The 121893-nt window shown below is 41.3% G+C and overlaps 3 protein-coding genes across 4 annotated transcripts; 2 read left to right on the top strand and 1 right to left on the bottom strand.

Moving 5' to 3' along the window:
• Positions 1-23543: 23543 nt before the first annotated feature.
• Positions 23544-30748, top strand: ddx23 (DEAD (Asp-Glu-Ala-Asp) box polypeptide 23). Its single transcript, XM_054779749.1, has 17 exons — positions 23544-23657; positions 24316-24473; positions 24581-24700; positions 25939-26032; positions 26102-26167; positions 26263-26401; positions 26490-26623; positions 26780-26892; positions 26976-27119; positions 27203-27428; positions 27716-27861; positions 27952-28129; positions 28325-28567; positions 28649-28800; positions 28893-29001; positions 29108-29282; positions 29644-30748. The coding sequence occupies exons 2-17, from the start codon at positions 24316-24318 to the stop codon at positions 29865-29867; spliced, it is 2421 nt and encodes an 806-aa protein (XP_054635724.1). The 5' UTR covers positions 23544-23657; the 3' UTR covers positions 29868-30748.
• Positions 30749-31697: 949 nt separating this feature from the next.
• Positions 31698-61811, bottom strand: LOC129183007 (voltage-dependent L-type calcium channel subunit beta-3-like). The gene is made up of 14 exons (XM_054779763.1): positions 61475-61811; positions 58239-58331; positions 45667-45786; positions 43199-43321; positions 42990-43105; positions 42658-42737; positions 41419-41438; positions 41215-41292; positions 41078-41136; positions 40889-40989; positions 40648-40799; positions 40474-40569; positions 37526-37696; positions 31698-33838 (listed from the first exon to the last, which is right to left on the bottom strand). Exons 1-14 carry the CDS (start codon positions 61538-61540, stop codon positions 33452-33454), a joined length of 1662 nt encoding a protein of 553 aa, XP_054635738.1. The 5' UTR covers positions 61541-61811; the 3' UTR covers positions 31698-33451.
• Positions 61812-73984: 12173 nt separating this feature from the next.
• On the top strand, positions 73985-120745 carry LOC129179791 (adenylate cyclase type 6-like). 2 transcript variants are annotated; one of them, XM_054773494.1, is made up of 23 exons: positions 73985-74207; positions 78349-78606; positions 78683-79625; positions 104787-104936; positions 107533-107654; positions 108058-108169; positions 108456-108583; positions 108675-108833; positions 108933-109074; positions 111280-111408; positions 111511-111539; positions 111622-111769; positions 111854-111951; positions 113250-113454; positions 113546-113704; positions 113831-114006; positions 114835-114861; positions 114950-114979; positions 115052-115184; positions 117050-117313; positions 117395-117599; positions 117674-117798; positions 118718-120745. In XM_054773494.1, exons 2-23 carry the CDS (start codon positions 78587-78589, stop codon positions 118844-118846), a joined length of 3633 nt encoding a protein of 1210 aa, XP_054629469.1. In that variant the 5' UTR covers positions 73985-74207; positions 78349-78586; the 3' UTR covers positions 118847-120745. The 2 variants fall into 2 exon arrangements, with proteins under 2 accessions (XP_054629469.1, XP_054629478.1); XM_054773503.1 differs by lacking the exons at positions 78349-78606; positions 78683-79625.
• The last annotated feature ends 1148 nt before the right edge of the window (positions 120746-121893 follow it).

The following is a 121893-nucleotide window of genomic DNA, read 5'->3' as shown; positions in this document are numbered from 1 at the left end:
CCTTGCGGCAGGAATATATGGGTGTTATTTTGGCATAGGAATTGTGCGTAGGTATTTATTTGTATGCCCACATGGAGCTTTAGGTAGGTTGCTTTGTGCGTCATGTATGTTGACGTGTTGTGTTGTTTGGATTGCTTTTTTGTTCAAGCTATAGATTGCCTCTGACTATTCTGGCGACTCAAGCGTGCCGCAATGGCACTGCAAGTCATGTTGCCAGCTACAGTTTCGATGTTAACGGTTTTTAAAAAAAAAAATTTGGCAATGCCCGGTGGGCCAGATTAAGACGCCTGGCAGGCCTGATGGGGCCCGCGGGCCGCAGTTTGCCTACCCCTGGTATAATATGATGTCTGTTAGCTCAGTGCATTAGTAGAAACTGTAAAGCTGAACGCCCCTGACTTTGTGCCATTCAGAATTTGATCAAAGTTATCAGGAGAATACAAAAGGCTGGACTGGTTGCCAGTCAATCGTAGAGAACATACACTGTCTGACCAAAGAAAGGTCAATACTTTGTTGGACCGTCTTCAGTTTTGATTACATCAGTGGCATTTTTTCCACAAGCTTCTGCAATGTCACAACGCTAAGCCTTCTGGGTAATCTAGTATACGAACATTTACTAACACAGTACTGCAGGTGACAGTGGTGATGGTATCCACGCTTGAGTGACAGCAACCCGCAAGGGGATTCATTCATTCCAGTTAGTTCAGCAGAACATAAAAATATCTTTAATGCATTTGACTGGGTACTCTCCAGCTGGTGCGCTGCTGCTGTAAAAAAAAACAACAACACTGGCTTTTCCTCTTTATGAAAGGACGGCAGTGACAAGCATCTTCCAGCTCATTCCCCATCCCAGCCCCTCAGGATGAGTAGAGTATTGCAGCGCCTCCACATATAACATTTTTATGCATTTTATTGTCCAATTAGCAAAAATAATAATGTCACACTTCCATTGAAGACATTACACAGGCTGTAGAAAGTCATAGTGTATAATAAATTGCAAAAACTGCAACATTATATTATTTGCGACATGAGAAACTGGCAGGCGCCATGATCTAACTCAGTACGTTCACTGAGTGCCAGGGACGAGCCGGATACTCATTTTAGATGGGTATTCGTTGCGGATAATGCATTTTTGAAGCCATGCCTCTCACTCTTTCACACACAAACACAATACAGACAGTGACTCTCTGCTTGCTTGGCTCGACTCCAGCTCACATTCTCTATTTAAAGTTAGTTAGTAGACTTGATTCGTTATGCACGCGGTGCATTTGACAAGACAGAGTTGAAAACGACTCGTGTCGCGTTGGTCACTGCCGCCACTCCGGACAGGGTTTTGTTTTAGGTTTTCCTCAGCTCAGCTCGTATCTAAAGTTACTAGGTAAACTTGTTTTGTCACGTACGTGGTACAATTCACAAGACAGAGCTGTAAACACCTCGTGTTGAGTTGATCACTGATGGGGTTTTTTCTTCCATCTGCTTGTTTCTAATTTGGCTGGTGATATAAAGTCAGTTGTAAAACTTTAATGGTGAGACAATCCTTATTGTGGGCTCGCTATTAATTTTACAACATAGGATTTGGCCCTGGACTGTCTCATTGGTATTTTTTTTTAACACTATGCTCAATACATTTTCATGACATTTTTCAGGCATTATTTCCATGTCTATCATTCCACATACGCATGTGTCATCATATTTTATGATTGCGTTATTTGATAGACATGCATATAAATAAAGATTTTGCAATCCAAATTGGGATTTGCGCAAGTAGTTTGGATTTGCACTAGCTTGAATGGACACTTTTAAAATAATGTGTACAGTAGTCATGTTTTACCATATTTAGGTATAACGACAGTCACCACAAGGGGTCATCCAAACACAGGCTTCTCTTTGCAGATGTGCTGTTTTTGCAATGCAAAAGGAGACTGACAACAATCATTGTTGAATTTCAGTGTCAGTTATTGACACATTTTATTATTTTTTTGGGGTTACCCACAATCACCTCATAAACCAAGAACCATCAGTGAAATGCAGTCTGATGTGTGTCACTGCTATGATGGATATGTAGTCACAATAACGCACCTGCATCATCATATAATTATCTCCTACACCACACCACAAATAAGTAAAAAAAAAAAGTAAAATAGTGAGGTAACAATTCCACTGTCATAAATGTGTACAGTGCATACAGTAACTGCTGGTTTTATAACATGGCCCCTATTATTACTATTTCCGTAGCCAAAGAGCAAGTCACAAATTCATGTTCCCCTCAACCACCAAACTGTTGTATTTCTTCTTTATAACAATGAAGTAAGGCCCTATTTTTCAAATCTTTGTAGTAAGCAAGTGAACAAAATGAATCATCATCCAAATTCAAGGATTCATAGCCAACACGAAACGCAGATTTTGGATGGCAGCATGTACACCTGGATTGCAGTCAGTCCCACTGAATTGATCGAGGCTGATCGGCATGACAAAGGCTCCTCCAAACTTTTCATGCCATATATACGCAACCTGTATGGCCCATAGAGAAAAAGGTTAACTACAAATTTCAAGGACAAAAGAATCTAAACTTATTAGGCCCTGAAGTTGTTTGGGAATTAGGTGACCAGATGAAAGGCACAGCTGAGTACGAGGTGTACAGTGTTCCTTCGTTTATCGCAGTGCAAAGGTTTCCAAAATAGCCCACAATAAGTGGAATACGAGAAGTAGCCAACTTTGTTTTTTACAATGATTATATATGTTTTAAGGCTGTAAAACCCCTCACCATACACTTTATACACTTTTTTCAGACAGGCATGAACATTTTCTCACATTTCTCTCTTGTTTAAACACTCTCAAAAAAGTTCAAACCTTCCTTTGAATTTTAATGATCAACCTAAACGTCGGACACAAGAAATTATTAAGTCACTCACGCATATTTCACTCATGTGACCGTGCATTTTCGTCCTGGCGCCGTTACGCTGTGCTGTCGCGTTTTTGTTAAGAAGATTAATTTACAAGCTAACAAGCAAGCAAGCTAGCAGTGACACAGGAGACACGGTAGGGTGGCACAAAGTGGATTGATTGACAATAGTCTACAGCCAATCAGGACGCGGAAAACAATGGGCGGTGCAGACAGACGAGAGAGGGAAGAGAGAAACACTCAACTTCCCACAATGCAATTCTTCTTAAAGGGCCAGGCTCGGCCTGTAACTGCGTTCATAATTAAAAAAAAGAAGCACTAAAATTATTCCGCGAAACAGTGAATCCGCGAAAGGTGAACTGCGATAGAGCAAGGGAACGCTGTAATAGATAGGTAGATATTTTCCATTAAGTCTTTTGCCAATGCAAATTTTCAACCACGTGTCCCCAATAATCGGTTCATTGCAATAATACAATGCTTTCACTTTGTTTCAGGTTTTTGGGTTTGGCCCAGGTGACCTGTACCTTTTCAATTAGGGTTTCCATGCTGTCATAGCCAACCCAAGCACTGGGCAACTGGCCTGAACACACCTGTAAGGAAGAGACACATTTTGACGTAATGCACACTCAGTCCTTATAATGGAAGCTGGTGCTGATCTCTTCTCCTACCTTGTAATCGGTCCTGATATCCTGTTTAAGAGTTTGGTCTGGTTGAAAACCATGGGAGAAAGGTGTAAAGACTTGTCCAAATGCCGCAATTCCCAAGTTAAGCTTCTGCTCTGGTACTCCCTTGCCGACCCAGGACTCCATTGCGAATCGCTAAAATATGGGAAAAACGTTTAGGAAAAAGAAAGCAAAGACCTAAACGGTAATAATGCCATCAGATAGAGACAGAGATATAGTTGCAGGAGCTGGTTGTAACTGACCACGTTGGGAAAAATTGGGTTGCTGGGGTTAAGGTCAAGGCCTGATGTCATCACATTCAAGAAGTCTACATTGCTGATAAAACAGAAAAGTTCTTGCTGATGAAAGCATGCAAGCAGCAAATTGTACAAATCACGTGGAAGTGACATTTGTGTTTACTTGGCAATCTCGATGACCTGAGAACTGTCAGAAATGACTGATTGGTCAGCGGAGACAGTAGCAGTGAGCAGTAGATTGTCATGTATCAGGGCCAGCCTGAGATTCTATACGATAAAAAAGCATTGTGAAGTCTTGGATAAACATGTACAGTAATACGTACTTTATCTGAAAGAACATACCTGGATGAAGTTTGAGAAGTGTGAGTCCGTCGCCGTTGTCCGGAAGATGTTTAGCCCGTCAAACCCGTATTGTTGTAGGGTGTTGATTATAGAAGTAATAACATTTATGCTGCTTGCTTGTGTGCTTATCATGTAAGGAAAAACAAGTGCTCTTTACAAACTGTGGTACGACAAAATGAGTTGCACAAAGGATGTTTTTGTAATATTATTGGCTCATGTAGAGTGATATAAATAAATCATATGCTCACATATTATATGGATGATGTGTCATGTGTCATGCAATACAGTAGTGATGGGTAGTGTTGTACAGTATTTTCTTCAACAAAGCCTATGCATTAAAACTATATGATAGCATATTGTATTACATCGTAAACTTACACATCGCTGCTAAGTGTCAGCTTCACCTCCAGAAGGGTTTTAAGCTGTGGATTGCTGTTGGCACATACATGTTTAGTTGTTACTATTGAACATATGTCCAGGAAACAACATGACAAAATCCTCAGCAAAAAATGTGTATGCACAAGCTCTGACCTGATCTTTAGTCCATTGAAATCCTTGAATTTTTGGTCATGATAATGAATGTTATGTATTCCTCCTTTGTCAGTGATGACAGAGCTATAGATCACATGAGTACACAGATCGGGATCGATGAGCTGTAATATACCGAACGGTATGTCCGCTGGTTGCTGGCCTGTGCCGCTGTTAAAGTGACACACCAGTCTTTCACTCGAGCCTGTAAGTCAGGGAACAAGCTGTTTAAGTACAGTTGATAACTAAATAAATAGATATATGTTATGAAATGAGGGCGTCACAGCAGTGATATTCACACAATGTATAGACCCATGTAAATAGATTTAAATACAAAGTATACAAACAAAATGAGCAAAAACAAAAAAAAGCATGAACTCAAGCATAAAAACGCATGAAAAAAGGCTATGCAAAAGTTACCCAGAACAGTAGATGAAAGAAGCTACATATTTGTATCTGTACGGATGGTATTAAACAAAGAGTATGGATATGGTATGGTACATTCCAGTTTGTGCAATTTAAAAATGATAACTACAGTGCATTTAGTGTTTAAAGACTTGTTCATTGTTCTACTAATTACTGCAAGACTTACCCAACCGAGCGGCGATCACACAGAGACCTTCAAATGACATAATTCATCAGAAATGTTTTCATTTGATTCCTTTACAAGCAAAACTATTTCGGATTAACCTTAACCAAAACCATTTCTGCACCTTACCTGCAAGAAGAATAAGCTTCTGCATGTTGTTGCTGTAAAGATGAAAGAAAATATTAAAATAGTTTTGTCATGTTAGCAAACAAAATATTTTATAGGTAAAATAGGTAACATTTGGGCAAAAAGGCAAAGGATGCTTTTCTTACTTTAATAGGGATAGTGGGTGAAGATTTATTCAGTGGCCAAAGAGCATCTGGAACGATAAAAAAAATATATCAAAAAGTGCAGATTTATTACAGTATAGCATTATAAAAGAAAGTGACACATCAGCTACACATTTTCTGCAAAAAAGGGCATATTATGATATAATGGCAAATGGTGATTAATCATGATTAATTAATTCCAAAACTGCGATTAATTTGATTAAACATTTTAATCATTTGACAGCCCACTTGTCAAATGGTTAAAATCTTGGGTTCAGAGAATCTCAGGGAGTGGTCTCCTGCGGGTCCCCGGAGTCAGGACTAAACCCGTTGAGGCTGCGTTTCAGTTTTATGGAAGCGTCTTCCAGAATCCTCATTTCTCAACTTTGGCAATGTTCAAATCCAGGCTGAAAACGCTTCTGTTCAACTGTGCATATGACAACTGAAAGTATTGTATCTGCACGCGTCACTTTTAATTCATTTTTAATTGTTTTATGTAATGATTTTCTGTTTTATGTCATGATTTTATGAAGCGCTTTTACACTCCTTTTATATAAAGCACTTTGAATTATCTTTTGTACGAATTGTGCTCTTGTGCTTGCTTTGCCTATATAACATATAATTACATACAGTAGCTGTTTCAGCTCAAGTTCAGTGTGGAGTATAGAGAAGAAAATATGACATATCTTAATGCATGATAATGAACAAATAATGCATGTTGTCATTTTACTTACCAACAAAGAGAAATCTTTGTCTCTGAGCTGACTGAATGGTGGATAACAGTCCTTCATATATTTATACCGGTTGACTGGGTGTGGAAGTTGGCTGTTTATATTATTTTTAAGGAGGCTCAGCATTCTTGTCAAAATGAGTTAATTACCTGTTTAAACACAGGTAATTAACTTTACTGCATTCTGAAAAAATTGCCATCATATGCCGCTTCTCCTTATTAGGGTTGCGGGGGCATGCTGGAGCTGATCCCAGCTGACTTTAGGCGACAGGTGGGGAACACCCTGGACTGGTCGCCAGCCAATCGCAGGGCACATATAAGACAAACAACCACTCACACTCACATTCATACCTATGGACAATTTAGAGTCTCCAGTTAACCTAACATGCATGTTTTTGGAATGTGGGAGGTACCCGGAGAACATGCTAACCTGGGAAAATACAACCCAGGTCAGCCCGATCTCCAGACTGTGACTGTGTGGCCAACATACTAACCACTAGACCACCGTGCGGCCTGCTATCTCATTGTGATCTTGGAAATTGAAGCTTGCTTTTATTTATTTATTTATTTTAGTTATTTATTTGGGGGGGGGGGGCATACAGGGGTTTGCTCCGTGGGGTCAGGTGCTGGGCGATACATCTCTGCCGCCCGTGCCTCCGCCGGGTGGGTGGAGGGTGTGCCTCCTGCATCCCTTGGCGGGGCGGCCCTGTGTCGGGGGTCGGGCGGGGGTTGGCCCGGGGCGGGCCGGGCTCCGCTCCCTGGGGGTGGGGGTGGCGGTGGGGGGGAATTGGCGCTTCCGGCGCGGGCGGGCTTCTTTCCGGCTGTGGAGGCGTCTCTGGGCCTGCCGGTTTGTGGCCCCCGGTACCCGTCTGCCTTTGTGGGGTGTGATCTCTCGCTGGTCTCGGGGGTTGGCAGTCCTCCGGCCCGCTGGCGCCCTGTCCTTGGCTGGGATTACCTCTCTTCGGCCCCTTACTGGTCTTCCCGGGGGGGGGGGCTCTCTGGGCTGGCTCTTGGGGCACTGATCTTTATGCTGCCTGCCCCTATGGGCCTGGTGGCCTTCTGGCGGCCGGGGCCCGGCCTTGCTATTTGGGGCGGGGCTCTCTGGGAGGTGGAAGGCGGCCCCTTTCCTTTCATGCACTCTCAGTGACAATCACACGCCCACACATTCCTGCACCTTTATATATATATATATGAAGTCTTCCTTACATACAGAGATACCTGTACATATGCACACTCACAGTACATACGTACTTCCCCACATTACTCACTGAGTTATCCAGGGTGTTATTATGTTGTTGGTTTTATTACAGCGACGGTGATTTCAGCAGTATGACTATATATATATATGTGTGTATGTGCGGTATATATGTGTATATATATATATATATATATATATATATATATATATATGTATATATGTATTTATGTATGTGTATGTATGTATATATGTGTGTATATGTATTTTTTTTTTTTACAATGATGTGCATTACAGTAACTTTGATTCTATTCACTATCATGGATAATCATTTCATTACTACAGTTATGTGTGACTGTTTCAATGCGGTATTATCATGGTGATCACTATCATAATTCATCATTTCATGACTGCTATTGTGTGCGACTGTTTCAATGCAGTATTGTCATTGTGATCACTGTCATAGGTCATCATTTCATGACTGCTATTATGTCTGATTGTCATTGACAGCTTTGTCATTGTGGTTGTTGATATTGATTTGTCCTTTATCCTTGTTCGTCTTTATAGTTGTCACGGACATTTATTTGCTGATGTCGTTCGGTATGTTTCTGTTGTTCTGTCACAATTGTTGTTGTTGCTGCTGTTGTCCTTGTCTCTTGTCTCTCTTTTTTTTGTTTTTGTCCCCTCTCGCCCCCCCCCCCCCGTTTCCTTTTCTCTTCTTCTCTGTCCCCTCCTGCTCCGGTCCGGGCGCTCCAAATTTGCTTTATAACAAGCATCAAGGTCGAATAAATTTTGTATGACAGGGGAAGTGTATATCACACTTCTCTCTGGCAGAGTAAATCTGTTGAGCACTTGACGGCATTTAGGTATACAATTCTATCTGCTTTAAAGGCTGGACAGGACAGGGGGAAAAAAAAAAAAAAAAAAAAAAAAAAAAAAAAAAAGGAAATTGAAGCTTGCAAGCCTGTATGGATTAATTCTTGGTGACTTTGCTTTTTTGCAATACTTTTTTATTGCAGTATGCAAAAATGCAGGATAGTAAAGACTCACTTTACTGTCTACATTGGACAGTAAACAAACAAAACCAAGTAGATGAACAGTAATGTGCAAAAGTCTTAGAACACCGTTTAATATGTTTTTTTTCACCAATACTTCAATGACCACCTATAAGGCTATGTTCACACTGCAGCCTGTGATGCCCAATTCGGATTTTTTGTGGAAATTAGATTTTTTATGTGGTCGTTCATTTGGTCGTGGTCGTTCATTAAAATCATCGTTCACCAAAAAATGCAACTTGTCAATGTGAACGCAAAGCGGCCGGGAAGTGATGTGCATGTGCAAAAGCACGACATCACACCCATTTCCGTGTGGAAGTAAAGAATGTGCAACGAAATGAGTCTATAATTTCTTAACCAAATGATCCTGCCGTAGCAGATTACGAAGAAAGAGGGCGAGAATTTTGGCTATGGCAGTTTGTGGACAACTTGCTGTGCCGTCTGCTCCGAGGAGCGTGTGGTTGGCGGGAATATTTGTCTATTGAACTGTACAGTATGTGTTACTATAATGTGTTTTCTGTATCCAATTTTTTTTTTAACATTCTCCTGAGTAAAAATCCCTTAATTTGCACATTTCCTTCTGATCAAATGAGGCTGCTGCAAGTGTGCCTACCTACCTACCTACCTACTAACCACTGCACACTGAGTTGGGTCATGGCGCCTGCCAGTTTGTGTTTGTCAGCTTGTCGCCAATAATGTAACGTTACAGAAACATTTATTGTACACCATGACTTTCTACAGCCTGTTTCATGTATTTCATGAAAGTGTGACATCATTATTCTTGATAATTGGATAATAAAATACATAGAAATGTCATACGGGAGGCACTTGCAGTACCGCTGCAACCTGAAAGGGTCAGCATGAGCTGGAAGGTGCTTGTCACTGCTGTTCTTCACAAAGAAGCAAAGCCAGAGTTTTTTTCTTTTTTTGACAGCAAAAGTCACAACGCATTCTAGACACTTTTATGCTCGGCTGAATGAATTCATGTATTTGACCGCCAAGATGGAGGATTTTATATCCATGCTCACCAGGAGGTGATCAGGCTTGTGCAACAAATTATCGGAACTTTTCCTGGAGAAGGAAAGGCTGCATGTACTTCATATACAGATACAAGGTAACAACACAAATGTTTTTCAGCTAATTAAAAAAAATGGGATGAAGAAGTATTTCAAAACAATTTGAAGATGTTTTTTCAACAAAAGTTAATTATTCTCTTGTTTTTCTTGTTATCCTCTTAATGAGCAACCTGGATTGACATAAAAAAAAACCTCCAAAAGAGTCAGTGCCTCACCAAACATGAACCTCACCTTATGTCACTGTACAAACAAATTCATTAGTTGTTAATTATACAGTTTAAAAGATATGGTCTGAACACACACCCAGTACACACCTTACAGTATATTGTTTTTGTAATAGCAGAAGATTGTTCTATAATGTCACATAATTACCACCCTGAGTCACCACTTTCAGTTCCTGAAAAAACGCAGTGTCATCTGTTGTATCTTTTATGTAAACAGTATGCTTAGGTTTGTGTTTTTATTGCCACTGGCTGGCTACTTAAAAAGTATACTTGTGTGTTTCATCTTGCATGTTGCATTTTTGGTGGAAAATTGGAGTTGTTTTCTTATCTTTGAATTTTGCACCTTGAGGGTACCGGTAGTGTTTTTTTGCTGTGTCACAATAGTATAATTGTGACACAGATGTATCTTAATTTTGTTTTTCTTCAGCCATTCAGAGGTGGACTTGCTGGTGTGTTTTGAATCATTGTTCTGCTGCAGAACCCAAGTTGGTTTAAGATTGAGGTCACCAACAGATGGCCGTACGTTCTCCTTCAGGATTTTTTGGTAGACAGCAGAATTCATGGTTCCATTTATCACAGCAAGTCTTCCAGGTCCTTCCAGCCTCTTCTGCACTTCTCGAGCTGGTGTCTCCACTTCTGGGTTACTCCAATTGTCCCGGTCCTCGTTACGAGTTGGTCTTTTTGTGTTTGTGACCTTTTTTACCTTTTTTTGCTGGGGCGCCGCTACTTTGGGTCCGCAGCGCCATTAGTTCCCTTTTTGTGGCTGCCTCTGTTTATTTTTGCCATCAAAGACTGCCAATCGCTCCTCCTGCCTCTGCATTCTGTGGTCCACCACGCGCACACCATAACACCTGCTGTACCTTTCCGCCATAAGCGCCTCGCTAACGGGTAAACAAAGCAGTTGGCTGATGAGACAGAAGGCTTAATTTGGGCATTTTGGGCAACATTCCACACACTAGTCTTACTCACAATGGGCCTCATTCACGAATATCTTCTTAAAAGTCTTCTTAAGAAGTGTACTTAAGAAGGCGCGGGTTGGAAACTGCACCGCATTCACGACACGTTCTTAAGTAGGGATAATCGTTCGCACCGGTGTTCTTAGGTTGATGAATGCCAACTGCGATGCCCGTGCATGTAAGGCCTAATTTGCATAGGTCACCGCCTATTATTTCCTATATAAGGTCAAAAATGTGCCGTGCGCAACAAGCAGCTGGAGGCGGAGATGGCAACGCGCAAGGGCAAGACTGAGAAGCAGCTGGACAACAAAGAAAGAAAAGAAAGAAAAACTTCAATTCTACTGAAATAGAGGTGCTTTTACAAGGAGTGAGCGAACACAAGACCACCTTATTTTCACGTGTATCCACCGGTCATCAGGCCATCCAAAAAGAGTCGGCATGGAGCACCATTGCAGGAAACATAAATGCCGTTTCCACGGAGAAACGCACCACCGCAGAAGTTAAAAAGAAGTGTTTTGACTTAAAATAGACTCAAAAAAATTATTGGACTGGGATCTGGAGGAAACGGGAGGTGGGCCATCAATCAGAAACCAAACCATTTCGGAAACTCTAGAAAATATTTACACAATCATGATGGAAAAATAAAGTCAAAATACATAGTTTGTGTGTGACAATGTATTTTTTCTGTGGTTACATTTGATTAGACGCTGCCTAATTTTTTGGGATCAGGTTGCAAAATCCATCATGAGGGCGATTGCGCATTGAAAGTGCAAGCTTTGCTTGTGCGTAAGAGTCCTCCTGAGCGTTCGTAGAATTTGTTCTTAGATCTAAGAACTGTGAGTTAAGAACACGTTTCATGAATGCCAAAAATCTTCGTAAGAAGGCTTTAAGAACACATTTGTGCGTAAGAACGTTTTGTGAATGAGGCCCAATGTTTTTTTAAAAGAAAGAGTTAAAAAAACATCACACAGCAACGTAATAGGTAGATAACAACAGACAAGACACTACCAGCGAGTAATGCAGAATAACTGTATTCATTTAAGAGTATTGTTACTTTACAACAATTTTACTCGAGAAAAAGATATGTGATGTGACACATGTCGGTATCGGTTGAATCGGAAATTGAGAGTTGGGCAATATCGGCATACACTGCGTCCCCAACTTACGAACAACCGACTAGCGAACACTCGTGGATACGAACACAAGCCGACTGGTCTATATTTTATTTTATTTGGCCTTGTAGTCGCTCAATCAGTATTTATACTGCTACTGTACATGCTAGACCAGTAGAGGGCACTGTGACACTGCTAATGGGACCAACAGAGGAAGGCATTGAGCTAATGAGACCCACAGAGGAAGAGTTAGATGCTGGGGAGATAAATGAAAAGCTAAATTATACAACCCGGACAGAGCGTGTGATTAAAGTTTATGAAGAGTTAATAGGCCTGCTTAATTCCACACCACCCACAGAACACTACCTCTTTTAGAAGAGTCTAAGGACGACGACCATTTGTCCTTTTTTTCAATAACTCCTCCTCCTCCTCCACCACGACATATGCTCGACCACTCCTCTTCAAAGGTAAATAACATTTATCATTACATATTATTATATCACTTTTATTATTGTTTTTTTCATTAATTATCCTCGTTTAATATTACTACTGCATCCAAACTCATATTTACATACATACACATATACTGTATACAGTATGTACACACGTACATGTAGTACCTATATCATTGGTAATATTACCTTTTCCCCTACTTAAGAACGATTCGACATAAGAACGGTCATCTGGAACCAAATGTGTTCATTAGTTGGGGACTTAGTGTATTGGTTTTCAGCAAAAAAGCCAATATTGGCCATCCCTAGTTATGATTCTTCTTGATGCTTTCAGACTAGGTCATGTATAGCACTTACCTCTATCACACCTCTCAAGTGCGCTCTCACTACAAGGGCGAGCAACCCTTATGCCAATAATCAGCTTGCTAGAAAACCTAAACTAAGGAGAATGGTACGTGTGGCTGGATGACTTGTTGTGTTCTAGGTAAGTCACTAAGCTTACTAGAGCAATTGTGATTTATGAGCTGGCTTGACTCGATCCTTAAACTGCCAGACAGTAAGCGCAGTAAGACCTGATTCTGGTAGGGCGTAGTTCTTCACATGGGTTTCCGGCCATGCATGCTCTCGCCGCTTTTGTTTTTCTTTTAAATACATTAAGCATATTTTTTCCCATCTTTTTGTCGCCCATGATACTCTCTTTTTGAGCAGCAGTGAACCATTTGATTAGCCTAATTTGGAATTCTGGTAAGCAGGGACACCTGAATTAGCTATTGTTGCACAAAAAATAAATTGTTTTTCAAGATTTATAACGTAATCCTGCTCATTGTGTCTCTCCTTCATTTTGCTAGTTTTACTGTGTTAAAATAATGACTGTAGAAAAGTAAAAAACATTTGTTTTGGCCTTTAGCAGACTTTTACACAGTGCAGTATGCACATTTACTGTAAATGAACAATGTGATTGTGACTGGGCTTCAGAATGCAGTCATCCCTCGCCACATCACTGTTCAAACATATATTAATTAACAAATCATGCTGTTTTTTGGTTGAATACAGCCTGTTACTAGTCAGTAAATGAGCATATTTTGCCTAAGTTAAGTGTGGTGAACTGTCGGGGGGGCGTGAGACGCAGGGAGTACTTTCAATGTTAGTGCAGACCTGCCAACATGTGCAATTGTATCGTACTCAACATGCAATTTGCCTCTTGAATACGCTTCTACGCTTCACAGCTCTTTTCCTGGAGTTCAGTCTGTACAGTACAGATAAATAAATAGACTTTCAGCCAACTTTCTGCAGTCAGAGGGCGTGGATGAGGATGTCGTCAACATCGATCCTTGCATTCCAGTGTCTGGCAGGAATACTACACCACACCTGTCATCATTCTAAAGTTTGGATGTGGATTTCATCAACATCAATACTTGCATTCCAGTGTCTGGCAGGAATACAACACCACACCTGTCATCATCATGAAGTTGATTAACAAAAGAAAAAAGGTGGCATTGCTGAAGCAGAAAAGCAGCTGAAAGGTTACGAATGTCTACATAAATGAGCATCTGACAAAACACAACGCCAACATCGCCAAGAAAGCACGCAACTTAAAGTGCTCATGACACCACAAAATTTTGCAAAAAACAATAACAAAATGAAAGTACCCGCCTAATAAAATATATTTTGTCATACTGCTATGCTATAGTTGCAAACAACTATGAATGGGACTGAAATTTAGTGGTTATTTTGACATGCCCAACAACAAGTTTCTGACCAGTGCCATCTTGGCTGTGACGTCACACCCGCAACCCTTTCGCCAGTCATTCCAGCCATGGAGGCACAGCAGAGCAAGGAAAGAGATCTATTTTCTGACATTTAAGACCGTTCTTCAGTCAATGAAGACTTTTTTGAAGTAGAAGAAAATGAAGGCGTGTTTGAGGGAGCGTTGGCATCAGACCATACAAATTTGAGCCACTTGACAATCAACAGAGCAACATGGGCACAGATGCTGAGGAATCTGATGACCAGGCAGCCAATAACGATCGTCAAGGGGATGTGAATGTGTCGACACCAGCTGACAGTGGGAGACTGTCAATACACAAAAACACATTAATAATAATAATAATACATAGGAATGTTGTTTTGCTGGCAGTGATTGCCACAGAGATTTTTTTGCATGTTTGTCAGACAACCATTTTTCCGATCATCAAACAAATTAAAATATTTGTCAATGACAACACAACTGAACACAAAATGCAGTTTTTAAACGAAACTTTTTATTATTAAGGGAGAAAAACAAAAAAAACAACCTACATGGCCCTGTGTGAAAAAGTGATTGTCTCCCTGTTAAAACATGACTTAACTGAGATTAAGTGAGATCTATCAGTCTGAAAAAGCTTATAAAGCTGTTTTTAAAGCTTTGGGAGTCCAGCGCACCACAGTGAGAGCCATTATCCATAAATGGCGAAAACATGGAACAGTGGTGAACCTTTGGCTGGCCAACCAAAATTACTCCAAGAGCGCATCACCGACTCACCCAAGAGGTCACAAAAGACCCCACAACAACATCTAAAGAACTGCAGGCTTCACTTGCCTCAGTTAAGGTCAGTGTTCAGGACTCCATAGGAAAGACATTGGGCAAAAACGACCTGCATGGCAGAGTTCCAAGATGAAAAGCAGTACTGAACAAAAAGAACATGAAGGCCCGTCTCAAATTTGCCAGAAAACATCTTGATGAACCCGAAGAACTTTGGGAAAATACTTTGAAGGTGTGTGTCCCATTACATCTGGCGTAAAAGTAACACCGCATTTCAGAAAAAGAACATCATCCCAACAGTAAAATCTCATGGTGGTGGTCGTGTGATGGTCTGGGCCTGTTTTGCTGCTTCAGGACATGGAAGATGTCCTGTGATAAATGGAACCATGAATTCCGGCTGTCTACCAAAAAATCCTGAAGGAGAACATCCGGCCATCTGTTGGTGACCTCAGGCTGAAACCAACTTGGGTTCTGCAGCAGGACAATGATCCAAAACACACTAAAAGTCCACCTCTGAATGGCTGAAGAAAAACAAAATGAAGACTTTGGAGTGGCCTAGTCAAAGCCCTGACCTGAATCCTATTGTGATGCTGTGGCATGACCTTAAAAAGGCGGTTCATGCTCGAAAACCCTCCCATGGTGCTGAATTACAACAATTCTGCAAAGATGAGTGGGCCAAAATTCCTCCACAGCGCTGTAAAAGACTCATTGCAAGTTATCGCAAACACTGGATTGCAGTTGTTGCTGCTAAGGGTGGCCCAATCAGTTATTAGGTTTATTAATTTGGTTAATTCATCTCATTAGATTCAAGATTCAAGATTCAAGAGAGTTTTATTGTCATGTGCATGGTAAAACAGCAGTAATACCATGCAATGAAAATCTTATTCTGTTCATTCTCCCAAGAAAACAAAGAAAACACAAGAAAGAATAAGAACATAAGAAACATAAACATATATACCAATAAATTAAGCAGCAACAAAAAGAAGAGACATTCATACAAATAAATATACAAATAAATAAGTAATAAATAAATAAAGTGCTATGAGTGTGTGTTGCGTGCGGCGTGTGTGAGTGCTTCGTTGAGAAGCCTGATGGCCTGTGGGTAAAAGCTCTTTGCCAGCCTTGTGGTCCTGGACTTCAAACTCCTGTAGCGTCTGCCTGACGGTAGGAGTGTGAATAATGAGTGTTGTGGATGTGTGCTGTCCTTGATGAGGTTGTGTGTTCTGCGTAGGACTCTGGTTTTATAAATGTCTTGCAGTGAGGGGAGGGCTGCCCCAACAATGTTCTGTGAGGTCTTGATCACCCGCTGGAGTGCCTTCCTATCACGTGTTGTACAGTTACCGTACCAAACAGTGATGGAGGCGGTAAGGACACTTTCGATAGTGCATCTGTAGAAGCAACTCAGGATTGTGGTGGACATGCCAAATTTCCTCAGTCTTCTCAGGAAGTACAGTCTCCTTTGGGACTTCTTCAGAATTTGTTGGGTGTTGTGAGACCAGGTGAGGTCCTCGCTGATGTGTGTGCCAATCCTCGCTGATGTGTGTGCCAAAGCGGGAGAGTGTCACAGAGACGTCTGCCACGGAGGGCGCCATCTTTGATATGTTAAGTATTTAAGTATTTATTTTGCGTAATTAACGCATGTGCATCATGGCAAGCCACGGCTCTATGTTATGACGACAAATGGTGGCAGAGTGTAGCTTCCCACGGAGTCAGACAGAGTCTGATGCTCTTTTATAACTTTATTCTGACCGGAACAAATGAACAGCAGTGCAATTCCAACAAAATATATGTATCTCCAACTCCAAGCAAACACGTCTCTGGTCCATTCATCATGTGTGGTCTACATAAACAGAAATGCAAAGAAAAACAATAAGTTAATATTCTTATCACTCAGTTTGTAACTCTTAATGCGGAAGTACAATTTGCTGCATTTAAGTATGCTCGGAAATCCCAAACAATTCACTCAAAATGTGAATCCAGCTTAAAAAATGACATGGTGTCCTTGAACGCAACTCCTCATTGCTCATAACAACACAGTTGTAGTCTGATGCAAATATTCTGCTATTAAAGAAACCAGTGTTAGCCAAATTTACATACAAATATATACTGTATAATCCTGCCGTGTCATTTATCCTTCTTTCAGTAAAATACAGTAAAAATATTTCAGACATAGTGTGACATGGTGATTAATCGTGATTAATTTTTATGTTAAATGTTAAAAAATAAAAAAATACAATCATACAGAAAATATATTTATGACAGTTCATTGGACAAATACAAATATTCTTTTATGTTAATATTCTTTTTTTTTTTCATCTGTCATCCCTGACTGCACGTTACTGGACCTGAACTAAATTGACCAACCCTATTTGCTTTGTTAAATCCAAGTGGTGACGTTTTTGCCAGGCAAGCAACTATTCAGTCACATTGACACCTATGGACAATTTAGAGTCTCTGATTAGCCTAACATACAGGTACATGTTTTTAAGCGGTGGAAAGAATACCTGGCGAAAACCCGTCCAAGCATGGGGAGAAGATGCAAACTCTACAGAGATGTTCCAACACAGATTTGAACCCACATCTCCTGACTGTGATACAGATGTGCTTACTACTATTTCGTCATGCTGCTGGCTTAAAATCCAATTACGTATTGCTTTTTGCTTTACTGTTTTGTCTTTTTACTGGCATTTACATAACTCCAATGAAAAAGTAATAACTGCACTGCTGATTTATTGGTGAAATTCCCTCTGGTCTGGGACAATTTCGGAATATCAATCAATGCGTGAAATGAAAGTAGGCCAGCAATGCCAGACGGGCGACTTTTGGCAGAGAATGCTAAATGGTCTTTCACTTGTATAGTGCTTTTCCACCTCCAAGGCACTCAAAGCGCTTTGACATTGTTAGCACATTTACCTACTGATGACACAGCATCAGAGGGTTCTGTATCTTGCCCAGGGATGCTTCAACATGATCACGGGAGGACAGAGGACCGAACCTGCAACCTTCAGGTTGAGAGACGACCACTCGACCACCTGAGCCATGAGGCCCCCCGTGCTACTGTCTACAGTCCTCTGAGAGTTGGATAAAATGGACGTGGCACCACATCTCATTCCCACACAAGCACATCATCTATCAGACATGACAGTGCAGATAAAAAAAAACACTCAGACACACACACTGAATGTAATTTATAAGAGCGATCCAGCCACAGCTTCAAACATGCAAGGAAAGAGTCTGACAGGGGTTTGCAACACTCCGCTCCCTGCTTACTGATTAGCTATCTGCACTGCCAAATAGATCACATTCGCTCATATCGCACACACACATACAATAGTGCACAGTGCCACAGCTGCACCGACATCATCATAACTCCTGTGGGGGGATGGGGCTGTACATCAGGCTCAGCTGGATGGAAAGAGACAATCTCCAGAGTGTCATCATCTGGTTCCGTCTCAGAGCCACTCTGATGCACAGACTGTGTTCAACCATTTGCATGCCTGCATTCATTGAAGATTATGTTTGCCTCCTAGAAAGACTCCAGAATTCTGCTCTGAAACAATTAAATCCATAGATTCATGCAACATTGCGACAAAAGAGACAGCACAAACCTCACCCCACCTGTAGTAACTGTCTTATTATTTTTTGTCCCATTATTAATTCACATTGTCAAATCCACTTCTCTAGACGCATATGAATTGATTGTATGAATGTGGGTTAGAGTGTGTTGTCTGTTCTAAGCAGTTTATATCGTTTTCCCTGCGTATTTCCTCACTCCAGTGCAGCGAGCATCATAAGTGACGCATGTTTGTGAATACACCTTCAGAGAAACTGCACGTGGGCCTATTAGACCTGACTGGCACCACTTCACTCATTCAACCTCACTGTCCTCTTTGACCTAATCAACACCTCTTACCAATATTCACCTGGTTGGGATCAGAACTAGGCAATAAATCAACATTACACAATACCAACAAATGCTTCCGGACCTGACTAATCATTAACAGACCGTGAACTAATCATAAAGAAAACAGAAGCAATTATAATAATGTACTATTTTATTTTATTTGAATAAGCATCGCAATATAAATGGACCTATGCCACATTTTGGGTCCCAAACCTAAGGTTGGGCAATTTGGGGACGTAATATATAAAACATATACTGTACTGTATACATATACTGTACAAATACGTGCAGAATAATCTGTTTTCAACTGACTTCGTGTCACTGTCACATACTCTATTATACAATGTATTTTCACTGTCCAACCCATAAACACTGATGGCTGTTTTAGATTTAAAACTTCCGTTTGGCTCTGCAGATTTAACTGGTAGATCTGGATCTAATTATTATTATTATTATTATCTAAATAATCTGGTGCCTAAGAGAGGTCTGACAAATTTGGTTGTATAAGAAAAAGATGAACGTGGGTTCTTCATATATATATATATATATATATATATATATATATATATATATATATATATATATATATATATATATATATATATATAGCGTTATCTGAGGGTTTTACCATTGTTCATTGTTTCTTGATAATAAGTCTTTGAATGATCTAAAGCCTAATGCATTTCCCTGAAAACCAATGTTTTTCAATGTATGCATGTATTCCCACGCATCCGTGCCCTTGCAATCCTTTGTGTAGCTTTGCTCCAAAGAAAGCAAGCTTGTTTTTGTATGTATGTATTGTATAGTACTTTATTAATCCCACAGCAGGGAAAATCACTTGTTACAGCAGCAAGCAAGATACACAAGTAAAGAATACATAGTGACTACAACATGGTTCAAGTGGTGCAGGCGTTGTAGAGCCTGACAGCGGTCGGTATGAAGGACCTGCGGAACCTCTCCTTCTTACACCGTGGGTGTAACAGTCTGCTGCTGAAGGAGCTGCTAAGGGAACCCACAGTGTCATGTAGCGGGTGAGAGGTGTTGTCCATGATGGATGTCAGGTTAGCTAACATCCTTCTCTCCCCCACTTCCTCCACGGAGTCCAGAGGACCGTCCAGGACAGAGCTGGCTCTCCTGATCAGTCTATTGATCCTGCTCCTGTCCCTGTCCGTGGTGCCCCCTCTCCAGCAGCCCATCGGTCCGGTTTTCTTGTTCTTGGATCAAAATTGCAGTTACAATTAAAATTACAAACCTGTGTTGACACCTCTAGTCATCGCCAAATCTGTCATCTGCTAAATCTGAACTCTTTTCAACAATTTTTACCCATAACACTTTTTGTTTCTAACCTTTTCAGCACTATAGTCAGTGGGAAGAATTCCATCCATCCATCCATCTTCTTCCGCTTATCCGAGGTCTGGTTGCGGGGCAGCAGCCTAAGCAAGAAAGCCTAGACTTCTCTCTCCCCAGCTACTTCGTCCAGCTCCTCCAGACGGAGCCTGAGGCATTCCCAGGCCAGTTGAGAGACATAGTTGGACGTGCCCTGAACGCCTCCCCAGGGAGGCGTCTGGGAGACATCCTAACCAGATAACCAAGCCACCTCATCAAGCTCCTCTCAGTGCGGAGGAGCAGCGGTTCTACTCCGAGTTTCTCCCAGATGACAGTGCTTTTCACCTTATCTGTGAGAGAGAGCCCAGCCACCCTACTCATTTCGGTTGCTTGTACCCACGATCTTGTCTTTTAGGTCACTACCCAAAGGCTCATGACCATAGGTGAGGTTAGGAACGTAGATTGACTCTTCACCACAAAGGACCGATGCAGAGTTTGCATCACTGCAAACACCGCAACAATCCACCAGTCGATCTCGTGTTCCATCCTTCCCTCACTCGTGAACAAGACCTTGAGGTACTTAAACTCTGCCACTTAAGGCAGAATCTCATCCAAGACCCGGAGATGGCACTCCACCCTTTTCCGGGCGAAAACCATGGACTCACTTGGAGGTGTTGATCCTCATCCCAGGTGCGTCACACTTGGCTGCGACCCAATCCAGTGAGAGATGAAGATCACGACCCCATAAAGTCAGCAGGACCACTTCATCTGCAAAAAGAACAGACCTAATCCTGCAGCCACCAAACCAAATCCCCTCAATGCCCTGACTGCACCTCGAAAATCTGTCCATAAACGTACTGAACACAATCAGTGACAAAGGGTCCGACTTATTGCCAGCAATGCAGACCAAGCTCTGACAACGGTCATACGGGGCGTAAACTGAATTAGGTGGTGCGGTACCCCATACTCCTGGAGTACTCCCCACAGGAATCCCAGAGGAACACTCTCGAATGCCTTCTCCAAGTCCACAAAACACATGTAGACTGGTTGTAGACTCCCCTGCAGCTTCAAGGACCCTCTTGAGAGTGTAGAGTTGGTCTACAGTTCCACAAACACGACGAAAACCACACTGGTCCTCCTGAATCCGAGATTCAACTATCCGGTAGGTCTTCCTCTCCAGAACCCCCTGAACAGACATCCGATCGGTGCCGATTGTTTTTTTTGTTTGTTTGTTTTAATAATAATAATAATAATAAGCTTTTGTTACAAACATGAATTTGTGGAACTGAATCTGGTTCTGAAAAAAGCTCTTAAAAGCATTAAAAATAATGCAAACAAAGTACTTCCTGTGCGAGCTCCCTACACCATGAGGCAGCAGTCCGGGCACAGTGAGAGGAAACTTCCGCTGTAGCTATGGAGCCGAATATCCAACGTTCAATGTGAAACTAACTTCACCATGGTATACCACAGACATGTCTGCATGGTGGTGTTGCATTTTCTTCTTCTTGCGTGTGGCGCGAGTCGAGTGGCAACCAGCTTTGAGGCGCATTACTGCACCCACCATGTTGGAGTGTGGCTCAGAGTACAGTGAGCAAAACAATGGCAAAGTCACAAAGATAACATTCAGGGTGTTTATTGTGTTCTCTAGGTAGTGCAAGCAGTGAAACAAAAGTGTACAAAACTGCAAAAATAGTCAGGAAAAAAAGATTTATAGCCACTTAAATGCCGCAAACACGCTAGGGTAAGTTTGAATGGTTTTGTTTCTTTGTTGAAACCAGAAATGAATGCTATGTACCTGTATGTAATGCGAGACGCGCTGGAACACCCTCGGTGTGCTGCCGCGTCGCTAAACTGAACAAGGGAATCCAATGAGAGAGCACTCTAGTCCTCCCTCAAGGAACTCCAAAAAGTATAGGTATTATGAACTGCTGTTTGGCGCATAAGCGCAAACAACAGTCATAACTAGTCCCCCCATCCAAAGGCGGAGGGAGACTACCCTCTTGTTCACCGGCTTAAATTCCAAAGTACAGGCCCTGATCCGGAGGGCAACAAGAATTGCCACTCCTGCCTGTCACCTCTCACTGCTGGCAATGCTACAGTGGAATAAAGTCAGCCCCTCTCAAGAGGACTGGTTACAGAGCCCTTTCCATGTGTTGAGGTGAGTCCAACTATATCTATAGCCGGAACTTCTCCAACTCACGCACCGCCTCGGGCTCCTTCTCCACCAGAGAGGTGACATTCCACATCCCAAAAGCTAGCTTCTGCAGCCGAGCATTGGACCGCCAAGGTCCCCGCTTTTGGCTGCCACCGTACTCACTCTGCACCCGCCCCGTTTGGCCCCTCCCATGAGTGGTAAACCCATTGGAGGTGGGACCCTTGTTGCCTCTTCGGGCTGTGCCCGGCTGGGCCCCCTGGGCGCAAGGCCGGCCACCAAACGCTCGCCATTGTGCCCCACCTCCAGGCCTGGCTCCAGTGGGGGGCCCTGATGACCTACATCTGGGCATGGGAAAACTAGGTCTATGTATATTACTCATTATCGGGGTCTATTTGAGCTATGCTCTGTCTGGTCCCTCACCTCTGTGCTATTTGTCTTGGGAGCCTCTACCGGGGCATAAAATCCCCAGACAACATAGCTCCTAGGATCATCAGGACAGGGAAACTCCTCTGCCATGACAAGGGGGTAGATCAAAAAAGAAAATGGGAAGAATTCATATTTTAAATATATTTATTTTAAAATTTACAGTTCTGTTATATTGGCTCAGTGAACACTTAAAAGTCTTGAGTCTTGAAAAGCAGAACAAAAAACAACAGCTAAGAAAAAAAAGCTAAGAAAAAAAACCCTGCCATGTCTCTCGTTTTTATGCATTGATCTACCCCACTCATGTTTATTTTATTTTCGGAGCCATCAAATCAACTGAGAATGTTTCACCTTCAGAAGGGCGCCTTGTAGTTCTCTTGATCTTCAGGAGGAGGGAAAGGCAAGTCCAGAATATCAATGAATCAGTCAATCTGCAGTTGAAAGAAGGAAAGAAGTTTTGTCTCAGAAATGCTTTTTGAAAGTCTTTTTGAGCTCTACATTATCATCTTTTTTCAGTTCGAATAATAAGGCATATATTAATTTTCTTTTAAATGTACATTTCAGATAACTAACACATATGGCTAAGCAACACATTAAAGATCATTTGAAGGTTGTATCTTCAAATGTGCACTATAAAAGCAATCGTCTATATTTGGCAATCAATCTAACGCGATAACAAAATGAACATGTGTTGGTGAATAATATATATATTTTTACGTAAGACACCGTCGCCACCTTGTGCTCGAGATACGAAAGCAGGGAGTTATTTTTGAACAGGCATTGAGGTGTTTAAGAAATCACGGCCCTGAAAGTGCTTTGCTTGCCGGGAAATGTAGTTTACAACTGTTCTTCATGCCCCAATATGGTTGTTGCTCAGTACTACAATTCCCACAATTATATGTTGACTTTCCTTGCATGAAGCGTTATGGCGTCTTCTTGTAGCGTACATTAATCGCAAGTGTTTTGTTTACAAGGCATCACGGTAAGATAAAAACGCGGAGAAATATTTGATGTGCATTTGTTTTGAACACTCCACTTAAATGAAATTTCAGTGTTAACTATTCGTGCAATTAATCGATGCAGAATTAGCTCGTTGCTAAGTTGTTAGCTTACTCAAGACGCTAGTTGATTCACACCAGTCATTCCGTCGAAGTGCTCACCATGTACTAATGCAAAAGCGTTGTACAGGGAAACCTGTTTAGTTTTTTGTATTTTGTGGATATTTATTGTGGGTTAGCTCCCCGAAGCCTCGTTTAATCATTTAAAAAATGTGATACTCGAAAGTAACAAAATAAGTGAGGTTTGATTCGAGACATTTCATGACATTATGGTATGATCACTACCCTAAAGATGTACACATCTGTATTGATGTTTTTGTGTGTGTACGGTTTGTGGTAGCGTAAGCGAATTGCGTCTGTTGTTGTGCAGTGCTTTGTAAATACAATCAGTACACCGATATTAGGGGAATTTACTATTTTGGCTTCCTATTCAGATTGGTCACGCTTGATTGGCTCACTAGTAAATCAGCAAATTAAAAATCACATTCTCATATCCACTCGCATGAAGGCAACATTATTTGAGCGGCACAATAAGCGTAACTGACCATACCAACCATCTACATATTATCTTTATGCTTGCAGATGGCAGCCGATTCCTCAGATAAGAAAGATGCGGAATCCTCGGGGACCAAAGACAGAGAGCGGAAACGCAGCCGCTCTCGGGAGAGAGATCGGAAAGCATCACCTACACGCAAAAGGCGTCGATCTCGGGAACGTAATCGCTCTAAATCTATAGAAAGGTATCCTCAATGCAAAAATGCAACACTTACTCCATTTATTCATTCTGTTCGTGGTTGTGGTTCAGCTTGTCTTGTCATAAGTCATCTGGTTTGCATTTTGACTTTAGGGACCGCCGCATGAAAGACAAGGATAGAGACAAGGAACGTGACAGAGACAAGGAGCGAGACAGGAACCGTAAGGAAAGAGACAGCCATAGGCGTGATAAAGATCGCATCAGGCGCTCCAGGTGTGTGCCTGTCTGCACTGCTCTGTGAAACACAGTACAAAGATTTTCAAGTGAACAATTTTTGTGTTTGCCCCCCTTCCTGATTTTTAAATTAAAAAAAAAAATTTTTTTTTTGCATGTTTGTCACAAATTTAAATATTAGTCAATGACAACACAAGAGAACAAAAAATTCAGTTTTAAATGAAACTTTTTATTATTTAGGGAGAAAAAAAAATCCAAACCTACATGGCCTGTGTGAAAAAGTGATTGCACCCCTGTTAAAGCATAACTGAGATTAATTGAGATCTCTGGAAAAGGTTACAGAGCCATTTCTAAAGCTTTGGGACTCCAGCGAACCATAGTGAGGACACTTATCTACAAATGGTGAAAACATGTACTCCAAGAGCGCAGTGACCATTATGTCTGGCGTAAAAGTAGCGCCACATTTCAGAAAAAGAACATCACACCAAAAGTAAAATATGGTGGTGGTAGTGTGATGGTCTGGGGCTGTTTTGCTGCTACAGGACCTGGAAGACTTGCTGTGATAAATGGAACCATGAATTCTTCTGTCTACCAAAAAATCCTGAAGGAGAATGTCCAGCTGTCTGTTGGTGACCTCAAGCTGAAACCAGCTTGCGTTCTGCAGCAGGATAATGATCCAAAACACACCAGCAAGTCCACCTCTGAATGGCTGAAGGAAAAACAAAATGAAGACTTTGTAGTGGCCTCGTCAAAGTCCTGACCTGAATTCTATTGAGATGCTGTGGCATGACCTTAAAAAGGCGCTTCATGCTGGAAAACCCTCCAATGTGGCTGAATTACAACAATTCTGCAAAGATGAGTGGGCCAAAATTCCTCCCCAGTGCTGTAAGAGATTCATTGCAAGTTATCGCAAACGCTTGATTGCAGTTGTTGCTGCTAAGAGTGGCCCAACCCGTTATTAGGTTTAGGGGGAAATCACTTTTTCACACAGGGCCATGTAGGTTTGGACTTTTTTTCTCCCTTTATTAACAAAAAAATCCATTTAAAAACTGCATTTTGTTTTCAGTTGTGTTGTCATTGACTAATATTTAAATATGTTTGATGATCTGAAACATTGAAGTGTAACAAACAGGAGAAAAAAAATCAGGAAGGGGAAAACACTTTCACACCACTGTACACTCTAATTCTTACAAGGGACTGAGCAAATTATGAAAAAATATCATGAAAAATGAATAATTATGAAGTTCACCTCACTGTTTTTGTCACCTCTCCCAAAGGAGTCTTTCACCAAAGTCAAAGGATTCCAAGATAAAGAGAGAGAAGGACATAAAAACAGAGGAAGAAGAAGATGACAAACAGAAAAAAGAAAAGGTGCAGTCTGGCTGAATATTTTATACTGTGGTTGTTTTTGAGTATTAAACCTGTCTTCATTCATTTCAGGTGCAGCCGCTGTCTTTGGAAGAGCTTCTTGCCAAGAAAAAAGCAGAGGAGGAAGCAGAGGCAAAAGTGAGAACCTCTCCCAAGTCCACCTTTTCTTCTTGTTTTTCACCGTCCGCAGCGCATTTCTAACCTCACCGCTTTACGTCTTTGCCCTTTTTCAGCCCAAGTTCCTGTCTAAAGCAGAGCGAGAAGCGGAGGCTCTGAAGCGTCGTGAGCAAGAGACAGAGGAGAGGAGGCGGCTGATGGAGGAGGAGAGGAAAAAGCGAAGAATGTTTCAAGACATTGGACGAAAAATGATGGGTGTGTTTCATCTTCTGGTTCACTTGGTCACGGTTCATCCATGGTTTGTTGCGCAGGTGTTGGTGCTAACAGGTAATGTGTGTTGCAGAGGACCCGCAAGAGAGGGAGAGGCGGGAACGAAGAGAGAGAATGGAGCGAGAAAACAACGGAAATGAAGAAGACGATGGTCGGGTGAAGATGAGAGAGGAAAAGGACAAAGGCAAAGAACTGCAGGCCATTAAGGTGAGTGAGATGTTGGAGAGCTGCAGTGGTGACCGAAATGAATCGCGGCACTCTGGAAAGACAAGTGTTGACATTGTGCAGCACAGTTTTGCCGCTGTTAAATTAATTTATGTTTGTGCACGAACTCTGAAATAGTAGTTTTTTATTTATTTACAGGAGCGTTACCTGGGGGGGTTGAAGAAACGCCGCAGAACACGTCACCTGAATGACAGGAAGTTTGTTTTCGAGTGGGATGCCTCTGAAGACACGTCAGTCGACTACAACCCCATGTAAGCCAAAGTCATACAGGAACATCCAATTAGGAGTTGGATAATAGTGGTAGGTATTTGATCAATGTGATGTGATCCCACAGTTACAAAGAAAAGCATCAGGTGCAGCTGTATGGACGAGGCTTTATCGCTGGCATAGACCTGAAGCAACAAAAAAGAGAACAGTCGCGTTTCTACGGTGACCTCATGGAGAAAAGGCGCACAATGGAGGAGAAGGAGCAGGAAGAGTGAGTATTTCAGAAATTACCGAGGAACCCACACGCTCCTTCTGTCTGGACACCGTCTCATCTGTGCTCGTCACTGACGACAGGACGAGACTGAAGAAGATGCGCAAGAAGGAAGCCAAGCAGCGCTGGGATGACAGACACTGGTCTCAGAAGAAGCTGGACGAGATGACTGACAGAGACTGGAGAATCTTCCGAGAGGACTACAGCATCACCACAAAAGGAGGAAAGATCCCGAACCCCATCCGCAACTGGAAGGAGTACCAACTGCCGGCACACATCCTGGAGGTCATCGACAAATGTGGCTACAAGGTTAGCATACCAGCCAACATGTTGTAGAAGTGAAATACTCAAATAAAATGAACACAATAATAAATTCTTACCATGGCCAACAACCACATTTAGCTATTGGACATCCTCATACTCCTTCACTGTTGTTGTGCCATTTCCTGTGGTAATATTTTGAAGCGGCAAACTGGCCTCAGATTGAGTAAACAGAAAGCTTGTGAGCCATCACTGTGTAATGCAAAAATGGTATTCTTTGTATTAATGATGTGTGAATATACTCTCTAGTAATTAATTTCCTTTTAAACATCCAGGATCCAACACCTATTCAGAGGCAGGCCATTCCCATTGGCTTACAGAACCGTGACATCATTGGCGTGGCTGAGACTGGCAGTGGTAAAACAGCTGCCTTCCTGATCCCACTGCTCGTCTGGATCACTACCCTGCCAAAAATCGACAGGTAACCTCATGATGTGATGTTACAAGCAACAATCTCGGTTGTTTTTCTTTTGTGAGACTCATGTCCATCCATGGTACTTTTTCCTTGCAGGATCGAGGACTCAGACCAGGGTCCTTATGCCGTGATCCTGGCCCCGACTCGTGAGTTGGCGCAGCAGATCGAGGAGGAAACAATCAAGTTTGGTAAACCGCTTGGCATCCGTACTGTGGCTGTAATTGGAGGAATCTCTAGAGAGGATCAGGGTTTCCGTCTCAGGATGGGGTGTGAGGTGAGAAGCTCATTTGACAAATTTGCATGCAGTACGGAACCCAACAGTACACGGTCGATTAAATGTACACACGCACAACATTAATCACCATGCAGTCAGAACACTTTTAATTGGACCTCAATTTTCAAATGCGTCAATCTACAGGCATTTTGGGTAATGCGTGACATGCACACCATCACATACATGTTCCAACAGATTGTCATTGCCACCCCCGGTCGTCTGATCGATGTATTGGAGAACCGCTACCTGGTCCTGGGCCGCTGCACCTATGTGGTCCTGGATGAAGCTGATCGGATGATTGACATGGGCTTTGAGCCTGATGTCCAGAAAATTCTGGAGTACATCCCAGTGACCAATCAGAAACCAGACACAGAGGAAGCAGAGGATCCTGAGAAAATGACCATGAACTTTGAGTCCGGGAAACATAAATACAGACAAGTATGTCACTCTCAATCATCCGTGTTGTTTCGAGCCTTTATCTGGGTTTCGTTTATTTTTTTTTTTATTGCTGCCTTGCAGACCGTCATGTTCACGGCCACCATGCCTCCAGCTGTGGAGAGACTGGCCAGGAGCTACCTGAGACGTCCCGCCGTGGTGTACATCGGGTCCGCAGGCAAACCTCACGAGAGAGTCGAACAGAAGGTGCTGCTTATGTCCGAGGGAGAGAAGAGGTGAGGCTTGTGGCGACAACACCTGGCATCCCTTTAGCCGCTGGGAGAGTTCTCCAACACTTGACACAACAAATGTCATTTGTGTGGTGCAGGAAGAAGCTGTTGGAGGTGTTGGCGCATGGTTTCGAGCCACCCATCATCATCTTCGTCAACCAGAAGAAGGGCTGCGACGTACTGGCTAAGTCTCTGGAGAAGATGGGCGTAAGTCATTGTAGTTTGCCATTTATTAACTATTTATAATTTCACACACATGGAACGCTCATGTTGCAATCTGTAGACATTAACAGGTTCTAATCTGTCCTCACAGTACAACGCTTGCACGCTGCACGGTGGCAAAGGTCAGGAGCAGAGAGAGTTTGCGCTCTCGAACCTTAAGGCGGGAGCCAAAGACATTCTGGTTGCCACAGACGTGGCTGGTCGAGGTATCGATATCCAGGATGTGTCCATGGTCATCAACTACGACATGGCTAAGAACATCGAAGGTAAGCGGCTTTTTAAAATGTTCCGTTTTTCATCTTTTATGACCAAGTATATGTGGCTAACTGTTAGTTATTAGCAATTCTAATAACAGAGGAGTAAATATTGCTACTAATACAGAAAAATGCGTATATCGACACAACGGAAAAGTCTTTTTGGTAACCTTATAAATCATCTTCCGTTAACCAGGAAGTAACTCACACACAGAAGGACAAACACATAAAAATGCTGTGCACTTAAGTGGTAGATCTTTTTTTTTTTTTTTTTGTGAGATTCTGGTTTAGTTTACTCTGAGTTATTTTGCTTGTCTTGTTGCACCACTGGAGTAAAATTCCGCCAATCACCCCCCCCACTCCCCCCAACCAGATTACATCCATCGTATTGGCCGTACGGGTCGTGCTGGTAAGAGCGGTGTGGCCATGACATTCCTCACCAAGGAGGACTCGGCTGTGTTCTACGACTTGAAGCAGGCCATCCTGGAGAGCCCCGTGTCCACCTGCCCGCCTGAGTTGGCAAACCACCCAGACGCTCAGCACAAACCTGGGACCATCTTGACCAAGAAGAGACGAGAGGAAACCATCTTTGCCTAGCAACTCATCCCACCTACAAAGAACTTACTTGAAGGTGTTTTTTTAATGTTTCCAACATTTACTTTGAACATTTCCAGGGTTACTGATTTCCCATTCAGTCAAACTGGATTTGTATTTTAGTCTAGGCTTTGGTATCACATGCAGCACTCATCCAAGTGGTAAAGTGAAAATGTGTTAAATTGAATTTGGGGAAAAAAAGACACTTTTTGGAAGTAAGCCAGGATTTATGCATAAAGGTAGTTCTTTATACCCTCTCTCAATTACCACATTATGGATTTCTTTACAAGAATCACAGCTGTTTTTTTTCATTGTTTGACTAAGTTCTGATGCAAATATAAAGATTTGTATGAAAAGACTTAAATACTTGTATGTCTTGTCAGTGACTGACATTTGAATGGGTTAACCATCCATCCACTTTCTATGCCGCTTATACTCACTAGGGTCGCAGGTACGCTGGAGCCTATCACAGCTGGTTTCAGGCGCCAGCCAATCGCAGGGCACATATAGACAAACAACCATTCATGCTCACATTCATACCTACGGACAATTTAGAGTCCCCAATTAACCTAACATGCAGGAGGAGGAAACCCGGAGAAAACCCGCACACGCACGCACTCATGCACACAGAGATGCCCAACGGAGATTCTAACCCAGATCTTTCAGATCTCCTGACTGTGTGGCGAACATAACCACTCGACCTGTCTGGGTTATGTACTTCAAAATCATGCTGAACATTTTGTAATATAAAATCCTTGTTATTTAGAGCCGAATTGACCACAGTGATGAATGCAATTAAATTAATTAAGTAATCAGGAGATTTCAGTAAGTTGTGATAGGATATTAGCAGCAAGAGGCTGTTGTTTGTTCAATGCAGCGTTTTGGGAATTTAATGGAACATGACCTACTTAGCAACCAGTGCTCTACTTGATTAAAGAACTTTCATGCAGCTGGAAGAGTAAAATATACATTTTACATGTCTTGACTTAACAGTGTCACAAAATTTGCCAGATTTTCCTCTAGCTTGAACTGTTTTGTTTTTCTATAAATGTATATCCTAAATTCAGAGATGAAGCACTGCATGCCATACTATGAGGCATTGTAAATACTGTACATATTTAATTACTATAATACAATGCTAATTGTCTAATATAATGAAATACAATCTACCCATATAATTAAATGTTAAAAAGGCAATTCAAATGAAGTTATGACTAAAGGGATTATTGTAATTGTTTGATTTAAATATAAAATATTATGGAGTTATATACTAATCTATCCATCATCTATGCCACTTATCCTTACTAGTGTATGCTGGGGGCCTATCCCAGCTGACTTTGGGGTACACCCTGGACTGGTCACCAGCCAGTCGCAGAATACGGTATACCAATGTAATTCATTACAACGATTCAAAATACAATTCAAATTAAATACAAAAGGTAATCGATTACTACAGTTAAATTATAATTATTTAATATCATTAAATGCAGTGGTATCATATACCAATGCGATTAAATACAATGATAAAATATCACTCAAATTAAATCCAAAAAGTATTAAATTATAACCCGATTTAATGAATGTCATAATTATTTAATAAATACTGCAATTGCCTGCCGACTAGTCCAGGGTGTACCCCGCCTCTCGCCCAAAGTCAGCTGGGATAGGCACCAGCATGCCCTCACGAGGATTAAGGCATAGAAAATGAATGAATGTTTACCAAATATAATTCAATACTACGGTATGATATATCAAAGTAGTTAAATACATGGTTAAATATATTTTTTAAAATAACATTTAAATTCATCACGTAAGCACAAAAATGGAGCCAAACCATTAAAAGTACGTAAAATGTCATGTTTATTTTGTTGAAGTCATTTAGCCGTGTAAATCTATTTTTCCAAATAGAAAGCATCCTTTACAGCATCAGGCAGGAAATGTCTCACTTTGCACACCTTGTAGTAAAGAGCGGGCAGAGGCGTGTTGTGTCACGCTAGCACGCTCTCTGGTGGATACAGGGTTAGATTTAGTGCAGTTATTGCATTACAAAGCGACCATCTCCAAAAACAAAACAAAACATTAGTGCAATATTTTTTTTTCTACTCACACTAAGAAGGAAGTCCAGATGGTGTAAGGCGTTTTCATTTTTCAACGTTAGGCTTAGTATTGCATACAGAATAACACATAGGAACTAAATGATAACTTTGTAAAAATTGTGCTTCATAAATTGGAAATCAACTCCCAACTGCTTCATCAGTTGTTTAATAATTGGTCCACTTGGAAAAAACATACTCTGGCAAAATAGAATGAAAATAGTTAAATTGTAGAACGAAGACATGCAGGAGGACATCATTCATCCCGTCTGATCTGGGGAGCATTTTCAGTGAGTTTCAAAGTGCGTCAAAGAGTGTCCAGCTCCATTTTTAACTGCTGGTAGTGAGTAAGAGTGCTGTTAGTTGTAAAGTGGTGAAATAGAGCGCCCCGACGACGACTATCACTGCAAGACAACGGGCAGAACCAGAAACAACGCATTACAAAAATACTCAACGGTAAAAAGAACCAGAATGCATGCAGAACTTGCATAGTATATATTTTTTCGGTTTTTTTCTCGCTCAATCATGCTGATTTTTTGTTTGCTCTTCAAAATATACATTAGATACATGTGCGGCATGGAAGCAGTAACCCAGTAACTCCTAAAGCCAGCCGGTATCGACCCTGTGTGAGGCTGATGGCGTAGAAACACAATGAGGTCATGTCATTTGGTGGTTGCTACAGCTGCGAGTCCTTCGCCACACGTTTGCCACATGGGACACCTGAGGGTCGGCCGTGTACAAAAAACAAACAAACAATACTGCAGTACACAAATTGGGTGCAATGATCGGTCGAAACAGATGGAGGTGCTACAATCAAAGAATGTGCTACAAATGGGGTGACACCCAAAGGCATGCAAGCTTACATTCTCTGAGGCCGCCACCAAGCAGCGTGTGCTTCATGTGTGGGGACGGGTAAACGAGATACGACCACACCAGCGTTCCCTTTTTTTTTTTGCGTGTTTACATTCTCTGTGCCCGTCGTTAGCTTCTTAGAGGTGTTAGCGCGTGATTGTGCAACAGCAGAAAGAGGACGATGTGCCGCGTGATGCTCACACTTCTCTGCGAATGCCGTTGACCGTGAAGAAAACGTGTGGGTGGCGGCATCTCAACAAACAGCACAAATTGCAGTAGAAACAACCAAACAAATCAAGAACAATAACTCATAGACTAGGTGCCGATTCAATATTTACATTATCAGCAAATGCATTCGTATCTCCCATCAACAGTAAACATTCCTACATTAGTTTATCTGAAAAGATCATTCACTTCCTCTTGCGGCATCAATGTGCAAATAGTCTTAAAATAATGTCACACATGCAACAAGTAAAGTTACCTAAAGATGTTTTTTTTCTTAAGGCCGGTATATATGGAGACATCCTACAATAGAGAGGCAAAGCAGTGCAAGTTTGCCTGAAAGACGTTCCACCGCAGAGTAGCGTAGCCCTGTTGACGGTCACAATCCTCGTGATGCTCTAAAAATAGACCTGGACCTCCTCAGTAGGTGTCTCGAGGCCAAGGGCGGCTGCGCTGGCGGTTGTTCCTCAGGTTGTGACCTTGCTGGGCTTCACTCTGCAGCAGCCTGTCCTGTGACTCGTGGCTATTGGCGTTGTGGGCGCCCGCGTGCCCCTGGTGGGCGGGGTACGTGCCCCTGTACGTGCGGCCATGGCACGGAGAGCTGTACTCATCCTCCTCCTCTTCCTCCTCTTCTTCGCCCCCCCGGTGACACGGGCTCCCTCTCTGGCCGTGAGACAGGGAGTCGCTGGCCTCGTCTGATGGCATGAGACTGTCCTGCTCCAAGGGGGAGAGGGCCTCCTCACCTGCCTCCTCCTCCTCTTCAGCCTCCAAGCCCACTGCCTCACTAGGCTGCGCTTGGTTCTTGTTCTGCAGGATGAAAAGCAGCGTGACTCGCATGGCACGGGGAGAACAAGCCAAGGTGGCCTCTCACTCCTCTCACTCCCTGCTTGTGATGGCTATTCTGTCACGCCAATGCTTTCTTGGCAAACAGATGCAAAGAATGAAGTGTGACAAAAGAACGCAAACACCCATTTGAAGAAGGACGAGAAGCACAAATATGTAAAGCATGCCTTTTCAATCCAGCATTGTGCATTACGTGTCTGTGACGGTATCTCTAGTTTCTGTTTAGTACCCACAAAGCCATTCCAAATCATGACCTGCTTACCTTTCTGCATCTGACTACATTCCCTTCATCACATATGGGGGAAATTACCAGAATTTCCGGTGTATAAACCTCTACTTTTTTCTCAAAACTTCGAACCCTTCGGGTTATACAGAGTCAGTGCCAATCACGAGCTATAAGAGAAGTCACGACAACCCATCAGAAATCGCAGGAGACCATTACTCAATATAACCGGTTGACTTATGGTGTCATCTTAGAAAGAATGCTACAATCATCACACAGCAACTTAACACTCAAAAGGTAAGAAATGTACAAGTTTGAATAAAAAACAACAACTATTTTAAAGGTTTCCTATCATGCATTTCTTCCCGGCAAAGCATTTCATTGGACATGGCTGCCGGGGCGCTGCGATGATTCACTCAGATGCCTCTGCCCACCAGAGGGAGCCTCCCTCTGGTGAGGTGTTTGGGGCATGCCGAGCCGGGAGAAGGCCCTGGGGCAGACCTAGGACAAGATGGAGGGATTATGTCTCAAAGCTGACCTGGGAACGCCTTGGTGTCCTCCCGGTGGAGCTGGAGGAGGTGGTCGGAGACCGGCAAGTCTGGGCTTCCCTACTGAGACTGCTGCCCCCGCGACCCGGACCCGGATAAGCGGAGGAAAATGGAATGGAATGGCCACAATATTTTGGACCGTCACAAAAATGTATTTTCCAGGAAAAATGGACTGCTATGAATTCAATGCATCTATCATGTTTCAGGTCGAAAACGGAGCCCAGACAGCAAACAATGTGGCTAAATAAACACTCAAAGTGTTCAAATTTACAGTTTGTTGGTTTGACTAAGGTACGTCCCTTTCAATGAGGTGTTTGCATAGTTTTGTCTGTGTGTACACACGTTGTTACACCAGTCAGCGGAACACATGAAGGGAGGATGGGGGACTGTATGGCATCAAGTGTTAGTGTACACATTCTGTGTTGTGTGTTTTTTTCAATTACTACATCATGTAACGGGAGTACACACATTCCTGGAAGAGTCATGTGCCACTGTGTGGGCCGGCATGCTTGGAAATGAACAGACAGGAAGGAGCAATGAGGAGATTCTGCCAAATGACGCTTCACACCAAAATTTGGTCATTTTAGGCTCGACGTGTCAGTCTTTCCGGTGAAATCAAAGCTCTTGTGTTGATTCACCTGAGACTGTCAACTCAAGGACGGGCGGAAGGATGCGGTGCACGGATAAAACACTGTGTCGTCCCCGTGTTGGGCTCAGGTGTTAGCAGGTGTGTGTTGAATAAACCCTACTACTCACCCCGGTTGGTAAAGCCATCATTCAATTAATTCCTGTATTTCACAAAATGTTAAGCATGGATGAGCAGGAGGACACACAAGCGGAGACAATTAAATCAAAAACACAAGAGTGAGAACTGGGAGACAGACTATGTTTACATGCACACAATATTCCGGTTTAGGTTCATATTCTCTTGAAGACAAGCCGTGTTTGCATCCGCAAGCAATAAGAATATTCATGTTTATATGGCCATCAGTATGTTCCAAATATTGTTGGTAATACCCGTGTCCATCCATCCATCCGCTTATCCAGAGTCCGGGTCACGGGGGCTACTTCATCCAGCTCTTTCTGGCGGATTCTGAGGCTGACCCAGGCCAGTTGAGAGACATAGTCTCTCCAATGTGTCCTGCGTCTTCACCGAGGTCTCCTACCGGTTGGACGCACCCTGAACGACTATCAGTGTCCGACGCCAGGCCCAAACAAATCCCACAATTATTTGTGGTCTGAGCAGTGAGCGTGAAACACATTCCAGTCGGGTGCATTTTCCGATTTCTATGTTCACATGACTTAATGAGCTGGTAAGGTTGCCAACTTCTGTAAAGATAATTAAAGGACACCTTGTTGGCGGGGCTAACCAACCCGCTTGTGTTGGGGGGGTGGAGGGGTGTCTTTAATTGTGTGGAACAAATGTACAATTTGACACGGACATGAATTTAATATGACGCCTGTTTCAGAGTAATACTGATACATGCGAAATGAACATATAGTTTTGTTAAAAGTAACAAAATTAACAGAATAAAAAAACGATTTCAATATCTTTCTTGTAGAAATGTGTCCTGCTTAAACAGGACAATATAGAGTATAAACTGAGTGTGTAGGTGTATCCAACTTACATCCCTAGTAGAGCTATGTGACTGCCAACATTTACACTGTACTTTAAAAAAGCACATCTCCACCCAAACAGTGTGCTCTTTTGTCATTAATTGCAGGCATCATGTCTGAGCTAAAAAAGAGCTTTAGCAAATATTCTTTGGTGAGGTACTTACAGTAAAGCCAGAGCGGAGTGAGCAAGAGCAGAGAACAAGGTTGTTAAGTGACATTTTAAAAAAGCAAGTTAGCACGTACCTACGCCTGTCACGATAACTAAGAAATTTTGCTGGAAGGTAGTGCCCAACAAATTATTGTCGATAATCGATATTATTGACAGTGTTTTTTGAAGCCATTTTAAATGACTTATATAGCACAATAATGCAAGTACATCGTATCAAAAGCAATAAAATGGAACCCTCTTGTCATTCAGCCTGTGCGGTAAAGAGAGAGGAGAGAGAGAAAAACAAAAACGCATGCACAATTTATCGAGGTGAGCAAAATGACCGACTTTTTTTTTTCATCGCTCGATTAATTGATTTATCAATTATCGTGACAGGCCTACACGTATCATGAACACGACAGCCACTTGTAGCCTCCTTGTGGGAAAAAAAAGATCTCCGAACGAACCACATTGCTAGTTTTAAAGAAAAAATGTCACTATGGTAAAAAAAAAAAAAAGGTTTTAAATAGTCACATTTGGAGTCCGTGGACCAGAGGCTAGGCGGATAACTATAGCTAGCTAGCAAGCAGAGTGACAAAATGAGAAATGAGAGCCAGGCAAAATGTGTAAACAAAGATGGTCCAAAAGTCGATCAAATGCGATAGAAACGTGAGCAATCACACACGCTGGCATCGATAGGATTAGACTGTGACAAGCTGTTGTCAACTGACTCCATATTTTACAGACTATTTTTCATTCTCACGGTAATGAGGGACAAAGTGCGTCTCTTGTCAACGGGCGTACTTTTATCTGTTCGCGCATGCTCATGCGCACATCTCATATTTTAGTCGCAAAATGCGACCATTTAGTCGCAATCTGGAGCGCTGTCATATTGGGGTCCATACAGGTCATTGTTAGAGGTCTGAATCGGGATTTCTAATCACCAGAAAATGATCTTGATTTGAAATTGACAAACAGAAAGCTTTGTTTACATGGTCTCAAAAGTTTTCAGAATATTTACTCTACAGGAATATTCAGTGCATATAAACGGAATGAGTGACAACATATGGCATGTTCTCCAAAAAGGACTGTTCAGAAGAATGACTGCTGCTCACCTGGAGGCTGGAGATGGCAGAGGGCGGGGTCATCAGAGTCTGCTCTAAAAGGGGATTAAGAGGGGTGGTCCCTGGGAGGTGAGTGGCCCGCCAGTAGACTTCCATGTATTCAGCCAAATGCTCACAAGCATCCTCCAGCTGGTTTTCATCCAAAATGACATCAAACAAATCCTACGAGTAAAAGCACATATTTAAACAGAAAACACACAGTCTCAACATGAATGATGGCCTTTTATTTACACATTTCCAGCTGTAGACGAATATGTATTAGTGATTTGACTACATTTCCTCAAGTTACAATGGAGAAAAATTAAGGATTAATCAAAACAATTGTTAGCTTATATATACTGCATATTATATATCAGGGGTCACCAACGTTTTTTCTTGCGAGAGCTACTTTTAGAAAATGAAAATGGCCACGAGCTACTCATTTTTGTAGAAATGATTTTCATACCTTATTTCAACCCAAACAGATCAAATATGCTTGTTTTACCAAAACATTCATAAAATGCTGGTATCCACAACTCACATTTTATGTTTCAGAATACTTTTCTTTCTAGTGTTCTCACATTATTAACTGAAAACCTGAATGAAAAGCAGGCCTGCGGGCACCTCATGTGGTCGTGGGGGGCTACCTGGTGCCCCCTGGCACCACGTTGGTGACCCCTGTTATATATCATTGCATCAAATCGCGAATTGAATGAGGAGGCTGGGCTGTCATTGTTTACATCCATATGAATGCTAAAAATCACCCAGTATGATTATCTTATCTACATTAACCACTAGACATGATAGAAACTCAGAGAAATCTGCTAAAAAGTCCAAGTAGGGGTCAGGGTGGCGGTACACAATGACAAGTAGTGGGTGCTTTCGCTCCCTCCGGGCTGGGTGTGAACTAAGATAAAGACTCTCCTGTTTTCTCACTTGACCTACCATCTATTCCTCTACTGTGTTTTATCTATCTTAACCCAACCGGCCGAGACAGATGGTTGCCCCACAGAGTCTGGGTTCTGTTCAAGATTTATTTCCCCAGAGGAAGTTTTTCCTCGTCTTCGTCGCCAAGAGCTTGCTCATGTGGGGTTCAGTTGGTTTCTCTTGTCATTTACGAGGAGCGTGATAGACCTACCTCATGTGTAAAGTGCCTTGAGACAACTTTTCTTTGTGATTTGGAGCTGTATATATAAAATGTAATTGAATATTGAATCGTTTTAGGCAAAACAAGATATTCACAGACGTAAAACAGTGATCGACATTTTCCCTTCTTTTCTGATATGTTGCAGACCTGTTTGAGGTTGGTTCATATTAATTTGGGACCGATTACTCCATTATTGGAAACAACTAGATTTAGATTCATTCTTTTTCTTTTCCTTTCCCTTTCGGCTTTTCCCTTCAGGGGTCGCCACAGCGAATCAAGTGCCTCCATCTAATCCTGTCTTCTGCATCCTCTTCTCTCACACCAACTACCTTCATGTCCTCTTTCAATACATCCATAAACCTCCTCTTTGGTCTTCCTCTAGGCCTCCTGCCTGGAAGTTCAAAACTCAGCATCCTTCTACCTATATATTCCCTATCTCTCCTCTGGACATGTCCAAACCATCTCAGTCTGGCCTCTCTGACTTTATCTCCAAAACCTCTAACATGTGCTGTCCCTCTGATGTACTCATTCCTGATCCTATCCTTCCTGGTCACTCCCAGAGAGAACCTCAGCATCTTCATCTCTGCTACCTCCAGCTCTGTCTCCTGTCTTTTCCTCACTGACACTGTCTCTAGACCAAACAACATCGCTGGTCTCACCACAGTTTTGTACACCTTTCCTTTCATTTTAGCTGAAACTCTTCAGTTCACTAGATTCAGATTCATTGACTATGAAAATAATCGTCAGTTGCAGCCCTACACAACACAATAGCGATGCAATGTTGTAATGCCAATAAGGAACACAAAGCTGCCAGATGCTGATTTCTCATGATACTTCAAATGCAGCTACTGGCATCTTTAGGAGTCGATAAAAACACCAGGAGGTTGCCTACAGCCACAGCAGTTAATGCCAATGTTTTCTGACTCGGCACCAATTCCAGATAGGGGTAGAGATAGGTTATTTGGTTTTATTTGTTGGTCTTGCCAACCACACCCTTGTGAGCCAATCAGTTCCTTACCTGCCTTTGTGCTCTACCAAATGTGGAATAGCAGCTGTTAATTCACTTTCGAGACTGTTGATTGTCATTCAACTTGTTTTTATAGTTTCTATGTATTTATGTCTAACTAGTTGTAACAAGGCTGCACGGTGGTCTAGAGGGTAGCATGTCGGCCAACACAGTAACAGTCTGGAGATCGGGAACACCTGGGTTCGATTCTCCCTTGGGCATTTCTGTGTGGTGTTTGCATGTTTTCTCCGGGTAGTCCGGTTTCCTCCCACATCCAAAAATTGTCCATAGGTATGAATGTGAGTGTGAATGGTTGTTTGTCTATATGTGCCCTGCAATTGGCTGGCGACCAGTAACCTGCCTGTCGCCCGAAGTCAGCTGGGATAGGCTCCAGCATGCCCCCGCGAACCTAAAGAGGAGAAGCGGTATGGATGGATGGATAGTTGTAACAGCGCAACAGCTCCTTACCTGCCATTGTGCCCTACAAGCCGTGGCTTATTGTTACCGTGCGCTGTTGTGTTGTCGATTTTCTTGTCATTCCCTGTGCGTTATTCCTGCTGTTCTCTTAAGTCAATAAAATAATTACTTAATTCCTGCTTGCCTTGTTCTGCCTCGAATATTTATCTTCCCCCGCCAGAACTATACATCAATTCCAACCGGTCATTTTGACTAGTAATGGATGAATGATTTATTTTACATTTTGTGAAAATATGCTTAAAGATGTTTATTAAGGCAATAAGCTGTGATTTACCTGGCGCATGTAACTGGTATGACTGTGGTATTTTTAAAATTTGAGACAATACTCACAGGGGGGCACTGAGAGAGTTTGTCTGCAGCCATCATCTGAACATTCAGGTGCTTGCTCTGAGACTTCCCCCTGGACTTGATCAGCCTCTGGAGCACCTGAGAGAAGCCCAAAGATTAGAGGTTATTAGAGGACGACAATAAAGAGGCAGAAAGGTGAGTTATCATAGCTTGTACCTTAGGTGAGGAGACTTTAACATAGACAATGATGGGCGCGAGGGAGGTTTTGGCTAGCTGAGCGGGATGGTTGATGGTGTCCGCGTCCAGAATCACCAGCTGCAGGGTTTTGGCGAGCTCAAATATCCTTTCGATCTCGCTTTGAACCTCCGCTGCACAGACCAGACACATTTTCAGTATTTTGCATGTTCAGTCCCTTTATTTCTGTGAAGCACCTGCTGATTTTTTCTGAAACCTTTACCCAAACTGGAGCGAGTGTTGGACCTCTCCATTATTGGCCTTTTATTGAGGACTGATCTCTTGGCTAGGGACAGGTCGGCAGTGACGCGGGTGATTGAGATCCTGCAAAGTTAGCAAAAACACGCAATCAAATATCTGGCCCAGATTTTACTCAACAAGAGAGAAGTGCTACTATCCAATGTTCACTGACCTTCCCTCAAATCTGTGTTTCAGGAAGTCAAAAAGGGCTTTCTGCATCATATCTGTCACCTGCGTGGAAGGAAAGGAGGGACCTAACTTTTATCCAAACTGACACAATGTAATGAAGTAAAATTTGGCGAGGCCAACCTCATAGCCCTTTAGTGATGGTCCCACAAGGACCACTGGTCTCATGGAGGGCACCACGTCGTATGGTGGGACGTGTTCCTGTTAAACCATAGGGAAAAAAAGTGATGAAGACCACCAGAGAGGGGTGAGGAAAAATGATGAGACAAGGGAATGCAGAAAAAGACAATGACTGAAAATGAAAACAAGAATAATTTGTGAACCTACCTGTTTTTGCTTCTGTTTAGCTTTTAAAAATGAAAAGGGAATTAAGTGATGAATATAATATTAAAAAACACAGTCTCTCACACCAGGGGTCCCCAACCACTGGGCCGCAGCCCCTTACCAGTGCATAGGCTTTCAGGCGCAATGATAAAAATAGTACACTTAAAAAAAATAAAATTGTAAATAACTACACTGAATTTGATGTAAACGCATATCCATTTTTTAAAATTTGGGCCAATATTAGGCCGCTCCTCCGTGAATCACCACCTTATTGTGGAGGAGAGATTTGAGTGTCCGAGTGATCCTAGGAGCTTTGTTGGCCGGAGCTATTTTCCCCTCGTAGGGTCTCCCAAGGCAAACCGGTCCTAGGTGACGGGCCAGACAAAGAGTGATTCAGAAGACCCTATGGGAAATAAAATGACAGGCCACACCTGGCACACCAAGCCCTCACCCTGGAACCAGGTCCGGGGGAGGGGCTGGCAGACGGTGAACAAGAGCATCCCTACGCCTTCGGGCCGGGGAAAGGGTCCTGATCGTCATTTGTGCGTACGCGCCAAACGGCAGCTCAGAATACCCCCTGCCTTCTTGGAGTGTATCAGAGGGGTGCTGGAGAGCACCCCTGCTGATGACTCCGTAGTTCTGCTGGGACACTCTAACGCCCATGTGGGCAACGACAGTGGGACCTGGAAGGGTGTGATTGGGAGGAACAACCACAGCCTGAACATACAACCTGAACATACCTCAGTTTGTGCGTGTGCTAAGTTTTGCCCACGCTGCACTGATAGACTACTTTGTATTGTATTGTATTGTATTGTTACAGTTTTTTTCACCTCATATTTGGTCCCAAATGCTGATACCATGTGGGAATACATAATGGTAAGGTTTGACGACGTTATTGAGTGGTAATGTGCATATTTGTTCGGTGTCCAGCCTCAAGTTAATTCATGTTATCACATTGACTGTTGTTACCACACACATCAAACAGCGATGTTATGATCTTCACCCTGAAAAACTTCTACTGGTGGATGGCGTGTCTGTATTCATTTTGTGCTTTTAATTTGATGTTGTCCCTGTCTTAGTTTTTTTACACAATACATAATAATATTAGTAAGATCAATTAGACTTCAATAATGTACACTGACCCCTTCCCCATTCACCGAAGGTCTGTAGAAACACGAGTTGGTCTGTGGGTCCAAAAGGTTGCGGACCATTGCCTCACACATATGCATGAGTAGTACTTACATTCCCCTGCAGATGGCGGTGTGGTCCTCCAGCTCCCAGTCACCATGTCTCCTAAACTGGAGGAGTTGCCCCCTGATTTCCTGCAGAGTCAAAGCACAATATTATCATTATATAACGACAGAAATTACAAAACTACTTCTGCACATTCATTCCCAATGCACCTAGTAGCCTGGTTTATCATACAGCGTGTTACATTCCATCATGATTTTTTTAAACTGAGCAATATACCATTTATTATGCAATATGTTTATAGCTTTATTATTTAACTCCATTATATTTATTTGATTACTGCACTATTTCCCCTGTGCTCCAATACACAAACAATATTGTACCTCTGTTTCTGCTCCTGTTTGAGTCTCATTGCCTCTAGTCTTAGTGGGCTAGGGATGAAGGCGATGTCTGCTCCCTCTTTGACCAGCCGACCAATCCACCAGTCATTATTGTACTTCTGTTAAATGTACAACATTTCCAGCGTTCACAAATGCGTTCTGTTTAAAGGAGGCAAAGGAGGAGGTTGCTTAAAAGAGGAGCTTTCACTCACTTCTTTGATGTGCAGGAAGTCTTTGGCATCAAAGTTGACCGCAGCTCCTTGGACAGGACAGTCCTCATCCAGCGCTCCACAGTAACTCACATTCGTCTTTACTGCAAACGCTACAGGTTTGGACTGGCAAAAAATTAACATAAGCTGAGTATAGTACAGACAAATTTGACTTGTCTTTGACGGACCTGACCATGGCATTGAGGATTAAATATGCACTTTAATATTACAGCGGGCCTTTGGAACTTGAACACAATCACTTCGAGGACCATGACCTTCAATTAGTTCCTCTTTCAAATACACTTTCCCCTTCAGAAATAGTGAATAAATTATCATGTGTCAAACTTCATAAAGCTTGAAAAACTCTCAGCATGACTAATGTTAATAAATTAGTAATACTCTAAAACAAAACAATGTGGCGATATACACAAGAAAGACAAAAGAAAAGTAAAAAAATATATAAACTGTAATCATTTCTCCTAAAAATTTAGGTTAAATTATTGAGTGTTCACTCTGCCTGTCATGATAACAAATTTTGCTGGTTGATAATAACAAATGATTGTTGATAATCGATAATATCTGCAACATTTTTTCAGACCATTTTTTCATTAATAAATGTCATGAGAGGTGTAATTCACATTTGAACCACTAGATGGTCAAGTATAGTGTACCTTGTGTGAGACACATTAGCTTGACACAGAAGTTGCCTGTATCATACAGACAACTTCTGGGCCCATTTTTTCATTATTTATATGCCATAAAATGCCTGTCACAATAACACATTTTGCTGGTCGATAATTGCTGTTATTGACATTTTTTGAGACAAATTTTTCATTATTTACTTTAAATGGCATAATAATGCGAATACATCCTATCAAATGCAATAAACTTTAATTTCTCAAGAGTATTTAACATTATAATAGTAGTATTGAAGTGGCAGAGCACGAGGCAGGATTGGAACCGCTGCTGTACGTGAACCTTGCAATCCTGCCTGCACTCGGCATTCCCAGCGTCACTCATTCGGGACGTGTGAATGTTTTTTTTCATTGGAGTTCAACAGCTGCCGCCGAGTTTGTGTCCAAGCAGAAGCTGTAGTAATTCTACATTTGATCAAAGTTACTGAAGATTTGTCAGATCAAAACACGATGGCTGCATACGACTTCTATCAAAATGAGATAGTAAAGTCTAATTTGATCCTACTTCCTTGTATGGCAGTCTAAGTATCATGACAATTGTAGCTCTTTTAGCGAAAACGTAAAGCTAATCTACTGCAATCTGCCATCTATTTTACATGTGTCTTTAGAAAACTACACGTTAAGAGTAATGATTAGTAGTAGCAGTAACAACCACTGTCACTATTTTAGCTTTCAGAATTTTTAGTTTTCATTTCACTTTATGGAAAAACGTTCAAAAGTGAAAAGCATCATGCTTAGGTCATGCATGCAAATTTATAAAATATTACAAAATGAATCACTTGAAACAATGATCTTGGTAGCAGCAATGTGGAAACAGTGCATGATTGTAGAAGCCTGCGTGTGTGATTGGGAGAGAGAGGAAGAAATTCAATTCAGTCTTGTTTTGTTGCAGGGAAGTATGCTAGGATGAAGGCTGAAAAAATTCAGGGAGCGATTATATAAGTTTTTATTTAACTTTACAAGAGTTGCTTCTGAGCTTGTTAACTCCCTGTATGTTTGTTGTGTTTGAACTTAAAACAAAGATAAGTTACTAGCTATAAATGTTACTTTATTTACTGTGGAAACATTTCAGGGAGCTATTTATTTATGTTTTTATTCAACTTCTAAGAGATGCTTCTGAGTCTAGGAACTCCATGCTCTTCTGAAGCTATTTTTCCTAATTGTTTGGTTAGATAAACATGCTTTAGGCAGTTAAACGGAGTTAAGTGTTTGTATTATGTAACATTTTTACGCCAATTTTTACAGCAAATGAATATCAACTCAAAATATTGGTTATCGGCCATAATGGTTAATGACTAGTTTAAAAACAACGAGAGAAGCTTGCCAGCAAACTGCACATTTTGGTGGTCAGTTACTCTCAAATACAGTTTGTGTTTGTCAGGTGTCTTCCACTAGCAGCCTACCTGTATCACAGTCACTAATGTTATGTAGGCCTTTATCGCAACCATATTTGGTACTTAACTTAAACCACATGCATCACTATAAGGCAATAGAACCATGTGACTTTTCCTAATCAATCAGAAAGACAATGAATGATGAATGAATGAATGAGTCAATAATGAATAATGAATGTTACTATGAAATGTAATGAGGAAAATTATATCATACTGGTATTTCATTTTTATCATTTTTTATAAGAATTACTGTATTTTGGGCGTGAAAACGTCACACAGATCCATCCATCCATCTTCTATGCCTCTTATCCTCACTAGTGTCGCAGGTATGCTGGAGCCTATCCCATCTGACTTCGGGCGAGAGAATCACTGGATGACTTACCTTAGCCCTGTCGAGCTGAAGTTGTGCCTGGCGCTCGGCTTCACGCCGATACGCCTCGCGGTCCTCCTCTGCTGACAGGTCGGAATCCGACGGTCTACTGGTGTAGGAATCAGCCGACCCCTGGTGAGAGAATTGGTGGGAACGGAAGAATCTTTATGTAGCCATTTCCTTACTTGCAATGCAGCTTCTGCAATAACACCAGATCCAGCGTGTGCTGTGTTTTGCGCTGCTATGTTAGTTTGCAGGGGTCGGTGCACCGCAACACGTTCATGTGTGAATCTACAACACAATGTGCCGCTCTCCCACACCCGCCATCCTCTGGTATAGACCAAATATAGCACAAAGGAGGAAAATGCTTCCTCTTCTCTTCTGCTTGGCCCCATTCCATCCCATCATCCCCCACAGTGCAGCACATATACATCCTTCATTCCCCTGTTTATTCTCCTCATTAGCAAAATATATGCAGACCATCATTTTTCACTGGTAGCGGTTTAAGGACACATCCCAGTTTGGCTGCTGCACTGTACTGAAAACAAACCCATAGACTTACTACTCGGGCCACTGACGGCTTTCTCCATGGCTGTAATAAAATACATGTTTTTAAAAGAAAAAAAAGACAACAAGTGCTCTAGATGTACTTCACAGCTGTGTGTGTATTTGTGTAAGCTCTCTATGTTACAAATATATTATATATTTCTATATATATTACTTATATATGTAAGTCCTGAATCTGTCAAAGGAAAGGCCACTGCAGAAAAATAATGAATATAAAAAAAGAAAGACAGAAAAGCAACAAGAAACTACATTAACCTCTCATGAGCTCTGATGGAATATACTATTGGTAATCATTGTCTGTGATCATGTTAGTAATGGTAAATAAAGTGTACGCTAAAAGAAAAAAACCTTGACCCTATCTGAGACCTGCTCTTCTACCATACCACATGTAAATAAGACACTATAACAGTTTCAATTTAAACGACCCTCTACAGCTCATTTCAGGGGCTTGTAAAATGATATTGGAGCCCAGCGGGGCACTATTTCTAACCTAGGACCGTAGAGTTAACAACAGGACTGCCAACTCGGCATCCGCTTCCGTATTATGCCCTGCGCACAATCCAGAAACACTGCATTGTAAACATCTCCTCTGAACACTCCTCAGCCATTAATTTCTGTAATAGATTTGTCATTTTTCAAGTTCCCCAAACACAAAGACAGGTGTGTGTCATAAAAATGTTGTAGATTTATAACCCTGATTGCTGTAAATAAACAGGACATTGGAGAAGGATAGCAAGTGTATATTGTGGGGGACTCCCCCACAATATAGCTTTAAGCCAATTTGTTTCATTCTTCCTGGTACATTAAACTGTTCAAATCGAGCTATCGTTTCCAAGACTTATTTGGAGGCATTAAAGATAACGAACCAAAAGTGACAAAACTTTCAGTGGTAATAAATACTTCTATACTGAACAAAGCAAAATACGTTCTGGACCAAAAATCACTCCATACTCTCTATTGTTCTCTGGTGTTACCACATCTAACTTATTATCTGGAGATATGGGGCCATGTCTCCTGTGTCATCGCTAGCTTGCTAGCTTGTAAATGAATCTTCGGTTCATCTGCAGCAATATGTTTGAAAAAGGATATAAAAACGCTACGGTACAGCGGAATGGCGCCTAGACGAAAAGTCACGGTCATGGAAGAGAAATATGCATGAGTGACTTAATAATTTCTTTGTGAGAAATGTGAGAAAATGTTATTGCCTGACTGAGTGTATAAAGTGTATGGTGAGGGCCTTAAAACATAAATAATAATTGTAAAAAAATTAAGTTGGCTTAAAGTTCTCCCATAATGCATTGTGTCTGAGCAACGCATTCATTGGTGCCTGCGTGGCGCTACAATGACGTCAGCCTCTCACTGGGCTCTAGGCTCCTTTGATGGACAGAGGCAGCATTGCAGTGCCATACATCCATCCATCATTCAATATCTTTCTTGTCCTCCAATGAAATGCTTTCCTCAGATAAAATGCATTGTGGGAATTTTTATTTATTTATTTTCATATTGGTTCATGTTTGTATATTTATTAGGTATACCTTTTGAGTGTAAATTTAGTGTTCTTTGTAAGATGACACCGTGAGTCAGACTGTTATATTGAATAATGACCTTCTGCAATTTCCAATGGGTCGACGAGCTCTTCGTGAGCTTTTTATCAAATAAAGAGCTGCCTGCTCCTACTTATGCGTGCCACAATATGCGGTTTTATGACGTGGACACGTGTGGCTGTATGTACAAATCTGTTTTTTCCTCTAAATTTAGAGGGTGCGGCTTATACACCAGTGTGGCTTATACACTGGAATTTGTGGTACTTAAGTCTGGAAAAAGTTGCAAATGTAGGATAGGGTCTCTTTAAGAAAAAGATGCACAGACAAGAAAAAACTAAAAATTAGTCGTGCTCTGCAAATTTGAATGCCATCAACTAATTTCACTGAGTATATCTCTGTACAGCACCACGTAACATTGAAGAGACTCAGCCAGCTATCACCTCTCTTCCTAGTGTGTGTTTGTCTATGTTAGATAACAAGATTTGATTTCTGGCTCTTGTAAGCTCCGCAAAGCAACACTGCACCAGCGCCAGAGCAGCACTGGGAGAATAAAAGGAGGGTGAGGTGGATAGATAGAAGTCTGGTTGGGGGGGGGGGCCTTTGGACCAAATATATTGAGAAGAGAAGGATGTTTACGGGCTCAAAGAGTGAGAATGACTGACGGATGGCTGGAAAGACAAGAGGTTTCAACAATTTATTCATCAGGATAAAGCAAGGCCATCTCAAGGGGAAGGGCAGATTAGAATGGAATAAAATTCTATGAAGGAATGTCTTGAGAGTGGGCTGTCTATCATCATCGCCCAGCCAAGAAAGGCAGAGACACACACACACACACACACACACACCCCCCCCACACACACACACAGCAAAGAGTTGCAGACCTGCTGCGTGACAAAGACTGAATCTGCCTGTGTCTTCTTTGGGAACGCTCTCAGTCAAACATGAGCATAAACAAGGTGGTTGGCGCAGGGGAAAGGTGTCAGGGGGCTGTTTATGGTGTTGCTAGCTGCCTAGGATGGCTGGGGGGGCCTTTTATTATTGATGTTCAGAGGTGAGCGTACGGCCCTCTGCCACATACATGTACAATACGTCCTCACAACCCATTATATGCTGTACGTAACAGTGAAGCAGAAAGAGTCGGGCTGACTGATAAACATCAACTAATAAAGCCATCAAAAAGCTGAAGTCCGTCTACAGTCAAAGGACACAACCGTGAGGCATCTCTGTTTTCCCTGACTGGCATTGCAATACGTTATATGTATTGATTTGCACCCTTTGTTAATCATTGATTGATTGTTGACTGATGAATGTGGAAGTTGAAATATTTACAAGGTTTTGTCTTCCAGCAATGTAAGCCCAGTGTATGACTATAGCACCAACCGGCCTTTTGGTCCAACACATGAACTGCTTAAATAGGTTGCCATAAAAAAGAAACGTTAAAAAATGTAGTGTAGAGCAGGGGTTCCCACCCACCGGGCCACGGCCCGCTACCGGTCTGTGGGCGACGCCGAACCGGCCGTGGCGCAATTATAATAAAAGAAACACTTAAAACAAAATGTAAAGAAATATATCAAATTTTATGCAAATGCATAACAGTTTTGGAAATATGAGCCATTGTTTTTTTCGAAATCTCACAGTTTTTGCATATTTATGTTGTTTTGATGTTGATTTTGAGTGGTGACCCAACCCACTTTATTCGACAGCCCTTGAACGCACCATAGTTGTGTTTTCCATTTTTTCTTCCACCTCATATTTAGTTCCAAATGGTGATACTATGTGAAGATGCATAAAGGTAACTTAGCAAAAAGAAGTATATTATATAAGTATATATACTGTACAAGTGTACAATGAGTATACTTATTTTACACTAAAACTGAGGTTTACTTTGTATAAACTATATTTTACTTTGTTTACTTTGTATAAACTATATTTTGCATACTTAAAAATAGTACAGTGAAGTATACTTGGCTTATACTGAAAAATATAAACAAAAGTCTAAGACTAAGTACATTAATACTAAGACATTCTTACACTTTAGTATACTTTTTACGTCTTTCTGAAACAAAGTAATAGTACTTATTATACCTTGCTCCAAGTGCATAATAACGTCATGTTATTGACCTGTGCTTAACATTTAATTTATGTATCATTTTTTGTTTAATAGGTCTCTGTTTTTGAAATGTTTGTTTCCAACATTCTGTCTTGTGATTTTGTAAATGCATCACACTCTTGTATAACTTTAGTATTGTAGTATACTTTAGTACGTATAACAACAAGATTATTATTTTCGCACATATTGACCACAATTAGTTTGAAAACAATTTAAAATATCATAAAAATGTTTCACTGCGCTTTATTTTGAAAAACATGCACCGGAATCGCTTGTCTGCCGTGTTGGCCCTTGTTTATGTCGCGGCACTAGTGTCTTATGTTGATGTTCACTGTGTACCTTATCATCGTGCAAATAAAAAATAGTCCATAAAATATGTAGTCAATTGGTGACAGTTAGTCACATGCGAAGCCTACCTATGCCAGCGTGTGATAACGCTCACGTCGTCTTTTACCAATTTGCACTGCCTCTCTGGCGGTAGCTAGCTAGATCACGGGCGAGCTAGAAGCGGGCTATCGCATTCATGCTAGCTTACTTTTTAAAGTGTCACTTTAAGGAGCTTGCTCTCTTGCTATTTTGTTACTTTGCAGTTGTGCAATGTTCTCGGTTCATGTTCTGCTGGTTGTTAAAAAACATTCGATAAATAAGTTAATAAATAAATAATGTCATTTTTAAAAAAGTGTTATTTGTCATTTAAAAAAATGTTGCAGCAGTGGCAGTCCCATGCAGCCCACCACCACAGCTTCAGAAAGTCCGAGGGGATACCCTGTTTTTATAAACTTAAAATGCTCCAATTTAGTACGAAAAAGTATTAAATTATTATACTTTCTAGTACAGAAACAGTGCATTGTCTGTAGTATACCTAATAGAATGAACTTTAAGTATACTACTTTTTGCTAAGGAAAAGTTTGATGATGTTATTGAGTGCTAATGTGCATATTTGTTCATTGCCCAACCCCAATTCATGCTGTAGCATCAGCCATGACATAATGATTAAAATAATCTATTTAAAATGGCACACTGACTCAACTCATAGACATATGATGACAATTTCCACTCTTTTGTGAGCTTCAAATTAACACCCACTCACTGGAGCTCTCCAGTGATGATCCCAAGCCTGGACACATGAGAGAGATGTGTCAAGAAAAATTTTGCTTTTTCTACTGTAAATTACAATGCCAAGAAGGCCTGATCCTGCTGGACTCCACGACTAACACCTACCGGTGCTTTCTGGAATTCAGACATTCACGGTAAAAACAGAGAAAGGCAAACACAAAATGCTTCTGTGAAATCTTGTCAGATAATGTGCCAAGGCTGCGAGCTCCTGTTAAGACCAGATGGTTTCAGTCGCGAGAAGAAGATTGTGTACAAAAACAGAATATATTATTCAGGAGGCTGAAACAGCTCCCCTCTGCCCCCAATAGCAAAAAATGCAAACGTCAGAGATTTGAGAATCCAGTCACCAAATATCTACGGAAAAAAGCATTCCATTAGCTGCATGCTCGTAATTCAATGTCAAAAAATGACACATGTGTATAGCTCTCTTGTACACCATGCCATAAATCACAGTGCGGTCACATCAATATCAAAGTCAAGATATGTCAATTGATCAATCTGAGAAGGAGGGGAGGGTGGAGCGGTACTAAGAAAGTAAAGCAGGTGAAGAGAGCAACAAGACTCATTGGTGGAGAGAGGCTACAAGAAGAAAAGACAAAAATAGTGGTCACGCTACATCGAGGAGGCTGACGACGCTGTGTGTAAGGAGTCATTTTTACTAAAGCGGTGAAACTACTGCTTCCTCCTCCCTTTACACTACATGCAGACTAAACTGAGCCTCATCCCCACTTACATGATCCAAAACAAACACCCACGACCCCCTTCCGCTCATCCCAACAACAAACACTGCTTATGCATGTCTTGTTCAGAAACATCACACGGAAAGACATTCAAGTCCCACCAACATTCAGTCCTACATATGGCAGCATGCTGCTGCAGAAATGAGTCATACACCACTGCTCCTCCGTGGACACCCCACCCCACCACAGCCAAGAAACTATCTGCTCTGTTTGGGGAAATAGACTCCCTCTGCATGAAACACGTTTTGTCTGATCACCTATGAGTGGCATCGCACTGTTGTGTGCAGGAAAGAAGGTAATGACCAGGAGGTGCTGGTGTGAGCAATGAACCCACACATCACATCGCCCAAGGCCTTCAAAAGGAGCATCATGAATATTTTACGCCATTGCAATATTTTCAAGGGATCTGGAGGTTGTCATTAAGGCCCCTGTTTCAGGATAACTAATGTTCCCTCCTGAAGAAGGTGTCTGCTCAGCCTTTTTTCTCTCCCTTTTCATGCAGCTGCCCCACTTCCTTGTGCAAATGCGTCTTGCCACAGAACATAAGCATTGTCACATAAGGTACAGTACAGTGGGCTGTGTCACATATTACAGCAACAAAGCCAGTATTAGCATGTGATTATTAGTGGCTGACCGATTATCGGCCCTTCCGAATTTTGACGTATATCGGTATCGGCCCTTATTTAAATCCGACAGACCGATATCAAGAAATCAATTTAAAACTGGGTTATTTCGGCTCAGATGCAGCCACGCCTCTCTCTCTTTCCTGCCGGCTGCGACTTCTGTCTCCAGCATTGCTCCACCCACGGCGCCATTTGATTGGTTAAGCAAGTCACAGCATGTGTTAGTGGCAGAGCCAATCTGAAGCGGAAGCTGTCCTCACACACACGCATGGCTGAGAGGGAAGTTTGAGAGAGGTAAACGCAGAAAACTCTCTCAAAATTGTAATAAACATCCCAGTGCTCTACATCTCACAACTATTACTAACGTTACAGTGAGAAGCAGAATAACATAAGAGCCGAGTAAACATGAGCGGCAGCTCTGCTAGCTCGTAGTACCTCCCGATATGTCTGTGAATTACTTGAAAGAAGGCTGCTGATAATGTCGACAGTCAAACAGTCCGTGATAGTAAACGCATGTGTGTGATTGAGAGAGAGTGCGTTAAAAAACTCAATTCACTTGTTTTATTGGAGGGAAGCACGTCAAGGTGGAGGCTGGTTAGCGTACCATAACACTAGTTCGCCGGTCTGGCTCTAAAGGCTAAGCAGACTATATATTAGCAATGGGGAGAATGTATGTAATGTGTAGAATAGTGTGTGATTGCGCAGCCTCACTGTGTTGAGTCCTGAATCTGGGCACCCGCAGGCGACCACTACCTGAGCTTCTCAGAACTTGAGATGGTTTATGTGGATCTAACATGTCAGAGATGTACTTTGGCGTAAGACCATGAAAAGACTTGTACACAAGCAGAGCTGTTTTAAAGTCTATTCTCTGAGCAACAGGAAGCCAGTGCAGAGACCTGAGTACTGGACTAACATGGTCATATTTCCTGGTTCCAGCAGTAGCATTCTGGATGTACTGCAGCTGTTTTACTGCTCGTTTAACTGGACGGGACGTTGCAAGGAGTGAGAGGCAAGCTTCAATAATGAGACCACTATGCTGCATATGCTGTTATCACTGTCCATTCCCTAGAAGTATCCATCCGTTTTCTATGCCGCTTATCCTAATTAGAGTCACGGGGTTAGGCAGAAGCCTATTCCAGCTGAGAGGTGACAATGAACCTAACATGCATGTTTTTGGAATGTCGGGGGAAACCAGAGTACCCGAAGAAAACCCACGCACAGGGAGAACATGCAAACTCCACACAGAGATTCAAACCCAGGTCTTCCCGATCTCCTGACTGTGTGGCCATCATGCTAACCACTCAGCCACCGTGCGGCCCTTCATAGAAGTAGATCCTTTCATATGTTGAAGAATGCCACCTTTATACTTCATGATGCTCACCAAGTTTTGCAACCAATGCTGATTTCTCCACTAAGTGTCTTGCAATGTCTAATTTCAATTTCACTCTCACTTTTATGCGTTGCCACCAGACGAGTCTGCCTGACTGCCTTGGGAGTCATAATGCAGATGATGTTACTGCATGTTCTGCTGGAGCTGCTCTGCTGCCGCCTGTCTCCTCTGTGCTGCAGTGCAAAGCCGGTTCTTTTGGGGTGGAGACACCTGCACACACCTGGGAGCAATTCTAATCAGGCCATTCTTAAGCCATACTTGCACACTCACTTGCTGTCAGATTGTTGCAATGTCTACGCTCGCTTGCTGCTCAACCTTCTCCTCGTGTTGTGCTACCCCGTGCGTATCCTGCTCATTTTATTGTGAGTACTTAATAGTCCTGCTTGGCTTTTGCAACAGCTTCCTTAGTTATATTTTGTACTGTGTGGATTTGCTCTGTGTTTGTGTTGGACTTTCTTTTTCTATTTTTGTATTTTTTCCACTCCTTTTGAGTGCGCTTTTTTTTATTATTAAATATTGTTTCGTCTCTGCTTCGGGGTCCAACCACTGGCTGTACACCTACTGTAACAGAACAATCTGGCCAAACATGGACCCTACAGAGGCAGAATACTTTACTCGGCGTTATCACACCAGGGCCAATTTAGAGTCCAGTTTTGTCGAAGACAATAAGAGAGACGAGAAGAAGAGCGTGAGAAGAACTCCTGCCTCGCCACCCAAGGACCCAGCAAAGGATTCAGCCACAGCAACCGCAGCTGCTCCTCCAGAATCCAGACCTCCTTCAGATGCAGCAGCTCCTCCCTCACCTTCACCACAGGCCTGGGACCCACCTGCTGCATCTACACCCTCCGGAGAAGCTTCACTACTGTTCTTGTCTCCATCATCACCCATGAGATTTCCTGACCATCTTGAAAAGCTTGGTGAAATTGAGGATTAAAATGGTTCCCCTCACTCCTGACATGGCAAGATCAAGGATTCTATCCTCAAAAAAGAAACAGGCCCCTCTCCCACCTCAGCTTATTCCATCAACCAAAGCTCCCCCTGCTCGGCCTCCACCATCGGCACCCGTAACTGTTATTCCCAACAACGTAAATGCTGTTGTCTAAGACACTAAAGGCCTCTGTGTTGCTAAACCTCATATCAACCAGAGGCCCAGGGAGGGAGTGTTGTCGCCTAAAACAATACTACTACTACTATTATCAATCCACATCGATTTGTTGAGACAGAAAGACTGTCTGATCAAAGCAATCTAATCCACATCCCTTACAAGAACACGGCGCCCAGTTCAACTCTACCTAATCTTAAACATGCTGTACTCAATGTCAGATCTTTAAGTAACAAATCATTTTTAATTAATATTTTTTGTTGTTTTTACGACCCTGATTTTATGTTTTTTACTGAGACACGGCTCGACAAAAACACAGCTAATGCAGTCCTGATTGAGTCTTGTCCTCCTCATTTCAACTTTGTATCTGAAACACGACAAAACCAGAGGGGTGGGGGTGTTTGTGCCTTATTCAGGGACAATATACTCACCCAAAAATTGTCATTTGGGCTCTTTTCTTCTTTGGAGTATGTGTCATTTAAAATGGCGTTAAAACTGACTTCCATACTTTATATTACCATTTCCAAACCACCACATATTTGTTTTATTGACGATTTTAATGAATTACTTTCAATTGTGTAAAGAGTAAGTATCCACTTCCTCTGACCTCCGCGTTCTCTTGTTCTCTGTTAGTGTTTGCTTGCTAGCTGTCAAGGCATGAAGCCGTCATGTGACCCTATGCTGAAAATGCAATTCACGGAGGTAATGGTGAAGCACTGTAATGACCGAGTATTCTTTACTTGCCGCTCAAGCATGGTAGGAGGCTACCATTCAGCACTACATATCTCTGAGTGACTTTTCAGCTCTGGTTCAGCTGAAAAGAAAATACAGAAATTGACTGGATATATTGTATAACTTCAGACTTTGAGACTTTGTCCGGAGCAAAAAAACACCCCCAGGTCTCCCATTATTCATCCAAATTCAGGTGTATACCCATGTTACAGATAAAGTTCAAGTCAGGGCTGCTTAATTTTCTTCAAAGCACAATGTTTTTTAGTATTTACCTCCTGATAAGGTGATCAGAAGAAAAGATCAGAAGATCATTTTGTATACTTAAAACTACTGTACAGTGGAACCCTGGTTAGTGTCATTAATCAGTTCCAGAAGGTCTGACTCTAACCAGAATGTACTCTAACCAAATAATTTAGCTCCGAAGAAATCATGTAAATCCAATTAATTCCTTCCAGAAAGCCGACTGTCGGGACGAAGGCTCTGCTGCACCTCCACACTAGGACTGTGGCATTCGGCTCAGAAACCATCGCTTTTGTGCCATCATTCATGTTAGTGTTTGCTTGCTAACTTGCTGCTAGCACTCCACACACTAGTAGCCCCGCATCCACGTACTGCGACAAAGAGCAGGGCTGTACAGTACGAGCATTCACTCCCATATGAACCTAGAAATAGACTGTGCAAGTAGAAAAAATTAAAAGTGAGCACACGTGCGAGTAAGGATTTCAACCCGTTCATAAAATAACTCCATACAAAGTCCACTTACTGTAATGGTAATTAATGGATAAGTGGAATGGTCAATTGGAATGGTAATGAATGATGCCATGTGTGGTCCTACTCACGCCTGCAGGTTATTTTGTTATATTGTTATTGTTTAATTATATAAATACTGAATAATATATAATAGTAATGTTGCTTGTTAAGCCTCAGTAACACTGTAAGGAAGAAAAAATATTCTATATTTTTTATTTTTGAATTATTTTATTAATTACAATTATTACTATTTATTATTATTTTGAGGAGAAGCAGTATAGAAAATGTTTATATAAACATATAAATTCATTGTGTTCAGTAAATAACATTCACCCATTTTATCAAAGGTTTATAAATTCAATATATTTATAAAAGTAAGGTATTAGTATTATTAGTAATGGAAAATACTACCTGACATGGTTGTCACAGATTGTGTTGATATCAACACCGTTCTTCTTGTGCAGTGTGATAAGTGGTCATTAGTAATGTAATTGCATGTGATGTGATGTCAGTCATGGTATGTGACTGTATGTGTAGCTTAGTACATGTGTGTACGGCATGTAATATGCCAGGGAATGTATGATACATTCATATTTGTGGACCGCAGTCCCAGGGAGATGTAGGTCTTGTGATAGCACTGTGCTTATATGTATGAGTGCACATGTGTGTACGTTGTTTGAGTGTCAATAATAAAATTAGAATAGGAAATTGTGCTATTTAAGACATTTTACATTCCTCCTAGTGAAAAAGCTAAGCGTACAGCCCTGAAGAGGCTTAATGGCTGACAGGAGGGTTCACTCTCTCTGTTCATTCCACTATAGAACCAATGTGCACTGACCCATGCAGAGTGAACCCTCTTGTCATCCAGCCAGTGTGGTAACGCGGGAAACAAACACCCATGCATGCACATGTCATATTACCGAGGCCGGCAATATTATCGACTTTGTTTTTTTTCAATCGTTTGATTAATCTATTTTATCGATTATCGTGACAAGCCTAGCCTCGGTTATCGTAGAATATTGTGCCTAACAAACTGTTGTATTTTACATTATACCTTGTATTTTTTTTTGTATATTTTAGAGTGTCTGGAACGATTTAATTGGATTTACATGATTTATTTGGGGAAACATTTCGTCGGCTTGTGTACGGTTCAGTTGTTGCCTGACCTTTTGGAATGAATTAATAACAAAAACAAAGGTACCAACGTAGCATGTACCGAAAACCTTTACAGACACTTTTTGTTGAAATAATTTTGATTTTGTGGATAAAAAGGTAATGTTCCTGCAATGTTCATTCAAATAGCTTTGTGCTGGCACACATGTCTTTTGCACGGCACTGTCTTTTTATTAAATATAAGAAATTTGAGCTGAAAAATTTCCACAGTTTGGGTCGCCGCTTGTCATTAAGGGGTGATGGTGGGTGCCGCAGCCAGAAACACTGCCCTAGAGGACAATACACTGTGTGAAGCTGCTAACAGCCCTCCTCTAAACCCAGCATGCATCATATAAAATATCCTTGACAGCACTTCATCACATGAGCAGAGATGCTATGTAGCTGCATTGGCACTTCTCCAAATCTCAGTTTGTGTCTCTTACATGTGCTTGACCCAAAAACGTTAATTACAGAATGAACCTCTTTTGGGATTTTTCATGTAACATAGTGTCAAGTGTAAGCATGTTGTTGCCCTCTATTGAGCGAATGGACAAACTACAACTAAGGAGACACCATGTGAATGAAAGTGCAGAAAATGTAGTCCAAAGGTTAATTAATCCATTGTTTATGACAAAAACAAGGCTATTGTTTACATAAAAATAGTACAGAATATGTAAAAGCAGTCTCAGATGACTTCTATCTTGAGACAACACAAAATAATACATCTGCGACAGGAAGTAGTCTAAAAATGTATGTACCTGCCGCTTGATAAAACTTGACGTTGTGTCCGAGGACGTACTTCCATCCGAGCGTTTGAAGCGGCTCTTACGTTTAGGCAACTTCCTGGGCAGCTATGTTAAAGACAAAGGAAAAGCAACCCATAAAAACACAGATCAATTCTCCAGTACAGTATCACACATACAGTATGCTGATGGCGTATTGTGACACTGAGGGCGCAAAAGCATCCTTAAACAAGACATTTTGTCTGCACTAGGTTGTTACTTAAGGGCTAAATCTTACACCAAATAAATCTGTAAATATAAAGAAAGTACCATGCTCATGTTGCCATACGGCTTATTCATTAAACAGTCACCTGACGTCGTCCCTCGCCACATCACAGTTTAAATTTCACGGCTTCACTCTATCATTGTTTTACAAAAATAGATTAATTAATAAAACATGCTGCTTTGTGGTTGAATGTGGCCTATTGTCTCAAAAATGATGCATATTTAAGCACATTTTATGTGTTTTCCTAATTTAAGCATTTTCAAGCATAAAAATGGCTAAATGAACTAAAATACAAATAGAGTGGAACCTCGGTTAGTGACCGCCCGGGTTAGCGTGTTTTTTGCTTAAAATTGAAAATTGGTACTACAATTTTGTCTCGGTTTGCATGCAATCGCCGTTTAGCGTATAAAGTGATGCACGTCTTATCGTGTTATTAAGACACCGCAGGAGTCCATCTGTATTCTTAATATACATTTTTTTTTTTTTCATCAGAAAGCGTCCCTTCTTGTTATAGCTTCCATGATATTAGCAAGCGAACGAAATAGCAATCGGAACCTGGAAGTTACATCGCCCGTCTATGACGTCATCAGTGGTTGATTCTCAAAAATGTTAATACAAAACATGTTTTTATATTTTTATAAGTATAGCTTTAAATGCATAAAACTATTCCAAATGCATTTAAATGGCGAATGAAACAGCTAAATGAACATTTAAGGTTACTTTTACCTTCACTGAAGACACAATGTTGCAGCAAGATGTCACATCAAGCCTCTCATTCATTGTTTATTTGTATTTATATGCATTTTGAATTGTTTTCTGCATGTCAAACTATAAATGTAAAACTATAAAAACATGTATTGTGTTAACATCTTTGGCTTTCTGGAACGTATTAATTGGATTTACATTATTTCTAAAGGGAAAAATGTATTTGGTTGGCATCCGTTTCGGTTAGAATCAGACCTTCTGGAACTAATTAATGTCGCTAACCAAGGTTCCACTGTATAAGACATTCAGAAGATGCATTCAAAAACGTGATGCGAAGCAGTATTCTACTAAGTGTCACTGATACTACTGTAATGTTTGGTGAGGCATACGAGCTTGTCAACTCAACTCAACTCTGAACCCCCAACGTCACTTCCTGTTCTCCACACATCCGGAACACACATATATTGCAACACACACACGCATGAGTCTTATTTATGTCTAAATGGCTTCTTTTCTCCAATTATGTCTACTATATTAGATAATATGAGTGTAAAGGTGACTATAGGGGTGTTATTTCATGTCTAGAGGGCTCTAATAATAATAAAAAAAACATATTTAGAATGTGGCCGCACGGTGGATGAGTGGTTAGCATGTTGGCCAAACAGTCAGGAGATTGGGTTCGAATCTCCGCTTGGGCATTTCTGTGTGCATATTCTCCCCGTGCATGCGTGGGTACTCCGGTTTCCTCCCACATCCCAAAAACATGCATGTGAGGTTAATCGGAGACTCTAAATTGTGAATAGGTATGAATGGGAGCGTGAATGATTGTTTGTCTATATGTGCCCTGCGATTGGCTGGGGACCAGTCCACGGTGTACCCCACATCTCGCACAAAGTCAGCTGGAATAGGCTCCAGCATACCTCCACGACCCTAATGAGGATAAGTGGCATAGAAAATGGATGGATGGATATTTAGAATGTCACAAACGCGGCCGGGTGTGGAACGAAGGATTACTGTAAATGCAACTTTAAAACAACACTTCAAAATGGTACAACAAGAAGAATCGTGTCTCTGTGAGTGCCTTGGTAACCGAAGATAATCTACTTTAATGGTCTATAATACTGGCGAACCAGCCAGGACACCTCTTCTGCTGTGTTAGCATTAGCATTAATGCTAAAGTAACTGTGCACTTGTACATTAAAACCAGCAATATGTGTTGTTTTTTTGTGTTGTTGATGTTTACATGTCTTTCTTCTACCATTTCTTCTTTCTTCTATTCCTCCTGTTGGCTATGAAGTCAGATAAAGGAATAGAAAACATTTACCATAAGGGTGTCCAAAAATGCTTACTTCTGCTCTAAAGCCAGGTCGACATTACTGTGCATCACATAAGCTGTATATTTTGCACCAATATTCAATATTGAGGAAACTTTTGGTCACCAGTGCCCTCCCTGTGTTTTTGAGGAACTAACTATCAGTTAGTATGCTAAGTCATGTTGTCGTTGACATTAAACAGTCAATGTCTGAGAACGTTGCACAAAGCCAAGTAGCCTTGGATCAGTGGGGTTTCCAAAGTGCAGGCCAGGGGCCATTTTTAGTTTTGCTGTATTTTTGCTGTTAGTACAATTTGACCTATATTGGTTTGGTTTTAGCATCTTTAATGCACAAAATGTATCAAAGTGGCCACTGCATCCTTCAGTTTTTATGTATGCTGCCCTCGCTGGACAAACTTTAGACATCCCTTAATCAGGACATGTTCCAAACACAAAATGCAAATATCCTCTTGGAAAAAGACAGTTTTTAGTTAGTGGAAAGGATCTGCAGTGAATTTGAACTGCAGCTTTCCCTCACATCACATATTATGGAAGGATACAGACTGTATGATGTAGTTAGCAGCTTGGCCTCATCAAGATAAAACAATAATGAGCTTAAATATTACAGGCCCAGTGGATTCAGGCTACAGGTGAAGCAGATGATAATAACAATGGCGTTTGCTGCTTTAAATACACCAAATGACAACAAATGACCAACCACCAGTTAATGCAGAATCCATAAGCAGCAACTGCACCAATATGGTATTTGTATGTGTGTATGGGGGACATCATTATCAAATACCCCTACAATACTGCTTTTAAAACATTCAGCATCACTCAGATTTTTTTATGCAGGCGAATGTTTCAAAAAAAGTAGCTCCCTGCCAAAATGCGACGCCTTAATTTTCAACAACAAGTACCTAACCATTTGATACTTCGTCTTCGTCAACCCTCCAAAAAAGCACGTACCTGGAAATAGTGGGACTGGGGGCCGCTTTCCACGGCTGAGAGTGTGTCTACGGGCGGAGTGGACATTGAGATGGGCACCACGGAGCGGGGGCGCGGGCTGGAGGCGGGATGCGGTCGGACATGGGTTAGTGGAGGCAGCAGCAGGCGACAGCAAACACATCGAAATGCGGCCAAGTCAGAGAGGAAACGGCGCCTCGGAGCGACAACACAAAGGCCAGGCGATCAATATCACAGCCGCGTACAAAAAACGTGCAAGAGAAGCGGCAGAAGAGGAGAGAGGGAGGAATGATGACGCGCCGAGGAGACTGAAGCTCCAGCTTCCCACTGCGAACAGGCCTGTACTAAGTGTCTCTGTGCCGGGGGTGCTCAAACTGCTTTAGGAGAGCACAAAATACGTTTACACTGCGATAAATCATATTTTTTATTTTACATTTCAGTTCATGTCGGTAGTATTTGCTTATTTAAATAGCTCAAGTGAGATTCTTTTTTACACATATGTTCACATAGCGCAAGGGTGTGCAAAGTGCGGCTCGAGGGCCATTTTTCGGGTAGTGTTTGCTTTTGTTTACGTATTTTGCACTGTTGACTTTATTTTGCTCAATTGCCTGTAATAACCTTATTATTACTTTATTGATATTGTAACATTGTCTTATATTGTGTTTACTGTATATATTATTTAATTGCTCACAAAAAAAAACGTTTGTTGATTAAAAAAATAGTGTTTGCTTTAAACTTTAGTCCTGTGTCTTATTCTGATCATAATAATGATCAACAAATTGAAGACAAAATGACAAAATCATTCAATGATCTTGAAAAATTTCAAGTACAAAGTACAGGTATCATTATCGCTAGCTGCAATACTGTTCTTGTATTTACTTGGTATCCGATTGATACCCAAATTTGCATTACAGTCGTCCCTCGCCACTACACACTAGACTCTATCATGTGTTTGGAAAAATGATACATTTGAATAATTCATGCTTTTTCATGGTTGAGTGCGGTCTACTACAGTATTAGTAAAAAAAAAGTGCATATTGAAAGAAATGTTATGTATTTTTTTGTCCACGTTTGTCCAAAATTAAGCATTTTCAAGCTTATAAATGACTAAATGAACAAAATACAAACACACAGTGGTGTGAAAAAGCATTAGCCCCCTTCCTGATTTCTTATTTTTTGCATGTTTGTCACACTTAAATGTTTCAGATGATCAAAAAAATGTAATTAGTCAATGACAACACAACTGAACAAAAAATGCAGTTTTTAAATGAAACTTTTTATTATTAAAGGAGAAAAAAAAGCAAAAAAAAACCCTACATGGCCCTGTGTGGAAAAAGTGATTGCCCCCCGTGAAAACATAACTTAACTGAGATCAACTGAGATCTAGGATTGTGCGGCGTGTAGGCTGGATGGAGATAGTTGTTTCAGCTAAATGAATAGTGTGACATTGTTCCAGTGCGTCACTATTAGTCAAGGTGATGAAACAGACACCAAATACGCACTGCAAAGAAAGACATCCAATGAAGGTGAGGGTTCATTAGCTGTTGGGCTGTACCATTGTCTGAACCTTGAACATGCCATATAATACAATTTAGTGTAACACCAACACATATCATTAACAATTTAATAACATTTATTATACACACCCCAAAGATAAAATACCACAGCTATAATCAACATAAGTATTTATATTTACCTCTTACCTGAAAAAAACCCTCAAACCAATTCCACTTTCCATCAACCCCTCCCGGAACTAATACATTAACACAAGCTTCACAGGGAATCTTTTTCCAGGTGCACCAGTGGAGCAAAGTCAAATTACTGTGGGACCCTCACAACAAATTGATATTACAGTAAAGAACTTGTCACATAAATCCAGTTAACTTTTGAAAAACATAACTTTTTTCAGAGGCCGCGCGGTGACCTTGTGGTTAGCATGTTGGCCACACAGTCAGGAGATCGGAAAGACGTGGGTTCGAATCTCCGTTGGGCATCTCTGTGTGGAGTTTGCATGTTCTCCCCGTGCGTGCGTGGGTTTTCTGCGGGTACTCCGGTTTACTCTCACATTCCAAAAACATGCATGTTAGGTTAATTGGCGACTCTAAATTGTCCATAGGTATGAATGTGAGTGTGAATGATTGTTTGTCTATATGTGCCTTGGACTGACCGGCCACCAGTCCAGGGTGTACCCCGCCTCTCACCCGAAGCATCTCCAGCATACCCATGACCCTAGTGAGGATAAGTGGCGTAGGAGATGGATGGATGCATAGTTTGGGGACTTGCACAATACGTGGGGCCGTAGGCCTCAATCGATGCACACCTATACATGAATGCAATACTATACTATACATGAATTAAATCCAGCCCTGTATTTGCAGTTAAAAGGATGTCTGTAACAGAAAGAAGGCTCCAGGACCTGATGGGGTATCACCTTTCTGCTTGAAAGCCTGCGCGGAACAGCTGACCCCCATCTCCACTTGGATCTTCAACAAGTCAATGGAGCTGTGTGAAGTCCCCTCTTGCCTGAAACTGTCCACCATTGTCCCTGTCCCCAAAAAAACCCTCCATCACAGTATTGAATGACTACAGGCCGGTGGCCCTGAAGTCTGTGGTCATGAAATCTTTCGAGAGACTGGTGTTGGTCCACCAGAAAGGCATTACAGTCAAACTGCTAGATCCTCTGCAGTTTGCTTACTGGCCAAACAGGTGTGTCGAGGGTGCAGCGAACATGGGGCTGCACTACATCCCGAATCACCTAGACTCTGTAGGGACATATGCCAGGATCCTGTTTGTGGACTTCAGTTCTGTCTTTAACACTATAGTCCCGGACATCCTCCTTCAAAAGCTCACCCAACTCACTGTGCTCCCCTCGACCTGTCAGTGGATCAACAGCTTCCTGACTGACAGGGGGCAGCAAGTGAGGCTGGGGAATGCCATATCCAGCTCCCGGACCATCAGCATTGGCGCCCCGCAGGGGTAAGTCCTCTCCCCTCTTCTCTTTTCCCTATATACGAATGACTGCACCTCAAGTGACCCAGCTGTGAAACTTTCCAGATGACACTACTGTCATTGGCTTCATCAGTGACAGTGACAAATCTGCTCATAGACACAAGGTGGATGAGCTGGTCTCCTGGTGTGGTCAGAACAACCTGGAACTGAATCCGCTTAAGACTGTGGAGTTGACAGTGGTCTTCAGGCGATCCCCCCCAATCCTCAACAACACTTTGTCTACAGTGGACTCATTCAGGCTCCACCATCTCCACCTGGGACTTGAAGTGGTTCTCCCACATAGACACTATCCAGAAAAAGGCACAGCAGAGGATGTACTTCTTGAGACTGCTCAAGAAGTTCAACCTGCCCAAGGAACTGCTAAGAACCTTCTAGAATGCAATAATACAGTCTGCTCTCTGTACCTCCATCACAGTTTGGTTTGGCTCTGCTACCAAACTGGACAAGAGCAGACTGCAACGACGATCAGGTCCGCAGAGAAAACCATCGGAACCCGCCTGCCCTCCACAGAGGAACTGTACCGGTCCAGAACTAAAAAGAGGGCAGGCAACATCTCTGCGGACCACTCACACTCTGCCCACAAACTCCAATTCCTCCTCTCCGGTAGGCGAAACAGAGCACTGTTCGCCAAAACAACCACACACAAAAACAGTTTCTTCCCCCTGGCTGTCAAACTATTGAACACTTAACAACACACACCTCCACACCCCACAAGCCTAACTGTATGCACTATTTATGTATATATGTATATACTACTTTATTATTTATCCATATTTTTATGACTAACCACTGCTTTTTGCACCCATGTGCATTTGCACTACATACTGTACATACATACCTGTAACATTGTAAATACCATAATTATACTTATCTTTTACATTCTATGTAAATATATATCGTAGTATTGTCCTTCTTCTCCTTTATATGTAAACTTTATTTACTATTGTTGTACTTTGTAACAGAGAGTGATGTTAAGTCGAGTCAAATTCCTAGTGTGGTAACACACATGGTGAATAAAGCTGATTCTGATGAGCACGGATGTGCAAGTTGTTTTTATTATTATTATTCCGTCAACTAAATCACCGTTTCGACAGCTTAACAACTTCTGATAATTACACGTACGTTCATATTTTCTTATTGGAACAGTTGACAGGATCACACAGTTTGCTGCAGACACTCCTTCCTCGCCACTAGAGGGAGTGCCGCTTTCCTAGATGTGGGAATGAGAGCGCACAGAGCAAAGGCGCGCATGGCTGAGGACAGCTGCGTCAAATCAGACAACGTGTGACATACTTAGCGGGGATCTGAAAGGAAATCGTTCTTCAAATTAAGAAGTTACATTAAATGAGTCCAACCCCAAATTAAACTACAATGTCTACATTACATTACATCATATCCAAATGTAAGTGGTGCACATAAAAAAACCTAACTTTATGAATCTAAACAATCTCCAACATCCTTACACAATAAGGGTAATGGTAATGATTTTTTTTTTTATGTATGCGAGTACACTCCTCTATTTACACTTTGTCACATAAAGATATGATGACCCATTATATACAGCAGAGTGAAAATTGAATTTCTCTTTAGGAATTAAAATTACTGTAATGCATTCAAAAAACAAAGTAAGTTTGGGTGTACAGTATACCTTTTAAAGTGTATATAGTTGGTGCCCCAACTTTTCATCAAATGAAAATGCTTCTTGTTTGAAGATCAAGGGAGTTAGTGTAGCTGATGGTTTTTCAGCTCAATTGTTTTGTGGGCCACATTTTCAGAAAACTAAGGACCAGGGCGGCCGGACTCACATTGTTCCTCACCAAATGGCAGACCTCGGTCCAGATATGGACCCAGTGATGGCCCTTTACGGACCCGTGACCAATTAAAGTAAATGGGAACTATAATAATAACATATAATCATGCTTGCGGATCAATCGCAGTGGCAGTTTGCAGGTGTAATTACTTCATTTATTACGGTTAGGTGACAGCAAATGCGATGACGTTACTCAAAATGAGCGAATGAAATTGTTTGTTGCCGAGAAGCGTATAAGAGAACCATGGCTTGCTCAAAAGTAAGAAAAGTGCTGGAGAAAACCGAACATTTAAAGTGAATGGATGGACCAATATACAGTATGTTCATTCTTCCAGAATCTAGTTCCAAACTGTTGTCTCATATGCTCTGAAACTGTAGCTGGTCAAAAGGATAAATGTGACGTGGCATTACCTGACAAAACACAGAGCATTCGAGAGGAAGTACCCACTGAAGTCTGATGTGAGAGCGCGGAAAATAACGTTGCCTAAAGCCTAGTATGTAAAATCGACAGGAGTCAAAACACTTTCATTCACAACACTGCGACATGTAAATGTGTGTTCACGCAGGATTATATGGATATTGGAGCAAAACAAAATATCCTTCACTGATGGGAAGAGTTCTTGCGGCAAAAACCCTCTACAGTTTGCATATCGCCAGAACCGGTCCACGGATGATGCAGTCAACACTGCCATCCACACAGCCCTTTCTCACCTACAGGGCCAGGACACATACGTCAGAATGCTATTTATAGACTATAGCTCTGCTTTTAATACAGTCTGCCCCCACAAACTCACAGATAAGCTCCTCACACTTGGCCTGTCTCCCTCCCTCTGTAACTGGGTGTTTAACTTTCTCACAGGCAGGCCCCAGTCAGTCATAGTCCACAACAGCACATCCAGCTCAAGAATTGTGAGCACTGGGACCCCACAGGGGTGTGTGCTGAGTCCACTCCTCTACACGCTCTTCACCTACGATTGCGTGGCCTCCCAGAACAACACCAGCATCATTAAATTTGCAGATGACACTACAGTCATCGGACTGATCACTGGTGGTGTTGAAACATCATACAGAAGAGAGGTGGCGGACCTCATAGCTTGGTGTTGTGATAACAATCTCCTTCTCAATACAGATAAGACTAAAGAGATGATCATCGACCCAAGAACAAGGGAAAAGGAGCCGCATAGACCCCTGTTTATTGATGAGACTGAGGTGGAGAGGGTGAAAACCTTCAAGTTCCTTGGCACACACATCAGCGAGGACCTCACCTGGTCTCACAACACCCAACAAATTCTGAAGAAGTCCCAAAGGAGACTGTACTTCCTGAGAAGACTGAGGAAATTTGGCATGTCCACCACAATCCTGAGTTGCTTCTACAGATGCACTATCGAAAGTGTCCTTACCGCCTCCATCACTGTTTGGTACGGTAACTGTACAACACGTGATAGGAAGGCACTCCAGCGGGTGATCAAGACCTCACAGAACATTGTTGGGGCAGCCCTCCCCTCACTGCAAGACATTTATAAATCTAGAGTCCTACGCAGAACACACATCCTCATCAAGGACAGCACACATCCACAACACTCATTATTCACACTCCTACCGTCAGGCAGACGCTACAGGAGTTTGAAGTCCAGGACCACAAGGCTGGCAAACAGCTTTTACCCACAGGCCATCAGGCTCCTCAACGAAGCACTCGCACACGCCGCACGCAACACACGCACACACTCATAGCACTTTATTTGTATTATTTATTTGTATTAATGTCTCTTCTGTTGTTGTTGCTTAATTTATTGGTATATATGTTTATGTGTTTATGTTTCTTATGTTCTTATTCTTTCATTTGTTTTCTTTCTTTTCTTGGGAGAATGAACAGAATAAGATTTTCATTGCATGGTATAACTGCTGTTGTACTATGCACATGACAATAAAACTCTCTTGAATCTTGAATCTTGAATCTTGAATCTTGAAGAGTTGTGAAGGAGAGCATCTGCTGCAGAGACCTTGTTTTTAAGGATCTATTGTAAAAATTGTAAATGTGTGTTCACTAAGGATTGTATCGATATTAGAGCAAAACAAAATACGTTTGGAATGACGTTCGGACCTTTGCTGTAAAAAAAAATGCGTAAACAGACCATATTCAATTTAAATTGAAGACCCCTGGTCTATACAGTAGTGTTGCAGCATATACTACATAAATATACTATTTATACTACTATGCATACTGTATGCTGTGGAGCAGCATGATGATGCAGCCACACACATGCTCCGTTTCAACTCGTGTCAAAAGCGCAGACTTCAAACTGCATGCGAGTCTTTGAATTGTGTAAAATAATCGCCATGGTTTAGTCAATTGTGTCATCAAGTTTATTGGTATTATTATTTGTAGGCAAGACGAAAGGAACGGCACCCACTTCGATAACGTAAGTAAGCAGGCAAAGAAACATGACACCGCCTTCTCATTTATGTAAAAAAGCTTGTCAACAATCAACCAAAGCATTAGAGGCCGATTGGTTGCAGAAGGAGCAGGGGAAGGGTAAGCCAACACTACCATGAAGTTGCGAACTGATATGAGAAACACACCATGGCTTTGAAATTCCTCCTAATTCAATGATGTTATGCTTTCTTGAGGTGGACAAAAACCCATTTTTTTGGAACTGGACACATTATTTGTTGTGTACATAGTTAGTGAATCTTCAAAGCCTTGCCTGCTTTGAAGGCACAAGTGAGGTTGTACTGAAAAAAAGGAAACAAACCAAGGCAAGATAAACAGTTTTTAAGATGAAACATAAAAATAAACACAAAAGTATGTAAAACTGCTAAATCCTACCCTGGTCTCCAAAGGATTAAAACACAAGCGATGGGTTTAGTCTACATCTTCTAATCTACATGACAGGAGCAGACGTGTGCCGTCTGGGCCAGAAAAGCCTTCTCTGCTGGCCTAAACACGATCAGAAGTATTGACCTACATTTACAACTTAAATTTTAGTATTTGTTCCATTAAATTGTATTAATGTACTCCAATACTCTATGACCGTCATCCCTCATTTATCGTGGTCATTTGGTTCCAGAGCCAAATTCAATATTAATAAACGGAATATTTTTATCGTTAGAGCATAGACAACTTTTTTATGACTTTTTAAATATGATTATTGTTATTATTACAGGCCTGTAGACATGAAATAACATGAAATAATCCCCTTGTATTCACCTTTACACACCTATTATTCTTTGTTTACGCCACATTGCTCCATTGTAATATGCAGGTTACAGGCTCACTGCAGGGACACAAGAGAGGGCCATGGCTTTAAGCATTAGCAAGTTAGCATGCTAAATAGTTTGCCTCCAATGTATTTACTGTACTCTAAAATTAAGAAAGGACAAAGAAGCAAAAACTTCCACTTCCACACGGGATGGGAGGAGAACTTCTTTTCACTCTATTATGTCGGATATGCCATGGCTGACTACATGCAGTGTGACAGTAATCTCATGTCATGTCTCAATAATGGAACATTACTGATGCCTAGTGGCCAGAACACTACATATACAGTACCTTTGTCTTTCAATATTTTTTGACTAATAATATTCTATAGTCAAAACCGTGATTATTTATTATTCACTCATTTTCTATGCCGCTTATACTCACTAGGGTTCACGGGTATGCTGGTGCTGATCCCAGCTGATTTTGGGCGAGAGTGGGTACACTCTGGACTGGTTGCCAGCCAATCGCAAGGCCGATTATTTAATAATTAATTAACTTTTGAAAAAACTCGATAGAGCAAGGGAACTATAATCGAAACCGCAATATTGCGAGGGTCTTCTTTTCTGTAGCGTGTTTATGTTAGATTTTTTTTTTGTCCGATCAGATTTCAGCTTCTAAGTGTTGCCATGTTAATGTAATCTGCACAGGGCCTTCAGAATCAGGCATGCTGGCAGTTGCCACATAAACTCTGCTGTTCTACTTTTCCAGCTAGATTTTTTCCAGCCGAAAGCTAGAAATTGCAAGGAGCTTTTGGCCAACCCTGAAGCCAGTTAGCTTGTCTCAGCCCCGGAAAGTGTTTGTTTGTGACTTCCAGACCAGTGATTACGACCGGTACAACTAGTTTACAGCCTCTAAGGAGCATATCCAATACAATCCACTTTATATTTTAACACTGTTTCCAAAGTGCTGCACAGACTAGTAAAACCCTATACTGTATAATAAGAAGTAAAAGTAAAAACTAAAAAATCAAATTAAAAAAATGACACTTAAAACAGTAAAATATTTGCAACAAGAAGTAAAAACAATAAAAGCAATGAATGTAAAGTTGATAAAAATAAATAAATAATTAAAATCAAAACTAGAATAAATAAAACCAATTAAAACTAAAAAGAAAAAAATAAGGGCCGCACGGTGGTTAGCATGTTGGCCAACACAGGAACAGTCTGGAGATCGAGTAGACCTGGGTTTGATTCTCCCTTGGGCATTTCTGTGTGGAGTTTGCATGTTCTCCCAGTGCGTGTGTGGGTTTTCTCCGGGTACTCCGGCTTCCTCCCACATTCCCCAAAACATGCATGTTAGGTTAATTGGCGACTCTAAATTGTCCATAGGTATGAATGTGAGTGTGAATGGTTGTTTGTATGTTTATATGTGCCCTGCGATTGGCTGGCGACCAGTCCAGGGTGTACCCCGCCTGTCGCCCGAAGTCAGCTGTGATAGGCTCCAGCATGCCCCCACAACCCTAATGAGGATGAAGCGGTATAGAAAATGGATGGATGGAAGAAAAAAATAAGACACAGAAGACCGCACGACTCACGCCGAGTTAAAAGCCAGAGAATAAAGGTGGGTTTTAAGACGAGATTTAAGGCTTTCAATTGTGGGGGCCGTTTTTACATGAGGGGGGAGAGTGTTCCACAGCTTGGGGCCAGCTGCGGAAAAGGCCCGGTCTCCCCTGGTCTTAAGTCTCGTTTTGGGCACCACCAGTTGGAGCTGGCCTCTGGACCTCAATGTACGCGCTGGAGTGTAAATTTGGATGATGTCCGAGATGTACTGAGGGGTCAGTCCATTCAACGCCGTAGAAACAAACAATAAAATCTTAAAATCAATTCTAAAAGGCAAAGGCAACCAGTGCAGGGAGGCTAGAATTGGGGTGATGTGCTCCCTCTTTTTGGTTCCTGTTAAAAGCTGTGCCGCAGAGTTCGGGACTAACTGTAAGTGAGAGAGGAATTTGTAGGTTATTCCAGAGTCAAGTGTATTACAGTAGTCCAGATTTGACATGCATGGCTTGTTCGATGCATTCATGGACACTTGTAACACCACAAGAACGTCTTTATTATGAGTGTATGTGTGGTCTAAGTAAATGGAAATGCAAAGAAAAACATAAGCAGATATTCTTATCACTCACTTTGTAATTCTTAATGCGGAAGTAGAATTTGCAACATTTCCGTATGCTCGTAAATCCTAGAATATTCACTCAAAACTTGACCTTGAATGACGTGTTGTCTTTGAACGCAACTCCTCATAATAACACAGTTATGATTCAGTCTGATTGAAATATTCTGCTCTTAAAGAAACCAGCGTTAGGTAAATACCTTTTCAGACATGTGTGCCATCTCTGAACTTGATTTAAATTTTCAGTTAATTTGCCGCTGTTAATACATACAACTATATCTAATCCTGCCCTGTCATTTATCTTTCTTTCAATAAAATACAGTAAGAATTGACATATTTCAGACATAGTGTGACATGGTGATTAATTATGATTAAGTCAAATTAACTAATCAATTCATTCAGCATATAAAAGAGTATAAAAATACATTGACTGCATTTGATATTTTGCTAGCTAGTGCTAGCGAAAGGATAAAAAAACAAAACAAAAACGCTGTTTTTTTCTCTGTAGAAGGACATCAGCGACATGCACCATCTAGCTCAGATATGCCCCCACCCCTTCAGGATGTAGCGGTACTGCAAGTGCCTCCCTTATGACATTCCTGTGTACTTTATTGTCTGATTAGCAAGAATAATAATGTCACACTTACATTAACGACAGTACACGGGTTGTAGAATGTCATAGTGTATAACAAATGTTTCTGCAACATTATATTACTGGCGACATGCTGACAAACAGAAACTGGCAGGCTCCATGAGCAGGGGCGTACTTACCACTAAGCAAACACAGGCAATCACGTAGGGCCTGAAAATTTCCAGGGGCCCCCAAATGTCTCACAAAAACTGATTATAGATTTTTTTTTTTTTTTATTGAGTACATATTACTGTGGGGAGGTGTTCAGGGCGAGTCCGACCGGTAGATGGCCTCAGGGAAGACCCAAGACACGTTGGAGAAACTATGTTTCCCAACTGGTCTGGGAACGCCACGGGATCCGCCGGGAGCAGCTGGACGAAGTGGCCGGGGAGAGGAAAGTCTGGGCCTCCCTGCTTAGGCTCTTGCCCCCGCGACCCGATCTCGGATACGCGGTAGAAGATGGATGGATGGATGGATGGACATATTACTGTTTTACTCTAAATTCACCTGCTTAAACCTTCATCAACATGCGTAATCTATCATGATCATTTCGACTGCTCTCCCCTCCCTTCTCATTCAATGGACTATTCCATGTTACTGTGCATGTGCACAATGATTCCGGTAAACGTGAGCAAAACAAACTTGTCGGTGCGGTTTGGAGAAAAAAGACGCGGATTTACCCCAGTGGAGCGTAGAAGAGGAGAAGGCGAGGGAAAAACAAACAGTTTGTATCCAATCTACTGTGACTGTCAACGTTTTTCACAGTCACAGCAAACGTTGACACATGATGAGAAGAATGTAGTAGTTTTAGTGATAAAGCTGAGCGTGACGCTTTTTATCACAAAGATGTGAATATTAAAGCGGTAACCTATGTTAAATGTTGCTTAATGTTCCTATAAATTACAGTAAAAGCGTTGAGATGATTTACTTGTTAGGTAATAATCATCCCCCAGGAGGATTTTAAGGATTTTTAGCTCAAGAAATAGGAGAATTTTCTTATATTCACACTTGTTAGTAGATGATAAATTAATATTAGAACAGTGTTAATAATATTATTATAGAATATATATAATTATATATTATTAATAATAATATATTAATATTTAAAACATGTTTTTTTAGGGGGGGAGGATAAACATGGCAATGTAACTAGCAACTTAAGATGACAGATAACTGTAACAGATTTCAAAAGCAGGAAAAAAGTGGCTTAAATTACACACCACCTTTTGTAAAAAGGGGAAATTCAAATGTAAAAAAAAACAACTTTTGGCAGTGCAGTACAAGGATGTGGAGGGCTACAATGACTGTGTTTGCCTTGGGCACCCAAATGACTTAATATGCCCCGGACTCAGTGTACACTCTGATGGGAAGCCACGCTCACGGTGGCCTCACCTTAGGTTTTTTCCCTGTACTTGATCAGGAAATTTGCAAATTCTGTGATTTTTACTTAACAAAATATTACAAACGATTGGAATCATAGAGAAAATACATTTCTAATACAGTTCAATTGACTAATATTAATATTAATTTTGTGTTATTGTTCGTTTTAGTAGTCTGCCGCACATGCCTCCCCTGACAACAGGTCACACTTGACAGGTTTGATGAGCGTGTAGTTCAACCGCCACGGCTCGTCGCAAGAGTTTTATTTTGAAAGCAACAACCGGAAGTTTGGCGTTTGTTGTCTTCCCGCTTTTTAACAGCGGCGCTTTGAGCCGGAGAGGGTCAGGGGGAGGAGATGCACGGGAGTGGAGCAAGAAGACTACATGAGGAGAGCCACAGGGTGAGCAATTCTTGGTGATCATCCTTGGACAGCTAGCCCACCAATGGTCCTCCACCCTGGACTCTCACACCGAAGACCTCACCGAATCGGCTCGTTCGCTGCGGTCGTGTCGGCCAGCGGGATGAGGAGATGATCACGGTGAGTCCGCCCCGTCTCTCGTCAAGTGGAGGACAGGCTGACATATATAATAGATGTTCTCCTGTCACACGTCTCCGAAGATGTTGCTCTCCGTCAGAGCGGAGTGAATGACATAGCTGGCGTCTGTTGCTAGAGGCCGCCATTCTTCTTCTGCTGCTGCTGCTTGGTGGCAAAGGAGAATGGCCGGTGCATGTCTTCCATTGGAGGCTAACAACACAATATATATATATATATACCATATATGTGGGTGTGTGTTTGGTCATATTTTGGGGCTGCACCTCAGTTTATAGTGATGACACTAAGGGGAGCATGTGTGTTTTAATAACATATACGTCAACGTAAAGCCTTCCTGTGCAGCTTCATCAAGAATGAATTGCATCACCTGACTGATGCTGAGGAATGCACAGCAGTAATCGCATGTCAGTAAATGGCTGCGAGGATGACAATTAATTAGAATGGTGAATGGTTGTGGCTGTCCACTGGTCCCCTGGACGAATGGTCCCTGCTATGGTAGTCACATAGGCCAGGCTGTTACGTAACAAGAAGCCTACGCTGTTTGAATGCGGTCCCGCACACACGGCCTGTGCGTGGTCCTCTCCGCTACATTTCTCACCATCCGCATTTTATTAAAACCTAAGTGCACTCTTAATTTCCCGGCTGATGCCTTGATTATTTTAGCACCTGGATAACATCGTAAAGTCTTGATGAATGACTTTGTTTTTGCTGGGGCTTTTAGCGCCAGTGTAGCGGCTGTCCGGTTAAAATGGCCCCTGTAGGAATAGTCACACGCACGCCCTCGCTTCTCCTCCACGACACACACCGAGCCGCCCCAGCAGCCGCAGCAGCAGCAGCAGCAGCACCGCGAGAGGGACCACGCTGGTCGACCTTGTGCAGGGGAGAAGAGGGACGAAGCCGGCGAAGGTGGTAGGGAGGAGGGGTGCATGTGTGTGTGTGTGTGTGTGTTTGAGGGGGGGGGGTCTCCTTGAATCTGGTCGATCTGCATACAGGGAGGAGGAGGAGGAAGAGGGGGGCTTGGACGTGCCAGAGAAGGTGCATGCAGGCAAGATATTGAAGGAAATGCTATTTTTGCTTCATCAACACAGTAAGTTTCCCTGGTGAGGCGGTGGGAGGTCTGCAGGCCTGGTAGTATCATCTGGAACCAGGTGCTGAGACAGATGTTCTATATGCCAGTGCACTTTAGGAATAAGGCTATGCAGTCTAGGCTATATGCATAGATTGAATAGATGAACAGACTGAATAGAATACCCTCTGAATCGATGTGAATGTGAGTGTACATACTGGTTTCTCTCTCCCTGTTTCAGTTTTGTGCATGGTTACTGCTTTGCTCGAAGTTTTCCAAGTAGACACTATGAGGTACTATTTGTAGTACCTGGTAAACCGAGATTCTAAGATGGTGACATAATCCACTACTCATTGGTTGAGCAAATTTGCCTTCTTTGACATTATTGTATCGTTTGAATCATTTGCGATTTGGCATTCGCAGCCCTGCATATTCGCAGATTTCCATCCATCCTTCCATCCATTCATCCATCCATCTGTTTTCTATAATGCTTGTCCTCATTAGGGTAACGGGTGAGCTGGAGCCGATCTCAGCTGAGAGGCTGGGGACACTTGGCTATTCAGGCTTATTCTCTTCCATTTGTCTTCTTTTTTTCACAGAAAACCCATCTCATCCACCCTAAGTCTGTTATAATTTATAAATCCGCCATACTGAAGTAGAAAATGTATACCATGCTAATTCAGCATTCATGTACTTAATGACGTGATGTCGGTGTAAGATAGCAGTGCCACACATGGCTACGCTGCTGCGGCAGCACTAGCTTTCAGCGGTCAACGTTGTTACTATCTGGCCTTAAAACATGTAGCGAGATAAACACAAGCTAATGTGGGATCGTAAATCTTTTCTGAAATTAGAACAGGCAAGCAGTGTGGATTATGTAGAAGCGGCATTGGAAGAACACCTGCGTCATCTGCAACTGCGAAGCCGTGTACCACCTCTAGCCACTTTACCCAAAGCGTGGTTGTCGCAGTCGCCTGCGGAACAGGCTAGAGGTTAGACCGTGACTCTGATTCCATCTGTTCTCCTATCAATCATCTTTCATTATTGTGAGGTATATATTATTGGGCTTAGAATGCCAAACATTTTTCGTGAGTGTCTATTATTTGTGTCTTTTGACTATTCGTGAGGTTTCTTGGAATGTAACCTCCATGAACAGCTGGGATCTACCGTACACGGCTTGAAATAAGTAGACTTTGTTTTGAGGCGTTGCAGTAAAATTCATTTCCATACTGTAGTCAACAGCCACTTGCTGCGATGCAAACACGGGTGCCCAAAGTATGTTCTCCTCCACTGTTGAGTATCTCGTTTCAGATGATGCGTTCAGTGTGTTGTGGTACAGTATCTCACAAAAACACCTCTTACATTTCGACAACCATTATGATTATAGTGAAGCGTCTCATTCCCAATACTATAGAATTTAGACTTGGACATACTTTAGAGTAGCCGTCAGTGTACACCTTGTGCAGCAGTGTAGATGTTCTATCCACTGAAAATTACTCAACACACAGCCATTGTTGTCTAAATAGCTGGTACCACAAGTGAGTAGCAAGTCTTGTCTTGCTTACAGTTAAGCATGGTGGTGGTAGTGTCATGGTCTACGGCTGCGTGAGCGCTGCAGGTACTGGGGAGCTGCAGTTCATTGAGGGAAATCCTCAAGTGGAAGGTAAAAAGGTGGTATTTATATAGCACTAAATCAGAAGTTCATGTGTAGGCCCATGCTGTCTTTATATTTAAAGCGCTTGACTAAACATGGCCACGGTTTTAATTTAGAGGGAAACACTGAAAGCATGCATGACTGATATAGTTAGCAGAGAGTGGCCAACTTGCACATGTTTATGTAACACATTTCATATTGTATACAATGGTAATAGAGTCCCACAGCTACAAAGACGTGTGTCTATACAGATATACAGTGCAGAGACATACTGTATAAAGATAACAAATTATACATGAAATGGTCACGTGTCAACAAAGCATGTTAGACTGCAGTACAATTGACAAGTTTGGGAAGAACAGAATTTTTAAGCCACTGTGTTAAATATTGATGGAAAACATGTACACGTTTTAATAAACATCTGAAAAATACAATATAAGTGGTGTCCTAGCTACTCCACTAACATTTTCAAGCATTAAAGAAGGTGATCCTGGGTCACCATGACATTGATAGAAACCCTGTTCTCAGTCACAGGGTGGTATTGGCACCCTTGTGATTTTAAGGCTGTGCTTCAGGGCCCACAAATGTGTAGCTTTTCCATGGTGAATATTATCCGACTACAGTGGAACCTTTGTTAGCGTTGTTAATTCCTTCCAGAAGGTCTGACTCTAACCGAAATGAATGCTAACCAAATAAATTTTTCCCATAAGAAATCATGTCAGTATAATGAATCCGTTCCAGAAAGTCAAAAATGTTAACACAAAACAAATTTTTGTAGTTTTACATTTATAGTTTTACGTGCAGAAAACTATTTGTAATGCATGTAAACACATATAAGTGATGAATGAAAAGGATACATTGAAGGTTACTTTTACTTTCATTGAAGATGTGATTCTTGCCCGTGATTCTTTCCCCAAAGACACGATATGACTGCGAGATCACCCACCACCACCTTCCTGTTTTGACATGAGTTGTTTCTTGAATTCAATAGTGTTTCTCATCTCAATACTGTGAACCAAAATGGAGCCAAAGAATGGTGCAAGTGACAGCATTTTGATAAGGAAGGTGAGAAACACGACTGAATTCAAGAAATAACTCATGACCAAACAGGAAGATGGTGTCCACCTGGTGTGTCACTGCCACATTGTGTCTTTGGGCACAGTAGTCTTCAATGAAGGTAAAAGTAACCTTAAATGTTCTTCTATCCCTTTTGTTCGTCATTTATATGCATTTAGATTTGCTTTATGCATGTAAAACTAGAATTATAAAACTATAAAAACATATTTTATGTTAACATTTTTGAGAGACAACTGCTGATGACATCATAGATGGGCGACATAACTTTTTTTTTTTTAGAACATAAGTGTTTGAGCAAGCTTTCCTGTCTATGTGACTTTCTCATCTAGAGCCAGCGAAACCGGTGGAGACAGGCCTGACAGCAGAGACGGGTCCTCTCAAAGACCTTTACACTTTGATCCCTGATTTTGGCGCAGACGTCTGGAGCTTTGTGGTAAACATTTTGACTCCATCCAGTCACCCCTAGCGTGCGGCCCTAAGGAGTGGCTACCAGAAACCCCTCGCTGCTTCAAAACTTTGTCCAGGGGGATAAATGAGTGAGCCGGCTGCAAGGGAAAGGGCGGGGACATGTACCAGAACCCCAACAGGTAAATACAGAAATCAGATGGAATTATTCCATTTTGTGCATATTTTTCTTTTACCTGTGTGCCTCTGTTCATACAGAATGTCCTGGTTCAGTGGGTTCCTAGTTGCCAGAGTGGATGACCGAAAGACTGCGTGGGGGGAGCGCAATGGCAAGAAGTCCAAACGGAGGGGAGGCTCATCTCTGTGTAACCCACGTTACATGAGCTGTCTGCGGGACCCAGATGCTATGGAGCCCCCCTCTGGAGCCCCCCTCCATCAGCACCACCGTGGAGGGGTGCCAGGGGCCATGGGAGGCGGGAGCAACTTTGGCGCCCGTTGCGGATGGCAGGAGGACCACTACGGCAAAAGGGGCGGGCCTCACAGCCACAGGGAAGGGGTGGGGTTGAAATCAGTGGACTTGGACTTTGAGGATGGGGAGTTGAAGGGCAGGAAAGGCGGGTGTAACGGCGGAAGTGGCGACATGGGAGACGACAGCGCCAACGGTGCCGGGGTGGTGACGGCTGCGGACTGCTGGCTCAGGGTGGTGCGGGTATTCCAATCGAAAAAGTTCCAGTCCCGCAAACTGGAGCGCCTATACCAGCGTTACTTTTTCAGGCTCAACCAGAGCTCCTTGACCATGCTGATGGGGGTACTCGTGATTGTGTGCGGCATCATGCTGACCTTCCACTGTGTCCACGCCCCCCCTCATGTGGCCTATTCGTCCACCTTGTCAGTGGCAATGGCGCTCTTCATGGCTCTTATGGTAGTGTGCAACCGCAACGGCTTCCATCAGGACTACATGTGGATGGTCAGCTACCTGGTCATTGGTGTCTTGCTGTCAGTCCAAGTGTTCGGAGTGCTGATGGTGGCACCCCGGAGCGCTTCGGAGGGCATCTGGTGGTCTGTGTTTTTCATATACATCATCTACACCCTCCTACCTGTGAGGATGAGGGCGGCCGTGTTAAGCGGAGCTGTGTTGTCCATCATACACGTGGTCACCACCTGGCAGCTCAACCAGGAGGACAAGTTCGTTTGGAAACAGGTGAGAGAAGCTTGACAACTGTCTGGTTACGCTGCATGCTTTGCTCAGCACGGTTGACTTGAACTGACACAGATGGTAAACAGCATGGAAAATAAGTTGACAGTTCTGCATTGAGAAAGCCTTTCAGGATTCTGCTTGTTTTATTTGAGTTTTTTTAGCTATGTAAACTTTTTTTACTTTCTATCAGTGACGTGCAGTGAGGTTCATCGGCTGACTCCGTTGGAGAATTTTTTTTATGTCAACACAAGTTGCTCATTAAAAGGATAACAAGAAAAAAAACCAGATACAAGTGTTTTCAAATACTTCTTAGTCCCATTTATTTATTTCTTTCTTTATTTCTAAACTGAAAAACATTGATAGCCTTACCTCATATTTTTATGTGTACCCTGTCATCCAGGAAAAGTTACTTTGTGGTAAAAGTCTGATCACCTTCTGTTTTGTCTGAAAGTCCAATTTGGAGAAGTCTGCCTAACCTGCCTCCCCTGACTGTACGTCACTGATTTCTACTTACTTGCTCACATGCTGTGGTTTAATGGGTTATAGTCTTGGTTTAACCCCTCTAGTTCAATGTAAGAATAGCTTTTGTAACATTCTAGAGTGATACTTCAGAGCAGACTGGGGTTAAAAAGCACTGTTTTTAGATTGTATGAAACTGATTGTTGATGAATGCATCATGAAGCCAAAATGGAATGCAGTACTTGGTTTCAAACAGCAGAGGCACTGTTGAATCACTCAAGTAGTGATCTAAAGAAGAACATGATGTCATACACGGGAAGTTGGTTGGTTGGTTGAATTTATTTCGAACACGCATATGTCCGAAAAGGAGTAGGAAGAAGCAGAGCTTATTTAATCCTACCCCCTCTTCGTAGCACATCAATTGCTAATACATGTGTGTACATACAAACACGTGCATACATATATATACACCTACATCTGCACCTACACAAGTACGCACATATTTACATATACAGTATACAGGTACACAAATGCTAAAAAAAAAAAAAAAAAGTTTTTATTTTTTTTTCCATTTTTTCCTCCTTCTCCTTTCCTTTTCCCTTTCTATTTATCCTGTCCTTTCTCTCCTGTTGATATCCACATCGTCTTTAGTGTTGCACTGCTAGTGACGCTGGGTTTCATAGGAGATCCTTTTACAGAATGATTTCATTAAAAATAATGTATATTATCAGTTGAGTGATCATTAACTCGATCAGGGAAAATAGTCAAATGCCCTTACCTATTGATAAGGGTACACAAGGATAAGTATTTTATGGTGCTTTTTAAATGTCTAGATTAGGCTGAGCTGCAAGTTTGTGAGGAAAAAAGAAAGCAAAGAAACATTAATAGTTTGTTTTGGACTGGTGACATGAAGTTTTAGACTTTGGCTAACGCTTCAGAGCAATGAAAAGCAGCCTTTGGGTTCACATACTGAAAAATATCTTGCTTTTTTTTGCCTGCTATGTGCTCCACTATGTTCACCAGACAGTCACTAAATTCTGTCTCTTGTTTGATTTCAGGAGGGTGGAGTACAGTGGGGTTCTGTGTGTGTGTGTGTGTGTGTGTGTGTGTGTGCGTTTTGGCTTCAAAATCATTGTTGAGAGCATTTGGGGGAAGGAAAACAGTCAAGTTGTATGCAGTTAAACCATAACAATAATCTGTACTTATGAGATAAGTACAGTCATGAAGATTTTCTACGAAGTCACATATGTGATGATGAAATTAAGTTATGCAAGAAACACAGCACATTTACTGTCAGTTTTAATAGATAAATTACAGGTTTTTTTTGGTTGGTAACAGTAGATCACAATTCTTATTTTTAAGGACTCAATTTGATGAACCAAACAAATAAATATTGATTTAATAGTAGCAGCTCTGAAACATATAACTAGACAGCTCAAAGGCACTCTAGTTGAGTGCTAACTTATAACCAAAGAGGAAATGATGATGTACATACTAATTTATGACATCTGATTACATTTAAAATGTGTCTTTCATATTTATGATGAGCTAAGATTGTGTGAACAGACATTGTGGTAACGTCTCATATTTTGTCACCACGTCACATCTGCCCACGGATATGTTGTGCGGCTGTGTGGCTCTTGTTGTACACTGTGTTGTTTGTGCGTCATGCCAAGGACCTGGGGGCTTGCTGAAGGTCAGCCTCGGCTGGATGGCTCTGTGCTTGTCAGTGTGCGCGCTGTGTGACAGTGGGACAGTACCATGATATAACGCAGGATCACTCTGGTCTCTGTGCTGACACACAAGAGATGCTTTGTGCTTTACCCCGCGGGGTGGGGCCAAGGTGGCGAGGACGAGGGGCGCACACTATGGTGGCTACTCGCATTCTGACCTGCTGATCTGCCTTTTCTAACCCTTTATTGGGGAAAAAATGTCAGATTAGGTGACTTTTTTACAGTCATTAAATGATGGAAAGTCTTTCTTATGGAGTGGGTTCATGGGAACTCTGGACTGTTTACCATCAAGTACACAATATACCATAGTGCAATCCATCACCCGCTCTGACAATGTTTGCCTTCTTTAAGAGAATGAATGCTGTGAGATAACTGTGGCCCAGTGATGCTGTGTGTATTCCTAAGGTCGCCCGTGCTCTACGAAGCAGAGTTTTACAGTGTCATTAATCATGGCTTCTCACTTGTGTGCAAGTATTTCCTCTTTCTCCAATAACTCATTAACTCTACTGGGTTTCTGTTGGTGTTGATGGGCGCTGATAACGATAAAGAGTGGATCCTCATTTCTGCTTGTTGCGGATTCCACAAATGTGCTGTTCAGTGAGATAGCGAGGTTTTCTAATGACTCATCCTGTCGCTACTCTAAAGTTAAAGTTCATATAAGAAGATGGCAAAAACTATTATAGCACAAAGCGCTATACAGTTGTCCCTCGCAATATCGTGGTTCAATTGTTGCTAATTAATTAAGTAGTATTAGTAGTATTCTGGTCACTGGGCGTCAGTAATGACTAGGGATGAGTACCTTTCACATTTGAACTGATACGGTACCGATACCCGAAATGGAAATAACCTGATCCAGAATTCCTTTTTAAACTTTACGTAGCATTTCAACATTCTTAGCCTTAAAAGTATGAAAATACCACGTTTAATATTACTCAGTAAAAGCAATAAAACCCTTTAATAGGGTCACACTAACATACACTCCAATTTCAAAATATTGACTTTTTTTTGTTTTAATGAGCAGCATCACAAACAAGAGCTGCCACTCACTGGGGGACGGGGAGAGCGAGGAGAATGTGCCATGTGCCAGTTGTCATGCTAACGACAGTGCAGTGCGGTGAGTGAGAGGCTCACTGACTGGCATTCATCAGCTTGTGGGAGGAGCGATCACATTAATGAATTAACTTTTCTTTTGACCTGTCTTTATTGTGTGCATGAATGTATTGTGGAGTAATGCCATGTTTTTGACTTCAAGGATTATTTTCTATTAATTTATATTGGAAGTCCCCCGACGTTCCCCCGACAACCAATGTTCCCCCTCATTTTTCAAGCATCTGAGCATACACAAAAACGAATTGAGCATTCCTTGGGCCTCCGTGAGCACCATCAGACACGCACACTATAGTATCACACCTGTCCTAAACCTGGGAAACCTCATAACTGAGAACATCCATTCAGTCATGCTTTGTATATGACTGGTTTCAAACAGATGGCAAGGAGGATTTATACACTTTTCTCAGACAGGCATGAACATTTTTGTCACATTTCTGTCTTGTTTAAACACTCTCAAAGTTGACAACTTTGTTTTAATTTTAATGAGCAACCTTCGAGGTTAAACAGAATTATTGACTCACGCATATTTCACTCCGTGCCTCTTCGTCCTGGCGCCGCTCCGCTGAAGCGTTTTTGTATCGTTGTTAAAATATATTGCTGCAGTACTCCTCATGTGGCAGTCCTCCTCGTCCTCCTCGAACCGAAGATTAGTTTATTCCGTAATGGCGCCCTACAGCAGCGTAACTTCTACCTTCCTTCAGCATGTCCAGGAGTCGAACTTTTTGTGCGATGGATGGCTTGCTCTGCCTTTTGGGCGCAGACTGTTTCGTCGACGTTGTGGGTTTTGTTGGGGAGAAAACTTGCAAGTCACACTTCAAGGCAAGCTGTTTGCTAGCGATAAACACAAGTTACAACAGGAGAGGAGCAAATAAGGAAGTGGAACACAATGTGCAGGTTCTCCGCTAGCCAATCATGTCGCAGAACACAATGCGTGCTCACACGCTGTAAAAAAAAAAAAAAAGCAAAAAAATTGCACAAAAAAAAACCCTGCGAAAGGCCGCGAAAGAGCCAGGCCGCGAAAGGTAAACCGCGATGGAGCGAGGGAACACTGTATTTAATTATATCGGCCTGCATCTAAAATCTCTGATATTGGCACTTTGATACAAGCAATCGATTCCAAACTCCGCTCCAGCACGTCTATCCAGCAGTGACCGGATACGGCCCACGTGATTACATGGGTCCCTTTTTCTCATACCTACTGTTTCTGATTATTGTTGTGTTTGAGTAATATCTCTTGATGAAGCGTTTTCTTAAATTCCACACTACCAAATAAGTAATAAAAGTATGTATGATTTCATATTGGATTGATACCGGTATTGGACGATATTCATGGCTGCAATATCGGTATCGGATCAAAAGTGACAGTGTTATATCGACACACCCCTAATAGCTATACCAGGGGTGCTCACACTTTTTCAGCCTGCAAGCGACTTTTAAAATGACCAAGTCCCAAAGAAATACCTCCTACTATAAAAAGAGAAACTATATATTTACTGTCTTTATAAATATGCGTATATATGTACGTTGTAGTCTATATGTGCCCTGCGATTGGCTGGCGACCAGTCCAGGGTGTACCCCGCCTGTCGCCCGAAGTCAGCTGGGATAGGCTCCAGCATACGCGACCCTAAAGAGGAGAAGCGGCATAGAAAATGGATGGATGGATGTACGTTGTACATGTATATCGGAGTGGATGCATTTTTCAGTATGCGAATCGCTTTCTTTCTATAAGACATACAGTAAACATACGGTAAACTTTGAAACTACTGCACTAAATACTAATGATTAGTATTTCACATTCACAGTTTCAAAGTTTACAGGTCATCAAAGTAGTTGATATCATTCAGTAATTCACAATTCAATTCAATATAGCAATAAAGATAATTACACATAATTATTCCATAGTTGTGTACACAACCTGAATACCGGTCAGTCAGAATAGCTACGTGTTCATTAGACACACGGTTCATGTATTAGCATTTGCTGTGAAACATTACAAATATACAAGAAGTGACAATGATTATGCAAAAGACAATACAGCCGAAGTGAACATATTAAAAAAGTTGCAGCAATGGCCACATTTTACAATTAATCATGAAATCATACTTTAAGAAACAGAAGTGCAGAAAACACGAAAACACATTTCTATAGTGGGATTCAGGACGCGCAGCAAAGCCATCAAACAATTCACTTTTTTCTACATAGCTAGCCGTTATAAGTGAACGGATGACTTTTGTCATCGATACAAGCGTCGTACCGCTGAGTTAGTTTATCCGTAATCTGAATAATAAAGATGAATGTTGCATCTCTGTGTGGAGCTTGCGATGTCTGTTCACCACTTCATCTTTGCCAATAGCTTAATAGTGAGCGGCCATCTCAGAAAAAAAATTACCATGCGCTGTCTCCACGGGTGTCATTCTTGGCTGGTTCATTCTGTCATGAAACGTGGAGCTGTTGAGTGCTTGACCCCCAGTATGCAGAGACAAGTCGGTGGTGGAAAATAAAAATACTTTAATAAAGCAGGTGCAGGATAAACAACAGAAAGCGACAGAGGTGGAATTGGGCTCTGTGAAAAATCATACACTGTGGTCCCAGGCAGTAGGAACAGGTCGGAGGAATGTTCATGTGACGGCACAGGCAACAAGCAAAGATAAAATGAACCAGCACCATACGTGAGACAACGTTGAGCTTTTAAAACACACTAATTGCGATTGCGGCCAGCTGTGTACAATACCATTGTGGTGAAGTGGTACCAAAATAAGAGCGCAGGACAGGAAGTGCTCACTCCTGTCCTGCGGAACATGATAAAATGACTACTCAAGACTAAACACAGTTGTAACCTAGGAACAACAATAGTTGCTGTCTTCTCTCGTGACAGTCATTTAAATAGTGGTGTCTCACATGTCCACTAAATTGACCAATTATTTACTCTGTACAACCACCTAGCATTATATAATGCATGTCATAAGTATGCCACATACACCAGGTATCAAACATCATATTTCGATCAGAGGTTTGAAAGACATGCATTTTTAGCATCATAATCAGCATAAGAATTGTCATACTCTTTATAGAATACAAGTACGGTCATATGCAGCCATGTGATGCTTATCCGTGTATTCTCAAATAAGACATATTCAACCGAACAATAATTCGGGTCAAATGTACAGCATACATGTACCACTGGCATATTTGGGGCTTTAACCTGGATTGTGTTGCGAGTGAACAATGGCATTTGAAGAGAGATGGGGAGTGTTTTGGAGCTGAATCAATCACTTTTATTGGAAATTTTGATCAGGGGAAATTGGAAGAAAACGTCAACATCAACCTTTCTTTGACTGAGTGCATCTTTTCCCTATTGTTCATTTTTTCCACCATGTTTTATTTGCTTTAAAGCCAATGTTGATAGATGTTGTAAAGATGCCGGTGACAAAAGTGATTTGAGAGGTCAAAGACTGTTTCCTAAAAATACCCAGCTCTCGGCGTTTCTGCTAACTGTTGCGTCACATGGTACAGTTGTATCAGAGCTTGCATCAGAACAAGAGGCAAGTCACTCTCTAGACCCCATTTTTATCCTACGTACACATGGGCCAATCCTAAAAAAAAGCATACTGTCAAACTGTACTTTTTAGGTTTCAAGGATCATTACTCCTTACTAGATTAAATATCTTTATTAAGTCATTACTAGATACTACTACTGCAAATCATTTTATGCTAAAAGTGACTGAAAATTGCCCGTCGCCCAATGCCAAGAACTCCATAATTTCTTGTAGTAGTTTAAGTTATTTTTTAGGACACCCTTATTTTGTTACCACAAGTTAACAGGATGTGGCATGCAGTGCTCATATTTTGAAGGCTGGAAGTGTGTTGTGTTTGTTGAGAAGGTCTCTTGACTGTTGATAAAGAGACAAACTGTTTACATGAACAAATGTGCCTCCTGCAGTCTTGCTCCCCGTCCTTTATTTATACCGAACTTCCACCATATCAGTGGGTATCCTGAAACCCTTTGCTTTGCTTTGCTCTTTTCACTGCTCATACGTGCTAACAGCGGGCTGCTGCCTGGCTATGTGCTTTGGCTAGCATTAGCTTTAGGCTCGATTGCTAGCTGTCAGTCTGGTAGAGCCAAGGGGACAGCGGCAGACTTCCAGACCTTTGCGGAGGCAGATAAGATCAGTGGATAAAATCACTTGTATTTGTAAGGATTGGCTGACCGCCGATACCTCAAACTTAAGGAAAAATGAGTTCCACAGATCTACCTCCTACTATAAACATAGAAAATATATATAAATATGAATATATATGTATGTTGTACATGTATATTATGGGTGCACACACTTTTTCAGCATGCAAGTTACAAGAGTCAATCTTGTATTAAATGGGTGTTTTTTAAAATCTAAGAAGTGATTTAAAATAGTTGTCCTGGGAGTCATTATGTATGGTCTAAAATGTTGATCAAAAAGTGAAGATGCATTTTAATCAGACTAACTTCACACCATGTTGATCCCGTCAGCTGTTCACAGCTCCACAGACGCTTGCGGTGCTGGAACGTTCCTGTGTTCATTATGCATCAAGATGGGACACTTGCATCCCAGCGGGGCAAGTGTCAATGTATGATCACCTGTGAACCTGAAGTCTGAAGCCATGCACGAGGGAGTGAGGGGTCAGCAAGTCGGCACAATTGCAAGAGAATCCGATATTCCCCCAACGCACTCCCTCCACCGGCTCCTAGATAAATAATTTGTGTGCTTAACGTGGCAACAGCATTTTAACGAGGAGACCTGTCACATGTACACTTTGGTCACAACTACGATGCGTGCCGTTTGATCAGGGCCTCTCCCTCACGCAAGCAAACACATACCCACACACACACACACACACACACACACACAACTTGTCTTGACGAATAGAGGTTATAGTGCATGAAAATTAAGCACTTGAATGTGATTTTATTCCTGTTTCCTGTTGTACAGTTTCTGCTAGTTACAGTTCTATAATTGCCTTTACATGGTGATACACACACACATTTTCTTTCACATGTAAAGGCCAATAGGACAGCTGGAAATCAACTACCAGTTCACCATCACTTCTGAGAATCATGGGGAATAAACAGCATTGCTAAGTGTCTCCCTCTGTGCTTGTGCTCAGTTGGTCCAGTGGTTGCCATGGACACAAGTATGACTCAAGCCACCAAGACCCGGTTAATTCTGCTGGTTTACAATTAGGTAATTGCCGTTTCAAGTAAAGACACCCTACAAAAAAGAAAACCAAGAATTTGCAACATGGATTTGTGCTATTCGCTTCTTAGGCGAATCGGATGGGCCAAGGATGTATGACAGAGGGCTCTGAGCTTTGTAGACTCGTTACTGTTTCTCTGCTGCTTTGCCACATCTCCCCTCCCTTAGTGTCGTAATGAGACGGCCCATAATTAAACATGTGTCATATGAGTGGGGGTGGTCAGGAGTCAGGAGAGAGGAGAGATACACAGGATTTTGTCTGGTTCGGAGAACTTGTCATGACTGGGCATGTTTTTCGACTCGATGCTGCAGAAAGCTCCACAATAATGATTGGCTGCTTTATGTCGCCATCAAAATTGAACTATGTCATCAAGCATATTTATGGCTGTGGCTTATGCGCCAAAGTTAGACATTTGCCCTCTGCCTATTGGCTTTCTCCCCAAGGACACCGTCAACCACTTTGTTTTGAGACCAATTTTATTTCCTCAATTTTGACCCTTTTCATTTAGGTTTTTCTATTCTTTAAAATGAAAGTACGTTTGCGTTCGTCCAGTAATGGAATGCTTTAGTAGTCACACGCTCTTCACAGAAATCACACCTGCTTGGTTGCCAAGTGAAATGCGTGGTGAGGACTTTGACACTGTCAGGACCCCCCAGCATGTCCCTGCCTGAAAATACAGTACAGACAAACATAGCTGGACTACACATTGTCAAACACTCGGAAGACTTTAATTAATTGTTCCATGGAGAGAAATTCTTCCTCTATTGCTTAACTCGCTATTTTAATATACATTCACCTTGGGCTGCAACTAACGATTATTTTTTTTAGTTGATTAATCTGAAGCTTGTTGTTTTCATTGAGTAATCGGTTATGCCTTAGAAGGACCAAATTGATATGAACCAAAGTCCAACCGGTTGGAAAAAAGGCAAAAATTTAGATCACAATTTTCTAAGGGTGTCACAAAATCAAGATCTCGTGAGATTAAAACTTGACGAGATTTCTCGTTTTGAGAAAAGCTGCATCGCGAAGCCAATCAGACTGTGAGCTATGCATCGCTACTATGAATGATAACACAGTAATATGTAATAAGGCGTTATTAGAAACTCACATTAAGTGCTTTAGGCATCCTGAGAAGATCTGAGAAGATCAAATACATTGTTTTTGGTGCCGAACTGTTTCCCAAGTATATTAGTGAGTGTGTAAATTTATAAACGAGAGGCATTGACCTAAATTTCTTTGTTGAAAGGTGTTTTATGAAAGTAAATACATTTATTTGTATTCGCTTACAGCGCAGCCTTGGCACATCCAATATGGTGGTGACGTGGACGTAAGGCTCAGCGCTCGATGCTGCGTCTACATATGTGGTTTTGACCACACCACTTCCCGTTTCCCAGCGTGCTTTGCTGTACTGTTGTTGTAAATGGCTGCTAAGTTACCCGTGTAGGGCTCACATAGCTGTTGGTTATTCAGCATTATTCGTTGGCAGTGTCTTGTCTGTTGTTATCTGACGATTACTGTGTGATGTTTTTTTAGGTCTTTCTTTAAAGACACCGTGAGTAAAAATGATATGTGGAATGGTAACCCTCCCGCGATGTCTATGAAGCTGGTAAGTTCATCGTGAACTCTGTTGTTGCTCTGCTTGCTACATGAAGAGGTACTTCATTCTCATAGGCTTGTGCGCAGCATACTATTAACTATGTCATTCTGCAATTTGGTGACATTGGTGCTAAAAGCTCTATATCGGCTTTCAATGTAGGTAATAAACAGATACCGATGTTGGCCAATATCACATTTTTATGCCAATATTGGGCTGATAATTATTGGTGCCCGATATTGTCGGACAACCCAAGTCTTTACATATACGGTATGTATAATGCTGTTTTTAAAATTATATTTATTTTTTTTAATGATGAATATCAAAGGATAGCTGGACAACCATGACGGTAAACAGACAAATATGAGTAGATAAGACACAAACATTGAGCTATATTATTATTATTATTATTATTATCATCATATATTATCATAACTGGTTTGTTTGGTTTCAAAAAATGTCGACAATATCTTTGTTCGTCAATTCGTGGGACAATAAACATTTAAAAACGCACCTGCATTGTTTTATGACTCAGTTAAATACTAAATACTTTCAGTCATATTTTTCATTCTAACTGTAACTGTAACGGTCTTGTGAATTGGGTGTATTGTGACACCCCTACTGTTTTCCAAAGTCAAAGCTGATGAATATCTAGTTTTGCCTAAAGCACAAAGATAATAGGTCTGTCACATGATGACACTGGTTTGGTTGCTCTGGTATTTTTTGTATTTCTGTTGTCCTTGCTTATTCTTGGCCCTTTTTAATGACCTTGTGTTTCCTGTGTCGATTCCCGTGACTCCCGTATGGGCGGAGCTACGAGACGTGCCGCAGCTGTTGTTCATCTGCATCATCTTCTTAAAGTCACCTGTTGCGGCTGGATGGTGCTCGACTATTCCTCGTGCTGGAGACGCCAGGCCACGTTCCTACTTCTCTGCCTCAAGTCATGCTAATTTGCTGATGGCCTTCCTGGGTGCCATCCAGTCCTGCTAGCTGGAGTCAGTGCTGCACGTCTTGTAGCTCCGCCTGGCCGGTTTGGCCATTTAGAGTAAGCCTTCTTTTTCCCATTTTTTGGGGTGCCCTTTTGTTAGTTTGGTTGGTACAGTTGTTTTTTGTTTCTGTTCTCTCTGTGTTGAAGAAAACATTAAAGTCTATTTGTGCACTTACCTCTGTCCTCTGCATCTTGAGATCCAAAAGCACGGTGTTAAACGGATCACGTCACAAGGTCAGCTTTCATGGGTGACTAAGGAAATTAAAAATGTATTCAAATTTAATTAAAACATTCGAGAAGCTCAAATCAGAGGATATTGACATTTTTAAATGAAAAAAACGATTAATTGAATATAAAAGTATCCATCATTGTCAATTCATTGTATCATTGATTAATTGATTAATTGTTGCCGCTCTACCCATTAGCTTTGTTTTTTGTTATTTTGACGAAGTAACATGGTAAATAAAAAATACTGCACATACGGTAATTTCTACACAACTTTGTAGATACCGTAAGTGGCCCTTGGGCCAAAAAAGAAACGGAAACTATGTGAGAATCAGGATAAGGGTGATAAAGGATTCACCATTCCACATCTCACATTTCACATGGATTTAAACTGCAGGCTAAGCGCCCAATTCCCATGTAGTGCCTCGTTTTTATTTTTTTGTCTGTTTACATGTGCATTTCTAGTCACCCATTTCCAATATCACTGTTTACATTCACACTGCATGTGAATTGCAGCTAAACAGCTATACGTAGCAACAACACAGAGGTAAAGAAAACAAAAAAAATAGTTAAATGTTACATAACGTTTACTTAGCCTGAACCGACGCTTCCCCTGAAGAATGTTTGTAATCTTGGCATTACTCAAACGGCTGGTGTCAGCAGTTATGATTCTCTGTACGTATAGAGTGGATACCCACACATTTGCGATTCAGCATTCAAATCTGTTGATTTTTGGTAGGAAAAAATTAAAATAGGCCAATTTTTCCACAGAAAACACATCTTGTTCAACATAAGTCAGTCAGAATTGATAACTATTTGATAACACAGATAAAATGTACAACATACTGTACATGCACCACTTTGAGAAAGCTCCCAATTTTTAGTGTTTATGTCTTGATGTTTCACAAATGATGCTTTTGACATGTGTTGACATTTCACTTTCTTTGGCTGTTTTGGAATGCACCATAGTCGTGTGCTTTGAGACGCAAAAGTTTGTACGGAAGCACTAGCTTTGGCTGTCAATCCAGCCTCAAAACTTGCAGCGTGGTGAACACAGCTTCATATATTATTCTAAATTGTTACTGGAATTACTACAGGTAAGCATTGTGGATTATGTATGATGGATCATTTTAGATTATGATTCATTAGTTGTGAGTACCTATACATTATAAATTTGAAATGTGTTTAATAAGTGTGTGGGGCGTATTTTGAGCTTAAACCTGGATTGTGTCGTGATTGAACAATGGTGGAGTGTGGTCTGCAGCTGAATTTGTAATAATTACAACAGTTAACGTCAAGCTAGGAGGAGGGTTTGGAGTGGAGCCATGTGTCAGAAATAGACATTTTTATGGGTATATTAATTATTCGCATTTTTCCACCATTTGCTGGTAGTCCCGGATGGTAAATCCCCGTGAAAAGCTGAGGCAGAGATCTGACATTCTATTTAAAAATAAAAATGCGCAGATTATATGGTTTTGCCTATATACAAAACCACACTGGATGTGAATTAAAACAATTGAGATTTCATTGAAATATAGACGTGGCCCAATACCTCTGCAGAATACTGAATATGCAAGAACATAAGTCCAGATCTTAATGCCTAAATAAAAATCCTCCCATGCATCCACCTTAAATAATGTATGTACTAACAAATGCGTCCCCACACACTCATACTTGCAAAGTATGAGTTTTTGCAAAGTTTTACATCTGTTGAAACATGGTGACATGCAGAAACCGGTCCACAGACTTAAATATCAAGTACTAATAAAGCAGTAAAGCCATGGGGTTTAAATGATGGAAAACAGTTGCGATAAATGACATCCTGGTCATTTCAGAGGGGTAATCTTTGACCTGCATGCATCAATATGTTTTTTTTTTTTTTTTTTTAAACTCTGCAGCTGAAGCAGTCTCAGCGTGTCCTTATATCTGCAGAGTCAGTGAGCAGGTGGGGCTTGACTCGTTATCAAGTGTGGTTGTGGTCATTTGTGATAAGGCGGTGTGTAGACACGAGGCCCAGGCTGAGTACACAAACGCGGTAGATGCTTGGCACAGCGCACACACTCTCTCACAAAGGGAAAACGACACTGGCTGCAAGTGTGCACGGGAGGAGGCATGGAATCATATAAATGAAATGAATGGATATCCATTTAAAAAAAAAAAAAAAACCTCTGCAGCAAAGATAAGGTGCAACCTGCTCAGTGCTGAATGGAGTGCTGTCATTGTGTTTCACAGACCCTGCACACATGTTCTAAGAGGAGTTCCAGATGCTTCTCAGAGGCAGCTGGGCTTTGACCCAACATCACAACAGTCAAAGCCTCCTGTAACAAAGTCAGAATTTTGTTCTCCTCACACACTTTTCTCTCCAGCCAAATTGTTCTTGCCAAGATTAAGTATATCTCCTTAGTCTGTGACAGCTCCCAGCTAGCTCAGTCATTAAATGAGTTGTTTGCTGAAGCACCCCGCCAGTGCGCTTCTTTGTTGTATTTAGGGAAGGTTAAAGTCCAGAAATATTACTCAGTGCTACTTTTTCACAGCATGTTATCAGCTTTATCTCAAGTCTACTCACCTTTTGGTTGTTTGTTGTGGATCATGAATTTGTAAAGTCTTAAGAAGTATTTAGAAGGAAAGAATGTGGTCTCCGTATGAACACAGAAGATTCCGCAGTTTAACAGTGATGTTGATAGTTTTTCAATGTAGTGAGTCCCAGCGACCCACAGGTGATGAATTGAGTGGGTCCCTGGAAAATTCAATGGGCCCCCAATAAAAAATTCGATTTTTTGTATTCTTTTTCTTCAATCGTAGTCTTAAACTCCTTTAATGGTGGTACGGCATGATATTGTTATAATTAGCAAATACATTAATTTATGCTTAAAATGTATCTAAAGAAATACATTTCCAAATGTGAGAAGTTTACAGATACAATGCAATACACAGGCAATGTTGAGGTACTGTCACTAGGCTGAGCAGTCGTACTGGAAGCAGAAAATACAGGTTTTTTCTTTTTCTTCGGTGGCAATTTTACTTTTGATTTTTCCATTCTGATTTTCTGGCTTACTCGAGATAAGCAGGATCTCGTTGGAAGCGGCATGTGTCACTATCATAGTTCATCATTTCATGACTGCTATTATGTGTGACTGTTTCAATGCAGTATTGTCATTGTGATCACTATCATAGTTCATCATTTCATGACTGCTATTATTATGTGTAATTGTCATTGACAGCTTTGTCATTGTGGTTGTTGATATTGTTTTGTCCTTATGTCCTTGTTCGTCTTTATAGTTGTCACAGACATTTATTTCCTGATGTCGTTCTGTATGTTTCTGTTGTTCTGTCACTATTGTTGTTGTTGCTGCTGTTGTCCTTGTCTCTTGTCTCTCTTTTTTTGTTTTTGCTTGTCGCCCTATTTTTCAGCAGTCACGCGTCAGGCAACCCGATTTGTACTACATGTGTGCAAACTACGTCATCAGTCAATCTATTTTACCGCAGTTACGGATTGTGCACACGCATCAGGCAACCCGATTTGTACCACGCATGTGCAATATACAGTACAGATTGAAGAAGTGACATATTCAATTTATTTCTAATACCATATCCATTTTACAACGTGGAGAAATTATAAGCCACTCTTTCCTGGTTGTATTAATAACTTTAAGGTTATTTTTTCGCCACAAAAAAAAAAATACAAAGCAACACTGTCGTCGCCAATAGAGCGAGGGAGGACCGCTGACAGAATGAGCATGTAATGTTAACGCAGATTTATTATGATAACTATACCCCACTAGCCTGTTCATATATCAACGCTCAACATTGCACAAATTTGAAATTTTGGCATTTTATCCATTTAAGAAATAAGTAAATTTGAGCAACAACTGTCTTTTTTCATCTTTGAAATATGTCTTCTTGGTTACAAATGCTGTATCTCGTTGTGACCACCAGATGGCAGTGTTGATGTGTTTTGTGGCAACCTTTTTAATTTTTTAATTTTACAATTTTTTCCTTCTTAGAATTAATACGTGTTTTCTTACAGTTGATTGATGCCTCAGAGTGCTTATTCCACCAGCAAATATTGTAATATAAGAAGACTAACGGGCTGAAGGACTGTTGGACTGTTGTGACATATACGTCTGCTAACATTGGAGTAATTATTAATATTTCATATTGAATTTTATTACTGGTGCTCTTGCGAGCATATCTCGCGTATTCTCTTGGCTGAAAATCTAGCTCGCTTATAGATGGATAATAGCATCAGGGAATGCTTTTTAAAAATGTTTTTCCTCCATGTCCCCTCGGGGGCTCCGTAGGTTCTAAATAAATGGTGACGCCATCTCCGAAATAGCAAAACAGTGAAACAGTGGCACTTTCATAGCCGATTTTAAGCTGAAAGCCTGGACATAACCTTGTCGAGACCAGGCTATGAGTTTAGCCTAAGTTACCATGATGATACAGCTGCTTTAAAATAGAGCTACCTTTGCTGAACAGGAAAGTCCGGCTTGTGGACAAATTTATCTTTGCACTCGGCTTACAGTGTTTGCGTTCAAATATCACGTCACGTTTGTTTGATATTAGTTTATTTTATCTGCATTTACAGTCATGGAAAAAATTATAAACCCCCCTTGTTTCTACAGTTTCTTGTTCATTTTTATGCCTGGTACGACTAACGGTAAATTCTTTTGGATAAATATAATGATGACAACAAAAATCGCTCGTAAGAGTTTAATTTAAGAGCTTATACCTATCCATTTCCATGGTTTTCTTGATAGTAACCAAAATCACTTAAGTTCTTACGTCAATAGCTGTGGCATTGTACTTCCAAAAATAGAAACTCTCATGAGCTATTTTTGTTGTCCAAATAAATGTACCTTTAGTTGTACCAGGCATAAAAGTGAACAAGAAACTGAAGAAACAGGGTGATCTAGATAGATACTTTATTCGTTTCTCTTGGGGATGAATAAAGTCCACCAGTTTCTTCTCTAATAATGTTTTCCACAACTGTATTTATGTAGTCCTTTGTTTGCTATGTCTATATTAAGTATGATTATTGACCATTTATGGTGATAAATATATAAATCACTGTAAGTGACATTGCAGAAGCTCAGTCGGAAAAAAAAGCGACTGTATAAGTGACGTAGGCCTCATACATGCGTGGAACGAATCGTGTTTCCGGTATGGATTGAGTAGCGACAACCACTACCAAAGTATGTTGTATTCATTGCAGCATGTCCCCTCAATGTTAAAACACCATCGACGTGAAGGAGAACAACGTCGAGCTGTGGAAACGTGTGTTTATTTACTATGAAGTTTAATTGTTGAAATGACTCATTTGGACTTATGTAGATCATCTCCCTCTTTGCAAAAGCCAAAGTGCTTCCACACACTAGACCGCAATGGAGGTTTAATTATTTATCGCTCGCTGGCTTGTCCTCTGCCACCAGCCATGCTACGTTTTGTTGTCTGCTGGCGTGTGGCGATGACGTCACAGACAGGCAGACTGAATCGAGTAATGTTTAATGTCTTTATCATTAAAAGTGATATAAAGCCTGCTGTGCTTAAATCCAATGCTTTATTTCCTAGTATCAATGCAATCGATTGATTACCTTTTCAACAATGGTAGATCGATATATGTCGTCTGGAATGGCAACTTGCCAAGCACAGATTGATGTAGTTGCATCATAGGTTAGAAAGCCATTTCTAAAGCTTTGGGACTTCAGCTAACCACAGTGAGAGCCATTATCCACAAATGGCGAAATCATGTGGTGAACCTTCCCGGGACTGGCCAGCCAACCAAAATTACCCCAAGAGTGCAGCGACGACTCATCCAAGAGGTCACAATAGACCCCACAACAACATCCAAAGAAATGCAGGCCTCACTTGCATCAGTCAAGGTCAGTGTTCATGACTCCTCCATAAGAAAGACGCTCCATGGCAGAGCTCGAAGATGAAAACCACTGCTGAACAAAAACAACATTAAGGCTTGGCTAAATTTAGCCAGAAAACATCTTGATGATCCCCAAGACCTTTGGGAAAATACTATGTGGTCTGACGAGACAAAAGTTAAACTTTTTGGAAGGTGTGTGTCCCATTACATCTGGCGTAAAAGTAATGCTGCATTTCAGAAAAAGAACACCACACCAACAATAAATTATGGTGGTGGTAGTGTGATGGTCTGGGGCTGTTTTGCTGCTTCAGGACCTGGAAGACTTGCTGTGATAAATGGAACCATGAATTCTGCAGTCTACCAAAAAATCCTGAAGGCGAATGTCTGGCCATCTGTTTGTGACCTCAAGCTAAAATGAACTTGGGTTCTGCAGAAGGACAATGATCCAAAACACACCATAAAGTCCTCTGAATGGCGGAAGAAAAACAAAGTGGTCTAGTCAAAGTCCGGACCTGAATCCTATTCAGATGCTGTAGCATGACCTTAACAAGGCGGGTCATGCTCGAAAACTCTCCAATGTGGCTGAATTACAACAATTCTGCAGAGATGAGTGGACCAAAATTCCTCCACAGAGCTGCAAGAGACTCACTGGAAGACCCATCGCAAATGCTTGATTGCAGTTGTTGCTGCTACGAGTGGCCCAACCAGTTATTAGGTTTAGGTTAATAAAAAGTTTCCTTTAAAAACGTCATTTTGTGTTCAGTTGTGTTGTCATTGACTAATATTTAAATTTGTTTGATGATCTGAAACATTGAAGTGTGACACACATGCAAATAAATAAGAAATCAGGGAGGAACACTTTTTCACACCACTGTATGCAAGGTGGCAGCTATCATTTTATAAGAAAGCAGTGCAATCTTACTGATTGTATGACACTTTCAGCAAATGAGGAGTTGGGGTGAAAGGCCATACAGAACTAAAAATTGCAAAAAAAGAAAATATCCTCACCTTTGTACAACGCTGCAACAAAAGGCAATCATGAATTCTTATTCCAGCAGCTCCAGTACTGTACTTAAGACAAAATTAGCGAGTATCTAAAGGCGTCCACAATATCTAAAAGTGGATCTCCACAGAAACTATGTTGTTACAGTACAAAATGATAGTGACAATTAAGTTATGGTCATGAAAAAAGGGAAATAGAAAAAATCAGCACCTCCCACTTTACTACACTAATGACTGGTTGCCTACTGTAGCATCTCACCAACCCTTGTTTTCAGCCAAGTGGTGAATCAGTCAGAACATTCATAAGAATACAGTATGTTCCCACTGTGGAATGCTGCTCTATTAAGCCCATACAAGTCATCACTGCCCTTTTCGCCTTGGACAGTCCCTGAGCGGCACCCACCCTGAACCAGAGTGGTGGTGGTGGGTTGTGGGGGGGACATGGTCTTTAGAGGAAAGCTGTGGAATGTGGGTGATAGTTGCTAAGTGAAAGCTGTGCAGCCTGTCTGATAATTCGCAGTTTTTCTGAGTGTGAGTCTCGGGCCAACACTATGCAGAACCTTTCACGGGACTGAGAAAGACACAGGGAAAGAGAGCTTGAGAGAGTTGCATTTTAAATCAGCATCACAGCACCCACATTCATATGAGCGGCTTTTAATGACTGCTGGCTCTGCTATGCAGCTGAACTTCATGAATATATTTCAGCTGCATATCAACTTCTAAACGGACTTCACTGGAGACGTAAAGCAGGTCTCTTTAAGATAAGCTACATGACTGATTTATCCTTGCAGATGCAACAAAAAGGCAATGAGAAAAGCTCCCAGCAGGAAATGTTTTACTGGACGCCCAGTGCACATCCTGAAACGTCTATTTACTTAACAGTCATCTGAATGTTTCATAAAGACTTCAACCAAAAGGTACTTCATTGGAACTACAAGATGTTTACCAGTGACTTTGCAACCTCCCTGTGATGAGAATTAGTGTGAGGTTTTAGCCAAATACAGTATTGTTAATGTGAGAACACCTACAGTATGGACTGGGGTAGAAATAGTAGTTCAGAGGTCGGCAACCTTTACCATCGAAGGAGCCTTTTGCCTCTTCTTTTAGTAAAGAAAAATAGTTTGCCGCCGCAAGACATTGCACAGGTAGTGTTAAAAATATTTTTTCACTGCATAGTTTTCTGTGATTTACATTTATTCAACCTAAATAGCTTTTTTCATACAGTATCATAACAGAATACATATAGGCCTACCATATATAGTATACATATTTCATCTAATGCAGTCAAGATAAAAATTGTAAGATCAGTTGAAAAATTGCAAGAATTTACATTCTACACTGTTGGATCTTACAGAGGTTTTAAGTAGATCTTCAAAATGCAAAAAGAAGAAATGGGAGTGAGACAAAAAAAAAATGGAGTAAGCAATGTATTTAAAACGACCATTAAACTGAAATAAGATGTTCACCAGCTGATCACATTTTTAAGACCATAGCTCAAACAACTCCAGAAACCCCTCTAAAATAGAACATACAATGATCTAAAAAGGACTCAGTAATGAGTAGCTGTGCCATTCTTGTTAATCACCTCAAAATTAGATGGGCATGCTTTGGGCATGGTTGATGCCAGTGTTTCCAGGAGGCTAATGGGAATGTTGTTCCAGGTGGTGAAGATGGGTTCACAGAGGAACTGATGTCCATTTTTGTAAACTGCCCTTGCCATCCATCCTCCAATGTTCTCAGTTGGATTTAGATCAGGGGAGCACAGGGGAGGATGGTCCGAAGGAGTGAGATTATTCATCTGGAAGAAGTCTTCCGACTCAGGGTCGGTGATATTTTTTTTGGGTCTACCACTTGACTTTTTTGTTCCATAACCCTCATAACCTTCTTTTCAGAAGTTTAAAATAAGTGTCTTACTGCATCCAACCTTAGCAGCAATCACACGTTGCGAAAGGCCCTGCTGATCCAGCTCAACAATTCGACCGCGTTCAAAGAAAGAAAGCTTTTTGGTCGTTGTCACCAAGACATCATGACAGTGTGACTACCTGACAGAAAATGACACAGACTCCACATTTTTGCCAATGTTTTGACTTATAAAGGCTTAAATGTCTTAAATGTTTGATCAGCTGATAAAAGCTTATTTCAGTTTTATGGTTGTTTGCACTCCCATTTCTTCTTTTCACATTGTGAAGATCTACTTAGAACGTCCTTAGGATCCAACAGTGACAAATTTAAATTCTTGCAATTTTTCAACTGGTCTTAAAATTTTGATCAGGAGTGTATGCAGGTCAAATCAAACAAAATGCATGTTTAAAAAAGTAATATAAAATGTATTTGTCTTGTTCGTGGGTTGATCAATTATTGATTAAGCCTCCATATCCTCCCTAAGCTGATGGAGGCTTTTTGTGGGAAAAAAAAAACATTTTAATCAATCTATATTGCTTGTATGTTGTCTGTCCTGTCGAGATGAGAGCAGCGCTTACATAATGCCATTTTGATATGCAGGGATTAGGCTGTGGTCCTGTCCTGACTGGTCAGCTGGCTGACCGCCTACACCCAGTGATAATAACGTCTGCTTTCACGACAGGGAACTATGTCATATGTTCAATTCCTGGTTATTTTCTCCCTTATGAGCGAGCGCTAAAAGAGTACTTCATTACCATATGCATGAAGATGTTCGTGGCATGATTGAAACGGTGCTGGCACAAAGTGAAGTCTGAAGCCAAATAAGTGCAGAGGACACGAGCAGGTGCTCAGGTCCTGCACCGGTTGAAAAGACAAGTCGCAGGTGAACGCCGCAAAGCTCCTGAAAAGGTGGAGCGCTTTTGAGCAAACACAGGCGCTTCCTGTGTACTCTGCAAAGCCACAAGGCCTTACCATCTTGAAAAAAGCAAGCAATTAGCAGGAGCTTGTGTGCTCAGGCACATAGAGTGTGATAAGGATGTGGTGTGAATTTCATCACATGAAGTAGCTCTTAACATATGAAATGGAGAAAAACATAGCATAGTCTGCACACTTTTAGCTCAACTTCACTGCAGGTAAACATCATGCAGCCCTTTGGTCTCTTGTTGGGATTTTGCTTGAATAGTGAGTAAAAATGTAAACACATCTGAGCGCTCGGAACCATCTGCCTCATGTCACTGCGGCCTAAATCTGTCCTGCAGATATCACTCATTGACACTCTTTTCTGTCTATTTCCTTCCTCATCCTGCTTCTTGCCTCTTGTGTCCTTCCTTCCTTCCCTCCATATCTGTCTTTAGCTCCATCTTTGTTTCACATTATCTTTTATTTTTTTACCACCGGTGCTTCTCAACATACAGTGGTGTGAAAAAGTGTTTGCCCCCTTCCTGATTTCTTATTTTTTTGCATGTTTGTCACACTGTTTCAGATCATTAAACAAATTTAACAAATTTAACAAATTTTACTAGTCAATGACAACAACTGAACACAAAATGCAGTTTTTAAAAGAAATTTGCCCCAATAATCCAGGCTGAAAAAAATAGTAGTACAATATAATGTACCCCTGTGGTTGCGTTTCAGGTTGTGACAAAATTGGTCTTTTTTTGGTCTTTTTTTTTTAAACTTCACTTGTGTGGATGTACCTTTTTTTTTTTTTACATTGGAGTGTGGAAAATGTGTAAGAAAGGTCAGTTTGTGCTTTATTTGGGCTTCTTTGTAGTGCTGTTTGTTGGCCTTTGTGTATGTTTCTTTTCTACCCAGGAGATGTCAGTGTGAAAACTTTTCTCACAACATAAGTGTTTATTTTAATGTGAGCTCGTCTCACATACTGGGCAAATAGGAGATAGGAAATTCCTATTTCCACTTTAAGCAGTGGACACGATCCAGTCCAGTGGTCTTTGTATTAATATTTGATACAGGATGTACCTCTCCAGGCTTCCTTCTCGTGTCCAAGTATACAAATGTAGCCTGTTGAGTGAGGAGTGTCACGTTCACTCTTGAAAGGGAGTGGTGAGTCAACAGCAATTTCCACGATGGAATTTTTTTTTTTTACTTCCAGGACACATGCATCTCATGCTCATATCCAGGTGTGATGGTCTTTTTCAGTGTTTCCCGCACATGAACTTATTTGTGGCAGCAGGCCACAAATAAATTTGGACCGCAACAGATTAGGAGTGCTCTGATCAGGGTTTTTTTTACTGCCGATTCTGATGCGGAATACCGATGATCCATGAGTGAGATCGGCCGATACTGATACAGATCATATGGATTAACTGTAATTTTTAAAATGTATTTACAATGAGTGCTATTACCCAGGGGCGACGTATACGGGGGAAAGGTTAGGATGATTCCAAGGGCCCTAGACTGCCAGGGGCCCCAAAAATTAGGTAATTCTTTTTTTTTTTTTTAAAAGGCTTTTTTTTTTTGACGGGGCCCAGAATTCTTCGCTGCACCCCCTGTTATTGATAATAATAAAAATCACGTTAATTTAGACATAAACCTATTTTACTTAACATAACATAACATAACATAACATAACATAACATAACATAACATAACATAACATAACATAACATAACATAACATAACATATTAACATATGTTACTCGTGAAACTTACAGATAATGAGGCACCTTTTTGAAGGAGACTTCCGATATGAGAGTACATAGTCTGATGGAGCTCTGGCAGGGCTTCCAGGTAGCACACAGTGGGGCTGTAAGTGGCAGGGCAGTCGGTGGAACCCGGTGTCTTTCACCGCCGAGAAAGGCTGGTCGTCTAGACAGATGAATAAAAATTACTTTCAGGGTACTTTACTTCTTCTGACTGTCACGCACATACGGGCAGGAGTTGCCTAGCATTTTACCGCAGATAAAGGAGGGTACTTGAGGGTACTTTTCAAAAGTAAAACTGCACTTTTACTGGAAATTTTGCCCATCATCCACATCCACAATCCTTATGTGAAACATGAACACATATTTCTTTCCCTTTTCTGTGCGTTCTAATGAGAGAAAACGGATTAGTATGAGCCAGCTACATTAGCTACATTAGCGACATTACCGAAACTTCTTTTCTAGGTGCATTGATTTGACGTAGCCCACCCGTAGCACACGACTTGTGCTCCAATACTCAGGTAAAAAATGCTGACAGCAAACGAGCATCTTGTTGAGTCTTGGTAGCAAAATTAAGAGCCAGTAGTATCCACTCGTCCGTCTGTCCGGTTCCAGTGGCTTGAGGCGTTGTGAGTGACGCTGAGACTAGCGGCTAGTGAGGCGTCGTGTTACTCCGCCAGATGAATATCGTTTTTCGTGTTAGCTGCTACAATAACAATATCGCTGTAGCTTGGTTAATATACAGTTCAGTTATGTAAATAGAACACTGTTGGCATTTTTTGAGGGTTTTTTGCTAGGGCTTTAGCGTCAAAATAGGTACCTCCCATGACGTGCATTATTAGCTGGCTAACCCGTTTTCTCTGGTTAGAACTCACAGAAAAGGGAAAGAAATATGTGTTCATGTTTCACATAAGGGTTGTGAATGATGGGCAACATTTTTAAAAAGTGCAGTTTTCCTTTAAAAACATAAACGTGTCACGACCCGCGTTACTTCCGGCATGACAGCTTGTTTACTCCTCATTTCTGTTTTTCATGCCTTTATTTTGTATTGCTTCTTGTTTTGTTCTGTCTGCCGCTAATTTGTGTGTGATTATTTAGTTTAGCCAGTGGTGTCTTTCTTTTGTTGGAGCATTGTTTTTTTTTCCTGTATGTTTGTTAAGGTCTCATGCCATCTGTGTGTGTTTTGTCTACATGCTTCTGCTAGTTTCCTTTTTTCTGCTCTGCAGTTACTACAGTATAATTACAGACTTTTTACTTGCACTGGGTTTCCGTCTCTGCATCTCGGGGTCATCGCCACACTGAAACGTAACAAAATGTTCATGAACACATTATAATGGGACTGTGTTTAGCTTGTCGCATACAGTAGATGCATAGTAGTAGTAATAGTAGTAGTAGTAATAGTAGTAGTAGTTCTTAAAACGCATATGTTCCTGGTCTGCCAGAGAATAAGACCCAGCAGGAGGGGATTCAGTGTTGCCGGCTTAGTGACTTATTGACTCATAAAGGGGACTAGCGACAAATCTACTGAATTTTACTGGTCTTATTGGACACTTTTAGAGACTCTACTATGAAAGAACATATAAGTCTTCGTATAACTCTCCTGTTGTGGGCAAGCACACATTTCCCCACACACAAAAAAATGTTTCTCCAAATCAAAACACATTCACCGGTTGTGCATTTTGGCCATAAGATGCCTGACAAATCTACCACAACTGACTTGGTTGCGTATTATAACGCATGTGTGCATCAATATAGTGAGGCCAATATAAGACGTACGACGTACATTATCTGTAAAATCAGCGCACACTTACATGGAGCTCAGCAAACATCGTGAATGTCACCCGTGTGTGTTATACGGTGCACGCACACGCGTCACTGCACAAAATGAAATCAACACCCTGAAGTCAATAACTTTATGTTCTGTTGTTAAACATGACATCGCTCAGCACCACAAATAGATTTCAGCCCTGCATAAAACACGTTTTTTAATACCTCCATTATGTTTTAAACAATAAAAAAATACTTTTATAATTGCTTTTTTCATATCATTAACTCATTTACCACAAAAGGTTGAAACACACAATAAAACTGTTACCATTAAATGTTTTAGTGCCCTGTTGAATGGAATGAATGATAAGAATTAATCAGTCCATTTCTGCTCTGATTCTTGCTGTAAATTGTGTGCTTTCTCACTAAGGTAGCCTTGGAAAAAAAAGATATTTAGCCAAGTTTGACTAAAAACACCTACAAGTAATCTCCTCCTGAGCGCAGCTTCCCTTCTGCATTTTGTTTGTAGATCCTGATGTTGTTGGAGCATCTAATAGGATTTGCTGTAATCTATTGTTCTCTCCATCACCCACTGTATTCCCTCTTTTCTATAGGTGAGTGCAAATGTCCTTATTTTCCTTTGCACCAACATCATTGGAATCTGCACCCACTACCCTGCTGAGGTATCTCAAAGACAAGCCTTCCAGGAGACCAGAGGATACATCCAGGCCAGACTACATCTGCAGAGGGAGAATCAGCAACAGGTACAAGACACAAAACAATACATATATTATGCAAGACTGTGGATTTGTATAGTACATTTAGGTCACACTTAACGATACAGATTAAAGATGCTTAATAAAATGTGCAAGGTAGACCAGAGGTCACCAACATGGTGCCCGCGGGCACCAGGTAGCCCCCCACGACCACATGAGGTGCCTGCAAGCCTGCTTTTCATTCAGGTTTTCAGTTAATAATGAAAGAACAGTAGAAAGAAATGCATTCTGAAATACAAAATGTGAGTTGTGGACACCAGCATTTTGTTCATGTTCCGGTAAAACAAGCATATTCGCTTGGTTTGGGTTTAAAAGAAGCTCTGAAAATAAGTGTTGCAAAAATGAGTAGCTCTTGGCCATTTTCATTTTGTAAAAGTAGCTCTCACAAGGAAAAACGTTGGTGACCCCTGATGTAGACTAATCCTGAAAATGTGACCCTGCATCTCCTTCCACATTAATCTGACTCAATCACTCCTTGCACAGGAAGTTACACAGCTTTCCTCCAAGTGGTCACATTACAACCTCCCCTTTGCCAGAAACTATTCTGGCTCTTCATCTCTGCAACTGTTTACAACATACCGTATTTCAAATGAAAGTACAGCTTGCTCATTTCAGTAAGAATTGTATTACAGCTTATCTTCTCCAGGGACAATACTATAGACATGAAACTTGGATATACTTAAGAGCAGTCAATGTACAGCTTGTACAGCATCATCACTGGGAAGCAGTGCGTCATCTCCTACCTTGGGTACCAGGATAACAACAGTCAAGGTCCTTGCTGACGAAGATGAAGGTGAAGGTTATGTCTTCAGACTGAGCCCAATTAAGCACCTCCATGTATCCTTAAGCAGAAGGAAGGTGGAGGAGCACAAAGTGTCTTCAAGGAAAATTGCACTTTTTTTGGAATTTTGTCAATCTTCCACAATCCTTATGTGAGACATGAACACACGTCATTCTCTTTTCTTTGCGTTCTAAAGATATAAAAACAGCTAAAAATCGACATGTCCTTATTGCGTGTAATGGGACACACCTATGCCGCCTACAAAGACCACTATTAAAACACCTCCAAAAGGTTTTATGGCTTTATGTTTTTTTCCTGTGCGTTCTAAAGATTTAAAAACAGCCAAAAAGAGGAAGCTAATTAATGCACATAATGGGACACACCTATTCCGCCTAAAAAGCCCGCTATTAAAACACTTCCAAAAACCTCCAACAACATTTTATCATTTTATATACATGCTGTAACCATGTAGTAACAGGTACATTTATAATAACTTGTGATACTTACAGTATTTTGCTGCATTTTGGTTTTAAGCATTACCGGAAACGAACGCCTACACCTAGCGTTGAACTTTTCCAATCTCAAAAACAAAAACACAGCAGCAGTTGAGGCAGCTCCGATATGTAGCCTTACCTTTTTGGTAGTGGTCTGACGTGCTGCGGGCAAGTGTGTGGTGAAGCTAGTCGCTAGCACTAGCCGGCTAGTAGCTAGCTGGTGCGGTGTGGCAAGGTGTCAACACACCAGTAACTAGTTCGATTGGCGTAACAATGTTAATAATAATAATAACAGGCGTTATAGGCGCAATACAGGCATTCTTAGCAGCCTCTTTTTAGCTGTTTTCATATCTTTAGAACGCATAGAAAGAGAACGACGTGTTCATGTCTCACATAAGGATTGTGGAAGATGGGCAAAAAAAATTTTAAAGTGCAGTTTTCCTTTAACATCAACCAACTCTGTGAAGTCATTATTGAGGAGTGGAAGAGGATTCCAGTACCAACCTGTGTATCGCTGATGAATTCCATGTCCAAGAGGATTCAGGCAGTGTTAGACAACAATCACCACATTTACATGCACATAATATTCAGTTTCAGGTTCATATTTTCTTTAAGACAAAACATGTTTGCATCCACAAACAATAGGAATATTCCTTTCACATGCTAATCAGTGTTTGGTTGGTATGTGTCATGATGTCAAAACAAAACAAACCGCCAGAAAACTGAACCCTGAAGACAAAATGCTTGCCTTTATGTTACATTTTGTTGCCTTTGCGGTTTTGTGTCATATGCTGATCAAAACCATTTTGAACCACTTGTAGACATAATATAAACAATTAGGAGTGTACATCTATAGTGGTATACGAGCTGTACACTGCTACTCTAAGTTCTAACCAAGTTTCACTGATATAGCATTGCTTTTTGAGAAGAATAATAAATAATAAAATGGAATAATAATTGAATAATAAAATGGCTGCTGAAATGGTGTACTCACTTTAGTGAGATACTGTTTGTTGTCATGAGCCGGGAGACTAAGTTTCTCTGTGCAATGAAATCCATACTTTGCAGCAGAAATCAGCAATCTACGAATGAAATAGAAGAAATGGAGATACTGCGTGCTATAGATATACATCTTCAATCTATGGTCCCCACCAAAAGGATGTACTGTATGTACAATAACCAGGAAGTAGTGATGTGTTCATGACAGAAGCTACTGTATGTAATCAGTGTCATGTAACGCACCCAGGTAATTGGTAGACAGCTTGCGACACAATCTGCATTTTGTTTCAATTTGTGTGTGTTTTTTCAGGAACGTCTGTTGCTCTCAGTGCTGCCAAGGCACGTTGCCATGGAGATGAAGGCTGACATCAATGCCAAAAAAGAAGACATGATGTTCCATAAGATCTATATCCAGAAACATGACAATGTCAGGTCAGTCTGAACACACGGTCAATGAAGGAATTGTCACTTTTCTGGTGCACTTTTATGCTTTCGTGTTTAAAATGTGATTGATACACAACAGAGTCGTAACGCAACACGTCCATCCACTCAAACACACCCTTGCATACATACACTTCGACAGAGGGTAGAGTGGTTTGGCAGAGTGGAGCCTAATTAACACTAGTGAGGGAATACTTAATCACCATCAGCCAAGAAAAGATAATCCCCAAAGAGGAAGAACTTGCGAACACATTCAATTACAGAACTGAGCAAACACACTTCATACTTCTTTTTCCTGAAATTTTTGCAAAATGTTCTTTCTCACAGAAGGTCTATTGCCGTACTTGCTGAAGACCATCATCAACAATAAAACTCCTTGTTGTGTCCTCCTCAGTATTCTGTTTGCCGACATTGAGGGTTTTACCAGCTTGGCCTCCCAGTGCACAGCTCAGGAACTGGTCATGACGCTCAACGAACTCTTTGCCCGTTTTGACAAGCTGGCCTCGGTAATAATCTGCAGTCATCTCACTTAAACCTCTCACATTGTTATTGTTTTTAAAATATTTTAAAGTATTTTAAAGTAAAGTATTTTAGGAAAATAGTTGCTAAGAGCATAATTTTTGCTGCTGCGAAGTTTTAGAAGCTATGGTAATCGTCATATTTCTTCTAGGACTCGCTTAATGTGGATGCAACAAATAAGTTACTAAGTTCCTATAAACATAATAAAGTACAACTTAACTTAAACGTTTGAATGTTTTTTGTAGTCTTTATTCTTCTCCATCTCTTCAACAGGAGAACCACTGTCTACGTATTAAAATTTTGGGTGATTGTTACTACTGTGTGTCTGGGCTACCTGAACCCCGGGCTGACCACGCCCACTGCTGTGTGGAGATGGGTGTGGACATGATCGAGGCCATCTCGTAAGTGGAATTTGTTTGTTTTGTGCCGTGTTTTGTCATACCTGAGAAAAAGCATTAACACGAAAGCATTGTCACTGTTTCATGTGTCCAGGCTGGTGCGTGAGGTGACAGGCGTCAATGTCAACATGCGCGTCGGCATCCACAGTGGCCGTGTGCACTGCGGCGTCCTAGGACTCAGGAAGTGGCAGTTTGACGTGTGGTCTAATGATGTCACACTGGCCAATCACATGGAGGCGGGAGGCAAAGCAGGGTGGGAGGAATAAAGCGCCTGTTCCAAATCCACTTCCTTTGAACAAACGACACAAGTTTAGATGTGTTATGGAATTCTTGGTCCGTTTGTTTCCTTTAGGCGGATCCACATCACCAAGGCCACGCTGCAGTATCTCAATGGCGACTATGAAGTGGAGCCAGGCTTTGGAGGGGAGAGGAATGCTTATCTGAAGGAGAACAGCATTGAGACCTTCTTGGTCCTCGGCTGTAGTCAAAAGCGGGTCGGTGCATGAAAGCATACACAGTTCAATATGTATGGAATGTAAAGTCATGTATTGGAAACATTAGGGATGTCCCAATCCGATATTGATATTGGATATCGGGTCGATATCACCAAAAGAAACTATATCGGGCTCCATCTCAAGTCTCCGATCTTGGCACTCCGATACGAGCGGTCATTTCCAGACTCCGCCCCATCATGTTTATTGACAGGATAGAGCCCATGTGGTCACAACAACAGTTGCTTGCTAGCGTGCTAACAAAGTAGCAAGGTGCAGGAGTGATGTCAGCCGTGTGGCAGTAAGAAGACGTTGCAGTTGAGTGCAAAACTGGTCATGCACAAGTTTCCCGTGGTGGCACAGAACTGTGGAAGTTTAATCCGACCAACCTCATCGCACATATGAAGCGGCATTGCACGGGAAACTCCCACGGGACAGCAAAAAGTCATAGACAGAAAAGAGTGAGCCCCTGTCTGTGGTGAGTACCGTGATGTCGGGTTTAAATGCTTCATTGAGCACCACGAACAAACAAACAGACAGACAAGAAAAAAATACAGCGCTCCGTGCTATGTTCACATTCGTAATTTATTTTGTGCTTCCCCAGAATAATAAATAATACAGTGTTGTCTTTGGGGATGTAAATCTCTTTGTCATAGAAGATTCGATCCTAAATCTAGATACGCAGGTTACGATACGATTCAAAAACGTTAGATTTTAATAACAGAATGATTCGATACGATTAGATGCAGTTTACAAACGATGCAGTTGGATACCATTCGATTCAATTTCATTCTACGGTTAATGTTTGTTGGTGTACACAAAATAAAGATGCCAATTATATGAAAGTGGCATTCTTACAGCATTTTCAAATGTATAAATGAGTATAAAAGAGCACTGGCAAAAAAACAGAATAACATGTCAAATGTTATTTATGACACAGACCAGATGAATGAACATCTTTTTCTTTGATGGATCAATATTTTCCATTCTATATTTTATATCTATATTTTTATACCTGTTAAATTTGGAACATTTAAATTGTAACATGACTTAATGTTGCTAGAAATGGAAGTGGAACCAGCAAACTAAGTTTCGTTGTATGCTGTGTGCAATGACAATAAACATCAACTATCGATCTATACAAAATCTAGCAAGGAAAAAAAAAGTCTTAACCCTCAGTCCAATTAATAATACAAAATAAATAGTGCAAAGCCCCTTAAATAATGACACATCTCTTTCAAGCAGAGATAAGTAAATAGAACTATTTATTACATGGGTGCAATGAAAATGCTGTGTTAGTTTAGTAATCAGGTTAAAAACAGAAAAGTTGTTGTTTGTTGGTCTGGCTGGGCAAGTTTTGCACCCTTCTTGAAATGAATACAAAGACGTTCCAAACTTTGGCATTAAAACGCCGGTTACCTAGCTAGGCTAGCTAGCCGGTGTGCTAGCATTCTTGTCTGCATTCATGGCAAGTAATGGAGCATGCGCGACAATCCTTTGCATTGTTCATAAGACACTCTGTCAAGCGATGGCTTCTCTCACGATACCCGGTGCATGTCTCCACAATCGATTCATCTAAAGATTTATAGCTGATTATTATCAATACTGGAGGCTTCTACCGAATAGCCGAATCGTTCGCTCCTCAAACCCGATATCCGGTCGCCTCGGTTTATCGTTCACAACCTTAGTTGTCTTACATCATTCTCTGTGTACCACGCAAATTGGGTTGACTTGCTTATGCTCTTTTAATGACAAGATTTTATGTACAGTAGCACCTATGAGTTCACTAAAGGCCTTTGCATTCCTAGCAATCTACTGCCTTATTCTTGATGGAACCACCATTAATGCAGAAATTGCTACTTGCCACATTGCGGCTGTTTGTTAACAGCCATATTTTTTTGTAACCTTAACTAAAAAGCGCTGTTGGCTTGCTGGCTTATTTGTTAACTTGTAGATAAAACCCATGTCCTCGTACCAAGCCAATTAACTATCAATTACAATCACAGCAAGATGGAAACGTGGGACAGTACATTGTAGATATTGTACATGCTGTGAAACTATATTGAAAACAACATCAACATCCAGTGTCAGTGTTCGTATGGCTGTAACAAAAATGACAAAAGGCCTCCTCCAATGCAGTTTGTCACTTGCACTGTTGTCTGCATGAGAACAGTTGGTAAAGCCATCATGTTTTCCCTCTGTGAGCAGAAGGAAGAAAAGGCGATGATGGCTAAGATGCAGCGGACGAGAGCCAACTCCAACGAGGGATTGATGCCACGCTGGGTCCCTGATAGAACTTTTTCCAGGACCAAAGACTCCAAAGTCTTCAGACAAATGGTGAGTTTTCCACTAACAGATGCCTTTAAATGGTCTATGCTCTGTGCTTTGGAAAAGGATTTTTTAAAGCCGCGTTATAGTGTTGTTCTCTGTCTTCTTCAGGGCATTGATGAAACCTCAAGTAAAGACAAGTAAGTATCAAATACAGTGTATGTGTAAACTGCTCCGATTCTTTTTCAAAATATATAATATAATTCATGTTCTTTTATTCAGCCGGGGCGTCCAGGAGACCATGAACCCAGAGGATGAGGTGGATGAATTCCTAGGACGAGCCATCGATGCTCGCAGCATCGACCAGCTAAGAAAAGACCATGTTAAAAAGTTCCTGCTCACATTCCAGACTTCTAGTTTGGAGAAGAAGGTTTGAGACCTTTCTTTTACTGATCACTGGGTAATGTTTTCACCCCCCCTTCTCCAATCTAACTTTATCGTTTGACTTTTGCAGTATTCCAAGAAGGTGGATGATCGTTTTGGAGGCTATGTTGCTTGCACTCTACTAGTATTCTGCTTCATATCTTTCATACAAATTGTCATCTTTCCACAGTGAGTAGTTCACATATTACCCAGACATCCCCCACGACATACTGTATGCTTAATGGTTCATTCTTGAAATAGGCGGAACCGATACGTAGCATGTGCACTTTATGCACTGGAATGCAAAGGGACAAACAGGCATACAAATAAATTTACAGTACACTGTGATTTTTATGGTTTAGTGCGCTTGCATCATTCTATGTAAACAAACTGATTTTCAAGTAGAAACTGTAAATATGTTTAATAGCAGATCCAAACAGTGTTTCATAAGATGCTTTTTATCTAGACCAAGAGTCGGCAACCCGTGGCTCCGGATCCGCAGGTGGCGCTTCAGCCTCCTTGTTGTGGCTCCGGTTATGGTACACGATCCATATGAATATGTCACTAAAAAAAAAATCTCGAAAGAAAATAGATAGTTTAATTCTGAATGGACATATTCCAAAAAACAAACAATGTAACATTGAGAGACATTTCCAAAAAAAAGCACTCAGTTTTTTCTGAAAAGTACCTAACCGAACGGCGTAGAGAGCGATTTCAGAACTACTGTACTACGGAAGCTTGAGCAGAGCAAACATACAAGAAGTGAGTGAACGCTCCAAACTAGAGCTGCAAGTGTTGTGGCTGCACATGAGATCGTAAGGAGGAGGAAGCCATTCGCAGATGGAGAATACATGAAAGAATCGTTCATAAAAATATCAGAGCATCTAGTCTTCAAATTAAAAAATAAACAGTTCATTATTCAGAAAATGAAAGAAATGCCTCTCTCTGCAAAGACAGTCAAGGACCAATAGAATGGCAACAAACCAGTATGCAAATTGATGACATTAATTCAGTGCAAGCATATTCAACTGCCTGTAATGAGTCAGGTGATGTAAACAATATTGAGCAGACAGCACTGATATGCAGATATGTGAACTCCGATGGGCTTTTTAATGTTATAATTGGCTATCTTCTCAAAATCTGACCATAGTAACTACTATTTTTTCAGCCTGGATTATTGGGACATGTCCTGTCATGCTCGCAACTTCAAACGAACATCTGTGTGTGTGACCATGCACATGAGCGTGCTTCATTCACCAATTATGTTGGTAAAAGGACAAGAAAGTTTTAAGGTTTTTATTCCTTTCAATATGCAGAAATATACAAGTGTTGAAAATTTCAGGATAAATAATACGAGATGGGGGGTGCGGCGGGGGGTAATGTCCAGTTCGGCCCACAACCTAAAGTAGGCTCTGAGTTTTGGCCCCCTGTGTGACTGAGTTTGACACCTCTGTCCTAAATGTTTGTCCAACTACTGTTTTTTGCAGCACTCCGGTCATGCTGGGAATCTACATCAGTATCTTCATCATCCTGGCCAACATCCTTTTCATCTGTGCCATATATTCTTGCATCAAGCTCTTCCCAGCTGCAATGCAGACTGTTTCAAAAAAGATTGTCCAGTCTCGCACCAACAGCACTCTGGTTGGAGTGTTCACGATCATCCTCGTCTTCATCTCTGCCTTTGTCAACATGGTACGATCTAAACAAAAGTCACCTAACCCCCCTTTTTCTCTCCACAAATACATCCAGACTTGAAACATGTATGTGTTTGTGATCGTTGTAGTTTGCATGTGACACCAAGAGCTTAGCGGAGTGCGTCGCAGAGAAGTCAAACACCTCTGCCACCACGGTGACACCATGCTTGATCCGCAGCTTGAATGTGTCCATTGAAGGGGGTCTAGAGATCTGTCCCAGTCAAGGCCCCTCCTGCCCTTTTCCTGAGGTGAGCTCCACGGCGAGGTCATTGTGTGTCTTTAACCACTCATGTCGTAGATGCTACTACTGTGTGCTCATGTCACATTTGCATTTGTGAGCTCTTTTGTTGATGATGCTCTCTTGTTTGTGTCAGTACTTCAGCTACAGCGTGCTGCTGACGCTGCTGGCCTGCTCGGTGTTCCTGCAGATCAGCAGCATTGGGAAGTTGGCCCTGATGCTGCTCATCCAGTTCACCTTCCTGCTACTGGTCGAGTGGCCACAAGTAGCACTATTTGACAATGCAGATCTCTTTGTCACCTCTAATGCCATGTAAGTGCCACACTACGAAGAGAACAGGATACACTTTCATCGTGTGCGCACGTTGTTACGATTGAGGCTCAATAGAATGCCTTTAAAAAAAATACTGCTGCTATGTGATTCTATACTCAACAAAAATATAAACACTTTCGGTTTTGCTTCCATTTTTCATGAGCTGAACTCACAGATGTAACACTTTTTCTATGTACATAAAAGGCCAATCTTTCTCAGATATTGTTCATAAAAATGTCTTAATCTGTGTTAGTGAGCATTCGTAATTTATAATTCATCCACCTAATTTGACCTATCTGCTGATGCTGATTAGACAGCACGATTGTTGTACAGGGGTGCCATAGGTTGGCCACAATAAAAGCCCACTCCAAAATGTGCATTTGAACTGTATTGGCAAATGGTGGTCACACTCGATACGAATATGACCCCAAAATTGCACATTTTGGGGTGGCCTTTTATTGTGGCCAACCTAAGGCAAACTTGTGCAGCAATCATGCTGTCTACAGAGCATCTTGTAATGCCACACTTGTGAGGTGGGTGAATTATGAGTGCTCACTAACAGATTTTGACAGATTTGTGAACAGTATTTGAGACAAATAGGCCTTTTGTGTGCAGAGAAAAAGTTGTTATTTCAGCTAATAAAAAATGGAAGCAAAAACAAACGTGTGGTGTGTATATTTTTGTTCAGTGTCACCTTAAACTTTTCTTGTAGAACGGGGTTGGCCAAAGTCCAGCTGTCTCGTGGCTGTTTTGATACCCCTGTTGGAGAAAATATAAACTTTTTGGTTTGTCTCTTGATGTCTAATGCCCTTTTTATTTTCATTGTAGTGATCTAAATGAAACAAGTAATCAGTGGTAAGTAGTAAGATTGTAATACTGATCAAACTTATTTTCTTCACTTGATTGCAAGAATTTATTTTCTTCTATTATGTTTGTAAATTAGGTCCAGTTTCAATGAAACTACAAGCCATTGGTAAGAGTTTTACATTTCCACCTCGTATATTTAATCTTCAACCTTATAATCAGTCTGTCTGCCTCTTTGCAGCCCATTTGTTGTGACCAAAGTGTCCCTGAGGGTCATGACCCCAGTAATCCTCACAGTCTTTGTCCTGGCACTGTACCTGCATGCCCAGCAGGTTGAATCGACTGCACGCCTTGACTTCCTGTGGAAATTACAGGTATCTATGTGTCCACCAGAGGGCGACATGGTAACAATAACAATAATGCCACAATGATTCGATGCACTTACCTGACACTTAAAATGTTAGCATCACAAATGGTTTTAAGAGTTGATCGAAACCTAATAGTTCCCATTTCTTACGTTTTAGAGTGTCTCAGTGTGATAATGCTATGTTATTAATGTCCGGTTCTGATCAAACTGCTGCTATGACCTGACTTGATTTGGCAAGATTAGATTCTCACTAGGCTTCCTCAACTGCCCCAACAGTCTAATTGGTGTGAAAAAGTATTTGCTCCCTTCCTGATTTTTTTTGTGCATGTTTGTCACACTTAAATGTTTCAGATCATCAAACAAATTTAAATATTAGTCAACAGCAACACAACTGAACACAAAATACAGCTTTTAAATAAAATTATTTATTATTAAGGGAGAAAAAAATTAAAACCAACATGGCCCTGTGTGGAAAAAGCGATTGCCCCCCCCATGTTAAAACATATCTTAACTGTGGTTTACCTGAGTTCAATTTCCCTAGCCACACCCAAGCCTGGCTACTGTTCTCAATCAAGAAATCGCTTAAATAGGACTGGCCTGACAAAGACAAAAACTAGACATCTTGCCGAGATCTGAAGAAATTCAGGAACAAAACAGAAAGAAAGTGAATCAGCTCTTATCAGTCTGGAAAAGGTTGGAAAGCCATTTCTAAACTTTTGGGACTCAGCGAACCGCAGTGAGAGCCATTATCCACAAGTGGTGAAAACATAGAACAGTGGTGAACCTTCCCAGGAGTGCCCGGCCGAGCAAAATTACCCCATGAGTGGAGCAGCAATGACTCATCCCAGAGGTCACAAAAGACCCCAAAACAACATCTGAAGAAATGCAGGCCTCACTTGCTTAAGGTTCATGCCTCCACCATAAGAAAGACACTGAGCAAAAACGGCCTGCATGGCAGAGTGCCAAGACGAAAACCACTGCTGAACAAAAACAACATTAAGGCTCATCTCAATTTTGCCAGAAAACATCTTGATGATCTCCAGGACCTTTGGGAAAATACTCTGTGGTCTGACGAGACACAAGTTTAACTTTTTAGGAGGTGCGTGTCCCATTACATCTGGCGTAAAAGTAATGTCACATTTCAGAAAAAGAACACCACACCAACACATTTATGACAACATGTAATACTTACAGTATTTTGCCCATTCCAAGCATTACCAGAATTTCAAAGTACTTGGCGAATTGATTTCACATTGCAATACTTTTCCAAACCCAGAAATAAAAACACAGCAGCGGTGGTGTCAGCTCAAACATGTAGCCTTACCTTTGGGTAGTGTCTGAGGCGCTGTTAGCACCACGCTGACGCACTGTGGCCGAGTCTGTGGTAAAGCTCGTCGCTAGCCGGCTAGTAGTTAGCCAGTGTGTCATGGTTAAGTGTCAATGCGTCAGTAATGTAGTTTGATCGGCGTAACAATGTTAATATTAATAACAATGTTGCTGTAGCTTGGTTAATATGTACGTCACATTATATGTAAATGCTTTTTGGAGTATTTTTTAATAGGCGGAATAAGTGTCTCCCATGCGTGCAGTACTGAGCTGTCTGTTTTTATCCGTTTTTATATGTTTAGAATGCACCGAAAAGAGAGACATACAGTATGTGTTCATGTCTCACATAAGGATTGTGGATGATGGGCAAAATTCCCCCAAAAAGTGTGGTTTTCCTTTAATCATAAAAAGTTTCATTTAAAAATTGTATTTTGTGTTCAGTTGTGTTGTCATTGACTAATTTTTAAATTAGTTTGCCTAAGAACTCAGGAAAGGGGCAAACACTTTTTCACCCCACTGTAACTAATGGAGAACTTTCCCTCTCAGGCCACTGAAGAAAAGGAGGAGATGGAGGAACTACAAGCCTACAATCGTCGCCTCCTCCATAATATTCTGCCTAAAGATGTAGCTGCTCACTTTTTAGCACGTGAGCGGCGTAATGACGAGCTCTACTACCAGTCCTGTGAGTGCGTGGCGGTCATGTTTGCCTCCATCAGCAATTTCTCAGAATTCTATGTGGAACTGGAGGCCAATAACGAGGGGGTGGAGTGTCTGCGGCTGCTCAATGAGATTATCGCTGATTTTGATGAGGTAGGAATATCTGCAAGGCTCAGAGTGAGCTGTGCGAAGGAAGAGCCGGTTTCACCTTTTCCGTGGGTCGTTCATTCGCAGATCATCAGTGAGGAGAGGTACAGGCAGCTGGAGAAAATCAAGACCATTGGATCCACCTACATGGCCGCCTCCGGCCTCAATGACTCCACCTATGACAAGGAGGGACGCACCCACATTACTGCACTGGCTGACTATGCCATGAGACTGAGGGAGCAGATGAAATACATCAATGAGCATTCCTTCAACAATTTCCAAATGAAGATAGGTAATAGGACTATATTGTATCTCTGGGACAGCACTTTTCTTCTTAATAGCAATAACAAAAACCTTTTTGTTCAGGTTTGAATATTGGACCAGTGGTAGCAGGAGTCATCGGGGCACGGAAGCCTCAATATGACATTTGGGGAAACACAGTTAATGTGGCCAGTCGCATGGACAGCACGGGTGTACCAGACCGCATACAGGTGGGTTGGAGCGTAAGAATAAGAATAGTCAGAAGTTTCCCTTTTAGTCACTACTTAATAATTGGGGTTTTGCAGGAATTACATTTAGAATGTCTGTTATTTGGTCATGTAATTTGACGAGTATTAACAGGAAATGTGAAATGATCTGAGCACATGCATCACTGTTATGCACTGTTATTACTTACTAGGCAGGCAGAGACATTTCTCACGAAGCAGCTGCTTAAGGCCCCAGATCAATTTTTTGTTAACTAACCAGGGCCCCCCCGAGATGATAAAATGAATCTTGGATGATGTTTGGTCTTTCCTTGATTGAAAAAGGACACAAAAACCAGACATGAATATCATGGTTTTATTGAGTGGGCTCTGCTATTAACTGTAATTGCAACCTGTAACTTGATTTGCAGAAGTCATTATTGATGTGCCGTTGGCAAACTAAGCTACACAGATAATATTGACCAAGTACAGGAACTTTGGAAATCCAATAACAACCGTTGTCACGCACGTTACTTCTGTTTTGCTTCTAACAAGTGAAGTTACAGCAAAGCAAGTCTATAGTTATGGGGCCAAATTACCACACGTGAATAAAATGTTGCTAAGTTATTTATGTATTGATGTCTGATGTCTGTGGTGTCCTATCATCACTGTTGTTATCACTTGACATGAATGTTTTATGAGTTTAATTTGGCAATATTTTTCATGAACTTGTATCTTTTCACGTTTTTGATGATATTTCAGTATCGATCACTCATCTCAGCTTACAGTTTTGATTCCTTTGTCATGTTTTTCGTCGGCAGGTGCGGAGAATGTGTCATTTCAAATCAAATAGCTCTCTGGCGTCTGTTTTATTATCATGTACATCCTTTCATCCTTTCATCCTTTCAGCGTCATGTAACACTGCTTTCTATCATGCTGCTCTCAGGTGACAACAGACCTCCATCAGGTGCTGTCGAGCAAAGGATACGTGTTGGAGTGTCGCGGGGTTGTTAAGGTCAAGGGTAAAGGCGAAATGACAACCTACTTCCTGAATGACGGGCCACCTAACAGTTAGCAGCCGCGGCAACAGCAGGTGCCCCCTGCAGGGACACAGCACCACTGAGTGAAAACTCACGGGGTGAGCGAATGGCTGAAAAAAAAACTATACACGCCATCACTTGAATCCCAAGCAAGGAAGGGAGGGAGGGGAAGTGTTTTGGATTTTCGAAGGAACCTTGTTCCTGAAGAGAGGGAAATGTTCTCATTTGACAGCCATTTTGGTGCAAGTGGAAAGGACAGCTGTTTTTCTCACGTCTAGCCTCTCTCTCAGGCTCCTTGAAAGATGCAAAGTCTGTTTATTTAAATCAACGCCTTTTAGCCTGTGTCAAAAGAAGATTTAACGCTGTACATAAGGCTACTTTCTTTTCATTCTTAGTTTTTGGTTCACATGAATTAAGAGAAGGTACTGGTATTTTCTTTCCAGATTATTTATTTCTATCTCAAATGTATTGTGCAAAAGGTCCTTTATGAAACAGTGTGACTACATAAAGTACGTGCACAAATATCCAGTTTATTACACGATGGTAAGTGTGTACAGTATGTACATGCATATTTGTGTAATGAATATATAGTATGTATAAAATGAGGACTACATTGACCAAAGACTAAAGTACTTACTAAAAGCAAGGCAAGACATGTTTGATCTGTTCTTGCAAATGTCAGCAATGATCGCCGCCTGTTTTTAAGGCCTAAACTGTCTTCTTGCCCAGCTGCTGGCGGTAAAGACTGCTTCATTGTTTTCATAAGATATGTAAAAAAAATCTATTTTTATTTTTGTCTGTCAGTACGGCAGCATTAACTCTAAATTATGATAGTGCCCATGACTTTTAGACGACTGAGGATGTTTTGATGAAGGCTGTATTTGAAATCTAGATTTTTATTTGTGTTCTCTGAGGAGTACAAGTAGCTCCAGTCGGGTTCATGTCACGTCTGATGGTTCTTTACAGAGTTTGAGCCACCAGTCTCCAGCTGGTTTCAGCCGTAACAGTATGTCAACCGCTCCTTCCCCTTTTGGAGAAGCATTTTTGGTGCAAATAGAAGGAACTCAGTTCGAAAGTTAGTTCCGGAGCCATTGGTGGGGGGAGGGAACTTTGGATTTAAGCGCAGAGGTACCACAAAGTCTGATTCTTCTATGAAGAAGAAAGGGATGACGGGATGAAATATATATCGTTTTGACTGAATACTGTGCTTTGTAAACCTGAAGGGGCATAACTATTTTCACTGTGAGGTTTTTATTCTACAGCAAAACTGCTTTCTTGCCAAACATAACTGCTTCGAAGCATGTCTGATTGTGGTATCTTCAGTTCATTTTTGGTTTGTTTTAACGTAGGGTATTTTGTACCACTTCTGTATCCATCATTTGTATATTCTTAATGTTATTATTATTATTATTATTATTATGAGGATTCTGATTAATTATAATTCTTATTATGAAGATTCCATTCCAGTGAAAAAGGATAAAAGACCAGCACGCTTTTCTCCGTGAATGCCAGTCTTAAGGCTCAAGCTCACTGGTACCGACTGATCGACTACAGCCCATGAATTCTGCTGTCCAGTCCCTATGTACAATATAGTATTTCCACTGGCCATCGGTGCGATCATGTACAGCAAATAACTCAGCTGCCTTTGCAGCAGAGCCCAGGGGATGTACGCTCAAATAAGCATAGCAGTGAACACATATATGAAGGATTCACTGTGCTTTTATTCATTTTATTTATGACACTCCTGCAGTATTGTAAATCTCAGTCAGGCTTGTAGGTGATGTCTCCTTTCCGCACATCTCAGCAAAGAACAGAACATACCTACATTTCCAGGTATTATACCACTATGTGGTGAGTGGGTGAGGGGCAAGTAGAAAGGTGCACATATTATATATATATATATATATATATATATATATATATATATATATATATATATATATATATATATATATATATATATATATACATACATACATACATATATATATATAATATACATATATATAAAATATATATATACATATTTTTTCCACAGTCATTTAATCAGTTCTTGTATTATTTCCCCAGTCTTTCAGCAAGATTTGTGCTGATGGCTGAGTTTGATTGCCTTAAGTTAATATCAAACATGTATTGAAATAACACTATACAGGAAATGTGCCTGCTGAGGCTCTCTGGACTGCTGATGGAAAGAAACGAATAAGGGCTTGTCGAGAATATTCTCCATGCAACATCTCATTGTCCACCTTTTTGCCACAAGCGAAAGCCCTGACTTGACTCTTTTGCCACACTCGACGGCGACAAACAGTTGATCACGTTTGTACCAAAGCCAGCTCACGCAGCCTTGTGCGTTTGGTCCCTGCTGTGTGTTGACGTTTGCGCTCAGGTGTGGCAGAGGCAGCAGAGGACAGCAATGTAAAGGAGATCACAAACTAACATGCGAACCGTGACCGACTAAGAGTGATTCATATAAGCAAATGGTTTATAGAATGGACATAAGTTTATAAAAATGTGCATTGTATGTATTCTATTTCTATTAGTTGTCCATGGACTTGTGTTAATTGTCAACTCTTGGGATGTTTTGGGGAAGCGGGAAAGGAAAGTTGCCCCCACACTCTTGAAACAGTACTTTTTGCTCAGGCCTGATGAATCCTTCCGTACTTGTTTTTGTTTTATTTGTATTTTCCCTGAGTGCAAAAACTGAAAGACAAGAAGCGCTGAGGACTATGACAAAGAGAAAAATAACATTTCCCCTTGAAGAAAGAAAATAAAAAAGATTAATGGCTCACTGGTATCTTGTCTTGTTCATGTTTCTGTATTTTCTGCAAAAATGTACTGCTTCTCATTCAGTTGTAATGGTTTAACTTAGGGCTGTCAAAGTTCAAATGTTAACTTAGACTTAGACGGACTTTATTGATCCACAAGGGAAATTGCTTGGTTACAGTAGCTCAATTGCAGAAGAAAAAGAAAACACTCTTAAATAAAATGCAGTGCAATATGAATAAAATATTGCACCTTCAATGACGCTTTTTTAACGCGCGATTAACGTGCATTAAAAAAAAACTCCACACTGGAGTTTGAG

The sequence above is a fragment of the Dunckerocampus dactyliophorus genome, chromosome 1 (genome assembly GCF_027744805.1).
Source record: "Dunckerocampus dactyliophorus isolate RoL2022-P2 chromosome 1, RoL_Ddac_1.1, whole genome shotgun sequence".
Lineage (NCBI taxonomy): Eukaryota > Metazoa > Chordata > Actinopteri > Syngnathiformes > Syngnathidae > Dunckerocampus > Dunckerocampus dactyliophorus.
The sequence above is the reverse complement of the archived record's forward strand: the minus strand, read 5'-3'. Positions and strand labels throughout refer to the sequence as shown.

Excerpts from the sequence above, each read along its gene's own strand:
- ddx23 (XM_054779749.1), top strand. The coding sequence starts at position 24,316 with ATGGCAGCCGATTCCTCAGATAAGAAAGATGCGGAATCCTCGGGGACC. Across the intron at positions 26,168-26,262 it reads AGGAGGAAGCAGAGGCAAAA|CCCAAGTTCCTGTCTAAAGC; the intron begins GTGAGAACCTCT and ends GCCCTTTTTCAG. Across the intron at positions 28,130-28,324 it reads GTCTCAGGATGGGGTGTGAG|ATTGTCATTGCCACCCCCGG; the intron begins GTGAGAAGCTCA and ends ATGTTCCAACAG.
- LOC129183007 (XM_054779763.1), bottom strand. The coding sequence starts at position 61,540 with ATGTCCACTCCGCCCGTAGACACACTCTCAGCCGTGGAAAGCGGCCCC. Across the intron at positions 41,293-41,418 it reads CTAAACAGAAGCAAAAACAG|GAACACGTCCCACCATACGA; the intron begins GTAGGTTCACAA and ends ATGGTTTAACAG. Across the intron at positions 40,570-40,647 it reads TTAAAGTCTCCTCACCTAAG|GTGCTCCAGAGGCTGATCAA; the intron begins GTACAAGCTATG and ends GGCTTCTCTCAG.
- LOC129179791 (XM_054773494.1), top strand. The coding sequence starts at position 78,587 with ATGTACCAGAACCCCAACAG. Across the intron at positions 104,937-107,532 it reads AGAGGGAGAATCAGCAACAG|GAACGTCTGTTGCTCTCAGT; the intron begins GTACAAGACACA and ends GTGTTTTTTCAG. Across the intron at positions 113,705-113,830 it reads CCTCCTGCCCTTTTCCTGAG|TACTTCAGCTACAGCGTGCT; the intron begins GTGAGCTCCACG and ends TGTTTGTGTCAG.